The sequence below is a fragment of the Vipera ursinii genome (assembly GCF_947247035.1).
Source record: "Vipera ursinii genome assembly, chromosome: 15".
NCBI classification, from domain to species: domain Eukaryota; kingdom Metazoa; phylum Chordata; class Lepidosauria; order Squamata; family Viperidae; genus Vipera; species Vipera ursinii.
In genome coordinates this window covers 358273-490663 of record NC_139528.1, presented here as the reverse complement: position 1 = coordinate 490663, position 132391 = coordinate 358273, and the positions used below count along the sequence as shown (strand labels likewise).

The window sequence follows — 132391 nt, the reverse complement described above, 5'->3', positions numbered from 1 at the left end:
TGGAGGAGTTCCTGAATTTCTCTGGCTGTCAGAGGAGCCTAACATTTTCCCATCTGACCAGCTTCAACCAAAGAATAACCTGGAAATCCCAGCAAATAAAAACTACATTGGCTGGGCATGATGGGAGCTGAAGTCTCAGGCATTTTTAGGATGCCCGATTGGCAAAGCTGGTGCAGGTTGTAACATCAGAGAGCTACCTAACTCTTAATATATGCACACCTAGGAGGGAGGGAGGGTTAGGGTTGACACCTTCTGTAAAACAAGGAATTTTGATTCAAGGGTCAACTTTGTAATGTGGTCAAAGTTATTTTGGACACCAAGTGGAACTTCCTTAGTTTAATGGAAAAACTTTTTTCGCACAGCTACTGTTGTTTTTGGCTATTTGTGCATTTACCATGGCTGCGCTGCGGGCGAGTCCTTGCACGGATCTCCACAACAGAAGTGAACAAAACAAAAAAAAACAGGAACTCAAAAGTAGCAGAGGTTAAAATAGCTTCAGGCTGGGAGAAAATCCCCCCAACCCTAAAATGGCACTGATAAACAGGAGGATTCTTCCCAGGACTTTAAACATGGGGGGATCTTTGGGGAGAAGGCAACAGTAACAGTGTAAGAAAACTGGAAGGGACCTTGGAGGTCTTCTAGTCCAACCCCCTGCTCAAGAAGGTAATCAAGGTGATGCCACAGAGGAAGCCAGGAAGAAAAGACACTTCCCTCCCCAAAATATGGGGCTGAAAAGAAGAAGGACCTCACCCCCTGCTTTCCACAGATAAACCTTCTGAAGCCAGAAACTTTTAGCTTTTCACCCAGTTCTTCCCTCCAGGACTTCTTAGCACTCTTAAAGCGCTTTAAAGGCGAGAAGAGAGTTGGAGTTCACGTTAGGGCTTTATCCCTCCTACCCCCATTCGGCACAAGCAAATCTTTTCCAGTGAAAGAGAACAGCAAAGCTCTCTTGTCAGAGGCAGTCTACCTGAAAAGGACCATGCAATGCACTTTGACACTCCTGGTTTTTGGAGGGTGGGAGAGGAATAATAAAACCCTTTTGAAGGCTGGAGAAAGGAAGAGAGCCCTCCCCTCCATTAAATCAGCAGGGTTGACATTTTCCAAACTCCCCCACACACACACCTTCTTATCACATTACAGGTCTGAAAAGGAGAGCAACACACACCTTAACACACACACATCGCGGAGAGGGGCCCTCAAGGAGGCAGCCGGGGCTTAGAAGAGGGGGGAGGGAATCCCTGCCTCGTGCTCCCCAGCCCAACAAAAACCCCGAAATTATCTAAGTCCTTCCTCTCACGGGTGGTCCGCGGCCAGACGCCTTCAAAGCCAGGGCGAAAGAATGCCCCATTGATGGTCGTCCAAAGGACGGGCTCCGCGAACCGCCCCCCCCCACCGCCCGAGCCAGAGGGGGGCCTTGCGGAACGTCAGGATGTTTGCCCTACTCCTTCAAGCCCCCCCCCCCGCCCCGCCCCACAAAGGCCACCCTTCTTTTTAGCCCCCGTTTTTTTGCTCCTTCTTGCAAGACCCGACAAGGTCAGGAAGGCAGAGAGGCGCCAGGTGGAAGCCGGGGGGGGGGGGGGGGCTGGCAGGACGAAAGGTTCTCTCTGCGGGCATCAAAATGGTGAGGGGGGGCTTAATATTATTCTGCTCTGAAAAACTTCTGAGATATTTTTAAAAACGCCATCAGGGCAAAGAGGAGAGATCATGAAACTAAGCAGGGCAGAGTCTGGATTACAGCTGCCTGAGGCGCTGCCCCTGAGCATCTACAGAGTGCTTTCCTGTTCCTTCCCTCTCTTTGGGCTGAGGGTAAGGGCGACCGGGGGGGGGGCAGTCTTAAGCGCCTGAAAGGAGCTGGTCAAATCTCGCTCACCTGTTCTTCTAATTCTCTTGCGCTCCGCAGCCTCGTTGCGGGTGGCGACCAGCAGGAGACAGGCTGATCATCCGTCTGGAGAGACAAGGGAAAAGGATTTATAAAGAATTCCAGAAAACTCGGATCCGGCGGGGTTCAGACGACCCGCGTCGGCTCGTCTCTGGGTTTGCCCGCCGCCGGACTGAGCCTGCCGGGGGGCTGTACTCAGCCTCACCCAGCTTGGGAGAAGCTGGGGGGGGGGGCAGCTGAAGAGGCCGGGCGGGGAGGGCAGAAGGGGACACCCGGACCCGAGGCGGGTCTCCCGCGGCGCAGAGAGAGGACCGCGGGCAGCGCAAGGAGACCCCACGGGCACTCCTCGGAGAGCTGCCGCCGGTCGGTTGAGCCGTCCAAAGGCGAAGCGAGCGGCGTACCGAGAGAAGCGGGAGAGGAAGCCCCCTCCCGCGCCCGAGCCCCGTACCTGCCATCTCAGGTGCCCGCAGGGGCGAAAGTCCTTCCCGCCGGAGCCGGACTTCTCCCGGGCTGGGCGCGCTGCTGCGCTTCCCTCCCGACAGCCTCGGCCTGGCTCCCCCCGCCTCCTTTCAGGCCTCTCCACGCTCCCCCCCCGGCTGCTCCTCCTCTGGCTTCCCCTGCCCCGCCCCTCGAAGCGCGGCCCCGCCCATCAGGCGCGGTGGGGGGAGCAGAGCGAGAGGAGGGAGACCCTCCCCCTCCCTCGGCTCCCCCTCCACGTGGATCGGTCTCCCCCCGCGCATTCCCGAGAGGAGCCAAGGGGGGGGCAGGGGGCTGCCTTGCGCGATCCGCACAGTTCTCGGTCGGCTGCGCTCCCCTATCCAGAGCAGGCAAATCGGGAACGGAGCCCCGGCAAGGATCCGACTCTCTTCCCTTTGGGCCCTGGAAAGTAACAACCAGCCATTCCTCCGTCTCCCCCAGGTGGCCTCTGGATCAAGGGGTCCTTGTCCCTGTCCAGAGGGTGGAGCAGCGACTGTCTTAAACCCTCGGCGCCCTGGAGATCTGCGGGCTGCGGTTTCTTCGCTGCTCCCCCCCCTGTTCCCCTCACTGTCCCCAGGAGGAAAAGGGGGCGGGAAAGGACGGGGCTCCCTCATTGGCCAAGGGACCCAGTCTGCAAGGGAAGCCAGGTAGAAGGAGCCCCCCCTTTCAGACTTGGGGATAGGGGTGAGGAAAGTCAGCACTCTGCCTTCTGCAGCATCCTGGAGGGGAGCCCAGCGCTCAGAAGCAGCATTCACGGAGCTCCTGGGAAATTGGGCAACCCCCCCCCCCCCGTTTCAAAATTTCAAATATTCCCAGCCCTGTTTCCCCTCTGAATTGCAGACCCCGAATTGCAGGAGGGCAGCAAAGATCCGACACGTGGACATCTGAAACCGTGTTCAGAGGACATCTGAAACCGTGTTCAGAGGAGGCGATTACCGGAAGGATAAATATTTTAAAGGGACACGGGGGGGGGCAGTGTGAAGGTTCCTCGGTTTTACGCTGGCCATAAAGCCAATCCTTTGCCCCAGCCTCCTTCGCCCAGATTCTGCACCACAATTCCATGTTGCAGGAGCCCAGCTGAGTTCTGGCAACGCAGACCCCTACTTGTGGGCAGGGAGGGAAGAGAGCTGGAAAAGCTTTGGGGTGGCTTGTGACCCACACACGGCCACGTAATTGCAAGCTTAAAAAAACCCCAGAGCCTCAGTGGCCTGTGGGAGAAGTCGGGGCCCAAAGGAACAGGTGGCTGAGAAGGGAGGGGGGCAGGCTGATCAAAACACATCTTCTCTGTTCTGGAAGTTGAATAATGATAATGATAATATTTAGGAATACCTGGGGAACCAATTCAAAAAGACAGAAACACCTGGGTAGGAGCAGAGGCCTCAACAAGAGAGGATGAGGGGACAGACGGCGGCCCATCGCAGCCTCTCATTTCGCCCCAAACTGCGACGTGATCCCTCTGAACTGACCGCACATCCTGACGGTGGGCCCAAGAATCTTGCCAGGTTTTGATCGCCGTTCTAACAGCCTCAAGGCAAAAAGCGGCCTTGTTTTCTCAAAGGACTCGATATAAGCGGAAGGCCGTTTCTGCCAGAAGTCCAACTCGAGATGCTTCGGCCTCCGGCCAGAGTGAGGATGGGGAGGTCATTTGCACCCACCCACAAGTCCTTCCCTCCGGCTTCAAGATCTGGCATGATAAAAGTCCGGCGCTGGCAAAGCCTAGAAAATTCCCTCAGGGATGGTGACTCCGTTTCCTTCTGCTGGGAAGCCAGAAGTGGGCTACGGTGAGGCTCCGGGTGCCAAGAGCATCGGTGGGTGGCATTCGTGCCAAACAAAGGCACCCTTTTATCTGACAGCTGGCCGCCCTCTTTGGCAGCCTGGAGCAGCTTCTGATCCGGTTCTGCCATCTGGGGGAAAGGAAAAGCCCTTTGCACATGCTCTATTCCAGAGTTTGGGACGGCCAGGACCTTGCAAGAGACCGATTGTCCTCCTGCCCTTTGTGGGGGTGCCAGAGACCGATCCACACCCATCGGCCTGCCAAACAGGTGCTTGGCCCCGATCCCTCGCTCTGCCAGCGCAGATGCCCTGGGCTCCATCGGGCTGGCTCCCTGCCGTCTCTTATTTTGAGACCAGACCCAGAGCTGTAAATGTTTTTGCAACGTATTTGAGCTGGTTGCTTAGATGGTTTTATTTTGGTCTGCTTTGTTTCTTGGCTAAAAAACCGGAAAGCCTTTTCTCGTAGAAGGCTCTGTTTTTATTGCCTTTGCTGTGGTGGGTGGTGGGGCATCAGGTGTGGAGGGGGGCGCAGGGTCCCCAGACTCAGGAAGGGAAGGGTCCAGCTTGCAATTTGCTTGCTTGCTGGATTCCTGAACTTGGGTCCCAAAAGATCCCTAATTCAAGCACAGAAAAGAGATCAGATTTCCAGGGGAAAAGTTCAACTCTGTTCTAAAAGTAGGTGTGGATCAAGGGGGGGGGGAGATTCTCCTTGGTTGCAAGAGAGCGGATAACAATCAGTTTTTCACTGGGCTATTTTAGCAGCAAATTCCCCCAGAAACCTCTTTAAACTTTGCATTTCCTGTGCAGCACTTCTAAAGGAACTTGAGGAGAAGAAGATAAACATCAAAGCTGCTTTATCCAGAGAGAAAACCTGGGGGAACTTGGAAGGACAACAAGCAGGAATTGAAAACAGGTTGGGGCCTCTTCTTTGCCTCCCGGCAGTGAGAACAGTCAGAAATCAAACCTGGCCCACTTGGGCCTCGGCCGTTCGGACAACTGGACTTTCCCGCCTGCTGTCAGCACCCTCAGAGGGGCGGCTTGATCCCCACCAGGCCCAGAGCCCAGGATGGGACTCTCAAGATTTCCCAGCCTGCCCGTTCTCAGAACACCAGGAGCTTGAAGCCTGCGTGAAATATTTAAGGCGGCCACAGACATTTTGACGCAGTCCCTGTGGATGCCCACGGAGAATCTTTGCACCGGTGGGCAGGAAGGCTTCCAAAGAAATGGGCAATTCCATTCATTTTTTAGAAGGGCAACCTCAACCCTTTTGTCGAGAGGAAAATGTTCCCTGGGGAATATTTGGACGATCTGCCCTCTAAGCATGCGCAGATTCCTTTTTAGCACCAAGCCAGAGGCCTGTATGGGAAAGTACTGGGCCCTATGAAGTGTAAAAGAAACTCATAATGTCCCCTTGGTCTGCAGTGAATGAGATGCAGCTCCAATCAATTTTTTCTTTCTTTCTCTCGTTTCTTTTCCTCTTTTCCTTGAATTTCTTTGAACTTTTCAGGCCACCCATTCCCTGGCTTCTCTGTTTACTTTCTAGGAAACTGAATTCTTTCAAGACAGCAGTTTATTGAAAACATCCCCTTAAAAAGAAACAAGAATAAAATATATAATTTTCAACATTGCTACACTGTTGGGTTTCCCCCCCCCTAATGACAACAAAACAGTCATTTCCCCCTAATTTTCATTGCTAGGGCAATTATTCTCCAATAAGGAAATTAGGGTGAGATTTTTTTTTAAAAAGAACAAATGCTTTCTAAGAGATTCATTTTAATTTTTCATGGCGGCTAAATCACTTTGGTTAGCAAGTCCAGAAAATAAAACTTAAAAAAAGAAATGAGAAGTGCATTCCTGATATCCAGATGAAATTAAACATCTGTTTTATCCTGCTTCTTTCTGCAGACAGCTAGAGATTTATTAGAATTAATATTTACATTTAGTAGAAATGCAACCTTTGATTTAACAGAGCAACTGTGGGCCTGAGGCTCTGTTATTCCAGAATGTTTGTTAAATTGCAAATTACCTCTTTCTGGCTGGTTTAAATCATGTCAGTTACTGGTTTAGCCTCTTTTTGGTATTTTTATCCTCTCAAATATGCTGGCTGTTAAAAGCAACCTCAGAGAAACAACACAGCCCACAACCTGACCACCAACACAATTAAATCCACAAACGCACCTTCCTCTATGCCCTGCGTCCTTTTGAGCATTCAGCCCTAAACCTTGAGGTCTAGCCTCCTGAACAAAAAGTAAATCAAAATATATCTTAACAGCCAAATAAAACCAGCAGAGTTCCTAGCTTTACAGTTTAGGATTTTATAATTGTATATGGTGTGTTTTATTCTGTAAATGTTTGTGGCTGTAAATATTTCCCGGGCGTATTAATTTAAACACTTTTCTGTTCCTGATCATTTTTCCTTGATGGCCAGCCAAATTCCAGCTGCCAAACAGGCCGTTTTCTCTTTCCTGGGTTTAAACTAAGCCGTTGCTTCTCCAGAACTGGAGCAAATTAGATCAGCCCACGCAGTTAAGTGCTTCTCCAAGTGCCGATGGGGATATAAATGGAATTAAAATAATAATAATTAAAAATAAATAAACTGGCTTGGCCACGCACGGACACTGAGGGTTCCTTGCAGGTCGGAGAAAAAGTCCCAAGGGGCACTCTGAAAGTCACCAACAGCAAGACGCAGAGAGGGAACTTTGCAGGGCCTGTCCCTTTGGCAGCTGGGACTGAGGCGGGGTGGGGAGATTAGCAGCTTGCTTGGGAAAAAGCCCACCCCCCCTCCACCTTTCCATCCATCGTGACCTGGCAGAGACTGTGGTGAGGCCAGCCTAAAATGGAAAAACTTTGACCGAGTGAATGTTGCACATCTGAAGCCAAGCCCAGCAGAGACGCAGTTCCAGACGCTGCTTTGTTAAGGGGGGAGAGGGTGGGGTGGATGGTCCTTGTAAATAAGGAAGGGGGGGGGCTTACTCTCCAAGGAAGGGGAGGGGGAGAAGGCAAAAACAGCTTTGTCTCCTCTTCTGCCATCCTTGGCCACATCGCCGGTGCCCTTGACTGTACCACATGGTCCAGCTAAGGAACAGCTCACAAACAACCCAGAAAAGATTTTTAAAATCCCATTTTAAATCACTGGATGGAAACCACATTCAGTCTGTGGGTTCACACGCACAAGCTTAAAACAACTGTGATCTTCCTAACAGTTTCATCTTAGAATAACATTTCAACTTACAATAAGATGAAAAAGATCCCCTTAAATAAACCAGATTTTCTCACCCACCCGCCCACAATGAACAGGCCTAATTTTCAGTTTCATGCATATCCCCACAGCTTATTTTAAACCAAGGAAGATTTGCCCCCCCTTCAACTGTATTTTTAAAGTCCCTCTTTAGTCCTGTGAAACCCCACCCGCCTCATTTCAAAGCTGTTTCATCTCTTTTATCTACCACCCGAAAATTAAGTTTCCCAGCTAAATCAAAATGACAAATTAAACTCGTCCCTCTCTGTGTCTGCTCAGAAGCCCTTTTTTTAAAAAAAACACCATTGTCAGTTTGCCATCTATCAGAACAAATGGGGTGGGGGTGGGGAATTAATCCTACTATTTTTAACTGCTTGAGTCTGGCTCTAAAATAGCCTATCACAACATCAATTAATCTATTTCATAACGTCTCATCTAGTTACCCAATGCTGCTTGATTTATAATACCGCTAGGAGAAACGCTTAAATCTTCCTGAGATTATGCTTCAAAGGTTATCAATTGCTTGCCAGCAAAATACTTCTGTTCCATAGCCAACGAGTAGCTGTTCCTGGGTAGAGATATTTCTGTGTGAAGTTTCAAAATTTACAGAACTATTTTCTGAAAGCAACTATCGGTTAACACAAGGCTCTCAGAAAGCCTGAACAAGCAGGATCAGAGGATCCAGGATAGGTTTAATTGAAATCAAGCAAGATGACTTGATTTAAGGAAAATTACTGCCTCTGCTGTGATACGAAGAATCAGGGAAAATTTTGCAAGCAGGGGAGGGGGGGGCAGAGACGGTATTTCGTTGTGGCTGCTGCTGCAAACACCCCTGGAGTCTACGGAACAAAAGGAAGATTTTGCTGTCTCTTTTGCCCGCTGTCTAGGAATTATTCCGGCAAAGCCCAGCTCCAAAGGCCTCTAATCCGGACATTAGCTGGCTTTCTGAACAGAAGCAGTTTGCAGCTGGGAGAGCAAAGCACTCTCTATATGGTCAGAAGCATTTTTTTCCATTTTGTGCCTCTATTCAGGTGACAGAAGGTTGGAAAACACACAGAAAACCAAGAACGACACGGGATCGTATATTTTTCTGCCAGTATCTTCAGTCCACACAGAGTTGGCTTAGCCTGCAGATCACTCTGATTTTCCGTGCTTTGGGGCCAGGATATTGTTCCCCCCACACACACACATCCAGGGGTTTAAAGTCCCCCCTTTCAGGGTCTTGAGACCCAACGGGGACCCTCCCTGCCTCCAGCAGTTGATGGCCGATGACCCTCTAGCTCAGGACCCCCAAGGGAGGCGCTGGCCAGCCAGAGCTGCTGGGGGGGGGGGGCTCTCCCAGCCTCCCTCCCAATTCAGAGGATCCTTCCTGGAAAAACACATAAAAATTAGAGCCCCATTTGAGCTGCTTCCAAGCCGCGTCTCCTGGAGAGGGAGGCCAAGCAGCCAAGACCTCAGCCTTTGGACTCCTCACTGAGCACACGTGTTCAAGAGCCAGATTTCATGGGGGGGGGAGTCCCCAAGGGAGGCTGTGCGTGCCCATGTTTGGGGCAATGCCTTCCCAGCACAAATTCAACGGAGGGGACCTCCATTACACTCTCTAGTCTATAGGCAGAAATTTGTAGCGCCCAGAGCCAGGAAGCGTGAAGCCAAAAGACAGTGCCCCCCCACCAAATACTCAACTCCCCCCCACTCCACCTCCAGCCCGCCTCCTTGCCCCAAAGGGAGAAGGATAGGGGGCAGGTGCCAAGTTGACCCCTAACTGGCCACAGACACGGCCAGGAGCCCATGGAGGGAATGCCGGAGAAGACGCTGCTGCTAAATACATTGCGGAGAAGACTGGTGGCTACAAGACACTCAAATCCAGGTAAGAGTGGGGTGGAGCTACTCAAGGGGCACCAGAACAGGTGAAGGAGCCTCCATGGCCCATTTTTGCTCTTCATGGTGGTCAAAGCACCGTGGGGAGAGCAGTCTCACCGAAAAGCATCTTTTTAAAAAATGGGCTCTGTTCAGAATGCTTCCTCTTTCCAGCAAGATCACACACACACACACACACCTCACAAGGGCCCCCCTTTCCCTGGCCCTTGGACCCCAAAGCCCCTTTCCTTGCCCCAGTGAGCCTTGCAGCCAGACCAGCCGAGGGTAGAGGGTTACAAGCCCCCACCCCCCAATTCCGCTGCCTGTTTGGGGCGTTGCCTGCCAAGGCCCAACCGCAGGACTGTTTGCTTTAAGTAGGGGGGCTGCCAGCTTCTCCCCTGCCTGCACCCCTCTCACTGTCCCACCATTCCTGATCCAGACTCCCCTGCCCCGGAGAACAGCAAGCCGAGTGTGAGCTCCGCAGCACTGGATCTTGTGGTATCCTCAAGGGAAGGAGACTTTCCTCTCTTCCTGCTCACAGGAATGCCCTGGAATTCCCCCTCCCCACAAATATGGATTTTGATGCTGCAGAGGGGCTGTCCCCACATGCCATCTGCTCCCTGACCTGTGTCTGGACACCCATCAGCCAAGGATGAGGGGGGCCCCCGGTCTCCCCCTTACCCTATTTCTGATTCTCCTTCTTTGGAGTGATTGGGAACTGAAGGACAGACAAAGTTGTGTTGTTTTTCCAAAAAGTGGTTTATTTATTGAACCCTTTGCCTCTGGCACGGGACCACGTCATCACTTCCTCATAATAGGAGCAAGGCATTTGTTACAAGCAAAGAGTTTAGGACTGATCACCAGGCAGAAATGCAAGACGCCAGCCGGCCACACCACCCGCCTTTGGGGCTGGCAAGGGCCATCTGGGTGACTGCTACGCCCTTCTTCGATTGGGAGACCAGCGGGCACGGTGGGGAGGGGGCTGCAGTTTGGAAGCTCCAATTTTGGGGGCTTCTGTTCCTGTCCCTCTCTTTAAAAAAAAACAAAGCTGCTCCAGTCTGGATCCTAAAGACCCAGTCAATCCCTTTAGATAGAGCAGACAAGCCACGGCTGATCGTTCTGCAGGGATCCACTATGTAGCAGAGAGGTGACCAGGATCTGGAGCAGCCCAGCTGGGAGGCAGCAACGTCCCCCGGGCTGGCTGGCCAAGACAGGGGAGGTCTGTGGGGCACAGGCAGGACCCCCCTTTCTGTCCTCCTAGATTCCTACAAACGCACCAACTGGTCTCCAGCAGCAAAGCCCAAGAAGGGCTGCAGAATTCCCAACCACCCCCCAGGTTTGGCTGGCTGCCACCGGCCTGTGGCTTCTATCAGGAGATAAAGTGCATCGGAGGGAGGGTCCCCAGGGGGCCCCTCTTTGATTATAAAGTCAGTAGAGCGAGAAGGTTTCGGTTCCATTCCAGATTTGGGAAGGGAACCAGCCAGAGGGAAGGAGAGGCAGGGATGGGTGGGGGGGGGGGCTTTGAGCAGGGCAGGATCAGGCCCCAGGAGGGTTCAGGAGGCTGATGGGGGTGGGAAACAGGTCCTCCTCCTGCTGGAGAAGGAGAAGTGAGACGTGGCCCAGGTAGCTGTGGTCGAAGCAGTCCTTGCGGGCAGCCTCCTCCGTCTGGGCGCAGCAATTCTGGGGGTCCTTCCAGGAGCGCCTCTGGGAGCCGCATAAAGCGGTGATGAACTGCGATTTCTGGGGGAGAAGAGAGGCAGGGATTGGGGCTGGGGTCCTTTCACATGCAGTCCTTTGAAAGTGGTTGCTTCGCTTCATCGCCTCTGATCACACTGGAGGGCTCCGGGTCAACCCGCCTGAGGAGAGAAGCCCACCCCTCCCTGAGGAGAGAAGATCTGCCCCCCCCAGATGGGTCACTCACCACTTCTTCGGCACAAAGGGTCCGTTCACTCTCAGCCAGCTTGCAACAGGAGTCCGTGATGTTCTGGACTAAAGCCGGGTTGGCCCTCCTGGAGAGCAACACAAGAAGAGGAATCCCCCACTCAGGGTTTTGGAAAGCAAGGAGGGAAGGGAATCCAGGGGAGGCGGGGGAAGTCTTTAACCCCCCCCCCACACACACACACCCGAATCTCTCAAGTCCCCAATTTTGGGGTATAGGTGCAGTTCATATTGCAGCCACGAGAGGGCGCGGCAAGCCAAGAAATCTGACTTTTTGCATTTAATCCTTTAATTGCTGTCATGAGTAATTTATACAAAGAAGGTCAAACACACTCCATAAATTAGTCTCCTGTTTGAAGGGCTCTTTTGGGGGCTCCTGAAAATCTGCCAGCTGGACAAACTTCTATTTGTATCCTAACCGGTTGGCATAAATGGCACCAGAGCCCAGCACCATTACTCTCCGGGTTGCCTTCCAGATGGCTTGGACTACCACCCCCATCGCTCCCTGCCAGAAGAGTCCAGCCCACCTGGGGAGGAAGAGCTTCAGAGAAGGGCCTCCTCAGCGCTCAGACCCCCAAGGGGGGAGAGAAAACCTCTTCCTGGCTTCCCCAACCCAGTCGGCAAATCTCTTGAACTTGAGGATGTGGGCTGTGGCTACTCACTGCTCGGGCTGGCTGGACGCTTGGCTGCAAATGGAGTCCAGGACGGGGGTGGTGAGGTTAGCCAGGTCCAGCGATGCCCCCTCGCCCTGGTAGGTGGGGAAGGGGGCTTGGCTGGCGAAGCAGGCGAGCTGGGCCTCACGGGCACCCACACGGCAGCAGTGGAATGGGCGTGTCTTGACCGAGAACTCCTGCTTGCAAAACCGGGTCAGGGATTTTTCCCACTGGAGAAACAAGGAAAAGAGATGAGCCGTGAGGGGAGGGGAGAGGAAAATCGCCCTCTCCCCCTGTGCGAAGGACCAGGGAGGATCTGCATTAAAAGGCGGCTTCTGGGAAGGGAAAAACAGGAGTGGGCAACTACGTCTCCCTTATAAACTGTGGACTTCAACTCCCAGAATTCCTGAACCAGCTGGCTCGGGAATTCTGGGAGTTGAAGCCCACCGTTCCAAAGGGAGAAATAGTGGCCCTGGCTAAAAGGTTCCCGGGTGAGACGGCACAGACCAAATCCCAGCCGGTTTCACAGCCCAGGTAAACACTTTGTGGTTTTTTAATTAGACGTCCTCCAGATACAGGTGTGTGTAAACTTGGCACCGCAGACCCAGCCTAGCCGAGTTGCAACACTCAAGCTCACCAACATCTGCAGCGGCCTGCAGTTGTCTCCAGGGTGAGACTTCCGGACCTTCCTCCAAGAGGGGGGAGGGAGCAGGAGGTGTAAATCCAACCGGCCTTTTCTTAAAATTGTTTGGTGGGGAAGCGGTCAGCCTCCTGCATAGCCAGCCACTTTTTTTTAAGGTCAAGAGCCAAGTTCCAGGTGGCTTAACCCCTGGTGAGGAGGATCCAGGAGATGCTGAAGTTGGCCTGGTGGAAAGGACACAAACGCACAAATGCACAGCGGCGCGGAGGGAGACTCACCTCGTTGGAGGCGCAGGAGAGCTTCTGTTCCCGGGCCAGCTGACAGCAGCGGGTGAACTGGACCTCCAGCTGGTTCAGGGCCTCCCCTTGGCGCGAGAGGTGGCTGAAGCTGGTCTGGGGCAGGTTCCAGGGCCCGTAGCTGGGCTTCCTTCGCCCCACGGAGCAGAGGGCCTCCAGGTTGCCGAGGGAGGGGCGGCCCGGCGGGAAGTCTTCCAGCTTGTAGAGGGGGAGCGTACGGGTGCAGCCCACCCGACTGCAGGGGGGTCTCCACCCTCTGGGCTGCAGGGGGATCGATTGGGGCTCCCCGTGGACCAGTATGGGGAGCTCTTCCCCTAAAGGAGGAGGAAGGGGGGAAGTGGTTATAAAGGGGGTGCCCCAAACCCCTTTCTTATTCCCGCCTGACCCGGAGTACAGATCCCGCCATCTAAGCCGGAACCGGCTGAGTTCCGACAACCAACAGAACTCTGAAGAAGCCACTTGCTGGCTGCACCCCAGAAGGCTCCTCCTGGATCGAATTCTCCCTCTTTGCTTTTTCTGCTCTTGTTTCCTTTGCAGGGTGGGGGGATATCGAGGGCCGCCCTTTGCTTTTCCCCACAGGTCTTTCAGCCCCTCCTGGGGGGCACCAAGTTCCCCTCCCCTCCAGAATGAGGGTGCCCGGAGGATGTTGGGCTCAACATGGGTCCCCAAAATGGGTCCGTCTCTGTCCGAGTGCGAGGCGCCTCCCTCTGGGTTTGGGCCCGTCTGTCACCCACCCCCCAAAGCGCCTCCCCCCTTCTCAGCCTCACCATCCTCTCCCAGCTTTTCCTTGATCTTCTGGATCAGGAACTCCCGAGAAATGACATCCGGAATAACATCGTGTTGGGACAACTCAACCGGGAACTGCGCTGGTGGGGGTTGGTCGCTTCCATCGGCTGGGAGAGGAGGAGGAAGAAGAGGAGGTCAGCCATGGATTGGGCCCAGAAACACACCTCGTGATAAGCCATGGTTTGCTTAACTTTGGTTTCCCAGTTAACTCACGACTGGCTGAACAACGTGCTGAACGAGAAGGAGATCAACCACACTGTGGTCCAAGCAAACATATGACCTGCACTAAACCATGGTTTGGTTGTAGCTGATTCCATACACTTTTCAAAGATTTGTGGGCTTTCAGCCTGGACCAACCAAAGCCCCACCCCTCCAAGGAGGACAGAAGCATCCCCCCCAGTGCCGAGTTATGGACGATGGGGCGAGTGGAGAGCAGGTCAGGGAGGCAGGAAAGCATTACAGGCTCCTGGTCCTGACGTGCACCCGCCTGCCGTCTCCCCTCTGTCAATTCAGCCCCCAATTCCCCCCCCCCAATGCAAAGATATTCAGGCGGAAGTAAAGTGGCTCTGCTAGGAAACTTGGTTTGAAGGATTACTCATGAGGAGGTTTCCAAGGAATGACACAGACTCTCAGCCCAAATCCTCACCATCGCAAGAGCTCACCCGCCTCCCAGCCCAGCCTCTTTCTTGGCAGAGCTGGCCCTGTTTTGGGGGGTTGTCCAGCGTTTTCCCGGCTCCCCTTCGCCTGGACTTGCATCTTCCGCTTCCTTTCTCCATCCCGAGCTGGAGGCAATCGGCCCCAGGAGGAAGGGGCCAATGCCCTCATTCCCTCCCTCTGTGGGGTCTCCTCAACTGGCAGGGCTGGCACTGGCTCGCTCTCCTCCATCCTCCCGAGGCTTAGCCCAAGGCCAGACCTCTTTTGAAATGTGCCCCAGCCAGTGAGCCTCCCCCCCACTGCTCCCTCTGGAGGACAGCTGGGCGGCCCTCAGCAACTCGGGGGTCCCTCTGTCCCTTGAGCCCCAGGAGAGCGTCGCTGCAGTTGCCCGCCCCCTTCGGGGCTGGAGAGACAACAAGGGACTCCTAAGCCCTCTTGCCCAACAGTTTGGCTTCCACAACCAGCACAAAAAGGTTTGTCCCTCTCTTTTCGCCTCCGGGCGCCAGGCAAGAGCAAACAAGTGGGGGAGAGGGAGGAGAGAGGGCAGGAGCGGCCCATTTTTCCAAATAAGCAAAGCGCACGGAGGGGGGAGGCTGCGGTTTGGGAGGAATCTCTCCCCCCCCAGGGCAGCAGCAGCAGCGGCCCGAAGGCCCGACAGCCGCCCAGAGCAGCACCAGCTGCTTTCTTTACCCCAAACGGGCCGAGAGAACCGGGGCGGGGAGGCCTTTCGCCCGCACCCTCCTCCGGCGCCCGCAGGCAGAGAGCGGGACGCCCTTCGGTTGGGGGAGAAGGGAGGGCAGGGGAGGGCAGGGGAGGGGGCGGCGTGGCCTGCCCGCCCCAAAGCCCCCCTGCCCAGCCCGCGCAAGGGGAGCTGCGAGGAAGCGCGAGCCGAGGTAAGCCCCGGGGCTCCTCCGGGACCCGACCCCCTCCCGGCCACCCCGCTGGCCGCTCCCCGCAGCGGGACCTACCGGGCGGCGCCGCCTCGCCGGCCGAGCGTCCCCCGGCGGGCCAGGCGGCCAGGCAGCAGAGGCCGAGCCAGAGTCGGGTCATCGTGCGCATCGCTCCGGGCATCCTTGCTGGCTCGGGGCTGAGTCTCTGCCGTCGCCGCGCACTCCGGCCCTTTTGTACCCGGGCCTCGGCGGAGTCACCGCCTCCGCCGAGCGCAGGACCGCCCCGGCAGCCTCCCCGCCTCCCGCCGGACGGGCCGGGTCGGGCCGGAGCAGCGTCGTCGAGGGGCCGCGCCCCTGCTCCTCTCCTGCTGGCACCCCCGGATCCGCTTACAGGGCAGGAGAAGAGAAGGGGCGGCGGCAGAAGACCCCACCCGGCCTGGGTTGCCACATCGCAGCGGGCGATTGCCTAACCCGGGATGGTTCACGAGCAAGGACGGGCTCCAGCTGATGGATCGAGAGCCCCCCGCCCTTTATCTCGCCCCCTTGCTTCGGGGGGAGCTCTTGGGAGCCCCTGGAAGCCCCTTCCCCTCCGTGCCCCCCTCCGCCCCAAGCCCCGTGGCTCCGCTCACGCCGCGCGAGGGCTCTGGAAGTCCATCCTGGCCGTTGGAAAGCGCGATCCCGAGGCAGATTTCCGCGATCCGGCGCCAGGTTGCCAGCCAGAGAAGACGCCGGGCTTCTGGACGAGGTGGCGGGTGGGGAGAGGGTCTTTGGCCGGAAGAGCTGCCCCTGGCCCGGAGCCGGAGGGCGTCGCGTCTCCGGCTGGGGCTCCCTCTAAGGGGCCACCCCGAAATTGTCAGGTGTGGAAGAGATCTGTTTCTCCCTCCCACTGCGGTGGCCTCTCGGGATCTATTAGATTACCAACTGAGGCCTGTTTTCAACCAGATTACCAGTAGCCCACAGTTTGCTGGGCTGCAGATGCCCCTTAAACTCTGGAAATCAGCGGTCACTCTCCCCCCCCCCGCGGGCTAAGGGTGCAGGAAATTGGGTGCAGAATCTAATTTTATTTTTTTATTTTAATCCCATTTATATCCCGCCCTTCTCCGAAGACTCAGGGCGGCTTACAATTTAAGCACAAACCAATGTGCTTAGCAATAGCCTTCATTCTATGTATATGCCTGCTTATTAGGGCTTTCGCCCCCCCCCCCAGCGGCATTATTACAAAGTCAGCTTATTGCCCCCAACAATCTGGGTCCTCAGCCTAATGGGCTGCCTGTTCAGTAGAAATCTCTTACACTGTAGATGCTGAGTGACAAAATTATTCCTTTTGAGTGCCAGCCCCCCAGTCATCATTCTGGGGCTTCAGTCAGTGTTTTACTCCTGGGGATGCCCTGGAACAAACTCTTACTGTTTCCTTGGCAACATTTTTAGAATTGGCGTGCCAGGCTGAAAAATTCTAGGGAAAAAAAGTAGAGTCATGGGCCTCTCCGGATGTTTTAGTTTTGAAATGCTGTCAGCTGAAACCGCAGCCACTTGCTCAACCGGGTGGGTTTCGTCCTCCCCCCAAACCCTGACCCCCACCAACCGGTGATCCTTTGCCGGAGAGCATGTGCGACATGCGTGGGCCACGGGAGACGTGTGACCGCAAAGTCAGAAGGGCCGGACTCAGCAGATCCAAAGCCACCTCTGGGGAAACTGTCCCCCCCAGGGACCCCAAGTGCTGAAGGCTTCTACATCCCCGTTAGAGACAGGGAGGGGCCCTCTGGCCAGCTCAACCAGCCCCCGAAACTTCACAGCCAAAGTGGTTTCAACAGGGATTAGGGTGAAGATTGACAGCCAAACACGGTGACGTATTTTTTGCAACTTGTAGTCACATATTTTTGTGATTAGCTGACGGGGTTAAAAGGAAACAAACATCAACTGTGACTGTGGGAAAGTATCTTGACTTTCTCTCTGAATTTAAGAGGGTGATAATTTGGGAAGGGTTGAAGAAGTACCTGGAAGTCACGGTGAACCACGAGTAAGGAAGCAAAGAGGTTATTCTGCCCATCCACTTCAGTGTGTCCCACCGTATTTAATTAGAGTCTTAAAACCGCGTGGATGAGCATGGATTTCTCACTGGCCACACATATTTGGTTTTATAGAAGATGGAGGCGCAGTTTGAAGGTGAACAGGACCCCTTCTGCTGAAGACCCCAGAGCAGGAGACAGACACCCGTCTCTGCGACCTCCAAAAACTAGTCAAAAGTTGAAAAAAATAACTCTTGGTGGAAAAGTGGCCTGAAGCAATCAGCAGCCCCCTTTTCCTTCTTCTGCTGCTGCTGATTACAAAAGGGAAATTAAAATCAGCATTTCAGGAAAAGAATTGTTCACTTCTTTGTGTTTTGTTTAGCCCCCAGCCAAAGCCACAGCGCATTAGGGAAGCAATCTTTTTGGTAAAGCCTCAGTATCCCTTGCATGTAGGTCAGTGGGGTGGAAAAAGGGATTCTACACATACTAAAGCTTTTAAAGCCTTCCTCCACACAGGCGCAGGAGCCGGACCCTGCAGAATTTGCCATAATCCCTGGGAGGCTGGTGGTTTTCTCTGGCCCAACGGAGCGTTCCTTCGGACTACAACTCCCATCTACCTTTTTTGTGGATCTGGAGCCAGGCTATCTCTGAATTCAGCAGTCAGTGAGTCTCAAGGAAGCACCTCGCAAAAAGACAGACGGAGAGGGGGCCACCCTGGGGGTTTCAGATGCAAATGTGAATCGGAGACCCGTAAAATATTAAAAAGCACTTTTTCTGGCAGGCTTCCTTCTTTGGTAACTTGTTTTTTTCCCCACCCCCCTTTCTTCACTTTACTTTGCTGGTGTTCTGTCACAAATACCTTTTTTTTGGAGGGGGGGAAGCCTTAAGTTAATGCCCCTGTTTTTAAAACAACCTCTCCTGTTTGGTTTCGTTTCATTTCGTTTTCCTGCCTTGTCCACTGAATTCTCACTCTAGCCGTTGTAAGTCAAAATTCGGACCTCTCCAGTCAGGAGCCCCTTGGGAGGTGTGGGGAGGGTCCTGGGCGAGGGAGCTCCGGAGCAAGAAGGGGTGGCCAGGCAGCCTTTCCGGGTGAGCTGAGCTGTGGCTGGAGGGCAGCTTGGGGGGCTGAGCGTTAAACCACACGAGCCACAACCTGCTTTGCACATCACACCCCGCTTTGCTTTGTTTGGTCCAGGGTCACGCCTGAGCTGAAGCCGCAGAGTTGGCTGCCAACATCCCCAGACTGCCTGCTGGCTGCCCCAGCAAAGGCCTCGGCCGGGAGCACCCCGACAACGAAGCCCACTCTCCAAGGGAAGGCCCTCCCCAATTTGCTGTGACACTGAATCTCCTCCCTCCCCCAGGTGGTTTTTTTTTTGCAGGATGCCCTTAAAAAGCAGCGTTTCCAAGGTGTTCCCTCCACCTGAGGTTTCCTCTTTATTCCCAGAGACAGACAATCCACTGGAAGGGCCTCCCCAAAGCCTTGCTTGACACTCTCTGGATTCCTCCACGGAGGAGAGGCAGAGGCCTTCCCTGTTGGCCAACCACAACTCAAGTGGCAACAGCTGTTGAGCGGAGAGGGCAGTTGGGGTCACCTTTTCCCAGCAGACCCGGCTTGGCCCGTTCAAGGCCAGCCCGGAAAGCCAAGAGGTGTCCTAAGTGGCTCAAGAGGGGGGGGGCTGTGTGGGGCCAGGGCCACCTTGATGCCCCCTGCCCGCTGAGACCCCAAACAGGCCTTCCCCTTCTCTGGACCTTCCTGGACCCCAAGGCTGTGGGGCAGAATGGCTGTCCTGGCATCCTTCTGGGTCAAGTGACCTCACCTGACCCTGGGCCGGAGAACAGTCTACCAGGAATGTCCCCAGGCCGCCATACACCTCTACCAGCGCAGATCTCAGCCCTTCGGCTGGCCACCTGCCTCTCATCATCGGTGTCAAGGAATGCGGGGCCCAAAGCAGCCCCACCTCCTGTTCCAAGAAGCGGGTGTTGTAACGGAGCCACAGAGGCTCAAGATAGCTCAGCACCTCCGTGCCAGGATGAGTAACGCAGCAGCAGTGCAGGAACAAAGCCGTCATTGTCCCCCAGTGAGATTGGGACGTGCAGCACAGGCCGGGCCTGACAAGGAAAGGGCCTTGGCCCCCCCAGTCCTTAAAATTGGCCACTTAAAATTCAGTGAAGAAAGCCCCCCCGGGGGGGGGGAAGAAGGGCCAACCTGCTTTGAAAGGGGAGAAAGAGAGAAAGTCGGAAGGAAGGCTTTCTCAGACAAGTGGAATTTTCAAGAGCCTGGTCCTCATTGTTTTTAGAAGGAAGCCACTCGCAGGGGAGCAGGTGAGTGCATGGGTGTCAGGGGCCGCTTGCACAAGGGAGCCCCGCCCAAGGCCCCCCGCCAGTGAGGGGAGGGCCGGGTTGCAACAGAGCTCCCAGTCACTTTTCATTCACGTGAGTTGCCCGTCTCCCTGGAAAACAGCCGGGCGGTGGGGGAAGAAGTTATGAAAGACAAATATTGCGCAGCCACATCAGTTCCTTGAGAAACAAAGGGCCAGTCATGGAAATGCCATCCCCCCACCCTGGGAGGCCCCCTCCCCTCCACCGAGAGAGAGACGGGAAAAGGCGGCACCTCTCTTCCTGCCAAGACCCTGAGGCGGGGAACATGGAACGGAGTCGTGCCGGGCGTCAGCAGGTCCCGCCTCTCCGCTCGGCCGTGGACATTTGGGGCAGCCCCTCTTCCAAGGAGGGGTCACGGGGGGTCTGGCTTCCCCGCACGAGGTCCCCAAGCAGGAACCAACGGCCAGGCGAGCGGCCTCTGCCCGGCTCAGTGGGCGAAGAGCCGGCCGCCTGCACCACGGGCAAGCTGGGGATGGGCAGTCCCACCATCGGCTATTCAGCAGGCAGGGGACCCCAAATTCTGCAGCCACCGAAGCAGCCTCCTGAGCATGGGCAGAGCGCTGGGTTTCAGCACTCCACATCCAAATGACTAACAGCGGGTCCCCCCCCCCCCCCGAAGGAAGAGAATTAAACCGGCAGAGCTTGAAGAGGCTTTATTTCATTCTCCTACATGTGCACGATGCTTTGGCGAGGTTTTCCCGGAGTGCTTTGCCCCACTGAGGGTTAGGGAGCCCTGAGGAGGGGCTGCTACCGCCCCCCCAGCCCCCCCAGCGCAGGGGCTGCCGGTCTCTGCTCAGGCCTGGCGGCTGCTTTGAGCCTCTCAGACGAAGGAAAAGGGCCCCGCCTGGCTTCGAGCGGGACCGGCTCAGCCCTGGCCGACAGAGGCATCTCTGGTGGCCAAACTGTTTTGGGGAGCCTGGAGAAGCCACAGCACCTCCTGTTCCGGAAAGCAGAGCCTTCCCCGCACACGGAGGTACACTGCCTCAGAGCCTGGAGGTTCCGTTTCACACAGGTGTGCCACGCATTTTCCACAAGGAAGTTCAGGTTGCACCACCAGGCCCCTCCCCAGCATTATGGAAGAGTTTCCAGCTCTTAAAGGGGGGGGAGCTTCCGAGTCGGATGGGAGAAGGACACCCCCCCCAGCTTCCCCTGCGTCACTCCTTGGACATCTGGGCCTTAGCCCTTATCAGCAGGTGCATCAAAGCATCCCCAGGAGGGGGGAACTTGGGGGGGGGCTCCAGAGCTAACCTGTAAGTTGACCTTTGCTGGTCAGGAAAGGCCTTTTACCTCTTCCCGCAAGGACACCCACGCATGCCTCTGGGAAAGGGCGTTGAAGCGGGCGGGCAGGTGGGGAGGTGGGCCTTGTGCAGGTGACCCAGCCCAGGAAGGAGGGAGGATTGGTGGTGGGAGATCCTGAGCCCTCGGGCGGCTGCTTCTCAGCCTTGATGCTCCTCGGTGAGGACTAGGCCCTTGAAACACTGCATGGAAGCTTCAGAGGCCCCTCCTGGGCACACCAGCCACGCCGACCCTGCAGGAGAGCCGCCTTTGGCTCAGAAGAGCTCCTCTGCGTTTCTGACCCGCGTCTCCTGGAGCTCCCGCAGCCGGTGCTGCACCTCGTGCAAATCCCTCTCGCCGTGATGGTGGTTGTCCCGGCTGCGGACGTTCACAGTGCGGTGGGTCATCTCCTTCTGGCCGACCACTGAGGGGGGGGGAGGAGCCGTCAGCGCCTGAAGCTGCCTGGCCAGAAGTGCCCAAACAGCATATGAGCCCCCTGCATCATGCGTCACTATGGCACCTGCATGCCTGCTCACAAAATCCCGAGGGCCAGAAACTTGATGAGTCCACGTCTGTATTTTTCTCCGCTAGATCACCCAATCTTTACATCCCCCTGCCCAGCCAAGCCGAAGCAATTTGACCTTCCCCAGGAAGGGGAAATCTTCCTCGCGGAGAGCTCAGGGGAACTTGGGGTCCTCTGGCCCAGCAATATGGGTCACCTGGTCATCTCCAGAGTTCTGCTGGCTCAGCTTCTCCTGGTTCTTTTGAGCTCAGCCAAGTTTCGCCAAGCGCCCCAGTTTAACCATCATCCCTTCTCCCCCTCCCGGAGCAGAGCCCCCCACCCCCGGCGATGCCAACGTACCAAACTGGAAGTTGTACTGCGCCAGTTGGGCTCGCCGGATTTTGCGGTTGAGGGTTGTTGCTGAATCGGCATCCAGGTCTGCCTGGAATCCGACCTGGTGGAAGAGCCGATGGACCTGCCCGAAGGAGAGTCCAGCAAAGCCAGTTCAGACACACACACACACACACACACACACACACACGGGCTGCTGTTGCACCAGGAGTCGGGGGGGGAGGAGGCTATGGTGATGCCAACTCCCCAAACGCGGGCACTTTCTCAGCCCCTGCAGAAGGTTTGCTTGCCTGCCAAACTGGGGCCCCTCGCCTAAGTTAATCCTGAGGTCTGAAGGTCGCCCCAGCCTGGGATTTCTCTCCCACCCCCCAATTCCCTGCCTCCCCTGGCTGAGCCATTGGGGAGGGGGCTCCCCTCTCACCTCGGAAGCATACTCCTCTGCATCTGGGCCCACCGGGATCACCATGATTTGGGAGGGGGACAGCCAGAAGGGCCTGGGGGGGGAAGCAGAACACAATGCTTGGCCCGGACACGCCCTCCAGCCATTCCCACCCCAGCAGCCCCCCAAGCCCACTCCACCTGCTGGGCTCTTCTCCTCCTCCCAACTGGAAGTTTAATTCCTGCCCCCTTGGGGGAGACCCCATTTTGTGGCTCTTCAGAGCACCCCCCCAGCTCAGTGGACGCAGGGAAACGGAGGCAGGAGGGAGAGAGCGGGGGGGGGGGCTGAATCACTCACCACTTGCCCCCGTAGTTCTCGGCTAGGATGGCCAGCATCCTCTCCACGGAGCCCAGCACCGCCCGGTGGATCAGGACCGGCCTCTCGGGGGCCCCACCGTCTCTGCTGCAGGGAAGAGAGAGGGCAGGACTGGGCCTCTCTCGCCCCCCCCCCCCGGATGCCCTTGCCCCCCACTTTTTTGGGGCCCAGCCAGCCCCCCTTCCGCAGCCTGCATAGAGACTAAAAAGGGGGTCCACTGTTCTGCAGCACCTCGTCTGGTTAATCAGAAGGGGGGGCGCCTCTCACCAGGCAGGCTTCAAGGGAATCATGCTCTGAAGCACCCTTTTGCCTTCATAAGGACTAGGAAGTTGGAAGAGCAAAATGCGAAGGCCCTGTTTCTATTCACAAAGAGCAGCAGAAGCCGAGATGGGCATGCAGACCGCTGGCATTGGACCCAGATCTGGCCCTCTCAGCTCGCCCCTCGTGCTGAAAGGACTGGGGGGGGGGGCTGAGACGGAGTTTGGCTCAAAGGTCCGCCCTGCAATTCAGCCCAAATTTGAATGTTTTTAAAATGACCCACTGCAGCCCTTCGGAAGAGCAACTCTGGGCCTTGGGGTGCCGCACTGGGGTGCTCCTGGCTTGCCTGACTGGCGTGGCACAGAGCTCAGCTGGTGCCACCCCTTGGCCTCTGCCTTTCCTTCCCTGGGATTCCCCTCGGCGGTCACGGGCCACGGAGGCCGAGGGAAGGGAAAAGGGGAACTCGGGCCCCGCGGCCCCCCCTGACGGAAGCGCCGGCCTCTCCTGCATCGGCCCCGCAAGCGTCACGCACAGCTCCTGCGGTCACGGCCGGATTGTCTGCTGGAGCAAAGGGCTGAGCTGGCGTTGAGATCATCTTTCTTTCTTTTTTGAAAAAAGGAGAAGCCCCCACCGATTTGACGAAAGAGGACATTTCTTCCGAGCCTGGATGCCCGTCGTGCAATTTGCCCCAAGCCCTGAAGTTTGGAGTCTGCGTAAGTCAATTTTTGTTCTTCGTTTTTGGAGGGGTAGCCAAAAATATGGGAATAAGAAAAAAACTGGATTTGGGGCTGAAGGGAGGGGCTGCTCTGCAGGGAGGGAGCCTCAGCGGCGGGAGGGGTCCCCAAGTTTTCCCAGCCTGGGCCTTGCGAGGGAGGGGCCCTCACCCCTTGAAGGAGAGGTCAAAGCGAAGCGGCATCTGGAAGTCCAGCTGGATGGTGGCACACTGGTGGTATCGCCCCAAAGCGTCCTGGATCTGAATGTCCACCTGCGGAGGCGGAGAGGAAGAGGCACCACTGAGCAACACACGGACTTTACTTTGCTCGCAGGAGCTCCACCGGTTGGACTGTGAGGAGACCGGCAGCTAAGGTGGGGAAAAAAACCAGGGAAAAGTTTGTCCCGCATTCCCCCCCCGAGGATTGGGCCCTCCGACTTTTGAACTTTGCTGCCGCCGCTAAGGCAGATGACACAGGAGGCGGCATCCGGGCATCGGAGGGCAGCCCTGAAAAAGCCTCTTCCCTCACGGCTACTGAAGTAACACAAGCTGAACTGGGTGGAGAATCAGGGCCGACCTTTGCGCATTACCTGGCGCAGGAGGCTCTGGGGCTCCGGAATCCAGGTGTCGAAATCCAGGTGTGCAATTCATGCCTACTTAGGAGGCGCCATTTCTTTTAACTGCTCCGTTCAAAGGTGCCCCCCCCTTTGGCCCCTTGCTGCCCTTCTAGCCGGAAAAGTCACCACTCAGGGATTTACGAGACCGAGATCGCTCAGAGTCACCCCGTAAACCTGGGGGGGAGGGCAGAGCAGGCCGGGGGTTCATGCCCAGAGCATAAACAGTTCGGTGGTGACGGCCTGGCCGGTGATTCATGCCTGAAGCGGCTTTCTCCGAAGCCTGTCCGGGCCTGTCCAAAAGGGGCAGCAGGGCAAAGCAGCGGCGGAAAAGGCGAAGGCGATTTCCCATTCGCAATCCCAAAAGCAGGGGCTGTTTTGGCTGCCTTTCTCCCCCTTCCCACCTTTTTCCTGGGGGGGTGGTGGTGGAGGAGGAGCCCTCGTCTGGGAGTCACCTGTTAAAATATCCCCACCTAGGCAAAATGACCCCTAGGAAGGCCTCCGTCTCCTGATTCTCGCTGGCCCTAAGCCCTTCCGGCCCCGACTGACCTTGGGCCCGTAGAAGGCGCCATCCCCGGGGTTCAGCTCCCACGGCCAGCCAAAGTCCTGGAGGCTCTTTTCCAGCAGCTGGGAGAAAGAGGGAGCCGTTAGGAGCCTCCTCAAGGCAGGCAGGCAGGGAGGCTCTCCTGAACCCGGCCCGGGTGCTGGGTGCCGAGTGCGGGGAGGCACGAAAGGCCCGTCCGTGGCAGCCCAGAAGCTCCCTTGATGAGCCAAAGAACCCACCTTAAAAGGAGACGGACCCGCCTGCAGAGCGGCTGTGCCAGTGTCAGGGAGGGCACCTTCACGGGAAGCGGAGACCGAGGCCCCCCAAGCCCGCCCTCGGCGCACTGGCTCTCTGCCCCGGCAGCTGGGCTGGAGGGAGACCCCTGGGGCCCTCCCCCTCAAAAGGGGGACTCCCTGCTAGGAAGGGAGGGTGACGCTGCGGGCACCAACCTCACCTGCTCGGCTTGGTCCCAGAGGAGGGGGTCCCCGAGAAAGTGCTCAGGGCGGGTGGAGAGGAAGAAGCGGAAGGTGAATCCGAAGACGGAGTAAATGGCCTGCAGGAAATCCAGGCAGCCGCTGATCTCGCCCTCCAGCTGCATTGGGAAGGGGGGGAGGGGACTCTCAAGGGTTTGCCTGGGTAATTCCCTCCCACTTGGGCACCAGGCGTGCCAGCCCCGCATTGCTCGGCAGGCCGGGCTAAAGCTCTCGGTTCAGCCACGCTGGCATCCCCTGGCCAGCCTCCCCACCTGATCCATGGAGCAGAAGATGTGGGCATCGTCCTGCTGGAAGCGCCGGACCCGCGTCAGCCCCGTCAGGGCCCCCGAGGATTCGTTGCGGTGGAGCACCCCGAAGTCAGCCAGCCGCAGGGGCAGCTCCCGCCAGGATCGGGGCCGGTGGCCAAACATGAGGCTGTCAAAAGAGGGACGATCTCAGCCCCCAGAAGGAACCGCCTCATCGGTCCCCGATTCCAGAAGCCGGTGGGATCTCCAGTCCTCCCAGGGGTCTGGATCTTAAACCTCCCCCGCATCCCCCCTCCCCCCGGAAAGAACCTCACCAGTGGCCGGGACAGTTCATGGGCTTGAGGGCAAACATCTGCTCTTCCACGGGGAAGGAGAACATGTTCTCTCCGTAGTGCTCCCAGTGACCAGAGACCTCCCACAGCTTCACGTTGAACATGTTGGGGGTGATCACTTCGGAGTAGCCCCGCTGGCGGTACTCGCTCTGGGAAGAAACGCAGAGCGACAAGAGCCAGATCCCTCTTTAATCCAGCGAGGAAGAGGAGGGGAGGCACCAGCCAAGCCCTCCCCTGCTCCCTCCACCAGGCTGGGCGTCATCTTATTATCCCACCTAGGGCGGTTCTGCTGTATCTTGTCCCATCCCACACAACGCACACCTTGATGAAGTCCATGAGGGTGGTGTAGACGTGGGTCCCTTTGGGGAGGAAGAAGCAGCTCCCAGGACTCAGCGGGTGGAAGAAGAAAAGCTGCTGATCCTGCGCAGAAATCGGAAGGACGAAGCGGCTGACCTGGGGGGCTCCTTGCGGGAGAGTTTAATTTCCAAACTTCACCACTGAGAGAGCCAGATGACACTCCCACCCCCCGCTCAACGTCCACCCTAAATTCAGTCCCACGAGCACCCGGACTGGGGAAAGCCACTTCCTGCAATCAAGGAACGTTACGGAAACTCCCCCTTTTCGCTTGAAGACGCCATCCCAAGTTTCTGGTCCTTATGTGCTAGAAAGCTCAGGAAAGGGGAAGGGCTATTCTTCCAAGATTTCAGCTGCGTGGGAATTGCGATCCTGTGCAAAACCACCCCGGATGGTCCACGAGGCACTGAAGTCTGCAAAGAGGGGCACGGCCAGAGTTTCTCCGTGGCCCAGGGAGTCATTCCCCGTGGAGGCCACCTTGGGCACGGCCAGGGGCTTCGGGGTGAGGGAGCAAGAGGGTGAGGCCTGCGCCACGGGCGCCCACCTTTCCAATGCGCCGGTGGTCCCGCTGGGCAGCCTGTTCCTGGGCGCGCTCCCAGGCGGCCAACTGCTGGGCGCTCGGGAAGGAGATGCCGTAGATGCGCTGCAGGGGCTCTCCGGAGGGCTCTGCTTGCCAGGAGCTGGCGGCCTTCTGCAAAGGAAGACGAGGGCGGGGGGCACCTTTGAGGGGGCTTTGAGGCCGGCCTGCCCTCTTGGCTTCATCAGCTGCGCTGCCAGCCCCAGATTTACCCCCCCAGCACAGTCCCCCAAGTGCATTCTCCGGGAGGATGGGGAAAGGCCCAGTCTCAATTGGAGAGACTACAATTCCCATCGTTCTGCTTCGGCACGGGGAAAGCCACTCGAGACAAGAGGCTACCCAGATTGCAGAGAGCAAGGAGGAAAGTCCTGCCTCTTTACAAGCCCCCAGGAGTTGCTCTTGAGTAAACCGGTCTCAGCGATATTGGAAGGGTTCGTGCCAAGGTCTCAAAATTGGTCACTTTTAAGAATTGTGGACTTCAACTCCCCAACTCCCCCAGCCAGCCATGTAACTGGTTGAGGAATTCTGGGAGTTGAAGTCCACAAGTCTTAAATTAGCCAAGTTTGGAGACTCCTGGACTAGGAAACTAAATGTATTCTTATTTATTAAGCGTTTTAAATGGCCTGACAGCTGAAGCTCTCTGGACTGTTCACAAAACCAGGTGACTTTTTCCTACACTTTTAAACTAAATTCCCTTTCCAACTCGGAAGGGCCTGGAACATTTTACCATCTGCCCGGCACGTGATGGCAAACCACTCAGATACTTTTGTCCCGGAGGGGGTGCAAACCTTGAGGAGTTTCAGGGCTCGGACCTCCCCACTGTGCCGGAGATGGGGCCCCTGGCAGAGGTCGACTAACGTCCCGCACCTAGGCAGAGAAGAGGAAGCAGGATCAGGCCACGCGGAAGGCAGGCCAGCTGAGTTCCTCGACGGTTTGCTGCAATACACACAACAGCTTCTGTTGCAAAATTCACGAGAATAACAGCTGTCATTGAAAAATAAGTCATCCAAGCACTGCTCAGGTTTCTAGCCCTCATGAGCACATGAAGAAACACGCTGATACCCTGGCAGAATTGGCTAAATATACGCCAGGGTGTTTCTAGATATGCAGGGCAGGGTTGCAAGGTGGAGGGAACACCGATGCCCATCAGCCTCTCCAGGGTCCATCCATAATTTTCTGATGATATCCCTAGAAGGGCAAAACTGCAAAGCAACAGGCCTGTCGGGAACCCCAGCAAGCGAGCCGATCCAGAGAGGAAGCCAAACAGAGGCCGAAGAGGGCCAGGGAAACCCTCTGGAGTGGCAGATCTGGGGAGGGGCCACTGGGGAGAAAGCCACACCCTCCCCTCCCCACTGCCACGGCTTCAGGTAGGCCTGGCTCACCTGTACACCGTGGCAGTCGGAGATGTCACCCGCCGGCCGATGATATCCAGTTTGAACCGGTTGTGCTGAAAGGCAGGAAGAGAAGCCGATCCACATCTGGGGGGAACATTTACGACCCCTCCCCATTCGTTCATTTTATAAACAGAAATCCTCTCCCTCAGAGGCGGCAAGGCTGACTCGCCCCCGTTTCCTCCCTTTCTATCCCAGCCCAGGCCTTTTCCTTTCCTTTTTCCCAGCCCCGGGCCCACTCCTCACCAAGATGGGTTAGCGGCCTGAGGCCAAAGTCCAGGGTAAACATGGCTGGGATAAATAGCAAACCCTCCCTAACTTTGAAGAAGGACGACCCCCTTTGGGGCAAACCTGGCTTGTAAATTGTCTAAAAATGATCAGAACAGCCTGAGAAACGCACCGGACCCTGCTGTGTTTTAAGGAAACGACCACTTTGGAAAAACCGAAATAAATCACAGTTAGCAACCTCGCTCCGCTTCAACCTCTTGCCAAAGGTTTTCAGGGGCTTGGGAACTCCCTGCCACTAGAGGTGAGGTCCGATCCTTCTTCATCGCCCTTGTGCGGGAAAGACATTACGATTGACACAAAGGTCTAAAATTAGGCCATTTGGGCTGCAAAAGTAGGTTACAATTAACTGCTGCATTGTTTTTCATTGTGCCTTAATTGCAGGTTTACCTTCGCTCTGTGATAATTCAGCAGCTATTTTTATTACCGCCGGTCATCGTAAGCAGCATTGCGGTTGTGGACGGAGGCACCAGGGATGATTTGTAAAAAAACAAGTAAATAAAACTTGCAAAGCAATTCTGACTCAACCCATGAAAAATGCTGGCTCATCTGCCGACTGTGGGTAAGTCACCCTTGGCAGCAAAGCTGTTTTGGCCGTAAACAATCCTGCTCGTTCAGATTATCGCCCTCTTTCACCCAACTTCCTGTTTCCCCAAACAGCCAGCCAGCCAGCTCTGCAGCAACTGGCACTTGAGGTATACTGCTCTTGATCACGGAGGCTCTACTGAGGACACCGTGACTAAGAACTGCTTGAGGAAGCTGCTCTTCCAGAGCTCAAGCCCTCCTCACATCCTGTAGCGGCCAAGCGGCTTTGTTCCCGTTTCAAAAAATGTGTCAGCCGTGAAAACCTTGAGCAACCAGTTCCTCTCCCTCTACCCAGACGTGTTAATTTACGGGATTAAAATTTGGGCTGGGAAATGCCAGTGGGGAAGCAGCAGCCGTTGGCGGTGGCACCGTCAAAGGCTTTGAAATCCGTCCGTTAAAGCAGAGAAGAGCCTCAATGTGGGAGGGCGGGAATCTCAAATTCTGAAGCCCCCCAACATGGGCAGAATCGCCTCGCCTGGCGGCTGCCCCCACTTTAAGAACCTCCATCTTGGCTCAAAAAAACCCCCACAACAGTGAATGCAAAACGTGACCTCTGCTGATGCCAGCCCAAGCCTGAGGCTGTTTTTCGTTCCCCCACCTCTAGCCTCTGAGGGGGATGGACTACAACTCCCATCAGGAGCCCCAGATTGATGGGACCCTACCTTGAAGAGCTCCAGCAGATCCTCCCGGGAAACCTCCAGCCGCTCAAAAGGCAGCCGGGCCGCGATGGTGGCTTTGCAGAGCCCTTCCAGGGCCGGGAGGTCTTTACTGGACACCTTCCTGGGATGGGAAGATGGGGGGGGGGAATTGAGCCACGAAGGGAAGAGTTTTCTCGACCGCAATATGGAAGCTGTTCCTCCTCCTCTTTGCCAGAGTCTTCGGGTGGCTTCTTGGGGATCTCCCGGTGGTCCCCTATTCAAGTCAGCCAACGCTGCCACCTGCTGGACTCTTCCACCCAATCACCAACCAATCAAGAAGCAGTGAGAAACCACACCCACCTCACAGCACAACCTGTGAGGACACCTAGTGGGCATTAAAGGCACGACAGGCTCCCTCAATGATGCGAATGGCACGAGGGGGGCTGCCCTCCCTCCTGCTGTGGGGCACAGGAGTCAGTTCAGTGGGGGGCACTGACATGGCAGAAAACCCTGGCCCACTTTGTCATGCCAACTTCACCCTGAAGAGAAGGGCAAAGAAAAGGCTGGCAAGATGTGCAAAGGAGTAAGGATTACACAATTTCCATGCCTTTTATTTACAAAATCCTGCAGCCAGGAAGGGCCCCTGAGGCCATCTAGACCAACCCCTGCTCAGTGCAGAACACAGAGCAAAAGCATCTCCTCAAAGGCAGTGAGCAAAGCGACCCCACCTCCTCTCGGCGCCAGTAAAGTCCCGCCAACCGCCCGGGCTCCCACCTACCGTTCCTCATCCAAATACAGGTCATAGAAGAAGCCCTGCTCGGTGCTGGGCCCGTGGCACAGCAGGGCACCATAGAAGTGCTCGGCAGCCTCGCCCAGGAGGTGGGCGCTGGAATGCCAGAACAGCTGGGAAGAAATTCGGGGAGAGAGGGGGAGGGTTGGGGACCTGATCAGAATTGGCCTTCTGAGCTACCCTTTGCCCAGAGAGAACTAGGGAAGGACATGGGGGCAACACTGGGCCACCTCCGTCCACAGAGACATACCGCTTTCTTGGAAGCTCAGCTGGAAAAGGACCCCACTTTCTCCCCCCCCGGGGGGGGGGGAAGAAGCCCTTGGCAGACTGAAGTGCTGCCAGCTGAAGACTGAGCCCGCAACCCCCACCCCCTTTTTCTCTTCCCCAAAGAAATCTGCTCCTCCCTTGCTCCTCACCTCTTGTCCGGCCTTGGAATCAAAACCCACAAATTCCACAGTGGCATCCCCCTCCAGAGGACGATCCAAGTCGTAAAGGCTTCCGTTCACCCGTGCCGTCACCACGGCCTTGGCCAGACTCTGACTGGGGGACAAGGGGGAGTTTAGATTTATTTTGATCAATGAATGATTAAAAAAAAAATTTGCCCAGAATAAATAAATGCCACTCCATGAGGAAATGTATTTGGGGGATCTATTTTTAGGAAACATTTTGCAAAGACCTGCTTCCTTGTTTAAGAGTCACCTGATCTGCAAGGCCAGCTGATAAGGGGTGGTAGTCCACGATTCGCACTCGATGCTCCGGCCGCCTGGCAAGGAAACCAGGATTGGCCGTTTCTCCCGGAGGGTTTGCTCAGCCTGGCGCTCGTCTGCCACAGCTTTCAGCCTCTCGTAAAAGGCCAGGCGCTCTGCCACTTGGGAGGGTGCAGCTGCTGTCTAAGGAGAGAAAGAGAGCGCAGAGGGGCACGCGGTGAGACCCACGATAGGAAGAGGAAGATCAGGCACAAGTTGGCATAAAGAGCGGAACTGCTACATGCCACCACCACCACCACCCGTCTCCCAGAATATGCCTTGTGGGGGAGCCCTGCATCTGCATGCACGCACAGGCTAAAAACGACCCTTAAAAATCCAGACAGCCTACAGGTCCAGCTTTCCCAGTTGAATGCCTGCCTGTCACCTCCTAAAAAAAGCAGGTGGGGGCGGTGGGAGCTCCGCAAACTAAACAGCGAACCGAGACACACTTGAGAATCTAAAGCACAGAAATTGCACGGGGAGCAGCATTGCTCTGCACCCCGAAACAAAGTGATGGATAAAGCGCAACCACCCAGAAAGGCAGCAGACCGTGTATTCCCTGCGGAGGCCGCCACTCCTCGCCCAGATCTTCTCCCAGACGCGAAGGAGCCGCATTTCTCGGGAAACCCGTTTCGAGTCCCGCGTTCCCAAGTGCAAAAAACACAAAAAAGCTGCGGGTCCTTCCCGGGGCGACCAGGACACGCGACAGCAAACCAGGCAGGGAGTGGGCGTGGCCCACCCTGTGCAAAGAGGAAGAGAACGCGGATTGGTCGCGCAGCCGGCCAATAGGACCTCGCGCGCGCCAGCCCCGGAAGGAGGGACGCTCTTGTTTTCTTCCCCTTCCTGCAACAAAAGCCAGAGGAAACAAAAGTTCCGGCTTCATTTGAAGCAATAGCAAAGGCTCGGTCTGGCTGTCGCCTCCCGCCCCCGCCAAAAAAAATATATTTTTAGGCGATTTATGACGCCCTCAACACCGCCCCGAAAGTGCTTTAACTTATTTAGGCTAAAGAGTTTTCCACTGGGAGAAAAGGGATCTTGCCGCAAAAGGCTAAACTGAAGCCTGTGCGCCCTTTAGACTCTTCCCCTTTTGAGGATGGGGGGAGAAAAGTTAAAGTCAAGGCACAACTTCCTTCCCTCTCTTGACCTCCACCAGTTGCAATCATCAGGATTCAGCCCCGACTTCCTATCAGTGCTGGCTTCTTATTGCCCTGCTTTCTCCTTTATTATATTAAAGCCCATGCAAAAAAGAGCTACCCCTTTCAGGCTTGTTCTAAAGATCCCTGACAAGTGACCGTCCCCCCCCCCCCCACGATCCCACGTCTGCCCCGGGACAGATCTCAACTCAACAGGGCCCTCCCTGCAGAATGGGACGTTGGTTGCAATTGCTTTCTTGGGGCCCAGGCCTTGGGTTCTCAAACGCTTTTCTAAATAAACAGATAAACAAGAGGAGAAAACGTAATTGGTGAGGTGAACCAGTCCATCCATTGAGCCACCACTTTACTCCCAGTCTATCACAAAGAAGAGAGCTCCTTCAATGGGCCTTTGGAGACAAGACTCAACTAGAAACCATCACAACAGCATCTTCTTTCCCTTATTCACTGCAAACTGGCAAGGGCAAATGGACAAAGTAATAATCTTAATATGAGGTGGGGAGACCAGTCAATAAACTAGAAAAAAAAAAGGAAAACGCAGAGGTAACTTGCACAATCAGACCCAGGAATGACAGCCTTGATATGAAGCAGAGATCCTGTTGGCATTACAAATCCATTCACACAATCAAAGGAGATAGTGGGAAAAAAGAAAGGCGAGCCAACGTAGATGTGGAGGCTGCTAGATCTTCCTACTCACACATTTGTGCCAGAAATTACACAATTTACACAAAATCAAGCTAATTGCATTGCAGCCCTGGGTGCTGCGTGCACACACCCTGGATTGGCAGCCGCTACAAAACCTCTGCACGCCAAGTCACAGCCAAGCAATTCCCAAAGCGCCCCCATCAAAACACCCAACTCAGCCTCTCAAGGCACTGCCACAAGGCATCACTTCTGTCCCCCCCCTTCCCATCCACCCCCCCTCCCAACATAAAGGAAGCCCCTCAGTTACAATCCTTGCCTTGAATCCCATCTGCAATCCATCTCTAAAAAGGAGCCCTTTGCTTTTTCTCAGCCACAACCCACACACCTGCAGAGGGGAGACAGGTCAGCCCAGGGCTTTGGCATGCATTCACGCCCATCTCTGGTCTACGGGAATGAGGTGCCACGGCCTGCTCCCTCCAAGCAAGCCTAACGTTGCCCTGAGATTTCTCCCAACTTCCTTGGTTCTCCTCCAAGTCCAAGGTTTCCATTTGCACTTTTTGTTACCTTTGCAGATCAGTAGAAAATGCTACCAAATTGTGCTCAAAATTGTAGCTTTCATGGCCTTCAGCAACAATTCCACCCCATCATTTTCTCCTGCACTGCAGGTCCTGGCTTCACACAATAGGCTCCCCCTTCAGTTAATGTGAACACAGGCTGTGTTCCCACAACACATTAAGCCAGGAAAACATCCAGTCCCTTAAAACTAACCCATGTCAGCTAATGGCATCAACTCGCTCACTGGAGCTTTTGCACGTTATAGCAACTTTCTGGAAGTAGCAGAATTATTTTGAGCTCCTCCGGGGAATCTTGTCTTTGGCCAATCAAAATGGAAGCAGCCCCAGCAATAGAGCTGAACATAGCACACACACGGGGAAGTTAAATGTGCTTAGCCAGTTTCCTTTCAAGTCCTAGCCAGCTTTCCAGAGCCTGTCTTCAAGGAAGCCGAGGAACAAGCATTAACAGCCATCATCAGCCTCCTGGCTTTGCCCACTCCGAGGTGGAAAATAAGCGGCCAAGCAACCTCTAAGAGCTAATCCGTGATCCTGTCCCGAAGGTGCTTTTGAAAAGCATCTTCGGGAGAACTGTGACCTGGATGATTGAGAATCACCACAGGCGTCCTGCATCCTGGTTGCAACCTACCCAGATCACCACCCCTGGGCCCTGTTTTCCATTCTTAGTCAATTCCATGCCCGAAATTAAAAGCCTTCAATGGCTTTCACCACTTGGTTCTGCACCGTGGCTGCAGAAAAAGCACCCACTGGATGAAACGCAGTGGAGATTGCGCTGCTTCCTCAGCTGTCCTCAAAGGGTTTGTACTTTTTTGGGCATTTTCCACAAGTAACTTGAGCTACACTTTTGACTACCACAAGGACCTGGAGAATTCTATGGGCGACTTCCATATTCCCAGTACCGTCTCTCTGGCTGTTCGTATTTGAGTGCCTGAAATGGGGGCAGGGGGAGGAGCATGGGAAAGGAATCCAGTTAAGAGGGATTCCTGGGTCCCCCCCAAAGCCATCCAAGGAGGGCAGAAAAGGGTGCAGAGTTACATGTTCGGGTGGAATCTGCAGCCTCAGAGCGTGATCTCGAAAACAGCTCTCAACACAGAAAAGAACTGATGAAAAGGCACAACACACAACTCTCGAGGCATTTTTCAGCCTTGAACTAGAAACATGGGGCTGTTGTGTTGCAAATCCAGATGAGTAAGTGATTCACCTTCCTGCCACAGCCCCAATTATTTTAAATCAAGTGCCTATTTTCCTGTCTGAATTTGAGTTTCCCTTAAAAGGCGGCAGACTCGGCACCAGAACAACCCCTCCATGAAGGCCCAAATATACAAACCATAACAAGCCAATGTTACACACAACTGCAACCCAGCGTACACACCTCCCACGCCCCCAGCTCGTTCCTGGCGCTTGGGAGCAGACGGACGTGGTCACAGCTTGCAACCCACCTATTTCCTCACTCATTATGTGTTATATAACCCTCTTATGCGGGTGGGGGGTTTATTTTGGCTGGGTTTTGCTTTCCTTCCACCCAAGAGCCGAGCATTGGGCCCCTTCTACCCCATCATGTTTTTGTTCTTAAGGATACAGTTTTTAGTAAATAAATTAAAAAGTAATAAATAACAGCAACATAGTTGAAACAGAAAAGGCTAAGGAAGTTAAGAACAAGAGGCAAGCGAGCTGGCCTGCATTTTGGACATAGAATCAGAAGCCTTTGAGGCCGCCCGGCTGGGGGAAAAAAATTCAAGTTATTGCAACATCCAAACACAAAGCACAGCTGCAATTGACCTGCACAGGCAGGATCGGTTCCTGGACAGCCTTAAAACCGACCTCGGGAACCACAGGCAACAGGAAGGCTGCCCCTTAGGCTCTATGAATGGAGGCCACACCAGGTCAAGAACACTTTATTAGTATACAGTACAAAAATAAGGGAAGGCAGAGGCGATCAGGGCTCGCTTCACTCCTAAGCCTCCTTCCAAACTATGGACCAAGTGCAGAAATCAGGAGTCTAAACTTCCTGGGAGACGTATCCGTGGACCTTGTGGCGGTGGACCAACCACGCGTCTTCCTTCCGGGGTGGTGGCTCTCTGCTTTGCCTCACAGCCACTTCGCGCCTCTGCGGGTCTGCTCAGGCCACTCTCCAGCCACGGGGCGGGGGGGGGCGCCTTGCACACCTACTGGAGACCTGCGGGAGGGCTTACTTACAAGAAGAATATCAAAACCTTCAAACTAGTCATTTTATTAAATGTATTCATGTACAATGCAGAGACTGCTGTTTCCCACAAAGCTTCTCAAGTCTCCCTCCCCATTTCTACCCCCCCCACACACAAGAAAACACTGGAAAGTAAGTCAAGCCAACACAATACCCAGCTCTTTAAACAGGCACAAAAAGAAAAAAGCACAGCAATGGCATTTACAGCGTTTTCCAAAGGGCAGCAAAGCCTGGGTTTGCTCATTCTCTGAACTATCGCCCCCCCACCCACCCCCGGTTTGAAGATTGCACTGCAGGCACATTTCTCTGCCCTGCTGATGGTCCAAGCCCGCCCCCCCACCCCCAAATGTGATCTCCATAAAGCCTCCCTTGAAAGCTCGTCTCTGATGGGCTCAAACGCTGCTGCTGGGCCCAACCCCCTGCCCCTCGGCCAGAAGCGCCGGTGGTTCTCTGCCCCTCCAGCTCCCCCCCCCACACACACACACCTTGCCTGGCCACACCTGAAGTGAAATACAAAGGGAACAGCGAAGCAAAGACAAAACAAGCCACACCAGGAAGCGTCCTCCTTCCAAAGAAACTTGGTTTGTCTTGCTGCTCTGCACACGTATGTACATTTGCTTGCTGCCTGTTCGTTAACTGTGGATTATTTAAAGTGGAAGCGCCGAATCAGAGGCCAAAAGAAAGCAACAAAAGGAAAAAAGGAGAAGAAAATACTTTACCAAGTATTTTGTCTTTTTTACCGGCTATCAGCTTTTTCCATTCTACTCCTGCCAATTGCTCAAAAGTTCCGGTATCTTTGGCGGCGATTTTAAGAACCAGGAGCCCTTTGGATCTCCCTGTTGCCCCCACAGCGTCCCGGGACTAACCCAACCCGAGTCACGAGAACCCACCAGGCCCCAAAGATCCACAAAACTGGCAAGAGAAAGAGGGTCCAAAATAAGGGGCACCCCGAGGAGAGCTTTGGCTCACCTGGCACAAGGCCGTTGGCATCCAGAAGCCAAGATGCCAACCGTGAAGAGAGGGGGGCTGTTGGGACCCACAGAGGAAATCCCCTTAGCCTCGATAATGAGTTATATGCAGCGTGACTTTCTCCCCCCCTGCCCACCCCACCCGAAGCCCCCAGAACTAAAGCTGGAGCTTACATGGGGAGGGCAGGAGTCATGCAGTAAAGCAGAGCTACGCAGACCAGCTTTCCAGGAAAGCATCAGGCCCAAACTAGGGGGGAGAAACTAAAGACAGCGGATCAGAGCCTTCCCCCACCACCAGACCCCCCTGTCCTAGGAGGGGGTGGGTACTAAGCAGACAGGTAAAATTAGCTTAGGACTCAAGCTGTTTCCTACATATAAATAACAATCCCTTACTGCCATGGGAAACCAGACTTTCAGCGGGTTCAGTTCTTCCCGATGCTTGGCTTAGCAGAACCAACTGCAAAATACTGGCTACGGGAAGCTGACTTCGTACAAGGAGAAACAAAGAGAAAACTGCTTTTTTTCAAGAAAAAAAAAAGTCAATGTAAGAATTGCTCAGGCTTACAACAGAAAAAAGTGTGTGCCTACATAAATCCAGGAACTCTGAAATCCACTCAGTGTATCAAAATTGTTCATCTTTTTGTAAACACCAGTGCTGAAATACAGGTGCACTGTGGCACAAATGAACTATATTGGGGTTTTTTAAAAAAAATTACCGTTTTCCTGTTGATTTAAAGGGAAAGGGAAAAGTTACAGTGTTAAAGAGAATTCGAGGTTTGTTTGTTTTTTCACAAAGAAAGAAAGAAAATCAAAAGCAGAGGAGAAAAGCTCTTTTAAAACGAAGCGAAGAGCCAAACCAATTTATCTCCCTGCCTTTTGAGGGGAACGGCCGGTGGGTGGAACTTCCACACAAACACACCCGGGTGTGCACACAAACACACCTTCTTTTCAGAGAAGACAAGACTTGCTACCTGCACACAACAGCTTTAGAGGAGATGCTTCTTGGTCCCACGTAAAGAGATTCCTTGGGGATCTGGGCTCATTCCCAATCACCAGCCCCCTCCTAACATTATGAGGGAGCAACAGAGTTCGGGGTTCGCCTCAAAGGACCTTCCCTGCGCTGCCCTCCCCCCCCTTCAGCTCCCACAAGCCCTCTCACCCCAGGAAAAGGCAGAGGAGGGGGGTCTGGCTACCGCCCATCTTCCAGACCGGTCTCCTGTCTCCAGAGCCAGGCAAAAGCAAATGAGTCCATCAGAGAATTCTGGTCCTCAGTGATCAGAGACGTGCGTGAGAACGCTTAAAAACCTAAAAGACTGCAAAAAAAGAAAGATTAGCTGGAGAGACAGACGGGCAGAGCCTCCTGCGATGGCCCCAGCGAAGACGAGGGAGGGGGCCAAAGAAACAGCAGCAGCAGAACCAACAAGAGGGAAACGGAGGCAGGATGAGAAGAGGGGCGAAAGGGGATGGGGGGGCTCCCTTCCTGTGGACTGCTTACTTGAACATTTACAGAGAGGGACCCTTGCTTAAATCCCACTTTCTGTAGGAGCTCCAATTTTAAAAAGAAATCCCATTTTAATTTAATTTATTCACTTTGGAAAGCTTTTATTTTCAACAACCACTTTAACTTTTAAAATTACTTTTGCAGGAATAAAAAACAAAAATGCAAGCTTCCTTCCCCCTCTATGGAGGCCAATCACGGAGGAAAAGAAAGTCAAGAAACGAACAGAACAAAATATATATCTCTCTCTATATATATGTATATCTATATATATATTGCGGCAGAGGACCTCTCTCCAGCCGTGGGGCCCTTTCGGTCTGGGAAGGGGGCCGAAGTGAGAGGGGCCTCCTGCACAGCTCGAGACTCGAGTTCGGACACCCCTTTGCTCAGTACCTGGGAGGGAAGAAGGGGCGTTTGGGGAGGAAGAAGGGGGGGCCCCGGGTGAAGGGGGGCCGGGGCCTTTTCAGGCTGTTAAAGGGGTCTCGGTTTAAGAAGAATTCCCGGGGCCTAAAATCTGGCCGCTGGTTCCTCAGCCCCAGCCCACCTCGGTTTGTGCCGTTCCGCTGAGCGGGCACCGAGGAGCCCACGGAGAGGCCGGAGCCCAGGCCGTCTCGAGCCCGGCCGAGGGGCTGGCCGCTGTGATCGCACTGAGGCTGGGCCCCCGGATCCCGGGGGGCTCCTGGCGGCAGGCTAAAATGCTCCTTCATCGTTCCTTGGTGCAGGGCCCCGTGCTCGGAGGCCATGGGGGGAGCCGGGAAGGGGAGGCCGAGGTCTCCGGGAGGGGGCGGAGGGCTAGAGAACGGAGGGATCCCCCCATGTTCCACTGGGAGAGGAGGGGGCGGCTGGGGGGGGAACGGCACCCCACTCCGTTCGAGAGGCGGGGGCGGAGGCACCCCGTGAGGCAAGGTCAGTGGGGAGGACGCCTCCTTCGAGAAGGGGCCGGCGTGATCCCCCGCTGGCATCCGTGGCGGGGGCACCGAGTGATCCCTCGCGAAGAGGCCGCTGAGCTCCTTGGGTGGAAGCGGATGAGGGCCCGAGGGGGGTGGACCCAGCTGGTCTCTGGGGAAGGAAGCCCCGTGCTCCAGGGAGGGCGGTGGGACGTGGCGGTCAAAGGGGGCGGCGAAGCCCCCGGCTCGGAAGTTGCCGACGCTCTCCTGGAACGAGCTCAGCCGGTCCTTGTACTGGCTCTGGAAACTCGACACGCCCCCAGCGCCCCCACCGGACCCCAGGGGGGCCATCTCCGTCGCGCCCGAGGGGCCGTGGTCGAAGGAGCTGCCTGCACCACTCATCTCGAACCAGCCTGCTCGGGTGGCCTCTCGCCCGTGCCCTCGGCCGCCCTTCCCCAGGACACGGATGGATTCCACCGTCTGGATGGGCTCCCCGGACATCCCCCGGACGGCCGTGTTGTGGTAGCCCAAGGTCTCGATGGGCGCCCCCTTCTCCTCGGTGCTGTCGGGCAGGTCTAAGCAGGAGGAGGAGACCCTGGTCTCGATCCGGAAGTGCTCCTCCGGCGGCTTCTGCGGCTCCCCCCCTCCCGGAGAAAGGCCGGGGAGGTCGCTGGCGCCCCCCTTGGGCCCCTGGCCGAAGTGCTTGCCCTCCTCAGAGGGCTTCCGGGAGGCGTTTTTAAGCATATTCTTGAACTCCATGGTTGAGGTGGCCGAGATGGCCGAGAGGACAGACGTCTCCGCATTCGAGGTCGGCAGCCGGCCGGTGGGGCTCACGAGGGCATTTTGAGGAGAGAAAAGGGACCTCTGGGGAGCCACGTGGGGGGAGTCGGGGTACGGCTTCTGGAGCAGCCCCGAGTGCGGCGGCTGCACAGACTGGGGCAGGCTGCTGTGGTTGGAATCCGGTGGGAAGAAGGCGTCGTTCTTGCTGGGCGTGGGGGAGGCGTCCGAGCCGGAGTCGTTTCCCCGCAGACCGTAGGTGCCGTAGATTCCCGAGGAGGAGAGGGGGTCGCAGCTGTCGCTCTGGTCGTGGAGAGACCGGCCGGGCTGGCCGAAAGGGGCCTTCAGGCCGAACCCCGAGGGCCTCTGCCGGTAGCTCGACATGACCGCTGGGTATTCCGAGGGCTCGGAGAGCTTCCCCGGTTTGAGGATGGACTTGGCCGGCTGCTTCTCCAGGTTCATCAGGGCGGAGGGCGGGGGGCCGGGGTAGTCAAAGTCGCGGTAGTCTTCATCCTCCTGGAAGGAGGTGTCGGGGTAGAACTTCTCCTGGGGGGAGTCCATCAGCGAGGAAGGCAGCTCCATCCCCTCCGGGGCCGGCTTGTACATCCCGCCCGGGGAATCCCGGCTCAGCCCGAAAGGCCGGTAGGCGGAATTGGGCAGCTCCTGCGGGTAGCTGTCGTCCCGGCTCTGGAGGGGCGACCGGGTGCTGCTGGGGGTGGAAGAGCCGGGGCTGATGATCTTCGACAGCAGGGACATAGTGTCCACGTTGCTGGAGGACGGCTTGTCCATCATCTCGTCCTGCGTGGGCGTCCCGCTCCGCTCGTCACGCACCGGAGTGCCGTCTATGCTATCCATGGAAGTGCTGGTGGGCCCTCGGCTGAAATCCGGAGAGGAGGAGGGGTGGCTCTCGGGCGGCAGGCCAGAGGAGCCCAACCCGCTCAGGATGGGGATGTTCAGGTTCAGGCCGCTGAAGCCCGGATTCCCCTTCAGGAAATTATGGATCTTCATCTCCAGACTGGGCGAAGTTGGCTCCAGCTCCACCTTGGTCTCCGAGACCTCCGAAGACTGAGGGGTCGGGGTCTCCGCCGGCCGGAGGGAGGGGCTGGGGGCCTGGGCGCCGGCAAAGCCCAGGGAGTTGATGGGGGGCTTGAAGCTGGACCCGGACAGCCCGGGGCCTTGTCCAGCGGGCATCTTGTGGACCGAGGTGGAAGACACCTCGGCCGAAGAGGAGGAGTTCGGAGAATAGCTGAGGCTGTGCGGCATGAAGGGCTGCGTGGTGGACAACACGATCCTCCCCTTCCCGGAAGCCACCGGGGTGTTTGTGGGGGCCGGGGATGTGCTCTGGGGGGCCGTCTCGCTGGGCTGGCCCGAGTTTCCAGCAACGCTCTGAAGAAACGAGGACAAACCTGACAGAGAAGAGAAGGGCGTTAATCGGATATTTAAAGTAATACAGGCAGTCTTCAATTTACCACAGGGGTAACGGCCTCGGCCCACCACAGCCGTAAAACGATTCAGGATGGGGCAGTTTTGCTGAAAACCAGGACCAAATGCCGTCACGTGACCGGGGGGAAGGGCTGCGATTTGCCTGGTGCGGCCCTTGTTTAATCATGCACAGAGAGACCCACAGAACAGAACGTGGGCTCCCTGGGGGAGGAGCTCGCAGGCCCCCTCTGGAGCCGGCTCTGGCGGGGCGACAGCTTACCTTGCAGGCCCGGGGCGGCCTGGGCCTGGCTCTTGGACAGCGCGGACAGGATGCTCTCCGGGGTGATCTCCACTTTGGAGAGGATGCTGGCCAAGGGGCTGGGCGAGGCCGCCAGAGGTCCCGTGGCCGGAGCCTTCAAGCCGCCCATGAGACTGGTGGGGCTCGTTGGGGTGCTGGGGGAAGGCCTGGAGGCAGGACTGACCCCTGGAGGGAGAGACGTGTGCAGAGGTGAGCCGAAGGCTCCCCGTCCAGTGACAGGCCAGCCCTCAAGGAAGAGCCGGGGGTACAGCTGGCAGGAAGGCAGAGAACCGGACCCCGGAGCAAGCGCTGGGGCTTCGCGGCTCTTCCCTCCCCTGCCAGTCTGCCCTTTCACCTGTTCTCTCCTGGCAGGCTCTTTCTGTCCGAAGCGGTGCCCGTCTCCATCCAGACAACTGCCTGGGGACCCCCAGCCATCCCCCCTCCCGGCTGCTAGCGCTCATTCACCTGTGTTCTTCATGACGGACGTCAGACTGCTGAGGATGGAGCTGATCTTGGCCAGGTCCACGTTGGCTAGGTTTGGCAACGCCAGAGCCGGCGACGGAGGAAGAGGGGCCTGGCTTGCCGGCTTGGGGGCCGGAGGAGTGACAGTGGGGGGCGCCAGCACGGGTGCAGCTGCCGGGGGCGCTCCAGAGGTTGCAGCAGCTGCTGGGGTGGCCGTCGCCAGCGGGGAAGCCCTGGGGACGCTCTCGGCCATCTTGGCAGGGGCCGGAGTTGAAGCCGCTGGTTTCTCTTGCCTCTCTTCCACTAATCCAGAAGACCCCAAAGGCAGTTGTTAAGCCCTGCCTGGCAGCCTGCCAATCAAAACCACCCCCCACCCCACCCCCCGCAGCAGTGGGACCTTGAGCCAGTTAAGAGTGTGGACCTGGAGTGCAGGGTGGGAGAAAGCGGCAACCAGTCTATAAAGCGCTTCCTGGCCAGAGACAATACGCCCCCCCCCACCCGTGTGGCTCTGGGACACAGAAGCAGGCAGATGTTTTGCAGCTGGAAAGACCAAACCCGGGAGAGCCTTCGTTGCCCCCCATTTACATTCGTCTAGCAACCTCCGCCTTGTGCCTTCAGTGGGGGCCCCTCCTGGACCCCTCCCCCCTCAACCGGCCCCATTTCCCACCTGACTCCTCCCACTCCGGGGACCCTACCGATAATTTTGGGGGCCTCGTCTTCCACATCGGAGAGCTCCATGTCCTCCACGTCCCGATTGTCTGTGGCGAGCTCTGGGGAGGGAGACTTCCCCGCCGACGCCCCTGCCGACGCCTTGGGCGAGGGGGTGGCATCTTCTTCCCCCATCCCTGGGAACGGGGACTCGGAGCCCGTGGGGGAGGGGGCGTCCATGCTTGGCGAGGGGACGGGCGACTCCTCGGGGTCAGGCAGGGTGGCCTTAAGCTGGTCCAGTTTCTTCTTGAGGTTGCTGACTCTGTTGGCGAAGGTCTTGTAGGCCTGGCAGAGGGAAGCAGGGGAGAGTCAGCAAGAGACGAGGCCTGGCGAAGAGGGCTGAGAGGGGAACCGGGAGGAGGAGGGCCCACGTCTCTGGTGCCCCTCGAAGGCGGCCCAAAGCAGGCACACAACCACACCAGCTGCACAGGAAGGCCGGCTGTTCGGGTCCGCTTTCATTGCTAGCCTGATGGAAGAGGAGGAACCCTGACGGGCCGGACGTGTGTGTGTGTGTGTGTGTGTGTGTGTGTGTTCCTGTAGACTCACATTGGCCACCACCTTGACCTCCTTGTGGTGTGTGTGTGTGTGTGTTCCTGTAGACTCACATTGGCCACCACCTTGACCTCCTTGTACTGGGCTTCGTAGAAGATGCCCGCGTTCTCCAGCACTTCCGTCAGCGAAGGGCCGTCCTTCACCTGCTTGTCCAGGCTGTTCACGAACTCCTCCAGCTTGGCGCTGGCCTCCTCAAACTCCTTGGAGAACTTCTTCCCTCCGGTTTTGTCTGAAAGGCCGAGAGAAGCGCAACTGGGGCAAAAGCGAAGCCAGAGAACAGGGCAGCGCCTCTGCCACAACGGCTGAGTTAAGCCACAGGGCACAAGGTAGAAACCAGCCCCTCCCCCAAGGCCAGATTCCATCGGAGGGTCTGGCGCGTCGCTCCTTCTTGGCCAACTCACCTTTCAAGCATTTCAGGGTCTCTGTGCTGCAAACGTCCACCCGCATGGTGGACAGCTGCTTCTCCTTCAGCTCGATCTGCTCTTCCGAGTGCTTGTGGGAGAGGAGCTCGTCCACCAGCGACTGCGGCTGCAGGAGGGGAATCGAGAGCCGCTGAGGCTGGGCACCGGGGAGGGAGGCGCCAGGACAGGGCCGGCCCCTCCTGCAAGGGCTGCACCAACCTCCCGCCTTGACTGCCGGCCACAGGGGAGGCGAGGTTTTCCCGGAGAAGGAAGAGGCTCGGCCGGAGCTCCCCTCCTCTGCCCGCCATCCCAGGACCTCCTGCCCTCCGATTCCCAAAGCCAGCTGAGCCAATCGCTTCGTTGCTGGGCTTACCCGAAACTCTGCCACAATCTTGGATTTTAATGCCGCCTTCGGGTTGGTAGAGGCTGGCAAAGAGGAAATAAGAAGCACCTCATTTAGAGAAGGCCCCCCCAAACTGTCCCCAGCACTTCCGCCTCGGCCCACCCCTCTTCTCCATCCCGGGAGGTGACCCCGGCCTCCCCTCGGGGGGGGGGGAGAAGGGGTCGTTCTGCCTGCAGGGCTGAGGCAGGCACCGGGCGGGGGCCCAGCGCTCCTTCCGGGGAGGCGAGTAAAGTGGAGGCCGAGGAGCTTCATCGCTCCTTCGGGGGAACCTGAGCTGCTGACCGGCGCTAAGCAGCTTCCTTGGCAGCCCGTCCTGAGCGCCAGGAACAGAGGCCTTCCCCATCTGCCGCGGGCCTTCCTCTTCTGCTAGCCTGCCGCGGCTGGACAGGGCAGCACGGCTGCCGGGTGAGGGACTTGCAGCCGGCAAAGGCTGATCGGACGAGCTGTTCTCCCGAGGATGATAAACGGGGGTGGGAAGGGGGTGTCCGCCCCCTGGAAGCTTCTAGAGGGGCCATTCTAGGCCCCCCTGCAAGGAGGCCGCTGGCCCCCACATTCAGACACTTTGTATGTGCGATTTCCTTACTTTGAGATTTCTTCCAAGACTTAGTTGGCTGTTTGCTCTGAGTTTCTTTCTGCTGCTTCTGGGATTTGAAAGTGGAACCTGGAAAACATTGTTTTCTCTTCTGTACTCTGGGGCGTCTCACAGGGGAAACTGCCTGGAAGGTTCCAGGGAGGCCTTTCTGCTTTAACTTCACGAGCTGCTCCCCAAATGAACGTAGACAGAGCACAACAGTAAAAAGGGAAGATTCCCAGTGTTTCCCCTCCAAAACACAAATGGAGAAAGGGCTGGGAGGAGAACCGGAATAAACTCGACAGCGAGCTACTCAAGAGGACAAACATTAAGGACAAAGCAGAGTTTCAGCCAACAGTGCAAGAAGACAAGAATTTTGAGCTTTCTCCCTCCTGTTTGCCCTCTTTTGCCTCAATGCCAAGCATCCCTGACTCAGTCCGTCTGGCTTGTGTACGCACGGAGAAAACACACAACAGGCCAAGGGAAAAAGGGAAATGTAGGGGAACTTACTTAAAGCTTCCTTTAGAACGGCAATGGTTTCCTCTGGATACACATTTCTGTCTTCCCATATTTTGAAAATCCTCTCTATAGACTTGGAGACGGAGGGATCTCTACAAGCAAGAGAGAAAAGGCTGGCTGAGTTTGTACGCCTCGCATCCCTTCTGCTTAGGCAGGAACCCAAAGAGTTTTCCCCTAAGAGCGATTCCACCTCCGGACTGGAATCCACTCACCCTCAGATGCTAGCGAGGGTTCAGACTAAAACAGGGGGACCTTTTATCAGTAACGTACAGAAGGAAAAAAAATTCCCAACACAGAGGCTCCGAACTGAGGGCGACTTTCTTAAATCTCAGAGCGAGAAAACAATCAAAAGAGGCTACCAAAACACCACCTTCCTAAAAATATTTGAACTTCACAGTACTGTCCTCTGACTGCGAGGACTCATCTGTGGATGCCTCTGGAGAGCACAGGCAAACTGAGGTGCTCCCAACCAGAGAACTTCGCAACCAAGCACGAACTCTCCCACAGGGGCCCTGCAGACGAATGCGCACAGGGCCCCAGACGAGCGATTCCAGCCGAAGCGTCTTCCTCGGACAGTCACCTCGCCGGCAGTTTCAAACCTCAGTGGATGGTGAGGAGTGGGAGAAAGCTACCTCTTCAAAAATGTCCTCCCCAGAGTGGCCACAGGCTGCCTCGTCTACCTGAAGAGTGGGCGAGGTTGAGAAAGGCTGCTTGAGAGCGTGTTCACCAAGCCAGGCGGCCCCAGACTTTGGTCAGCACAGCTGCCACCCCAAAAGAGGCTTTTGGAGTCAGTAAAAGCATTGTGGGTCAACAAGAGGCAAAGTTACGCCATCAAAGTACAGAAATCTTCCCCGAGAAAAGCCAAATATTGCCCTAGAAGATTTCACACACGTAACTCTCCAAAGAGGCAGAAAGCAGAGGCGGCAGGGCCCAAAGAAAGTCAAGCTTCCAAGGAGCTCTGATTAGACCGGAGATGCCTCCCATCCCTGCAGCCCCACCAAGGGGAAAGCCTCACTGGGAGGAATCGAGGAGGAGAAGACTAGCAAGCTCTTTTCTTGGGAAACTAAGAACTACCCGGCCTTAGCCGGGCAGCGCTTCACAGTCACAGTCGAGGGCCAGGAAGGGCTCAGCAGCAGAGGATCCTCTCCCCCTCCCCCCACCCCAAGGGGACCAGGCCGACCCCTGCCACCTGCAGCTTACTTCCACCTGCCAGGAAGAGGGAATCACCTTTGCGGAGCATCCTCCTCGTATTTCCAAGTCAAGAGACTCTGAGCTGTTTCTGATTCAAGTTTTAAAACTTTCTCTCTCTGACTTAGCTGGAAGGCTCCCAGGCTCCCTCTCTCACCTCACCTCCAGTTAGCATGCGGGTTTGGAGAGGATCACGGGAGGCAGAGTGGGGAGAGAGAGAACTGTAAACCTTGGCAATAAAACACAAAAGAAACAAGTATCTTGCATTGTTGACAAACAAACTTGAGTTAAACCAAAGCTTTGTAGCTTTCTAAGGACAACTAGAGCTTCTTAAGATGCAGGAGTTCTCGTCAAGTCCAAATATGCCTCTCGAGCAACACATCCCTTCCCTTTGGCACCTGGCCAAGCAGCTCTCCTTTCGGCACTTTGCTTTTTCAAGCACATTTGTCAGCAAACCTGCAAAGCAGCCACGGGGATCGGAAGGAGCAGAGAAACGGTTCCAAAAAAGCCTTAACTTACTTCACCAACGCAGCGGCTTCAGGCAGCACTTCGGCAAACGTGTCGCGAAAGACGATGGCGTTTTTTCTTTTGCAGTTCTGTATGACGTCGTTAGCCAAGTAGAAGAGGTTCAGTCGGTGAGCGAAGCCAGCTGGAAGCAGAGGAAAAACAGAGGACGGTCATTGGTGCGTGAAACCCTGGCGGGCTGCCTGCCAAGGATAATTTTTAAAAAAAAACCCTCCTCAACCCTGCCCTTTCCCCCTTTTTATTACTCTTGCAGTTATCCTTCCCTGCTGCAGTTTTTGCAGGTGGATCTAGCTTTAAAATTGCCCCCTATTAAAAACAAATTTCTAGTGCTGCTGTTTCTTCTTCAGAAGACACAGACACCACCACCACCCCCCCCCCGCTGCAGATTCCCAGGGCAGAGGGCGGCTTTACTTGGGATGCTCTGTGGGGCTCAGGTGGCTGTTGGCATCAGGCAATGCCACCCCTGGACATGGAAGCCCTTGCACCCCCAGCCCCTCTGCTTTTCTTGGGAAGGGGGTGGGCTGGCTTCCTCCCACCCCAGGAGTGATGGTGAACCTTTGGATCACCCGTGACCCCAGCCCAACAAGGGGCCCCAGGCACCCCTCTTTCCTTTCCAAACCACCCCAGCCGGACTGGCTGCCATTTGCACTGCGTGACTCCTGAGAAGGGAAGCCCTGAGATTACTTTGCTATTATCTGACAGGTCTTAACACCACAATCCATCCCACATCTATCCTCCACTTAGCAAGAGCATAATTATTGGGACCAATTAAAGACGCCGGCTGGCACACTGCCCCAGGTCTGTAGGGCCAGCCTTTCCTACTGGCCTACATACTAGCTCTCTTCTGGCTGCCGGAGTTGTGGGATAACAACACCCATTGTTCCCAGCCGGCATGAGGAGCGCCCTAGCGAAGCCAGAGACTTTGTGCAGAGGCTGAGCGGGCATGTGCGCCCGAGAGGAGCGTTCCCCTCGGGTCCCGGTGGCCTCATCCAGCACCAGCCATTCAAAGGCAAAGCAAAGGCCGAATTCAGCTTCTCCAAGTTTAGAAAGAAAGAAAAATGGGACAAAAACGTTCTCCCCGCCTGCTTCATCTGCTCCACGGGCAGAGGGGGCCGGTTCGAGTCCCCGGGCTACATCGCATCCTCCTGAGGGACAAAACACGCAAACCTTTGGGGTCTGAGGGTCAGCTGTGAGTGGGGAAGGGTGAAGCTGGTGGATCTTCCTGGTTCAGCTTATTTCACCAAACTATCCCGCCTAATTAAGAGAAACAGCCTCCAAATTTTCCCTTCTCTACTCAAATGTGTGTGTGTGTGTGTGCCCCCCCCCTCTCTCTCACACACAGAGAGAGAGAGAGAGCGCAAATTAAGGGCACTCCCTTTTGCAAAGATGCCAGGCAGGGACAGGGGTCCGGGGACCCAATGCCCAGGCCTAGGAAGGGGCTGAGCCGAGGCTCCTTTTAAAACTGAGGTTGGGTTCCGGTTATATCTAAGACCTCCATAAGCAAGCAGGACCTCTGTGAGGCAGAGGGATGAGGAGAAGAGCCTGGGCCAGCGAGGAAGAATCCCAAGGAAGCTGTCTCTCCTTAGCGCTGAGCCCTGATGCTTCTCACACCAGCGCAGTCACAGTAACCCTCCAGCACACTGAGCACACATTTACTTCTAAGGCACACATTCTCTCTTCCCAAGTTAAGGAATGAGCTGCCTTACTATTTTACACCTGTGGGCAGTGTCCTACTTTCCAGAAATCTGGATTACCAGCTGGGGAGACTCAGATCTGCGGAGTGACCTAGCCAAGCACCACCGTAGGGACGGGGTGCTGAAGATTTGCAAGACTATCGGCTGTCGCCCTGGGCCAGGAAAGGAAAGAGCAAGGGACCCCCCCCCAAAGTTTTCCCTCCCAGAAGCTGACCCTCCGCCGTCAGCCGCCCCTCATCTGGGGCAGGAAAGGCAAATTCTCTCTGCCGGGCTGCAGGGGCCAAAATCCCTGGCAAACCGAGGACAATCCCACCAGCCCTGGCAGACTCTCTGCCCACCTTCCCTTCCTGGATGACCACAGGATGAATTATTTCAACCCCTGCTGGGCTCAAAAGGCAGCTGGACCAGCCATCCTGCTCAGCCGACCGTCTCTTGCCAGAGGCATGAACAAAGAGGGACCCACAGCAAATCCTCTCTGGCTGAGTCCCAAACTGGTGCCCTCCAGGCACAGGGGGACCAATCTCACCCTCAGAGAGGGAGAATGCACCAATCAGCATTAGGCCTGGTCAGCCAGCATTGACAACCAGCTATTCCGCTGGCTGTCAGAATTCCCAACTCTGTGTCCCTGCAACAAATGGAAGTTGTGTATAGACAGGCCAAGGTATGACCAAAAGCCCCAAAGGGAGCTGGTGTCAAACCAACTACTTGTTTTTTAAAAAAACAATAACAAAAAACAGACCGTTTTCTTTGGGTGTTCTGTCTTTGAGGGTAGGAACTATCTAATCACTCTTCTGCAAAGTACTCAAGGATCATTTTATTTGGATGAAGAAAATCTTTAAATAAACAATGACACAATCAACGTATCAACCGGTATACCGGTAGGAGAAACAGCAAATCGCCGATACGCCCTTCAGAGAGATGTTTACAGCCATTCCTTCTCCTGCCATTTCAAAGTGCAGTTTGCACAGATTGTCTTAGGAATTCCTACCATAATCGTGCAAGGACAAATCCGTGCAAAAGGGACCCGGTGAGGCTTTTGGTGAGAGAGCCCTCCTCCCCTAAACATCTCAAGAGGGTTCAAACTGCAGAGACTCCTGTCTGGAGACCCCTTCCTGCCACCCTGGGGCTTCGGCCCTCATTCAACCCAAGGTCAATCTGCTTCTGCTGCAGCAGAGGGCTCCAACCTTGTTCACTCTCTCCAACTTGCAAGGCAGCGTTTCTCAGCCGTGGCAACTTCAAGACATGTGCAGTTCAACTCTCAGAATTCCCCAGCCAGCCAATTTCCCCACCCCACCAATATAAAAAGGTACCACAAAGGGGCGACCACAACGCACAACCACAGCATTTCTGTCCAGTCAAGAGCCAGCAACCGGTGCTGTGTTTCCCACAGGAGCCTAACTCGGCACCGGCTGAAGTGACCAGGGAGAGCTCTGCTTCTAGCCAGCTCTGCTCTCAAGAAGGGAAATTCGTTTCAGGGCCTGGTTTAGGTGGGCCCAAAACTTTGGGACACCCCCAGCCAGTGTAGGGGAAAGATATTCTTCCCCACTGAAATGCCACGGCCGGAACAGCCCCATTCTGCACCCATGGGAAACGAGGCCAGAGGCGGCTTTTGCACCAATCCTGAACTGCCAGACTAGCCATGGTTCCTTTCTTCCACCTTACCAAAAAAACTTCACTCTGTTCTTTTAACTCCATAAAAATTTCTCTCTCTGAGTGTTTAACCCAAGAACTGCCTTAATTTGGAGCATAGCAGATATCTGATTAAAATGTTGAAACAGTAAATTATTTGTTTCTATGGGCAGCCTGTATGCCGCTCCTACCCGTGTTACTCTAGACCACGAATAGGGGTTTTTTTCAACTGCACCACAAAGTTTTCACACCAGCTTTTTTGCCATGTTCTCCTTATGGTGGTCAGTAACATGAGTGGGAAACAGACACCTGTAGCTTGTGGTAATAATTTAACATTTTCAGAAAATGGAGACAGATAATTTTTACAACCTTGATTCTGTGTCTTGGGTGGAAATCCAAGAGAAATTAATGAGATTACTAACTGTGCTGCAGATGGTGATGTTCCCTGAGGGCTGTGGCTGAGACAAACTTTTCATAGCCCTTCAGGATTTTAACCGTTAGGTGATATTTCAAGCAAATATTCACAGATATGAGTTCATGCCAGTCTCCAGATCCCACAAATTCTTAGAAAATCTTAAAAACAAGGCCATTCCCAACATTCAGATATTCAGAGAAAGCATGCATGTGTAAATCCAACCTTTGGATTCACAGCTCAGAAAACAAGAGTAGATAAAGCATCTCTTTTTACTCAGGAAATTTACTATCTTGTGAGAGAAATCAAGTGAATTTGGGAGTGTGGGGAGGGGGAGGAGAGGACGAACAGCCCCTGGGATCAGGCACCCATTCAGAAACTAATCCACGCTACACAAAAAAAGATGCAATGGCCAGGAACCCTTGACACCAACAGTGCTACTCCATTCGCAACCCAGATTTGCATATTTTTAATGCTCCTCCATAAAATGTGTTTTTTGTTCTCTCTCCAAAGACTGAAACACCATGCCGTCCATCTCAATCCGCTTCCCACCTGCCACCCTCCAGATGTGCTTCTGACATCTGGCGAGTCACACCCCCAGCAAGGATTAAAGGGAGCAGGCTGGAACATTAGTCAGGAATACCACTCGACAGACAGACTTTAGACCTTGACCCACCTGCGTGTGTACAGCAATGGTTACAATCTTTACAAAAACACACCAATTTTTCTTAAAAAATAAAAAAATCTCACACGTGCCAAGGGTTTTTGAAAGATGAGGAAAGTCCCCAACGAAGTGGAAATAAGACTCTTAATCAGCCAAACATTTCCTATAACGTTGCAAGTGCCACTTGTCCAGCGACCAGTGAGGGGAAGAGCTCGCCACCAGGAAAATAATCCCCAACCTTTTTAGCAATCTAGCCACGTTTATGGGTTTATTGTGGACCATACTTCCTCCTCAATATTTTGTTTGGAAAAATCAGCCCCGAAGAGAAACAGAGACTGCGCTGCCTGACACATCACAAACGTGGAGCCTTTCCCTTAGCTCCTCTGTGAAACGGGTTGGCACCTGGGCACGATCCCAAGCCAAGCCAAGCCAAGCCAAGGGATAGATGGCCCCTCCATCTGTGCCCAGCCCTGCTTGCACTCCGCGAGCCAGACCCAGAAACGGTTTCAAATGCAAATTATTATTTAGCATATGCTGAGAGCACGACAGAAGTAAACATACGTACACACACACATTACACGTAAGGATCAGTAAGACTTCCACGGGGGTAAGCTGGTCAAGGGAGACTCAATCATCCAGGAGGCCAAGAGTGTCCATCAAACTTTGGTCCAGCGACCAGTGGCCGTCCAGTTCAGCTCTCCGGGCGATGCCCTCCCGCGGACCTTCAGGGCCCCGGAGGGCACCTGGCACCAGCCCACCCCACACCCGCCCCCGGGGGACCCTCGCCCCCTCTCCGCCGATCCAGGCAGGATCCCCCTTGCCAAGCGGAGGCGCCTTTCTCGGTCCCCGGCCGGAGGCCACCCCCCCTCCGCCAGCAGCTCCTGCGCGCCCCCTCCCGCCCCCAGGGGCCAGGGACGGACCGCGGGGAGGACTGCCTGCCCCTGGCCGGGGGGGCGGCGGCGGCGGGGCCCTCCTACCGGGTTCCCGGGCCCATGCTCCCCTCCCGGAGGGAGCCCCCTCCCCCTCCCCCTCCCCCCCGCCCCTCCCGGCCGCCAGCAGGACCGGAGCCGCGAGGGGCGGACCGCGGGGAGGACTGCCCGCCCCCGGCCCCCCCTTCTCTCCCCTCCCCTCCCCTCCCCCCGCCGCCCGGGAGGGTGGCTCACAGCGGCGCATCCAGTGGATCCAGCGGCGGGCGATGGCGGCGTGGTGGCGCTTGTTCTCCAGGCACCAGGAGGAGAGGCCCTGGATGGACTCCATGGTGTTGGTCACCGCCTGCAGCTTCCTGTCCAGCGACGCCTCCAGCCCCGACGAGGCGGGCGGCGACGAGGAGGCCGGCGCCGAGAAGGCCGCCGTGCCGGACGAGGCCGAGGAGGAGGCGGAGGAGGAGGAGGAGGCCTTGCCGCCGGCCGCCATCTTCCCTCCCCTTCGGTCGCACCAGCAACGCCGCTCAGGGCGGGCGCCACTGCGCACGCGCGCGCCCCGCCTCTCGCGCGCCGCGCAGGCGCAGGCGCGGAACCGGTTTTCCCCGCGCGGTGGGGGCGGGGGAGCGAGAGCGGCTGCCGAGCTGGATGGGAGACCACCCGGAAAGCCCCGGGCCGCCCCTACGGGAGCCGCGCTTCAGCAACGGAAGGAAGCGGCGTCCGTAAGGGAACGATCCAGCCGATCAATGAATCGTCAAAGGCGTAATTGCGGAGCGTAAATCCGCGCCTCGGTCCGGAGGGCGCTTGCCGCGCGCGTTTGATTTGGCGGCCTCCCTCCCGGCAGGGCTGCGCTCCGAGGCGTTGCCCCCCCCGTCTCCTCCTCGCTTCTGCTTCTGAAACCGCCGCCAGAGAGCGATGTCCGTCGCCCCTCCACGACGAAGATGCGACTTGGGGGCCTCCCGCGGGTGGCACCGGTCCAGTCGGGAGGAAAAGGAGGAAAGGCGACTTCGGCTCTGACCGGTTTGGTCGGTCCCGAGATCTTTTCCCTTTGGGAAGAAGCCGTGGTGGCCGCGAGTTCCGCAAACCCAGTGCCGGGGTGCGGCGGGCGTCCTCGTGGTCCGCCCAGAAGGGTTGCAGGGTTGGCAAGGGCGGCTCCTCAGCCAATCCCCCCTCCCCTCGAAAAGAAAGCCACACCCGCCTTGGGGTCTAGGACGCCTGAAATAAAATGCAAGCAACGTCTTTGCGTCCGGCTTTTTACTAGCTGTCCCCGAAAGCCAACGCGCGCGAGTGGCTCCACGCTCCCCCTTGCCACGAGTGGGAAGAGAGCCTGGCCCCTCTTCCCAAGTTCCATGGCTGGCTTCAGGCGTGCAATAAGATCCCCGACGGTCCCGCAAAACTCTTTCGCTTTTCTTCTTTTCCGCGAGTCGGGGTTCTTTAACATAAAATAACCCGGATCCTAGTCTGCTGGACAGCTCCTGACTCGCGGGCGCTCTCCTTTCCCCGGGTTTAATTGAATGAGAAATGGCCCTGGGTGCCGCGATCGGTCCCAGAAGCTGTTGCCATCAAAGCAATTAATGCCTTCAAAGTGCTGTTGCTAACTTGATTTTTCTACATCGCGCCCAAATGCAACGGGGGGGGGAGAGAAAGGGGGGGATGTCCTTTAAGTCTGTCAAAATCTGTCAAAACAAATTAGCAGCAGGAGACTCAAGATTTATGGTGACGCCAAAGGCTCAGCCTACCCATGCTTGAATTGCAAAGTCGGAAGAGTCGTCCTCACAACTGGCGATCGCTTTTTTTTCTGCAGCCCCCACCCCCACCCCGGCATCTGGTCCCAATGTTGGGTGAATCCAAGGGGCTGCGTCCCTTATCCTCAGCTCAAAGTATTGAGGGGAGCGGGAGGGGTGTGTCCCTCTTCCCAGAAAAAACTGCATTCTGGTCAGAGAGAAACGAAGTTTCTCCTGCATGCTAAGAAGACTGAGCATTTTGCAGCGTCTTTTGAGTCAGGGGTCCCTCTTTGATCAGCGTTTCTCAACCTTGAGAACTTTAAGATGCGGGGACTGCAACTCCCCGAATTCCATGCTGGCTGGGAAATTCTGGGAGTTTATTTTATTTATTTATTTTTATTTTAATTCCATTTATATCCCGCCCTTCTCCGAAGAGTCAGGGCGGCTTACAAGCTTAGCAGTAGCCTTCATTCTATGTATATGCCTGCTTATTAGGGCTTTCACACACACCCCAGCGGCATTATTACAAAGTCAGCTTATTGCCCCCAACAATGTGTGAAGTCCACACATCTTAAAAGTTGCCAAGGTTGAGAAACGCTACTCTAAAAGATCCTCCAGCCGCGCCTGCCCTTGCCGGCCCCTTCTCAGCGAGGGTCCTGGGCCGAGACGGTCGCGCCGTCTCCGGGCAGTCTCGATGCCGGTCGGAGGCAGAGGCGGCCTCTCCGTCCGCATCCCCGAGACGGCCGCGGGGACGGGGCGGGAGGGGCTGTTTGGGAAGGAGGAGCCTGGAGGCAGCCGCGCCCCTGGAAGGTTGAAAACCCCTCCAGGAATGGAGCAGCTGCCGCGTCCACACGTGCTCCGCAGTCGGGAAGAGGCGCCGGGCAGAGGCAGATGCCCTGAGCGTCCCCCGCGACCCGGGACTCTCCGAGGGAGGCGCCGATGAGAGCGGCTGCTTCTCCGGGTCCGACATGCAGTCCGGGGGGAGAAGCCCGCTCCGCGCCTCGGCCGGGCTGCTGCTGTGCCTGGGCTGGCTGTGCCTGTCGCCCGGCGCCGCCTCGCCCTGCCTGGAGGAGTGCCGCTGCTACCTGAGCGCCCTGCTCTGCCAGGAGCCCCGCGGCATCCGCTCCCTGGCGCAGCTGCGCAGCCTGGAGAACTTCACCGAAATGTGAGTCTCGGGGGGACCCGGCAGGTGGAGCGCAGGGCGGGGAAGGAGGCAGCCTTGCCCCGGTGCGGGAGGCGTCCCTGTCCCCACCTGGCGGGGAGCGAGCGGGAGCGGCGGGTCCCCCCAGAAGAGGAGCGCGGCGGAAGGAAAGTTTGACAGTCGCCGCCGCCTCAGCACCGACTCGGGTCTCGCCCTGGTCCTGCTGCCCTCGCGCTCCTCCAGAAGAGGCGCGGACCCTCCGTCTCCCCCCCCCCCCAGCTTTTCCCCCCGCTTGGTGAGGGTCACTTCAGGGTCGTCGCCCTGAAAACGCCGGCGCGTTCGAGCCCCAAACAAAGGCAGGTGGTTTCCCAAAGGGGGTTTGTTTGCAGGGAAGCCCAATCCGGGGCGCAGGCAGCGGCTTTCCTGAGCGCCGCTTGGTGCCAACGAATAACAGCGCCGAGCAAAGGTTGCAGGAGGCTTTTGTTTTGTCATTAAAACCTGGGCAGGGGGCACAATGAGATGGAGGGAGGGAGGGAGGGAGGGAGGAAGGAAGGGAGGAAAGAAGGAAGGAAGGAAGGAAGGAAGGAAGGAAGGAAGGAAGGAAGGAAGGAAGGAAGGATAGTCTCACTGGGAAGCTCCCCCCCCCCAAAATGAAGGGTTGGGTCCCGCTGATGAGCACCTCCCCTGAGTGAGGGGGGCGCACATAGAGGACACCTGGCAAAAGCCCCACCCCCACTTTCTCAGAGAAGGGTGGGAATAGATCTGACTTGTCCCTTTTTCCCATGGCTTTTGAGAGGTCTTTTGTGCAGCATTGTGTTGCGTCCAGAGGCCCCGATTCACACCCCTGCACCTGCCGTGGGTCGAAACCCACACAATCCTGTGCCCGCAATGCAGCGGAGTTCGTCACTTGGCACGGCTTCACCCCCGGCGTCTTTTCTAGTCCTCCCCCAACACACACACCCTTCGTTCTGCTTTGTGGCATCACCTTTCTCGGATAACCTGGATGTTTATTATTTTATAAGCCTGTCCCTTCTCCTTAGTATCAACTAAAACACTTTTGCTGTTTATAACTTGCAAACTGGAGAGCGTGGGCAATTTTTCTGCTCTTTCACAAATCTTACTTAGCAGCAGGGGCCGTATAAGTTTGTAAGCCGCACAAGCCCAAACATACCTAACGTCATTTTCACGGGCGCTAGGCAAAGTGGTCTGAACTGAAACATTGTAAGGGGAGGAAAATCAATAATTTGAATCCTGGGAACTAAACACATTAGACAGCCGGTAAATATTTCAAAATAGGGCAGTCAGCCGCATTCATTACATTTTTCTGTTAATTTGATTCAAAGAATGAATTAAGGGCAGGGGGAAGCCAAAACCGTCAACACATTAATTGTATTAATTCTTGGGAAATAATGTGTTATTCAGGGTCAATCACCTAAAAAAACCTCTCCAGTTTTGAGGGCTGATTTGTCTGGCCTGAGATTCATTCTCATGGCCCAGTTTGACTTGATTAATTGTAAAATAATCAGGCGTTTCTTCCACTCCAGCTTAACCTTAGTCGCTTTCTAGAGGCTGCTTTTTGTAGGAGTGTGTGTGTGTGTGTGTGTGTGTGTGTGTGTGTGAAGTGTATTTTGGTTTGCTCTGCTGTGGATGAAGGGGCACCATCCTGAAGCTTCAGCGTGCCTACCGGTTCCTGCTAATAGCTCTTCTCTATCTTCTGAACCGCTTAAGTGGCAAGAACTGATGGTCCATTATGCCAAGACTGTTTTTCCCAACATCAGAGGGACCCATCAATTATGCCGGGTGGCAGGAAGCGAGGAGTTCCCGGAAAAGCTGTGGCGAGGTGGGGAGGGAGGTGCCACCCGGTCCTCCCTGGGCTCAGCCAGAGTGAGCCAGCTGACCCTAAGGCTCAGCACAGTCAGCCCCACTGAAGGCCACCGACCCACACGTGGCTCCTGGCCTTCGAACCGTGGTTTGCTTTTTCACTTGGCAATCATAAGAGATGCCTTGTGGGTTCACACCTGGGTCTGAAGTGGGGCAAAACACCACCGCCGATTTGTGACTGTGGGGCCGAAAAATAAAGTATCCAACACGTAGTGACAGGGGGTCAAAACGGAGCCTATAATGGAACTTTTGCTGGTTTCCTGGCTGCAATAAATGAAGTTAAAAAACAACAACAATATTTGCAACTTAGATGTATGTTTTTGTTCTCCCTGTGAAGATTGCAGGTTTTATATTCTGTGTTTTGTATTTTGCCCCGTGTTCCTTTTTATTGAAATAGGATATGAACGGAGCGTACAATATATAAATAAATATGTTACGCCTGAGGGTGAGAGAGGACCGGAGCTGCTGCAGAGCTGAAAGGGGCTCTGCTGTTTCTGAGGCGGCTCTGCTCTTTTTCAGAGTTGTCGAAAACCAGCCTGGGCTGATCAACCTGACAGGGGAAGATCTGAAAAACCCCAGGGAGCTGAAGAATCTGTGAGTTTCGGAGGACAAGGGGGCTTGGCCAGCTCAGGGGGAAAGGGCCGAGGGTGGGCTTGGCACAGGGGCTCTGCCTGGGCACAGAGGGTGGTTCTTCACCCCTTCCTCCCTCCCTCTGGGACTTTATGCCTTTCTTGCAGGACCATCGCGAGGACCCACCTCAGCTTCATTGCTCCAGACGCCTTCAAGGCCAGCCCAAATCTGACCCATGTGTGAGTGTTCTGAATCGGGGCCCTTCTGGCTGGGGGAGGCTGGGGGCTCTCTGCAGAGAGGGTCATTGGGGCAGCTTGGCCTGGGCAAAGGGAGGTTCCCCAGCTGAGGCTCCAAGTCCAGACAGCACTGGCAGAACTTGGACCACCCTCTGAAGCATCTCTCCAAGGTTTCAAGACCTCAGCAAATTGAAGATGGGAGCACTTCGACTCCCAGCGTTGCTGGCTGGGGGTTTCTGGAAGCTGAAGTCCACCCATCTTAAACTTGCTGAGGCTGAGAAAGACGGACTTAAACGATGACCAGCCTTGACCAATCCTCCTCAGGAAGAGGAGCTGATCTCCGCTCCATTCGAGAAGCCCCAGGGGTCCCTCCCGGCTACCCCTCCACGTTGCCCCTCTCCTTTGTTCATTAACAGCTTCCCTGGAACATGATTAATCATTGTTAGGGTTAATGTCCCTCTGCAACGCAGAATGATCGATGGGTCCCTGCTTGGCCCAGGAGAGCCAAGCCAAAGTGACTGGATAGGCTGGCGTTGGACCACCCCCGGGGGCAACGGGCAGCACCAAGGCCAGAGGCAGGCAGATGGGTCAGCTCCAAAGGGCGGAAGCTGCTGCTTCCCTTGGCCCTTGGCCTCCCTCAGACCAGGCCCTGGGTCACCTCCCAGCGAGGGTGGGCGGGATGCTGCTTCCCAAATGAAGAGAAGCCCCCCCCTCCAATGACGAAGCTCAGCTCGGGCACAAGACAGGCTGGGGCTGCCTCCATTTGATGGTAAACTTGGCAATGCAATAAATAGATCTAGAGTGACTGGCTGAGGCTTCTGGCCCAGTCCCAACTGCTGCACCTGTTGAATCCCTGCCTGTAGGGAGAGCAAGCAGCCTGTGTGAAAGGGAGGAGGGACCAGGGGGAGGACTTGGGGGCAAGGAAGTCATTTCCTTCTGTCTCTGTATAGGAATCTGGCCTACAACCAGCTGGAATTCCTTTCCTGGCGAGTCTTCTACCATCTCCGCCTTCAGGAGCTGTGAGTCTCTGCACACACACAAACACACAAACGCAGAGAGAGAAAGAGAGACTGATACCCTTCCAACTCACAAAGTTTGGTCTTGTCCTTGATTTGTGGCAGAGCCCCTTCTCCCCCTCCCCCTGCTATCTTCCAGTCTTCAAATCTTACTGAGCTACAGCTGGACTTTGCTGAACCAAGCAAAAGATTTTAGAGTCCTTTGAATGTCCAAGTTGCTTCGTTTGCTCTGATGGAACCCGATTTATTCCTTGCAATGCCTGTCAAGCCTCTCCTGCAAAATATTCCCACCTTTTTGCTGAGGAAAGGCCTGATCCGGAGGGAGGGGAGGCGACGGTCCCCTTCCTCGCAGTGGTGCTTCTCCCTTGGCCGAGTCCATCTTCTTGGCATCCCTGTGAGGTGCTTCCCTCCTCGGTCTGGATTGATTAACTCAGAATGAAACAGGCCCGGCAGCTTCTGTTCCATAATGCAATTTGGAGAACCACTCCGCTTTAAGCAAGTATTAAAAGATCAGCGTGGATAAATTGGGTTTCTAATCAGGCTTGGCAAACGTCACTCTCCCCCTTTAATGCTATTCTGGAGAGCCGGAGGCATTGACAAAAAAATTAAAAATAAGGGAATGGATGTTCTCTGGAGTCCCTAATCTGGATGGAAGCTGGCGAGGGGGGCTGTTGCAGCTTTATCAGCCTGACTTTGTTTTCTCCCCCCCCTCCACTTTCTCTGGGCAGGATCCTTGTGGGGAACCCCCTCCGGTGTGTTTGTGGACTGCTGTGGCTACAATCCTGGCAGCAGAAGAGGCAGCTTGACTGGGCAGGCAACCAGTCCTTCCAGTGCCTGCAGGAAGACAGGACCCTGGTTCCCGTCTTCAACCTCACCCTCTCTGGCTGTGGTAAGGCAGAGCCCTCTGGGTGGGGGCCCCCCAGCCAAAGTTCACCGGATGTGGGCTGCCTTCCTGCACGGATGCTACTGCAGCCCAGTCCAGAATTTTCCTGGCTCCTTTTGCTGCTGCAAGAGAATCCCTCCCCAGCTAGGGGGGGTGTCTCGTGGGGGCTACCTCAACCCCCCACTCTCCCCCTCCATCCCTCTGCAGATTTCCCCAAGGTCAGGATCCGCTATGATCCCACCCCGATGGCAGAGGGCCAGAGTGTCAACCTGACGTGTCACATCACAGGAGAGCCACAGCCGGTGGCAGACTGGGATGTGCCCCGGGTGGGGGCTGAACGCCCCCTCAGGACCAAGGCAAGTGGTGGGTGGTGCCGGCCTGGGAGCGACCTGGAGAACGCCCCAGTTGGTTGAGAAGTGGGCCCTTAAAGCAGAGAGGCAGTCAATTCGGCCGCCTGGCGTTGCCCTTCCTCTCTGTAATCCTGGCTTGGGGTCCAAAGGCTGGGGCTTTAAAAGGGGGAGGGTGTGCTCGAGACGGCCCAGTGCCCCCCTTCGTGCCAGCCTGAGAAGAAGGGCAGAGGGGCCGGCTGGCCAATGACTCACGTTACTTGCTCTCCCAGAACTCGGAGTCAGAAATTGTGCTGCAGATCAGGAACGTCTCTCCCAGCTTCAACCTGCAAAACATCACCTGCCGAGCAGAGAACGAAGCGGGCATGGGGGAAGCCGTGGCCCGGCTGAACGTGACCTGTAAGGGGAAAGGAGCAGGGGTATCAGAGTGGGGGGGTCCCTTTTGGCTGGCATTCAGCGAAAAGGGCTTGGAAGAAGGTATTAGCTACCTGTGTATGTTTGGCGGGTAGTTTTTCCTTGCAAGAAGTTAGATTTAGGGCCTCTGAGCAAAGAAATAGGGTGGGCTGCCTCCTCCCAAAGTGGTATAGTCCAGCCTTGGCGTGCGTGACTCTACCGCCCAGCGTGTTGCAGGGAGCGTCTGGCCCAAACACGGCGGTCAAGACAAGCAAGAGGAGAATTTGAGAAAGGCAAAGGGCCGGCCAGTTTGGGGTGCCCCCCACACGCCCCCACCTCCGTTTTCCCCCTTTCCGCAGTCCCAGCCGTGATTCGCACGGTGGGCCAGGCAGTCATGTACTACCGCTGGTGCATCCCCTTCTCCGTGGACGGCAACCCCACGCCCAGCATCTGGTGGCAGTTCAACCAGCAGGATCTCCTGGAGACGCAGATCATTTACACCCAGCTCTTCCCGGAGGACGTCCCCACCACGACCACCGTCCACGGCTGCCTGATCCTCGACAAGCCCTCGCACTTCTTCAACGGCAACTACACCCTGCTGGTGGCCAACGCCCTGGGCTCGGCCTCCTGCACCACCTACCAGCACTTCATGGACCTCCCGGACCCGAACTTCCAGGAGGAGGAGCCCTTCCATGGTACCAGGCTCTGCCGCCCGAGGTTGCTCAGGCCGGACTTCTGGGTTGGGCACGGGGTGTGTGTGTCTGCCACCCTGATTCCCCCCCAAGGGCCGAGTAGTGCCAGAGACGGCAGGAATATTGAGAGTGGTGCACAACTTGGGGAGGACCCAGCCCCCTGCCCTGCGGTCTCTGTCTCAAGAGCCCTCCGAAAGTGCCCGTGGAGGCAGGCTTTGCTGCCGGCGTGTGTGCGCGCGTGCGTGTATTTGTGTGCAAGAGATGAGGAGGAGAGAGAGTCCAATTTGGGGGCTGTTCATTTGGGGGGTAGCTGAGCTTTGGAGGTTCGCCAACGTTCCCCTCCTTCTCCTTCTCTTTCCTTGCTGCTAAGGCCCCCTCACGCCCGGCAGTAAGTGTGGCTCTCTTTTGCCCCTGGGGAGGGCGAGGGAGGAGGGCCCCACCCCGTCTGGGATGGAGGAGGGCCATCCAGAAACCGGGTGATTCCCAAGAGATCCTCTCTCTCTAGGGTGAAGGCACCCCACAGGGACCCTGTTTCCCCCCGCCCAGCTCAAGAGGGCAGAGATGGCGGGGAAGCCAGTCTCAGGAGGGCAGCAGGCTGGGTGCCCCAGATGCGGCTGGGGGGGAGGCCAGAAGCTCAGCCGCTGCCAAGGATGGGGGGGGAGAGCGCTTGGCCAGAGATGACCTGGTTCTGCTCTCTCTTTTGTGCCCAGGGACGGAGGGCACGAATGGCACGGAGGGGGGAGCCGTGGAGACCTCGGAGGAGCACCCGGTTGGGGTAAAGGGCCAAGCACGAGCACCTCCTGGGGAGGGAGGGAGGGAGGGGGAGCCTTCTTCTCGGGAGGGGGGCAGCCGAGGGTGCCACTCTCTCTCTCCCCCCCACTCCGCAGATCTTTGTGGCCGTGGTCCTGGCTGTTTGTGCCTGCATCTTCCTGTCCATCATGCTGGTCATCCTGAACAAGTGTGGACAGCATTCCAAATTCAGCCTCAAGCGTAAGTGGGAGGGGAGGGGGCTTCAGCCCCCCTTGCTTTGCACTGAGCCAGGGGTGGACTTCTCCAGGGCTGGATATTTTTTGGGTTAGAGGGGGGGCCTGAGGGCTGGTGAAGGGAAAGTGACAGGGTGAGGAGCAGCTGTCCCCCCCCCCAGGGCCTCCCCCCTTTTCATTAGCCTTCCTCCTCCTCCTCCTCCTCCTCCTCCTCCCCCTTCAGGCAGGCATCAGCTGCTAATTCACTGCTGGAATTGATTCAGGCTGTAAATGGGCTTGATCGGCCTGAATCACCCCCAGGGGGGCTGGAAAGGCTGCAAAAGGCAGTGGGGGGGGGTTGGGGGGAGGGAAGCAGCAGCCACTTGTTGTTGTTGGAGTCATCCAGCCCCCCCTCCCCAAACACACTCACACCCTTGCTACGTGAGTGCTGCTCCTGCTAAGCTGGCAGAGAAGACCAGCCGGCTCTGCTTATGGGGCTGCCAAGCCTCGAATGGGGGGGGGGGCTCTTAGGCATGCCAGTTGCCAGTTGCCTCCTTGCTCCGCCCTCCCCATTGCCAGGTAGACTTCCGCCACTTTTGGCTCCTCTTGCAAACACTTTGCAGGATTGGGTGGAGGGGAGACCACGGGGACCCCCTGCCCAGGTCAGCCTGAGCCCCTTCTGCTCCTGCCTGGAGAAATGTGAGACCGCCCTCGGAAGCCCACCACCCCCTCCTTCCACAGAGCGGCTCTGGAGCCGTTATCTCCCCCTCACACCAGTCTCCAGCAGCCATGCCTGACGTTGATGAAGATGCATGGGGAAGGGCTGGGGAGGGGGGCTCGGACCCTCTCACGGTAATTACTGGAGGCTTAAATGCTCTGCTGACGGCTCCCCTGGGACGGCCTCCCTTTCAGGAGGGGGGCTCCAGATTGCCGCGGCAAACACGCCCCTCCTCGCCCTCTACAGGCCGCTCAGATAACAGACGCGCTCCAGCAGGCACTGGTGGCTGCGATGGGCACGGGGTCCTCTCGTCTGCCGGGTCTGGGGGCTCCCTTGGAGGACCCTCTGGAGGAGGGAGTCTCGACAGCTGAACAGCCTGGCCTGGGCCTGAAGCTGGCCAGGGAGGGCCTGCTCGGGCGGGAGACCACTAGGAAATCCAAAACTGGAAAGTCTAAGAACGTCCCGGGACAAGGCTGGGCGAACCACCTCAGGAACACGTGCATGGATGCTCGTCCAGAGTTTGCAAAAAAAAATGCAGCTTGGTCTCTCCTCCTCGTCCTCCTCCTCCTGCTGGTTGCAAAGGCTGTTTCTAGACACTCTCCTGGGATCGCACTTCCCAGAGGCAATTTAAACCCTTCCCAGGTGGGCTGGACTCGCACCGCAGGTAGCCCACCAGTGCTGGCCACACCAAACCCTTCCTTGCCTGACCTGGCCGGGCTCTTTGGCAGCAAGGCCGCCCTCCCATCGGTGAGCCTCCCTCTCTCTGTGGCCGTCTGACTCCTGACCAGCTGAGCAGCGGGCCTGGCCCCCAGCCGCTGGGCAGTTTTGGCAATCCCCTGGCCTTCCCCACAGGGTCCGGGGTGTTGGCTCAAGAGGATGACCTGGCCATGTCGCTGCAGTTCATGGACGTGAGCAGCAGCCCCCGCTCCTCCCTGGAGAGCAAGCTGGAGGGGCTCAAGAGCAGCTTCGTGGAGAACCCCCAGTACTTCTGCAACACCCGTAGGTGCTCGGGGCTGGGGGGGGACCCATGCTCCACTGCTGGGGGGGCAGAGGAGCCCCAATTCTCTGGCCCCTCCTGGTCCCCAGCTGGGCTCTCTCGCCTGCTGCTCTCGCCCAGGAGAGACCCTCCCCTGCTGACACCCCCCCCGATGCTTGGCTTCCCCCCAGCCGTCCGGCACATCAAGCGCACAGACCTCCTGCTGAAGTGGGAGCTGGGCGAGGGGGCCTTCGGGAAGGTCTTCCTGGCCGAGTGCCACAACCTCAGCCCCAGCCAGGAGAAGATGCTGGTGGCCGTCAAGGTGAGGAGCCCCCCGCCCCATCTCTCTCATCTGGGAAGGGGCTGCCTGGAAGGACCCCAGGTGGCCCTGCTCCTCACTGAGCAGCCCCCTCCCTCTCTCCGGAGACCCTGAAAGAAGCCACGGAGAGCGCCCGGCTGGACTTCCAGCGGGAGGCGGAGCTGCTGACCGTCCTGCAGCACCAGCACATCGTCACATTCTACGGGGTCTGCACCGATGGGGAGCCCCTCACCATGCTCTTCGAGTACATGAAGCACGGGGACCTCAACCGCTTCCTCCGGTGAGGGACTGGGATGCTCAGAGCTTCTCTCTCTCTCTCTGCCTCTCTCTGCCTCTCTCTCCTCTTTCCTTGTCCAGTGGTTGGTTGGATCCCTGTGGCCCACAACTGTCCCACCTCGTTCCTCCCTCCTCACAGCTCCCCCCTCCCCGGCCTGTGCCTCCCCCCCCTTTCTCCATTACTGGAGCAGCTTCCCCAGCCCTGCTCTCCCTCCCTGGCTAATGCAATCTTCCCTTTGCAATATTGATTAGATTAGTTGTCTGAAAGGCTCAAATTGAAGGGGATTGCCATCAGCTGGAATAATCGGAGGCTCTTTCGATCGGCCCCCAGGTATTGCCCGTAGGCGAGAGCTGCCAGCCTCCCTCGGACGGGCTGGCAGAAGCGCAGCTCGGAGGGTTACGGTGATAAGACTTGGCATTAATGGAGGGTGGCTGCCAGGGCCTCGACCGGCTCTGCCAGCCGGGCTTTGGCTGGGGGAAGAAAGTGGAGAACTGCTTTGGGAAATGGCCCCGGACTCGCCCAGCTGGGGGGAGGGGCTATCCTGCAGGCCCTGGGCCAGAGCCCGAGGACCCCCAGCGGTCTTCTGGTGCAGCAGATGGGAAGTGCTCCTCGGCTGGGCTTCCTCCCTCCCTGGCCCGTTGTGATGAGATCTGAAATAGTTTGGGGCTTCTCTCCGGCTGTGTGACTGACCCTCACTTGTGGGCAGATGGGGGAAGAAATCTCTTAATCACCTCAGCTGCAGTCCTGCCATCCCCACATCCTTCCCGAGGTTCTCAGATTTCAGGTATAAGTTTGCAAAAAGAGAAGAGGACCGCCTCGTGGCTGGCACAAAATCCAAGGAAAGAGCAATTTGAGCGCTCCAGGATCAAAGCAGAGGAGGGTCTCAACCCCCTCCCCTCCTGCCTTGCAGGTCACACGGGCCTGATGCCAAGATGCTGGACAATGGGAACGGCCAGTCCTTTGGCCAGCTGACCCTGAGCGAAATGCTGCAGATCGCCACGCAGATCGCCTCTGGCATGGTCTATCTGGCCTCCCAGCACTTCGTCCACCGGGACCTGGCCACCCGCAACTGCCTGGTGGGGCACGGCCTGGTGGTGAAAATTGGGGACTTTGGCATGTCGCGAGACATTTACAGCACCGACTACTATCGGGTAAGGACGGGGGTGACTGCAGCCTTCCGGGGAGTTTGGGACCACCCCCCTCTGATTATCCCTGACCTTGGCCGGACTCCCTGTGGCCAATTTGGAGTCTACTGTCCCGCTCGGATGCCCCTCTCTCCTGGCTGGCACTGGTGCTCCTGGTTACCCATTACGTGGGAAACTCTCCCCCTGGCTTCTCGGGGGCTTCCTCCTCTGAGCCTCCCCCCCATAGGGATCCTCGCCAACAACGCCAACGCCTCGGTGCTCAGGAGCATTCTGGGCTTCTCCGCTTTTCCCAGTGACCCTACCAGACTGATGGTCAAGCAGCGGCTTCCAGCTCCCCTTCTGCCTCCCAGACAGGGGGCACCTGGCCGGGCCTGTCCTCCCTCCCTCCCTCTCTTTTTCCCTTTTAGATTCTCCCCCAGCCTCTATTCATATTTAATGGGGCCTGGGGTGGAAAAACCTATAAGCACTTAGCCAGTGGAAAGACGGGGAGGGGCAGAGCACTGCTATTTAATGGTTAATTAAAAGGGGGGAGACGGCACGGAGCAAGAAAGCAGATGGAAGCTGGGAAAGTCTGCGGGGAAAGAGACAGGAAGGTTCCCGTGGAGGAGGAGGAGGAGGAGGAGGAGGATCTTGGTTAAGTCCACTTACTGGAGTGGAAGGGAGGCCATCTTGGGCAGAGGTCATGCCCGTCCCCAAGGCTGCCAGGCCCCCCAAATACTGAGGGTGCTAAGCGCCCCTCCTGACTGGCGTCTCTTTGGTGCCCTCTTCCTGTGCCCTCCATTCTGCCTGGCAAGGAACAGGCCCAGCTCTAACCCCTGCCCTGGCACATGTGGCATCTTGCTGCAACTCCCCTGGGCTCTGAGCACGCGGACCCTCTTGCTTGGGCCCCCCACCCGCTCACCCCGTGCCTTCCCCTCTGCAGGTGGGGGGCCGCACCATGCTCCCCATCCGCTGGATGCCTCCGGAGAGCATCCTCTACCGCAAGTTCACCACCGAGAGTGACATCTGGAGCTTTGGGGTGGTCCTGTGGGAGATCTTCACCTACGGCAAGCAGCCCTGGTACCAGCTCTCCAACGCAGAGGTAGTGGGGGGGGGCTGCCGGTGCCAGATGATGGGAGGGAGGGGCACGCTGGGCCTCACTCCCATCGCCTCTGAGCAGCTTTGCACAGACAACCGCCTTGGGGTTGGCAGCGGTGAAGGAGCCTGTCCAGACCGCAGCCCACGGCCAGCTTTTGGAGAGGGCGACACCCCAGGAGTGAAAGGGCAGGGCTGGGTGAGCAAACAGGGTAGGGGTCGTCTCCCTTCCCCAGGTTAGCCAACCCGACTTTCCTGCACAGACGGCCACTTTTAGCTGGTGCCTTTTGTTTCCCGGGATGAGAACCCACCCAGAAGTGGAAACATGGGCGGCTTCTAGGCGATGCTCTTGCTGTGAGAACCGAGCGGGTGGTGCTGGCCCTGTGGGGCTTTCTGGGTAGCCCGCCAGCCAGCCAGCCAGGCTTGTCCCTCTCACGCTTTGCAGGCCATTGAGTGCATCACCCAGGGCCGGTTGCTGGAGAGGCCTCGGACCTGCCCCTCGGAGGTCTACGACATCATGCAGAGCTGCTGGCAGAGGGAGCCCCAGCAACGGCAGAGCATCAGACACATCCACAGCTGCTTGCAGACCCTGGTCAAGGCCCCTCCGGTGTACCTGGCTATTCTCAGCTAAGGGCGAGGGGAGAGGGGGCAGTTGCCCCAGCTTCTTCATCCATCCAACCAACCAACCATCCATCCATCCATCCATCCAACCAAGCAACCAACCAAGAAACTCAACCCGTGCAAGATCTGTTTCCTGAACTGCCTGCCAGGGAAAATGAGGGTTCCCTCCCGGAAATGCAAAGCGGTTTCTTGCCCTGCTGTGGGCATTTCCCCACCTTGTGTAAATAAGGGCTTGTTTAGGGGAAGAGACCCTGACCCGCTGGTGAAGCCCAGCCCTGCAGATCTCAATTCACCAGAGCTGTTCCTCTTTGGTCCTGGGCAGCTGCCAGGAGGCCAGGCCAGGCGGGAGAGCCACTCGGCCTCCTCCGGGGTGACGTAAGCCTGTTTTTCCATGGCTGCTCAGAAGGCGATCTAAGCGACTCTCTCCAGACGCCTCTTGTGGGAGGCAGACCAAGGTGGTGTCAGGCTGGGCACGAGGAGGAGGGAGAAACAGTGCTGCTTACACTTTCTTATTTAGGGTCCTAAGCTGTAGGTCTTTATCCTAATAAATAACTTTTCCTGGCAGTGGAGGGGGCCTGTGGTCTGGAGGATTCAGACAAACCCTCGTGCAAAAAGCAACCTGAGTTTTAGAATGGGCTGGCAAAGCGCGACAGACATCCAGGTCAATTAAGACCCGCAGAAGCCCCTGTCGTCTCCCGTGAGGCGTGGTCTAAACTGAAGCTGTGCTTTTCCTGATTTGAATATTGCCTCCAAAATAACCTCAGGGGGGGCTAAAGCCACAATTAGTGGCAGATTACTGGGTGAGGGGCCCTCCTGCCTAGGCCGGAGCCTTACAGCCACCCCTGCCCTGCTTTGTGGCTGTGCGGCTTTTCTCACTTCATTGTGAAGCTTTTCTCACTTTCTCAAACAACAAGATTGATGGTGTTTGGATACAGCTCAGAGCAAACGCTCTTCAGAAAAGTGTCTTTCGATAAATTAGTGTGCAGGACAATCAGTCACTTCCTCAAACCGCCCCCCCCCAAAAAAAACACGGGCCCTTCTGTGTGCCCAGTTCTCAAGGGGAGCTGGTGATGAAACACAATTTTCAAGGCAGAAGGGATTAAGGAATGACATTTAATTGGATTAGGGACCCCTGATAGAGGGATTAGCTCTGCTGGAGGGGTTCCTCCAGCCTTATCCGCCTGACCCCCCCACCCCTATTTCTAAGCACTTAATATACCGGTATTGGCAGACCGGGCAGACCCTCCACCTGTCTTCGCAACGAGGGACCACCAGGGCTACCTCAAGGAGGTTTGGGGGTCACGTCACACCCAGGCTGAGCTCTCGGTGTTAGATGCCTGTGTGAATGTGCTGGAAAGAATCTGGGTTGAATGCTGAAATAAAATCTGTCGATTCACTGACATTTTTGGAGCAAGATGTGTCTGCCTTTTTCCCCCGTTCAGACACCCCTGTGAAAGCCTGGGGAGGGAACCCCCCCAAACCCTCATCTGCCCTGGTTTGTGGAATGCAGGTGGGCCCTCCTTTGCTAGCCCCAAACTTGGGGGCCCCAGACAAAGCCAGGCCCTTTGGGCATGGAAACCTTTTTTCCCCTTCCAAATGGAATGCACAAATTCTGCTCGTGTCTATAACAATAGAATTACGGAGACACAGAAGCCTTTGAACCCTCTGCTCAGTGCAAGACCCCCAATTAGGGGACCCCAGAAAGATCCTGGCCTCCAGGATTGTACTCCCTCTCCAACTGCTTTGACTTTTAAGATGTCCTTCCTAATATTCTGTTATCCGAATCTTCCTGTAACCAAAATCTATTTTTCCATTTCTGGAATGAGAGGCCAGACCTGGAGGCTCTTTCTGAGTGATCTCTTCCAGGGATCTGTCTGGTCTCAAGGCAGGAGGGATCCAGTTCATCTTCGCTTCTTTCTCTGATTATTCATCCCAGCCCCCCCCCAAAAGTGGCTTTCCTTGGAGTCTGCCAGGTCACCTCAAAGGACAAGGGTCTCCTCCTCTTCCGCAGCTCTCCCCTTGCCTCCCCACCCCTTAGCAACCCCACCCCCGTGCAAAGATGCTGAGGGCAGCGCCTGGTCCTCCTGCCCACCAAGTCTGGGTAGATTCTTCAGATTCAGCTGCTGGCCATGTCTCTGCCTTTCTCAGCTGATTGGGGGCGACAGGAAGAGTGATTGCTCCCCCCCCCAAACAAAATGCACACCTTCATCTAATCAAAGGCCTTATTGAATCCTCGGTAATCACATCTGTGGGGTAATGGGGGCTGCGACTCATCCCAGCTGGGCTCAGCGCGGTCTGGATGGGGCTCTAATGGGGCAGAATTGATTTCATCGGAGTGATGTACAGGGCGCTTTGCTTGTCGCCAAAGGCGAGACGGGGGTGGTGGTGCCAGCAGACCTTCCGTCCCACTCAGGGGCAGAACGGGGACCCACTGCAGGAGGGGTGCCCAAAACCTGGACCCACAAGGAGATTCCTGCCAACCCCAAGGGGAACCTCCACAGCATGGCAAGCAGCTGCTCCCTCAGATTGTGGAAGTGATTCTTGACATCCTTGGGCCAAACTTGGCAAGCTGGCAATTGGCATCCAGGACAGAAGCGGGGTGTTTGGGGGCCACAAAGGCTCTAGGACTATTGTTGCTCAGTTGTGGGTCAGAAAGGAGCAAGGATCACCGGCCCCTGGCATTTCAGGAGACCAGCTGCACCTTGGTGGCCCCGTAACCAGCTGTGGGCGTTTCCCCAAAGCCCCCCGAAAGTGGGTACCAGCAGGGCCTCTGGCTAAGCTCCAGATGAGCCCCAGGGCTTCTCTCTGTCCGTCTCTGCTCTTCTCTCTGCCCAGGCAGATGCGGGTGAAACTCGATTCAGCCCCTGGGAAGGTTCTCCGCCGTCACTGCCCTGGCAGCCACGCCAGCCGGCATGGATCTTCCTCCCCTCCTTCGCCATCCCTGGGCTGGGGGTGGAAAGACCCCATGGAGAGGAGCAGGGATGGCGTTGCATTTCAGAGTGCATCTCCTGGCTGAGTTCGTGGTATTGATAAATGACACCGGGGACTTGAGGGAAGAGAAGGGGAGAGGGAGGGAGGGGAAATTAAAGAGGGGGCTTCCCTTGGGCCCTGATATGGAGGGGGGCAGGAGGGGTTGGAGGGGCTTCAGGAAAGAAAGAAGGGGCATCCTTGTTAGATGTTTTGAGACCATCTCACAATCCTTGCCAGTCTTGATGCCCTCATTTTGCTCTGGGTAACCAGGAAACAGGGTGAGTTGGGGAGAAACAGCTTTCCTTGGCCAAAGGAAATGGGGAGGATGCCTTGCAGGGATAGAGAGTCATTGCAGAGACAGCCAGATCCCACTAAGATATGCCAGGGGGGGGGGCTTGGAAGTGCCTTCAGCAGAAGAGAGCTGGGGGTGCAGCAGGCCCTTTGGGGAGGCTCTCTGCCCCACTTCCCAGCCCTCCACTGTCCCCACCTCATGCACTAGCAGCACCAGAAGAGCAGCCAGCAGAGGAGAAAAAGAGGTTGCCACAGGTAACAGCTGTCAGGTAATCTCACCTGCAGGAGTGGCCTCTGGGCATTCTGCAGGCAGAACTGCAAGGGGGTCCTGCCCCCCCTTTCTGCCCCTGGGGGCTGATTCTCCACTTCCTTAATGTTCCCCCCCATCACTAAGGACCTTAGAAGGAAAGTCTTCTTTGCTGGGGGGGGGCAGGAAGCGCTGGGGAGGGGTGAGGAAGCCTCAGAGGTGTGGAGCAGCTGGCTGAGCTCCCAAAATGCTCCCGGGGGCGTGATGGCCCTCTGATGGCCTTCTTCCTCTTCTCCCTCCGCCGCCATGAAAGGTGCAGAAGCCCATCCATCAAGCCCCCTCCCCTTCTGCCAGGCTAATTGTAACTAATGGCCGCCTTGCAGAGAGGCAGCACCGCTGGAATGTGGGAATCGTTACCAGCCACGGAGTTCTTGGGCTGAGGGGGGAAGCGGTTAGGAAGGGGGGGCTGACATCTGTCCTCAGCCACTGGGGAAGCAGGAGAGCGGCTGGAGTGGCTGGTCTGGGAGCTGAAGGTCCAGGGGGAAGAAGACCCTCTGATGGCCGTGAGGGGGACATGGGCCCACTAGAGTTTGGGGACGTAGGTAAGACCCCCCCAGAATGATCCTGGCAAGCTAAGAAGGAACTGGGCCCTGGAGACGGAGAGAGAGGTGTTGCGGGCATCCCCTCCAGGGTTCAGCCCAGCGGGCACCAGAGGTGGGCATGGCCTGGGTGGCAGTGCTGCCCTCTAGTGGAGGCTGAGACAACTGGTGGAGATGCTCCCTGAGCTGGCTGGTTTCCTTGCAGACGTTTCATTACCCAACCTAGGTAACATCATCAGGGCTAGCAAGGAGTGCTGTTTGCTTTCAAACTAGCACTGATGGTATTACCTAGTCGGGAAATGAAACATCTACAAGGAAACCACCAAGCTCAGAGAGCACCAAGGACCCCTCATTTCACACCCAAGCTACAAATATTCTCCTTTGTTAGTACAACTGTTCCTGAAGCCTCGCCACCTCTCCATTACCCCCTCCACCAATCCCGGGCCCTCCCTTCACAGCCACAGCCTCCCAGAGACCACCACTCCTCTCGGGGACCCACGGAGAGGGGAGTATTGGGGACATGTTTACCGAAGGGGGCTTGGCTGGCTGGGACATTGAGGACACTGTTGGGAGCTGTTCCAGGTGCTGAGCTCTAGCAGTCCTTAAAGGGCACCCCGGATTGTGTATAGCTTTCCTTTGGCAGGCTGCAGGAAAAGCCCCTCCCCGAATTGCTGGGTCAAACATTTAACTCCATGGATCAAGGCAGTATTGTTGGGTCAGTTTCTGCCCAGTCCTACCTTTGGGACTGGATGGGCGTCCCTGACGTCCACCAGCGTCTCTAGCGTCCATGCCTAGCTCTGCAGGATGGGGGAGGGGTGCTGTACACACACACACACACCCGAGTTCCCTGGGCCACCCCAGATCTTGCCGATCTTGCCCTCCGACTGCTGGGCAGAGATGGGTGGGAATCTCCTCTTTCAGACAAACTTCCCAGGACATAGTTTGCATGTTCGAAGCGATTGGCTTTCTTGCCAAAAAAAATTACTTTTTTTGTTGTTGTTGCTGTTTCTCTCCATTCAACTTCCTCGTCAAAGCTTCCTGAAGGCGCCAGATGAACCCGGCCCCTTCCTGCCTCCGTGTCCCCCCCTCCTCTCCCATCGCATGTTCACACTTCTCTTGCGATCGGCCACCCGACTCAGCCTGGGAAGATCCTGAAGGAGGGAGGCAGACCCCGAAGGGCCAGAATGTCCCTCTCGGCCATCCTCCCCGGCTGGGACCAGTTCTGGCCACTTGCTGGACAGGAGGGGCTCCTGGCTGAGGAGCCGTGAGAACGAGCAGCCCACCGCCGGCACCCCCAGAGTCCCTTGGTGGACCCACACCAGAAGCTCACGGAGGTAAGAATTGCGGGGCGGACATGGAGACCCTAATGCTCGGCTTGCAAGGATGCCCAGGCACAGAGCTCAGCTGCCAATCAGAGCTGAGCTTGGAAGGGGGCCTCTGGCCGGACTGCTCTTGCTTTGGCCAACCCCAGGAGACTGTCCTCCCCAAGGCAGACAGAGCTGGAGCTGCTGGCATGTGAGGTAACGTCCTTTTTCTCCTGGGATATTATTCCTTTCCCCAAAGACGCCGCCACCCTTTCGGTCAGGGTGTGGCCTGCCCGAAGTGTCCCTTGGACCCCTGCCCACTTGGGGTCTCCTCGAGAAGAGGAGTCTGCCAAAGAGCTGCTTGTCTGAAGCCAGAGTGGATGACAATGTTGTACGTGTGAAAGGGTCTCCTTGTGTGGTAAGGGAGGGACAGAGAGGCTGACAAGGGAGCTGATGGGAGCTTCAAGAATGCGCTGGGACCTCTGGGTCTGGCCCCCCCCGGAATCCTCTAAGACTTTGCCTTCTGCCCCCAGTCCTAGCAAATAGCTTCAGTCCCCAAATGCGCTGGGTGGGGTCGAGGAAGTCCTGGGTTCAATTCCCTCCAGCGTCCATTACTCATCCATTGCAAATGCATCTGTTTCCTAGATGAAGCTTCACATTTGTGGCGAAGGCTTAGTTTGACGCGCCACCTAAAAAAGCCCGGCGGTGTCACCAGAGACGGTTATCTCTGGGCAGCAGGACTCTTGGGAAACCACAGGCCCTGACTCGCCAGTGGGAAAGCCCTGCCGAGGCCTCCGGGGATCAAACAGAAATCAGCCTCAGAGGGACCTGTTCTCCCTGTGGATCACTTTGGGGTGGGCGGGGGGCTGCAAAGAGCAGGAGGGAAGGAGGGGGGTTGTTTGGGGTTATTTTGGCCGAGAAGGTAAGGAGAGTCAAACTGGGTTGGGAGTTCTTGGTTAGGCTGGGAAGTAGCAAAATTATCCGACTGAAAGAGGGTTCCAGGAAAAAGGTCTGCCTCTCTTCTCAGTCTGGGTTGGGCCTCCTCCCCCACCCCCCACTGCAAGCATGCTGTGGGCAGCGGAGCCCAGAGTGACCCCCGAAGAGCCAGGTCCAGCGTGCCTTTCAAGCCTCGCCCGGCCACCTTTGGCTGACGTCCCTCCTTGCTCCTTTCTGATAAACAGGAAGCAGGACGGGGGGGGGGGGGCGATGAGGCTTCGGGGGTGTAAACAGGAGCTTCCTATCTGTGGGGCAGGAAAGAGGGGAACCTGGTACGGACAAACAAGGGGGCATCTGCTCACCTCTCCTGCCTTCAGAACGGGGGCCGGCACCGCTATGGCGTTTGGGGAGAAGGGGCAATTTTTGAATTGGTGGCACAGCTGTTCTTTTGGGAATGGGGACTCATCTGGTGACCCTCTGGGGTGCCCGTGCCAGGCTGTGCACTGAGGCACCCCAGATGTCACGCCCGCCACGCCTGCCCTGCGTGTGCTTGGCAAACACCCTTTTCCTGCCAATTTCTTGCCTGTTTCCTCTCCTGCTGTGGCTGGACGCAGCGTTTTCCTGTGATGAAGTCATGGGGACAGGCCCAGGCCGCGAGGCAGCTGCAGAGGGGACCAGGAGCCCTGGGGCTTCAAAACGTCTCCCTCCGAAGCCTCGGGAAACGCCGTCCTACATGCTCTTCTCTGGGTCTTGAACCCAGGACCAGAGTGCCCTCTTCTGAGGGGCGGAGAAGACCCCCGCCTGCCTCCTTTTGGCAAACAACTCCCAGGTGACCAAATCCCGTCTCTGCCAGGGCTGAATTTGCAAAGGCTGCCGGGTGGCCACCCTTCCCCTGGCACGCCATGGCATTCCTGCTCTTTGTGGGTCCATTTGTGTCTTGAGACTCTGGAGAGATCAGGGATTGCAAGCGCCCCCCCGGGACAAACAGCCCCCACCCATGAGGAGACAGGGAGGAGGGGAGCCCAGACTGGACCTTGCAGCCCCCAAGACACCCCCTCCTCTTCCTGCAATCAAGTCCGTTCTGGCTTCCCCGCTTCCCACGCAGGGATGCTCTGGGCTGCAGCTTTAATTCAAACCAGCTTTGCTCCTGCCTCTCCCCCACCCCCGCAGCCCCCCACCGGCCGTGCAGGAGCTCAGCACAGGCCTGGCAGCCAAGCTTCTCAGCTGTGGGTTGATGCTCTCCGTCCTGTGCATCCTTCTCTCCCCTTCTCTCTCTCTCTCTTTTGAAACCCCAGCCTTTAACGTTCAGCCCACCCAGCTCTTCCTTGCTTGAAGAAAGTGAAACTGGGGGGGGGCACATGCCGCATTTCTGTAGTTTCTCCTGCCTGCAGAAATGGTGATAAAGAGCAGTGGTGAGAGCAGAAGGCGCTCTGGGACATTTGCACGAACCTCTGTGCAAAGAAGCTTCCTATATTCAGCCTGTTGCAGCCTTTACTTTCCTCGGCAGACTGTTTTTCAGCCTCCTACTCTACCCTGCAGCCCAAAGATCACCTGGTGGTCCCCCATCCGGTGCAAGCCACGTCCCCCAGCCAGCACCACCCAGGGGCTGCCTCCTTCTTGAGGTGAGGCGGGTTGCCTGTCCTCCTTTCTGCCTGCCCCACACATGGAGGGGCTTGCCAAGGAGAGATCGGCTCCATTTCCCACACTCTCCATCTGCAGAGCATCAGGGACGCTTCCTGCTTGCAGCCAGGCAGAGCAGCAGAGCGTGTGTGCGCTTCATTGAGTTGCATTGGAGGAGGGCGGCCTTTGGGGCTGAGGCCATCCGGATGAGCCCCATCCAGGCAGAGCATCTGTAGTGGGGGACCGGCAGGGCGGCAAAGGGAGCCACAGCTGTTTGGAGGTGAGGCTGCTCCTGGCAACGTGGGAGAGGGCGAGCTGTGGGCCTTTGCCGAGCTCTGTGTAGCCCCAGCTGTGAAAGGGACACCCTTGCTAGAAGAAATAGAACTGGATTCCTTCCTGGGGGAAAGTCCTCAGATGGGCTGGATCCGGGGAGAGGGCAGCCCCAAACTGCCTTTTGAGAAGGGCCCTCCAGTCTAGTCCCGCTTGCCAAGACATGCGTGGGCTGCATGCATGGCCCCCACAGGCTCCCCAAGACTCGGAGAAGCCTCCGAACAGCCCCGCCTGTCTTCGGTTTCTATCCAAGCAGCCCACCCCTCCCCAGGGACTCTTGTTTGCAGCTTGGCCAGGAATGGGGGGAGAGGCTTCTCCTTCGCCTCCTCTTCATGTTCCTGGAGACACGGGTGGTCTCTGGACTGGACGTGCAGGAAGGCCAAGCAAACTAGCCCTCCTTGGCAGAGGAGGAGCCTTGCTGGGCTCGGGTGGTGCTCTCCACGGATGGCGGGATTTGACTTTTGCTGGGCTTCCTGTGCCAGGGTATCCCTCAACCGTCGCCTCTAGTTCTGCCCTGTGTCCGGCTGCATTTTGGTGAAACCTCCCAGCTCATGGGCAGGGATGCGTCTCCAGACATTTGGGTGCAAATATTGGGAGGGATGCAGAAGAGGGAGGGCCAGGCTCTCCCCTCCCCAACCCATGTTTTTGCCCTCCTTTCGGGGCTCCTGGGAGACCCAGCCCAGGGCAGGAGGAGGGACCTGGGAACAGCCAGGAAGGGGTTGCCAAACTTTGCTGCCTCAGCAAAGGGGAGGAAGAGAATTGGACCAAGTGGATGGATGCTGCTCTGCTCTGTTGCCAGAGGGGGGGGGGGGGGATGGAGGGGGGAGCACGTCCAGAGAGTGGAGGAGGCTTAACTCTTTCACTGCCAGCAGTGGGAACCAATGCTTGGTAACAGGAGCTTGTCTGGCGCCATTCAAGTCAGCAGAGTTTTCTTATGTGGAAAAGTGCCGGCTGCCTCCAGCCGTGAGAAACTGCCCGGGGTCAGCGGTCAGGCCTGGGCTTAGGAAAACGATTCCAGAGTTGCAAAAACTTTGTGGCAGATTAAATCTGTGAAAGGAGGGGGCCTTCAAACTTAAAATCACAGTGGCTGCCTTCCAGAGCCACGATGGTCTTCCAGCTTTTGTTTCAAACTGAAACCTTCTCCGTATCTCTGAACTGGGACCTTGGAAATGAAGGAACAGGGGGGGGGGGAAGAAGGAAAATCTGATTTTGTATTGACACTGCCTGCCACACTTCAGGTCTTCCGCTTCAGCATCTCCAGTCCTTCAGAGAACCACATCCCCGTCCTTCTCTGCTCATCCGTGCTTGTTGGATAGCTCTGTTCCAACATCCAAACTCCTTGGAGACGGCCTGTCCTGTTCCATGGGGAGGGAGTGCCAAGGACAAGACCGTTTGGGGTCCTCATGTTTGTCCAGCCTGGGTCCTAGAAAGCCCCTGCTCTGTGAGGCTCCCTGTTTTCCCACAGGCGTTCCTGTGCTTGTGGACATCACGCTGGAAAGATGCCAAAGGGACGACATCTTCACTTCAATCACTTCAAAGCTCTTTGCGGTCACCATAAACCCCTTTTTGTTCCCACCTCTCAGGATGATAGCTTACCGTTACTCCCTGCTGGTGCTGTGGCTGCAGGTGGATCGGGCCCTGTTGCTCAGCTCCAATGACCCCAATGTCTGCAGCTACTGGGAAAGGTGAGACGCCCTTGGAATGCAAAGAGGGGGGGTGTGACTCAGTGTACCCCCTCCCCCATTTTTTAGGAAGAGGCCATTCCCCCCAACAGAAAAATTTGGGGGGGAAAGAGCTCCTTTCCCCATTTCTCCCCTCATCGGACGTCAGCCCCCAGCGTTTGAGTGGTGGGTGAGCGTCCAAGGTGCTGCTGTTCCCCCCAGTTTCACCACCGTCTCCAAGGAGTCCTTCGTGCAGCCCTTTGTCCAGGAGTCCAAGGAGCCCTGCAAGAGCCCGGCGTGGCTGCGGGTGAAGACCTGCCCTCCATACAGGTGAGCAGGACCTCTCCCACCCGAATGCTTTCCCCCCCCCCCGGCAGGGCTGGAGCCCTTGGCTGGGCTGTGGCGCAGAACCCCCATCTCTCCCGGTGCCCAGCAGCCTTTTCTCTCGGCGCTTTCAGAGTCCTGTACAAGACGGCCTACCGGCAAGGCGTCAAAGTAGACTACCGAAGACGCCATCAGTGCTGCGAGGGCTTCTATGAGAGCAACAACATCTGTGTCCGTAAGCCCTTCTGACCCGCCCCCCGGCGATTCCCCTCTGTGGAGCCCCTGCAGGAGGGAAGACAGTCTGCACACAAAGCCTCAGGAGGCAGAGCAGGGCCAGGCCTGGAAAAGGATGGGATGGGAGACCACCAGGAGACCCCAGGGCCAGAAAGTAGACTGGGAAATATCAAAAGATCCGGGAAGCCGTCAACAGCAAGTTGTTTCTGCATTTCTGTTGAGCCAACGGCCTGAATTTCTTGTCCCTGGCGTTGAGCTCAGGAGGGGTGTGAGCCTTTAATTCTTTGCTTAGCCCCTGCGGACCTGGGGGAAGCAGTTCTGCAGGTCCTCACACGGTCGGGCAGGGACTGGCCGGTGATGCTCTTTCTCCCCTCTCGGCTGCAGCTCGGTGTGCCCAGGAGTGCGTGCACGGACGGTGTGTGGCTCCAGACCAGTGCCAGTGTGAGCAAGGCTGGAGGGGCGCAGACTGCTCCAGTGGTGAGTCACCCCCTTGAGCCAGTCCAGAGCTCAAAAAGAAGGACCTGGGGGCATGGGTGGGGTCCACAAAGAGCATCAGGAATTAGAGCAGCCTTTGGGCAGATAGAGGCCAGGCCTCCCCCTTGTCTAGACCTGCTCGTTCAGGGCACTTGACTGACATAGACTTTGGGCAAGGGGATCCAGAGCCGCCCGCCCTTCTCAAGAGGGCAGCCAATGATCCTAGACGCAGGTTGGATCAAGGCCCCAGGAGACCTGGAGGAGTGCACGGCCTCTCTTTCTGCTTCCAGAATGCAGCGAGCGATCCTGGGGGCCCAACTGCCAAAGCCTCTGCACGTGCTCGAACGGAGGCAGCTGTGACCCCCTGACTGGGGCCTGTGCTTGTCCCCCTGGCTACCGTGGGCAGGAGTGCCAAGAGCCCTGTGCCACAGGGACTTATGGCCAAGGATGCCAGCTGGACTGCCATTGCCAGAATGGAGCGGGCTGCAGCCACGTGACCGGCGCCTGTCTCTGCTCTCCCGGCTATGCAGGGCCACAGTGAGTGTCGGGGCAGAAATGTTGGGCTGGGGCATTCTGGGAAGGCAGCACCAGAGACATGGGGGCATCAGAGCAACATCACTGCTGAGTTTTTCAGCACCAGAAATTGCAGGAGATCGACTAAATGGAATCACTTAACTTAGGTTGGACTAGAGGGTGTAATGTACTTCAGGGATCCCCTCTAGACAAACTTAAGTTTTGCACCAGCTGGGGGGGTGTAAAACCTTTGGGGAGGTCTAGAAGAGGCTGCTCTGATTGTCCATAATGGACAGCACAGTAGGCTTGGACACAGAATAGGTCTCCGAGAGGCTCATTTCCTCCCAAAGTGGGTCACAAGTTCCTTGATACCAATGGTGGCCTTGAGTCCGTCCTCTAGATGCCCCTCCCTTCCCTCTCTCTTCCAGCTGCGAGACCCCCTGCTCCAACGGCACCCATGGGTTCCAGTGTCCAGCCTACTGCCCCTGCCAGAACGGGGGCGTCTGCCATCCCCCCTTCTCCGGCAAATGTGCCTGCCCCCCTGGATGGACGGTAGGTGGTTGGGTGGGCAGGGACAGGGAGGTGGACCCCCAGCCTCTAACCTCTGAACCAGAAGCCTTCTCCAACCCCTTGCAGTGGGGCTGGAAAAAACCCAATTCTTTGGGGTCAATTCTACCTTCTTATTTATGGGAACAGAGGCACGGAATGGAGGAAAGGCTGTTTGACAACACAGTTGGATGTGACAAAATCTCCCTGCCATTTGGACACACATTGTTGGTTGAATCTCCCTCCAGGCAGTTTCTGACCTCTTTCCTCCCACAGGGTGACATCTGCTCCACCCGATGCCCCATTGGGCGCTTTGGCTCCAGCTGCCAGGAAGAATGCCGGTGCCACAACGGAGGCCAGTGCGATCCTGATTCGGGCCAGTGCCGTTGTGCCCCGGGCTACCTGGGAGAGGAGTGAGTATCCCCTCTGCAGATGTGGGGGTCTTCACGAAGACCCTCATGATGGTCTTTGCAGGCCACCAGCCAGCTGAGGATGGCAGGTGTCATTTCTGATTCTCTGGAATGAAGTGACCCGGTTCCATTTTGGTTAAAACCCCTTCTCAGGTCCTGCATCTGGGCCTTGGATCCAGACAAACTGGAATAGGTTCAAAGAAGGTCCACGAAGAGCATCAGAAAGTAGAAACTAAGATACAGGAGGACACGAGACATTTCACACTGAGAACAGAGCAAAGAAAATGTTCTTCTAAAAGCAAAATGCAGGACACACAATTTCAGTACAAAAAAGTCACATTCAGCCGAAATTTCCTAACAATAGCAGCAGCTTGAGAAAGAAACTGTTTTCCACAGAGGTGAAGGACCCCTGTTACGCATCTGTTTTGGAGATCAACTGTGCGGCCTGCAGGGATCCCCCAAGGGGAGGATTCTCCTCCCACCAAACTGACCTCCTGTCTTTAGCTGCACCGGCCACCTGAGGTCTGGCACGATCCCCGTGGCCACCCGCGGCAGTTTTGGCCCAGCTACAGTTGTCATTGACTGGGCTCTCTTCCCCGGGGGTGTCTGCCAAGGCCAGTCGCCCCGTCTCAGCTAAAAGTAGCAACAGCCCTTTGTAAACCCGGTCAACATTCATGGAGGAAGCCCATTGCCAATTAGGTTGACTGCGGTTAGCGGACAAGTCCGTGTTTCCCCCTAAACTGCAAGAGGAAGGAAACGCTGCTGCTGCAGCCCAGGAATTGCAAACAATGGGGAAGACGCTTCTGGGGAAGATGGAGGCAGCCACTTCTCCAAGTCCGAGAATGTTGTGGAAGAGCTGGCGGGGAAGAGCACTTTCGGCTCTCGTAAAGGTTGTGCAATGCTGTTGGCAGTCAGACCAGGCCAAGCCCATCCTGGAGAGAATTCCCTGCAGATCTCTGCTGGAATGTAGTCTGGAGTCGCAGGAGGGAGGGGCTGCTTCCCAAAGGGCACAGAGAGGGCAGAGCCTGGAATCTCTGGTAGGCAGGAAGAGGTCGAAGGTGGGGCCTCTCTAGGATTCATGGAGTATCTCTATAGCTAAGCGGAGAGTTACTTTAGTCTGGCAAAATTCCGTCTGTAAGTGAACAGCTATAAAGAGTACTCAGAAGGGATCCCGTGTGTCATTCTTGGTTCCTTGGGCTTGGCATGATCAGGGTCAAGAGGATCCCTCTTGCAGTGGTGGTGGTGGGCCTGTGACAGACGTTCCTCACCCCCCCCACCACGGTTTTATGGGTTGTGTTGACTTTGGTGAGTCCATTTTCTAAGCCAGCGGTTGACCAACTGGAAGATGCACCTGTTTTCCATTCTTCATCCTCCTGCTCCTTCCCTCCCCAAGATGCCGCGAAAAGTGTCCCATCGGCAAATACGGACAGGACTGCCACGAGACCTGTGACTGCACCAACGGGGGCCACTGCTTTCACATCAGCGGGGGCTGCTTGTGCGAAGCCGGATTCTATGGCAGTCGCTGTGAGGAGCGCAAATGTCTTCCTGGGCTGTACGGCCTCAGTTGTCAGCTTCCTTGTCTCTGCGATCCTCAGCACACACAGAGGTCAGTCTGGAGGTGCCCTTGTTTCCTTGAGGCACTGACCCTGCCCGCCTTCCCCACACCTGGTGGGCAGGATAGATTGGAGTGGTCCCAGTAGGGAAATCAGTTCCTTAGGATAAGCCCACTGGAGGGGCATCACTTCTCTGTTTATCCTCACAGCTGCCACCCCATCTCTGGGGAATGCTCCTGCAAGGCAGGATGGGCCGGCCTCTACTGCAACGAGACGTGTCCTCGTGGATCCCACGGCCTCAGGTGCCAGGATCCCTGCATGTGCCTGAACGGGGGCACTTGTGACGGAGAGACGGGGCACTGCAGCTGCCCACCTGGCTATACAGTGAGTACCTCTTGGAGACTGGAGGGGGGCGTTTTCTGGGGCTCAGCTGGACCCCCTGACTGCTTTTACCTTGGGCAGGACAAGCACTGCTCCAGCCCCTGCCCGGATGACACTTTTGGGGTGAACTGCTCTCAGGAGTGCAACTGCCAAAATGCCTTGGGCTGTTCTCCAGTGGATGGGACCTGTTTCTGCAAGGAAGGTAGGACATCGCTGGGATGGTGCGTGGGTGAGACTTTGGGAGGCAGGCGAAGAGATGCTGCTTGGGGAACAGTCAGATGAAAGATGGCTGAGCCCCAGTTGCACGATGGCTAAAGAGGCTCACAAGTTCCTAGGGAGAGTTGCACTTTCAGACTTGCAAAATGCAGACTGTTACTGGAGCGTTACAATCAGGTAGAATTGGATCGCCTGGTTGTGTCTACCCAAGAAGGTGGACCATCGTTCTGGGGAAGAACAAAATGGGAAGGTCTTCTGTGAATCTCCCCCTCCCCTCTGTTTCTCCTCCTCCTTCCAGGCTGGCAGGGAGCAGACTGTTCTGCCCCCTGCTCTGCAGGCACCTGGGGTGCCAGTTGCAACCAAACCTGCCTCTGTGGCAACGGAGCGACCTGTGATCCCATCAACGGAGGATGCACCTGCACGGCTGGGTGGCAAGGCAGCCGCTGCAGGCAGCCGTGCCCGGTGAGAGGAAAAAGAGCTCGGACGGCAGCCCGTCTGGCTCTTGGGCTGACTCTCCCCGAAGGATCTGCCTCTGGGCGGCCCCCCAGGGCAGCCTTCCTGGAGAAGAAGTCCTTGGTGGTGGCTGTGACCAGGTCTTGAGTGGCGAAGTCAGAGTTGGAAGGGACTCCGGAGGCCTTCTAGCCCAACCCCCTCCTCAGCAGGAGACCCTATCAGTCCACTGGCTGCCGGCCAACCGCTGCTCTTCCTTCTCTCCCCCTCCTTCTTGCTCAGGATTGGTTCTTCGGCCTGGGCTGCACTCGGAGGTGTTTCTGTGAAAATGCTGCTGGCTGCGACCCCGTCTCCGGACGATGCCGCTGCCGGCCTGGATGGACAGGTCAGGAGGAGGCTGGGTGGGTTGGGGCAGACCTTGGGGGCTTCAGTCCCACTTGCTGACGGATGGTCAGTTCAGATTCTTCTGAACTGGACCCCAGCAGCCTCTGCAGCCCCATTGATGTGGGGCATGCACTGACCTGGGACCGTCTCCTTCTCCCCAGGACCTCGTTGTAGCCAGCCCTGTGCAGAGGGCCTGTGGGGGGAGCAGTGCCGCCAGCTGTGCTCCTGCAAGAATGGGGCCAGCTGTTCCCCCAAGGATGGCATCTGCGAATGCACCCCAGGCTTCCGGGGGCCCAACTGCCAGCGGTGTAAGTGAACCGGTCTTCCCTGGGGCAGCAGAATCCCCCTCCCGCTCTGGAGACCCCGGGCCTCTGCTGGGGAGGGGACAGGGAGGGAGAGAAAAAACAGCCCACTTGCCAACTGCAGTACCCACCTCTCTGCCAACAAGCCTCTAAAGTGCCAGTCTACTGCTGAGGGCAACAGGTGAATTCCGGCTGGTCCTTCCTCAGAGCTGCGCCATCCCTGCCCTCAGACTGACCTACCTCCCCTTCCCACCAACCTCTGCCCCAAATGCAGCCTGCCAACCGGGCCGTTACGGCAAGAAGTGCTCTGTGCCCTGCAAGTGTGCAAATCACTCCATCTGCCACCCTGTGGACGGCTCTTGTGACTGCCCGCCTGGCTGGATGGGCAGCGATTGCGCAAGACGTGAGTCAGACAGGCGCAAAGCCAAGCTCAAGAAATCCCACGATGCCCCTCTTCCAGCATGGGGGGAGGGAGCCCAGGAATGGGGCTGACTCCCGCTGGACCCCCTGGCTGGGATTGTGCCATTTGAGTCTCCTCTGAGGGGGTCCCCACCTCACCCCCTGAATGCCATCTTCTGGATTGGTACGATCCACAAATACCAACCATCCGATCTCTTTGAAGGGTGCACTTCCGGCTTCTTCGGCAACAACTGCACCTCCCGGTGCCAATGCCAGCACGGGGCCTTCTGTGACCCGGGCACAGGGTCCTGCTCATGCCCCTCGGGATACACCGGGGCCCACTGTGAGACCAGTAAGTGCGACATCCTGCACCCGCCAGGCTCCTCTTCGAGGCCCTGGGCGCCAAGGCCCAGGAATGAACAAAGTGAAAATAACCAAGAATTGGGGTGCCCATTTTTCTTCCTTTCCTTTCCTTTCCTTTCCTTTCCTTTCCTTTCCTTCTCTCTCTCTCTCTCTCTCTTTCTTTCTTTCTTTCTTTCTTTCTTTCTTTCTTTCTTTCTTTCTTTCTTTCTTTCTTTCTTTCTTTCTTTCTTTCTTTCTCTCCCGTCTCCATCCTCAAAGAGAAGGAGAGGCTGTGCCAGGGGATGTGCCAGAGGCCCCTCTGCTGCGGAAATTTAATTCTGGGAGCTTTGACCATCCAGAGCAGGTGTCTCCAAACTTGGCAAGTTTGAGACATGGCTGCCTTCAACTCCCAGAATTCCTGGATCCGGGAGTTAAAGTCCACAAGTCTTAAAGTTGCCAAGTTTGGAGACACCTGATCCAGAGGGCAAGGTGTGGCAGGAGGGTCCCTGGACAGGCGGGGCTGACCTCAGCTCCTAAGGAACGCTGCGTCTGAATGTTCTGTTCCTCAATGAAACGATTCACAGGCCACCCCGATCACCCCCTCACCACGGTTCCCGCCTCGCCAGCCATTGACCGCTCCTTGGGGGCCACGATTGGCATTATCATCCTGGCCGCTTTGCTGGCGGCGGTTCTGGTGTTTTTCTTCTGCTACCGGCGGTGTCAGAAGGAGAAGGAGAAGCGGCACGTCTCCGTGGCCTACACTACAGGGACCGGCAGTTCGGAATACGTCGTCCCTGGTGAGCTGGGGCTGGAGGATGTTTGGGAGCAAGTTAAAAGAGGAGGGGGCCACACCCCTTAGAGGGGCGGCCAGGGAGTGCCAAGCTTTGTGCCCGGGTTGCCTGCACTCTTCTGACACAAATGCAAACCACAGGGAGTTTCCAAGCAGGCTAGCTTGAACGAATGGCTCTTCTTTCCAGACGTGTCGCCCAATTACACCCATTATTATTCGAACCCCAGCTACCACACCCTCTCGCCCTGCTCCCCCGGCTTCGCCATCCCAAGCAGCTCTGATTTGCCTGGCAAGGTGAGGATCTCGTTCCCCCCCCCCAGGACCCTTTTCTCCCCTTCAGAAAACACCCCACCCTGGTCGATAACGGGGTCTCTCCATAGGTACAAAGAGGCAGGTCTGGATGGGCAGGGGTTGGCACCCAGGGCACCCGTGCCAGAGCTGCTCCTTTCCTGTCCTGCCATCCGCACCACCTCCCTAAGTATTCAAAACTTCCAAGCGTTAAAGTTTTTTTTCCCCTTCCGTTGACATTCCTCAGTTTATAACCGGATATCCTGATTTTCCTGGAATTAGTTGCCCCCTTTCCCCTTGCAATGGGGCTGCCCTGTCTGATTCAGAGGCTTTGCCTGCTCCCCTCCCTCCCCCAACGTTTACGACCAGCAACCCAGAGCCGTCTTTTCTCCAACCTGCAGAATCTGGAGCGGGACTGGCCGGGGGCCGACTGCAACGCCACCCTGCCCAGCGCCTGGAGGCACCGCCGGGGCAGTCCGGCCCACGGTGAGCACCTGCAGGTGGTCCTCTGAAGGGGGGCAGGTTTGAGCAGGGAGAGGAAAGCGCCACACTGGGTTGCCCCCTTAAGCATCCCACCCCCTCCCCCTTTTGCACATCACCCCCCACCTCAAATCCCACTTAATTGGACAACTGCCTCTTCTGCAGGGGGAGGCTACTTAGACCGCAGCTGCAGCTACACGGACGGCCTGGGGAAATATCGCTGCCAAGGTAACGGGTCAAGAAGACGGACTTCCCAGGACTTCTCAGAGACCCTTGGCAGAGGAGAGCTGCTAGGTGGTCGAATATGGCAGCTGGTTGCGTGCCTTGGCCCTGGAGAATGTGAGGTTGCTTGGGGACCTCGTTGGTCCACCAAAACAGCCCAGGATGGTTCTCCAGCGTCGTCCCCGTTTCCCAACCCGAGAGGTTGGGCTGAGCCATCAGGACACCTGGCTGTGCTTGCAGGACACAGCAAATGCCGTGGCCCACCTCTGCCCTCTTTCCTTCCTAGTGCACGCTAAGGAGGTGCCCTGGGGCCGCAGCGACAGCTCCCTCAGCAGCGAGAACCCCTATGCCACCATCAAGGACTGCCCCGGCCCTGCTGGGAAGGCGCCCGAGGGCAGCTACATGGAGATGAAGTCCCCCCCCTCCTCCAAGCGGGAGAAATCCTACGCGGAGATCAGCCTCTTCGAGGACCCCTCCTGCAGCTCTGAGACCAAGGAAGAGGAAGCTACGGGTGAGGATGAAGGCTGGGCGCCCCCCACTCCGAGAGTGGCGGTCACGCCTAGAAGCAAAAGCCTTCCGTTCCAGGGTGGGGTTCCATTTATTGCCCTTCTGGTCCTCCTGTCTTTCCAAAACACAAACCCCCTCAGCCCCCCAACACCCCGAGGTTACAGTACAAGAAGATACGCTAACAATGATCGGCTTAAAATAACAACAATCATAAAAATAAACCTGCCTGCGTTTGGGGACAACCCCTCCATTTTCAAAGAAGTCTTGCTGGATGAGAGGGAAGGTGAAGTCTGCCAGGGACGGGCGGTTTTGGGGGGGATCTTTCCCAGGGGTTACAGACGTGAGGAGGAGGCCTTTGATGGGTGCCAATGAGACAAAGCAGGAGGCCCCACTTTTTATGGCAACTCCTCAGCCCTAAGAACCAAATTCGCTAATATAAAAAGGTGTCCATTTGCCAACAGGATTCCTTTCTCCCACCCCCCCAAAAAAAGGGAGAGGGGGAGGACGTGGCAGCCTTGCAGAAGTGCAGAGCTCCTTCCCTGCCTACCTGCTCCCTGCAGGGGTCGTCAGGACAAAGGGAAGCTCTCCGGGGCCAGACATCCCCTGAACTGTGCCACGTCTGCCTCGGTCTCTTCACCCAAGACGAGCCGCCCTGAGTCACAAAGGGATTCGGGGGGGGGGGCTTAACCTGCTGTGTGAACCCTGTTCCTGAGGGTGAGGGGGGGCTTGGGAAACTTTGTATTATGGGTTGGTGCGAATTATGGGCTCCAGGTGTTGAGTCCGGAAGTGTCTGACGTGGAAGGAGGGCGGGTTTGCAGCTCCGTCTTTCCTTTGCCCCCCTCATCCTTTTTTCCTCTCCTCTCCCCCTTTTAGCCGCAGCAGAAGGCGTCCCGCAGGCGACTGCAGCCGTGCCCCCCAACCACTACGATTCTCCCAAAAATAGCCACATCCCCAGCCACTATGATGTGCCCCCCGTCCGGCACTACCCGCCATCCCCTCCACTCCGAAGACAAGCCCGGTGAGGCTTCTGCCTGCTGGTGGCTGCCTCTCCCAGACGCTTCTCAAGGGAAGGACCGGGAGCCAGGATGACCGGCGCATTGGGGGCTCCCAGCCGTTTGGGGCAAGATGAACAACGGAATGGGGGGGAGGACAGCGGATGAGACCTGAGGCAGATATCAGGTGTTGGGGGGCTTCAAAGAGGGGGGTGAGCAAGCCCTTGGCCTGGGCTCTGGGCCTCTGTCCTCCCCCCCTCCACTTGTCGCCCAGAGGAAGCATTTGTCCCTCCAGGAAGACCTGCAAGCGGCAGAATGGGGAATGGGGAGGGGTATTGCAGGAAGACCTCCCCCCTCCCAGTGAGAGACCTGCGGCTTCCTTCAGGAAAAGGAGAAGGGCTGGATCTGGGACTGGTGTGGGAACTTTCCTCCAAGATCCCCTGGCCTCTTCCAACCATTTGCATTCAGTAAAGGGGACCCAGAGATGTGACTGGGCTGCCCCCCAGCACCCCTCAGCCTCAGGAGGGGTCCCTGCCACGGGGCTGGGCACAGAGGCTCCTGCTGTTTGGGGTCCCTTGAACAGCTGAATAAAAACTTTGGGGTGTTGGTATCCTGCTTTGCTTCTGAAAACAGCCCCCCCAACCTGGCAACCTGGTGAGTGAAGTAGAGACAGTCCGGCTGGCTGCTGCTCCTGAGATACCGTTGCCCACATCCAGGCCAATGATTTCACGCCCAGTTGCCAATCAGCCCACCCAGAAAGGCGTCCCGGCGTCTGTCTTTCAAAGAAAGAGTGACAGAGCAGTTCCTCTTAAAAGTCTGCCCCTGGCGTTTGTGGGGTCCTTCGCCACTGGGCCAGCCACCTAGGACACGGCCCCCTCCTGAAAGGAAGGGCATCCCACCCTCCTCGCTGCCAGGCTGGCCCAGCCTCAGAGGCCTGGCTTCATCCTGCTGGGAGGGCAACAGTCCTTGGGCTGGCCAGGGCCGAAGAGGGGCTGGGGGCTGCTGCCACGGGGGACCAGGGCTGGGGCCGCTGGCTTGGGCTCCTCCTCCTCCTCCTCCTCTTCCTCCTCCTCCTCCTCCTCCAGCAGCTTGTCTGTCTCCAGGTCCAGAGCCCCCCCAGAGCTGCTGCGCTTGTTCTCCAGGCTGTGGTAGAAGGCGTGAGCACGGAAGCCGGCGCTCATGTCCTCCTGAATGCTCTGCAGGATCTGGACAAAAGACGGGCGCAGACGCGGGTTCTGCTGCCAGCACCAGGTCATCAGGCTGTGTCTGCGAGGGGAGAAGAAGAAGTCTGGGAGTAGGCAGCAAGGGGGAGGGCAGCCCCGTCACTAAGCCGGGCAGCCGGAGAGGTTCGCTCCGTTAGGAAGCAGCTACCCGCTGGCCAGGTAAAGCAAGGCAGATTTGGGGCCAGGTGGGATTGAGAGGGGAGGCCCCCGGGCTTCCTGAAAGGCAAGGAAACCATGTGCTTAAGACGTTGGTGGGCTTCACTCAGGGAGGCCACCAAAAGCCCCCCACTGTCGCTCAAAAAGAGTTAAGGGGCAGAGAGGGTGGGGAAAGGTTGCCCACAGGCCCACCCACAACCACACTTCTGGGAGTCACTCACAGCTTGTCGGGACAGTTCTCGGGCCTCTCCAGGACCCCGTTGTCCATCACAAAATGGAGCACCTGCTCATTGGACATGCCCTGGTAGGGCTGCTCTGCCAGGGTGGCGATCTCCCACAGCACCACGCCGAAGGACCTGGAACGGAGAGGGCTGAGAAGGGGCACCCCAGCCCAGCCCTTGCCAGCTGGCTTCCCTTCTCTGGCTGCAGGGACTTTGCATTGCCAGCCCTGCCCAGGGACTCAGTCAAGGGTGCCATCTGCCATTTGGGCTACAAAATGCCCTGGGACCACTTATCATTCTCCCTGTGAGGTGATCTCACGATGGATCGTTAAAGGTGCTTCCAAGTGAAGGCATCACGCAGAGATGCAATCATATTAGCTTTATTCAATGATAGATCAAAGAGAAAGAAATACTTGGCATGAAAGCATTCATGCCTGCATGTGAGAGAGAAACAAAATAAAAGAAAGCAAGCTAGCATTACATAGCTAAAACAGAAGAAGAACTAGAAGCTAGGAGTAGAATCTTAAGAGGCTAGAACTAGAAGTAGAACGAAGAGCAGCCCCTCGTGCAGAGGTATTTATGGGGGGTCTTGGTCCCTCCCTGACCATAAAACTCTCTCGCCAATGGGGCTGTCGGGTCTGAGACCCTTGGCTCATCAGTGGAAGCAAAGAAGCCTCTTTGCTCCCATCTGATGACCTTTTTGGGGAACTGCCATGGCTGGCACAAAACATCTAACACTCCCCCCCCCCGGGGTAAAGGGGTGCTGTGTTTAAGCTGCCACCTCCCGCCTCTCCTGCTGCCCTGGGCTCACCAGACGTCCGACTGCGTGTTGAAGATCCCATCCTTCAGGGCTTGGGGGGACATCCAGCGGACCGGCAGCAGGCCTTTTCCACCCTTGCGGTAATAGTCTGTCTCGTAGATGTCCCTGGTCATCCCAAAATCTTTGCAAGAAAGAAAGGCCTCATGGGGGGAGAAGGAGGAGCAAGCTCCAGCCAGGCTTGAGGAGCAGAGGCGGAGAGAGGCAAGGACCGGAGCTTCTCCCAGCCATGTCCAAGCCACCCCCGGCTGCCCTAGGGAGCCCCTCTCCCTGACCCCCTCAGCCCCACCTCCGATCTTCACAGTGAAGTCCTCAGACACCATGCAGTTGCGGGCCGCAAGGTCTCGGTGGACAAATTTCTTGGCATTGAGGTAGGCCATGCCATCGGCAATCTCTCCGGCCATCTGGATCGTGTCCTTCAGGGACGGGGGAGGCAAACCCGGGTTGTTCTAGAAGAAGACGTACCAAGGTGGTCAGAACAGGGAAGCAAAATGAGGCCTTGGGGAGTGTCCAGAGCATAACAAATTCTGATTTTTTGTTGTGGGAAAGTCACCGCTGATGGAAGCCAGACTCGGAAAGGAAGTGTGGCAACGAAGATCAAGTTTCCAGCCCTCCCCACCGCTTGGAAGTCCTTTGAAGTCACTGCCAACATTCGGGAGCTTTTCGCTTTGCTCCAGAGAGTGTCCCCTGGGAGTCAGCCAAGGCCGCGTTGCCTGCAATCTGAGCCTGAAAAGGTGGGGGGCAAACCCACCTCGGCCTCCGGGCGGAGGGAGCGCAGGTAGCTTTTCAAGTCTCCCCTCGTCATCAGCTCCATGATGACCACAGCCGGCTGGCCTTGGGACACCACCCCGAGGAGGCGAACCTGGAGGCCCCAAAGGAGAGCAGGCTGCAGACCCGGGATCTGGACAGCAGGTCGAGAGCCCCACCAAGCTCAGCCCTCGCTGGTCCCACGCCAAACCAATCTCTGGGTCACGGAAACGCTGTTGGGCTTGGACCGGTTGAGGCCGGGATAGGGGAGTCACCAGAAAATCTCTGGTCTGGGAAACTAAATCCGCTCCCTGGAAAAGGCAACCGTGTCCCTTTCCATAAAGTTCCGGAGATCAAGTCCAGAGCCAAGCCTGCGTTGGAGGCGTCTTCATCTTCCTAGGAATGATTTTGCCCCACGTGCTGGCATGCAGAGCAAGTGGGCAGGGCAGCGAGAGCTCAGTTGGGTCTCTTTCACCCACACAGACCTCACCAAGACTTTTGGGGTGCCTCCTCCCTTTTCTTTCTGGCAGGAAAGAAGCGCCCCGGCCTCGTTCTGGGCCTTTGCCCCTTACCACGTGGTGGCAGCGAAAGGCTTTCATGACGGAGGCCTCGTTCAGGAACTCAATGCGCTCCCGCGTGGAGGCCAGCTCGTTGACTGTCTTCAGCGCCACACGGGTCTCCTCGCCCGCCTGCTCCAGGTCCTTGGCGATCCCCTCGTAGACCATCCCGAAGGATCCCTGGCCCAGCTCTCGCAGGATGGTGATCCGTTCCCGGGGTACCTCCCACTCGTCAGGGACGTACACTGAGAAAGGGGGAAAGGCCGGTGCGCTTGTGCTGCAGGCCCCAAACTCTCCTGCTAGTTGGACCTCCCTCCTCCCCTCCCTGCCTCTTCCCGGCTGGCCTGGAGGCGGCCTGGGCACTCACTGTTGGAGGCGCTGAAGTATTCAGGGTTGACCGAGGCATACAGCGTGCCACTGGGGTACCCTTCGGTCCTCCTGCAAGGCGAGGATCAGGTAGAAGAGATCAGGGAGGGGGGACCCCTTGCTTTCTTTCAGGGGACAACCCCAAACCGCAGGCTTTCCAGGGCCAGCCCTGCTTTTGCGCTCAGCTCTTAGACCGCCCGGCCCCCCCCGGAAAGCGACGGGCCTCTTGGACTCAGCAGCAACGGAAGCAGCCCCTGATTTTAACCCAGCCCGACCGTTTGAACGTGGCCCCCCTCAGCTCAGGCACCCTGCTCCCCAAAGCGAGCAGAGGCTACCTTTTCTTGTTGTATAAGAAAACGAAGACGGCCAGGCAGGCGATGCCGAGCATCAGAACCACTGGGGTGAGCGTCAGGAACACGTAGAAACTTCCAGATTCCTCTTCCTCTGCTTAGAAACGGGGTTTGTGGGGGTTGTCAGGGGAGAGAAATGCAATTATTGCAACCCCAACCGACCAAAGCGAAGCACAAAGGAACATACAAAAAGAGAACATTTGGTTTTCTGCTGAAGGAGCCTCTGCTGAGACAAGATTGCTGGTGATTTTCTCCTCCCCACCCCCCCCCATCTAATCACCTGTTTAGGACATATTTTCTTCCATTCCCTTAAACATAAACATTTTGCACGGTTGTTACTTTTCCTTCTGTTTGACAACATACTTCCAGCTCTTTCTCAGAGAAGTTTCAAGGAAGAGATAATAAACTCTTTGGCCAGTTCTTGGTCTCTTCCAAAAGTCAGGGAGATAAACTTAAGGGGAAGACTTTCCATCCTTCCCTGGGGGTCTTTTGAGGGGATACTTAAAAGCTGTGGAACAATTATTTGAGCTTAAACCTTTTTTACATTTATACATGACTCACATTTATTTTCTAAAGTAAATGTACTACAGAATTTAATCCTAAGCTTTATCTTTTCCTTATTCCTCTCTCCCCCCACCCCTATCTATCCATCCATCCATCCATCCATCCATCCATCCATCCATCCATCCATCCATCTATGTTTTCCAAGTGTGGTTAATTTCATCATTGAGGGAAGCTACAGAACCAGGCTACGTTTTGCATCGTCTGTCTCCTTCTTAACTGCTCCCATTTGCTGGTGCTCCAGGATCCTGTTCTGGCCAATTTCCAGATGTCTGGATTTCTATTCCCTGCAATCTCAGCAACGGTCAGTCTGGCCAGAGAAGCCCACCAGGCAGGCTGCTCTCATGAGCGGAGAGGCAGATTGAAGCAAATGCAAGAAGGAACAAATATCCCAGCATCTTTTCACTTTGACCCTGCAGATGTGGCTAAAAATAAGACCCTGCGACCCTCCTCGGCTGCTTGGTTTGCAAGACTTGGGGCACGAGTGATCCCCTGCCTCTTTACCAGCACCGCATCTTCCAGGAAGAACTTAAGAGGTGGCTCTGACACCCACCTCCCCCGAGGATGTAGAAGGTCATCAAGCCGGTCCAGGAGCCGTTCCCTGCGAGGGAGGTGGCCCGGACCCTCGCAGAGTAATTTCCAGGCTGGAGGAGGGCGAGGTGGTAGCCCCCGTAGCGGGCATAGCGATGGCGGGAGACGCAGACCACCGAGATGACTTTCTGCAAGGAAGCAGAGCCGCTTCGTAGCTGGTCAGAGTTGCCCAGGGCGGCATCTGCCAGCTGCCGCTCTCAGTGCCCAGCGTCCTGGCCAGGGTTAAGCCTTCAGAGGTGGGAGCCACCCGGCTGAGGGATGGCCAGAAGAGCCGCTGGGGGAAGCGATGCCAAGAAGCCGCCTGGACCTCGCCCTGGCCCTGAGACCCCGTCCTCACCTCGCTCTCCCGGCTGTACTTGACCTCGTACTTGAGAATGAGGCCGTTGGGGTTCTCCGGCTCCCGCCAGCGGAGAAGGACGCTGTTCTTGCTGGCCGGCTCCCAGGTCAGGTTCCCGGGGATGTTGTCGGCCTGAGCTGGCCAGGAGAAGGGCAAAGGGGGTTGGGACAAGGAGGAAATGGAGAGTCTTCCCAGGGAAAGGGAGAGAGCAACTGGGAGAGCTTGAATTTGAACTGCTCAGAGGTGGATTACACCAGGACAACCGGGCAGCTCCTGTTCAGTAATTGGCAGCTTTTGACAAGGAAAGGGTAAGGCCATTTTGTCTCACCTTCGGGCATCGTCCGAGCAAAGACGAAGGTCGCGGCACTGCACCCCACGGTCTGGGCTGCGTGGTTGCAGGCGTGAATATCGATCCGGTACTCGGTAAAATGGCGAAGGTTGGAGATCACCGTCCGCTCCCGAACGACTTTATCCTCAAAGAGGCGGAAGTCCTTCTCCGCACTAGGGTCTGGCTCAACCCGGTGGGCTGTGGCTGCATGGCTGGGGGTCCCCGGGGCAGGCCAGGAGGTGTTGGGGTAGGCCTGGCTCTCCACAGTCACGGCAAAGGTGTCTCTGCGCTTTTTGGGGGTCCTGTTGCAGCCAGGAAAGAAGGGTGAGGGGGCAGCCCTGCAGTTTCACCCCAAAAATAACCTCAAGGAGCATTTCAATAGGGACCCCCTTCACGTGAGGACAAACACGGACACCGTCCATCAGAAGCTCACCGGTAAGAAGAAATCTTGTCGATGGAGGTGACTTTCCAAGGGGGTCTGGAGAAAGAGGGAGACAGAGTGGGCCAGACAGTTCCCAGTCCCTCCTCTTAGCCCCCCAACAGGACCTCAGCCATCCAATTTAGCCCACCTGGGCAGGATGATGGAATTGTGGAGGAAGTTTTCAAACTTCTTCTGGAAAGACACCGTTTCCACTCTGGACTGGGTCTGCCCAACGGGGCTGTGGCAGGGGCAGCACTGCTCATCCGCGTCCTCGTGCTCCTCGCCGTCACTGGTGTCGAAGCGGGTGTCTGCACTGCTGGTGGGCAGGCGGAGACCTGGGGAGCCGGGCAGAGACCAGGCAGGCCGTCAGCTGAAGGCCGGAGGGGCCCCCGGGGGCAGGAGTGGCAGTGGTCCTCACCTTTGTGGCAATAGTCATTGCCGAAGAGCTCGGAGTCCTCCGCCAGTTGCTGCCACAGCACAAGGTAGTAGCTGAGGTTGCCGTTGGGCTGGGAGGGCGGCTTCCAGCGGACGATCAGGTGCGAGGAAGAGTTGGACATGGAAATGACGTCCCTGGGCACTGTGGGCACTGCAGTTCGGAGAGAGGCAGATGATGGGAAGGGGAGTCTTGGCTCTTCACCCTCCTGTTTGCACCGATTGCCATCGGCTTTTACAAAAACGCGCTCGTCTTTACAGCTGCCAGAGAAGGCAGGCTGCTCACCGGGGGAAGAATGAATGGGGAGGACTCTCCTGCCCATCATTCAGGCCCTGCCCCTCCCCTGGTGCTTCCCAGTTCCTCACCGGCAGGCAGGGTGCGGATGTAGACCACCTGGCTCTGGGCCCCGAAGTTGCGCCTCTCCTCGGCGGTGGTGAGGGTGATGGCCCTCACAAAGATGGCGTACTGCGTCCACGGCTTCAGGTTCTGCAGAGTCACGCCTGGCTCCTGGTCATGGCTCAGGGGAAGCTCCACATCCAGCACGTTCCAGCTGTTGGCCCCACAGGTGTCCTGCCCGACGTACTCGGTCACGTCCTGGACGGGGCTGGGGGAGGACGCCAGGCTCAGGGGCGGCCAGGGAGCCCTGCCCCGCCGGGGCCCCTCACGCCAGGCCAGGTAGAGGCAACTTAACTGGGGTGGGGGTTGCAAGAGCCCAGAGCTCACCCCCCTCCCACGGGGAGGATTCCTTGGGGGAAGCCCTCCCCAGCACCTACGACTCCTTGTAGTAGACGATGAAGCTGAGGAGGTCCGGGGACTCCGGGGACTGGTACCGTTCCCACTTGAGGACGAGGCGGTCCGACTCGCTGGCGTTGGACACAAAGCGGAGAGTTTGGGTCTTGCCTGAGGGGGGGGGGAAGAACAGGCTTGATTTAAGGATGGGGCTGTTAAATATAAGTTCGGGGGAGCACCCCCCTTCCTTCTCTCCTCCCCACCAACTCACAAGAGGCTTGGTCCCCGTTCGTCCGGGGATTGATCTCCGCCTTGTTCTGCCGGCCCTTGGTCCCCGTGACCTCCTCCGTCCGGAAGATCTCCGAGAGGCACAGCTTGGGGTTGAAGGCAAAATACATCTTCCCCACCGGGATGGACAGGCGGTGCTGGCTCCAGTCCCACAGCTGCTGCAGGTTCTGGTTGTCCAGCACGTACAGGGTGTAGTTCCTGAGGGCAGGGGCGAGGGTGGAGGTGGGCTCAGGCCCTCAGACCAGCCTCTGCTGGCCCCTCCCCAGCCAAGCCTGGCCCTCCACGCAGCCCGGAGGGCGCCCGGCCAGTGGCTGTTCCCACTGCGGGCGAGACCCAGGCAGCAAAGGCTGTTCAGGAGGAGCCTCCCCTCCCTCCGTCCAGCTCCTTTGGCCACCGCTCACCCGTCCACCATGGAGTCCCCCCGGATCAGTTTGAGGTTCCTGAAGAAGCTCAGGGAGATGAGAGCGAAGGAGTGCCGGATCTTCAGGAACCCCGTGATGGTCTCAATCAGGCCAAGGCTGCTTTGCAGGGTGGAGGCCAGGTTTTCTGCCCAGGAGGAAGAGGAGGAGAAAGGCAGCCGTGAGCCGGGATGGGCTGCGCCACTGAGCAGGACGCAGCCACACGTGGGGGCTGAAGGGATCCTGGTGGGAATTGAGGCCTCCCCCCTGGGGTGCAGAAGGGGAAGGGGAGCCACTCACCGCCCCGACGGATGTTCACAATCAGGTTCCCCTCGATGAGGGTGCAGCCGGCCAAGTCCCGGGCTGCCCGGGCGGAGTCAATGGTTTTGGTGCCCACTTTACACTCCTTGGGGCACAGCCCTTGGCACTCATGGCAGATGAGGCTGGAACAGGGAGGGAAGGGAAGGAAGAGGGGCTGAGGACCACCCACCATTATTCCACACACAAAATTGGCCCTCTTGTCAGGGAAAAAGGGGCACGTCTTCCTTCCAGGCACACAAACAACCCATCAACCAGAATAGAGTTGGATGGGACCTCGGAGGTCTTCTAGTCCAACCCCTGCTCACGCAGGAGACCCTATACTATTTCAGACAAAGGGTTGTCTAGTCTCTTCTCAAAAGCCTCCAGTGTTGGAGCATCCACAACTTCTGGTGGCAATCTGTTCCCCTGGTTAATTGTCCTCACCGTTAGGAAGTTTCTCCTTAATTCCAGGTCGCTTCTCACCTTGATTAGTTTCCACCCGTTGCTTCTTCTCCTGCCTTCGGGTGCTGTTTTGCGGCAGCCCCTCAAATACTGGAATACTGCTATCGGGTCACCCCTAGTCCACTCCAACCCTAACTAGCGCCCCCAAAATGGTAGCCAGAGTGGGTGGGCTCTTATATCTGAGGCATCACAGGGCTTGAAAACTTTCCGGGTCCCAAACAGCCAATATCCCCTCATCCATCGCTTCAACTGAGAACTTCTGAGATTTGAGGAGGGCTCTTAAAGTGGAGGTGGCCAGACCCGCTGCCTGCGGAAGTCAAGCCACTTTAAAGATGACGGTGACGAGGGAGAAATTAGCTTAATGGGTTTTTAAGCGTGGCAGCCACTCTGCCAGCAGTTAAGTGCTTACACTTGCGCTAATGAAGGAAGAGACTTCCCGCTTCAGACCTCAGATTCTGCCTCTGCAAACATGAAGTGAGCCGCTGCTGGCAGAACAGCCAAGCCACGGGGGGGGGGACCGGCACCAGGAGGGGGGGCATTCCTCACCTGCTCTCGTTCTTCCGGTAGCCCGGTGGACACTCGGCCAGGCACTGCCGCCGGTGGATGACAAACCTGGAGGAGTCCCGTAGGTTTTCGGAGATCTTGCGCAGGCTGCCGCAGTGCTCCGCCGTCACGCAGCGCCACTGCTCGTACTCGTAGGTGAGGTCCGGACAGGAGCTCAAGCAGCGCCCGTTGAAGTAGAAGTGGCGGCAGGCCACGCAGGCCTGGGGGTCCCCGGGACGGCTGCAGCCCCCCAGACATTCGGGGTGGCAGCATTCGTCCTTGCTTGTGCAGGCGGCACCTCCAACTTTGCAGGGACACACTGAAGGGAGGGAGAGAGGGGAGGGAGGGGCTTTGGCAAGGATTTGGAGAGGACACTTGTTCCCCCTCCCCCCCCCAAAAAAACTGGCTACTGTTGCGGCTCTGCTGGTTTCCAGTTGCCTCTGAAAGATTCCCCACAAAAATCTCCAGAGAGAAAAAAACTTTGGACCGCCCCGCCCCCCCAAAATTGAAACTCTAAACTCCCTCCCAGCCCAAATCCACAATCACAGCAGATTTACCCCCCACTTTGTGTGGGGGGGTGTTATGCATGAACTGGGTCTCTGCCTCGCTAGCAGTTTCAGCTCCGACCGAAACTTGTAATCGGCTTCTGTTGTTGGTCTCTTGCCTAGCCTGGCCTAGCAAAGATTTGTGTCAAAATGTATACCCTTTTCTGTTTACAAAACAGCGTTTTTTTATTTGGTGTAACCGAGCTCTGCGCTTTCCAGCCCGTCTGCCTCATTGATTCGGTAATTTTCAGGTTTTAAGACTGGCTGTTTAGGCAACAAGAAAGCAGCCCGTGTTCCCTGGTTGCCAAACAACTCAGCTTATTGCTACCTTGCTCAGAATCAGGAGACTCATTGGCAAATCTGGAGGGGAGGGATCGGGGCCTTGAGGAGTGGCCCCCTCTTTTGTGGCCCCCTCAGCCTGGAACTCTGGGCAGAAGGAAGCAGCCATAATCACACTGACCGACGTGTGACACTGACCGGCTGAACCCCAAACCAGAAAAGAGGAGAGGGGAAAAGCCCAGGGCTGCTGGTGGCTCTGGAGTGGGACCTCCCTGTTGCTTTTCAAACATCAGATTTTTAAGTCCAGAGCAAAACATTTCAGCAGCAAAGAAACCTCCGAAGCATCTTCAACCCAGAACTGACCGCTGTAAAACGGCTCCTTTGGCCTTGGAGAGGGCCTGTCCCTCTCCTTTTACGGGGCTGCTTTTCTGCTCCTTCTGGGGTCTCTTCTGGGCTCCCGGGTCTGTCCCCCCCCTCAGCGACCAGAGCTCAGCCCTGGCTGGCTGGGCCAAGGGGTACACCTGCATTTTGGCTGGTTCCTTGGGGGGGGCTGGCAATTCTGCCCCCGCAGCCGCGCGGAAGAGGCCAGGCTTCTGCAGACAAACTGCGGCCTACCCCCGCCCCACAGACGCGCCCAGGCAGGCAAGCGGCCATCTCGTCCCCCTGCAGGAGACGCGGCCATCTGTTTGCATTAGCAGCGAGGCTGTTTACAGCAAACGGGCTCCGGGGAGCCACGCAGCCCTTTCGCAACAGAGAGAGACCCAGATGGAAAGGTGGGGGCGGGGGGGACGCACCTAGCGGGTGGAGGTGAAGCCAAAAGGCGCAGCCGCTTTCAACGAACAGGATCGGACTGCGCACTTCGCCCTTCACTTTTGCGTGGCGGGTTAGAAATGGAAGCAACTCAGAGGAGCGAGGGAACCGACGCCAGCCCACTGCACACGTGTATAAGCGCTTGGCGCTTTCTCATGACCTGTAGCTGCCCTTGTCCTTCCACCCAGCAGCCCGCAGGCCTCTCACACACACACCCCTGGTGGGACGCACCTTTCTGGCAGTTGCTGGAGGTCCAGCAGCGGTACTCCAAGGGTCCGGCCAGGCCAGCGGGGGTCTGCACGCAGGGCTCCTCCCCGCCCAGGATGCCCGGGCAGACGTCGGCGCACTCCTCGGCCGGCTTGTTGTGCAGGATGATGTTGTGCTCCAGTGCGGGCAGCGGCTGCAGCAGCGCCCAGTCAATGGTGGAGATGTGGCAGAGCTCCTGGTTGCGTTCGATCCTCACCGAGCCGTTGAGCACATTGGTCAGGCTGCGCAGGCCAATGTCGCGGAGGTGCGGCATCTCAAAGATGACCAGGGCGTAGCTGAAGAAGAGGCTGGCCCCGCGGATGACGGCCAGGCGGGGGAAGAGGTCGCGCAGGCTCTCCAGTCCGTAGACACGGAACAGCAGCAGGTACTCCGTGATGAGCACCAGGCGCGGGAAGGCCAGCGTGCGGAAGTCCTCACTGCTAGCCGTGAACATCAGCAGGATCTGCAGGCTGCCCTCGATTACTGAGCAGTTCTCCAGGCGGCGCAGCTGCGCGGGATCCACGCGGATGTCCATGCTCTCGCAGACTGCGGGGCCAAGCAGAGAGTCAGGGACCGGCCCTCCAGGAGCTGTCCAGCCGCCCTTTCCTATCCTCCCCTCCCAGGCAAAAATGCAGGCCAGAGACTGGGTCGCGGATGACCCTGCGTGGCTTAGGATGAGGCGCATTGAAATGGGAGCAGTGCTAGAGGGGCATAGTGTGTCCCTGCAGGTGCTTCCTTGCAGCCAAGGTGTGTGTGTGTGTGGGGGGGTCTTGCCCACCTTGGTCTGTGCCAACTGCCTCACTGCAAGGGGCCTCTTTGTCCTTGGCCTCTCCCCAAGCCTGGAAGCAGAGCACCTGGTCAGCATGGCTGCTGCCTGGCCCCTGACTTGGAGTTGATGCCCCCCACCCAATCTAGTCTTTGCACAGGAGCCCCAGGCCCCCCTGTCTCCGTGCCTGCTGCCGCAATGCCCACATTAGCATCTTCCCAGCCTGGCACCACCTGGAGCCACGGCTGGCTGTGGCAGCTCCTTTCTGGCAGCTGGATCCGGGCAAGGGGGGGAGGGGGCTTTAGACAGCTTCAGCTCTGGAAGAGCAACTTGGAGGGCCCACTGTATTAACAGCCCCTGCCTCCAGGCCCCTCCCTCTTCTCTTTCATCCACTGACCCTCCCAAGGGCTGGCCAAGTCCAGGCCAAGGGTCTCGGGCGCAGCTCAAGCGGAAAGGAGCTGGTGCCCAAGCAACCCCCCCACCCCCCTTCTGCCTGAGGGCTCCCTGCCCCCTCCTCCCTGGGAAGCAGCTTCTGCAGAGAGAGAGAAGGGCTGGGTTCGGCTCCTGTTTAAACAGGTGCTGCGCTCGCTCTCTCCGTGGCGGCTTTGTGTTTGCTGAGGCTCTGAAGAGGGAGAAGAGGAGGGGAGGACCCCACAGAGGGTACCCATGCACCTCTCCCTCCTTCTTGAAAAGAAAACCAATGGCCGCTAGGAAGGCACGGCCAGAATGGGTGGCGTTGCCCTCAAACCTTCCTCCGTGGCTCCCAGAGAGGAAGGCCATGCTCCGCATGGGGACCAACCACCGAAGGAGGCTGAGCCAAGCCTGGATCCTCACAGCCTACAAGAAACCCTCCCCAACTGACGCCGCAGCTGCCAAGCTCAGCATGTCGTGCAGATGCCGCCACGAAGCCTGGACGGGCTGGGCCGATCTTGACCCAGAGGGCAGCTCTCTTCTGGGCCTGATGTGGAAAAACCCGGGGGGGGGGATTGACAGCTTCGCTTCCTTGCTGGAAAATATCCAGAAGAATCGATAAATATCTAACAGCCATAGGGTGGAATCCGAGATGTGGAGGGAAAGCGTCTCAGTTTGGACCAATCTTCCCCTGGTCTGGGGGAGGGGGGCCCCCCTCTTTCTTTCTGGAAAGATGCTTTGCTTTTTTAAAAAGAAAAAAAAACCTGCAGAACTTGGCAGGAAGTCTCCGAATTAGCAGATGCTGCTAATTAATGGCTTGTTAATGGATGAAATGCCTAGTTAGGTGCCCATCGGCTTTGCTGAAAGGCACCCCTGCCAGTTTCAGGACCCAGGCGCCCCTCCCCCCTCCCTGCCATCCTGAGTCCAGCTAGCAGCTTCAATACACTTTAATGGGCGCTCCTGCTTTCTCTCCTACGGGGGGGGGGGGACGGGAAGCGGGGGAGGACCTTCCCTTCCCCCCAGTCAGACTGGCTAAAGTGGCTTCCTGACGGCTGCTGTGTGTGCGTTCTGCTTGTTTGACAACACCCGAAAGTGTCTTTTGTGCCTATAAATCCCGCAAGAGGACAGAAAACAGAAAACAGAAAGGGGGTGTGTGTCCAGGATGGACTTGGGACCCTCGCGGGTGGGATGGGTCTCCAGCCCTGTCAGCACCTGGGAATTTCTCTCCTGCATCTCCAGAGGAGGCACTAAGGGGTGAGAGGGCACCCCGTTTCCTCTCCCTGCCCCCCCATTCCAGAGCTGCAGCAGAGACCAGCGTTGCTCAGCTGTATCTTCCCCCACCCACATCACTCTGCAGAGGGAGGAGGGGGTCTGTGTTGGGGGTCTGCCTTCTTTCACCCTGCAGACCACCGTAGCAGAAATGAGATTTCTGGCTCCTGCCCAAACCCCCACCCCATTCGAAGAAGAGTCCCACCCACCCCGGGACAAATTTCCCCCTTGCTGGATTTTTCCCTGCAGGAGTAACCTTCAACCGCTACCTCTGAGCAGGAACCCCTTGGCTGGAGGGGCTGCACCTACGAGTGGAAAGCACAATTGGCAGAGTTACACACACACACACACACACACACACACACACACACACACACTTCAGATGCCAACTGCAGGCAATGGGCTAATCCAGTTTCTCTTCTGACCCTCAGCCATCTCAGGTGAATAATTTTCTAGAAAGGGCTACTTTAAACCTAGATTCGCAAGGTGGGTTCCCCCCCCCCAACTTGAGAGCAGAGCTAAACGGAGGGAGCACGGCTGCCTCCTCTCCCCCTGTGCTGGGTCTCTCTCACCCAGACAAACAACAAGCACATTTAAGGGCTTCCCTCTGACTGGAGCCTCTAGCCAGGCTCACACAAGACACTAAACACCAAATGCCAGTTACTAAATCACCACGGCTAGTTTTGCCTGAGATGCCATCTCCAACGCCAGCATCCAGTGGATGGAGCCACCTGTAGGGTGCCTGAGGCGATCCGGCCCGGATCCATTTCGCTTGCCTCCCACCCAGCCACCCTGCCCTGGGCCAAGGCGTCTGCCCTGGGCACCACAGATTGGGAGGGGGGGGTCTTCCTGGACTCCAGGCAGCCGAGCCCCATGCCTGTGTGCCCGGCTGACCTGACTCGACTTACTTTCGGGAGAGGCTGGTGCCGGGCCAAGCCACAGCAGGCAGAGGAAGAGCAGGGGCCCCCAGGTGGGCCAGAGGGGGGCGCCAGGGACTCCCCTTGTCCCCTTCTTCTCCATGGTCCATAAACGGCCGGGCGTTGGCGGGAAAGCGAGTCTCAAGCGACAGGGCAGCCCCCTGGCTTCTCAGCTGGCAGCAGCCCTGCTGCCAGGGGGGCACGGGGAGGAGCACCCTGCTGTCTGTGGGACCACCGGTCTGAAGCAGGGAGGCAGGAGGTCCTCGTCCCTGACCACAACCATCCTCCGGCACGTTCACACCACGGCAAAAGGGCTGGGAAAATGGAGGCATGGCCAGTCCAGAGCCCCAGGTGTGGCAGGCGGCTGGGTGGGGCCGGGCGTCTTTCCTCCCTCGTGCACAAACACCCCCCCCCAACCCTGCTGGCCTTCTGCTGGGGCTGGATGCGTTCCAAGGGCTGTTTTCACGAGCTACCTTCAAAATATTTAGCCTGACAACTCCAGCGAGATGGGCTCAGACCCACAACCGGCTGCCCTTCGTGTTTGGTCAATAAGGAGGGGGCAGCCATAGGTGCAGACGCTTCCCCCAACCCGTTCAAGGGAGGGATTTGGGGGGAGCCCTGAGAAAGGGAGCAGGAAGCTGGAGGTCCGCTCACTTCCTCAAGGTGCCCCCAGCCTCTTCACATGGCCACTCCAAGGTGAGCCCCCCCCCATCATCAGAGAAGCAAAGCACCAAAGGCCTTTCAGCTCGCAGGAGCAGCTCTGGGGTGAACAGAGGCGGGGGGGGGCTCGGGACAGAGGCAAGGAGAGGGCTGGGAGGGGGTCAGATTGTGGAGTCTTGCTTCCTGTCTGCTCAGGAGCAAGAGGGGATTTAAGGAACTCCTGGCCTTTGACCTTGACCCTTCAGGAGGCAGGGAAGGAAATTCCTCAAGGCAAACCCCGAACTGCAGGAAAGTCCTCCCCGTCCCGGACCTGTGTCGAAAGTCACCAGCCTGGACATTATTCCTGCCATCAAGGTGGGGCTGACTTTGAGCTGCCTAAAGGGAGACACCCCCACCCCCCCTCTGGATTCTGGGCCCCAACCTTGCAGGACTCGCCAGAGTTGCAGAGCAAGGGGGAGGCTCCCTTTGCCCCCCCTTTCGATGACGCCTCGTTTGCTACTTGCAGCCTCCCCCAAAGTCTGGAGCCAGAGCTGGGGCGCTTTTGGGGCCGCTACGCTTCTCCCCTCCCTGCAGGTGCTTTTCCACTGGATGTGGGACGCCTGATGACCCACAGGAAGCTAGATGGCTATTGCGCAAGGGTGCTCTTGCCCTTTAATTTGGGGGATTTCCTCTCCCCCTCCCGCAGGCCAAGTGTCCCGATCCTGTCCTTGGGTCAGCTGTGCAAGGAAAGTGGCATCTGCACAAGAGCTCTCAGCACTGGGAGTGGGGTGCCCCCTGGTGGCCAGACCTGGCCCCTGCAGCCAGCTGGAATGGAGGAGGAGGAGGAGGAGGAGGAGGAGGAGGAGGAGGAGGAGGAGGAGGAGGAGGAGGAGGAGGAGGAGGAGGAGGAGGAGGAGGAGGAGGAGGAGAACTGCCTTTGGGGTGACTTCTTGGGTCCAGGCCTGGCTCTCCCTGCATCAGTCACACTCAACCACCTCATTGCTGTGGCTGCTTTGCAATTTGAATTCGAACCAGTGAAACACAAAACCACAAAATGCAACATGCAACACCTTCAAATGGTGTTTTTTTCCCTTTTGGCAATATGTATTTAAAAAAAATATTACAACAGCCAGGCACTTGCCCAAGGCTGTTTTTGCTCAGATGCTTGAGGACTGTTCTCCAAACGAAGCAGGGGGAACACGGCGGGGACGAGTGGGTGGAACAGCGAGGGGCCCTCCCCATTGCATTAAAAGGGTCTCTCCCCACAGCCATGCAACCACCAGTCAAGGAGAGCAGAGACCCATTGGATGCCCCATCAGGGACTCTTCAAACTCCCCCCTCCCAAAAGGGAGACTCCGTTCCTCTCGAGGACCCCAGCGAGGCTGCCCCCCCCCGTCCATGGCAGCCTTGCTGGGGCGTGGGGGGGGGTCAGCACACAACAGCCTCTTCCTGGCAGGTCAAGAAGGCAAAATGTTGAACAGGAGGAGAAGGAGCTCAGGTGATCCCCGGGGGGGGATGGACAGGGAGGGACCCTCCTTCCACTGTGTCTAGCAGCTGAAGCCCCCCGTTTTCCATTGTGGCCATTCAGAAGAGCCAAGCGCTGCCTCCTCCCTCCCGTGACCGGAGAGGACGCTGCCATCCTGGCCTCTGAGCATGGGCAAAGGACGGAGGGCAGGTGGACGGGAGCCGATGCTGAACTCAGGAGCAGATGCTGCGACGCCTGCGGAGCAAGACCACGGGGGTGCTGGGCTGGTCTTCCTGGTCACTCTCGCAGTCCCGCTGTAAGGAGCAAGGAAGGCGAGAAGGTCAGGGGGGGAGGCAGCCCCCCCCACTCCTCCACACCCCTCCCAGGCAGTGAAGGGGCTTCTTTGCACCCACCAGAGCTGCCGCCTCCTTCTCCAGCTTCTGCTGCTGGCACAGGAGCCCCAGTCGGCAGAGACGGTTGCAGGCCGAGACCATGTGGTAGGACAGCTGCGGAGGGAGGAGAGAGGGTGAGGCTCGGACTACGTGGCCCATGAGGCAGGTCTGGGGTGCCAATTGGGCTCCTCTGCTGCTGAGCCTGGGGCGGAATGGGGTGCAGCCTTCACCTTCCACTTCCGGCGAGCGTTGAATTTGCGGAAGTTTTTCATGTTGATGGAGGAACGGCTCCGGTGAGCGGCTTGCTTCCGGGTGAGCGGCTGGAGGGGCAGCAGGAGAAAAATCAGAAGGAAGGGAGGAAGGAAGAAAGGGAGGGAGGGAGGAAGGGAGGGAGGGAGGGAGGGAGGGAGGGAGGCTTACCTTGATCCAGGGATGGAGGAGAGATTCAGCTGCCGTCATTCGGTCCCTAAAACACAGACCAAAATCCGTTTTCCTCTTTGTGGGCAGAAGGGAGGCAGGAGAGGAGGAGAGACCCCTCAGTATCTGCTGCCCCCCACTTTTAGTTTTGTGGTCCTTATTTTCTGCTCAAGGAAGGACATTGCCCACCATCGGGGTGCTCTTCCCCCTCTCTTTTCCGGAGAGGGCAGGAGGGCTTCCCCCCATTTCAGTCACCTGGGCGCCTTCAGCAGCAGCTTCTGGATGAAGTCCTTGGCCATCTCCGAGGTTTGGCTGAAACACTTGGCCTCGAACTCGTAATTCCCGGAGACCACGTTGGAGAGGGTCTCCTCATCCGTCTCCCCCTGGAATGGGGACATGCCGCTCAACCTGGGGGGGAGGAGGGTTTGGGGGCACATCAGAGCCCACCACACTGGACCAGAGATCCACCCTCAGCCTGGCTCCAGACAGAAGGAGCCCCACAGGTAGGAATCCAGAGATTGCTCCAAAAGGAAGGCAGGGAAGGGGATCGTTTGGGGGGATCCAATCCCCAACTTTAGACTTACCCACTTGCTTCCATTTCCTTTTTAAAAAGCTGGGCAAATTCCAGCAAAGTTTCCTTCGCCGGCCCCTCGGAGGCTGTGGCTGTCTTTGCTGCCCCCAGAGCCAACTCCATCCCCCTGGGAGTCTTCTGAGAGCCCCCCCCCACCAGGAAAAACAACTGCAGGTACTTACAAGATGTAGGTAATCACCCCGATGCTCCTAGGAGTAAGAAAAGGGAGAGCTGAAGGCAGATCAGGGGATCTCCTTGGCCAGAGGTCATTTCTGCCCCCAGTGACCTTGGCGACCTTGTCAATGTCCACACAGGGAGGGGTGGAACAAAGACTCCCGTCTCCCCCTCCTTTACAGGAAAGGGCCCACAGGCTTTCCTCTCTGCAGCTGCAGCTGAGCAGCCTCAGAGGGAGAAACCGCCTGCAACCACTTCCTGACTTTCCTCTCCCCACTCTGCTTATCCACGGCCTGCAGGATGCCACTAAGAGGGCCCCCCCGGCCTCCCCCCCTTGGCTACCTCTTACCACATATCTGTGGCTGTGCTCAGGGCCTCGTAGTTGATCACTTCAGGAGCTGGGGAGAAAGAAATTGAGCAGAGGAAGTAGGAGGCCCAACCTGGCACCTCAAGAACTCTACTGGGGCTCCCCCCCCCGCTGCCAACATCCTGATTCCTTCATGGCAGGAGAAGGTTCTCAGGCATATAAGGTGGCCCCTGCTTCCCCCAGAGACAGGGGTTCCCTGCCAAAGTGGAGGTCCCCTTCTCCACGCAAGGGCTTGGCTGCTACGCAAGTAGGGCTTCGGAACTGCCCAGGCAGCCGTTCCTGAGCCCCCCTATTCCATGGGCCAAAAGCCGTACCGATATACTGGGGGGTCCCACAGAGACTTTTGTAGGCCACCCCCTCCTCCAGCTTCTGCGCCAGCCCAAAGTCGATGATCTTGATCTTGGGGTGGGGGGCCTCCTTCTCAAGCAGCATGATGTTCTCTGGCTGTGGGAGAGACGGGAGAGCGGTGGGCTGGGCCTGCAGCCTCTGTCCAACCAGGCACCAGCATGGGGCACCCCAGAAGCCCCCCGGCAGTACCTTGAGGTCAAAGTGAGCAATACGGCGGGCATGCATGTAGGCCAAGCCCAGCAGGATCTGCTGCAGGAACTCAATGGCTTCGTCCTCGGAGACCAGCTCCTTCTCCGCAATGAAGTCGAAGAGCTCACCGCCCTGGATGCTGTGGGGAGGCCGGGAGGTGGGGATGAGGGGCTTCTCAAGCACCCTACGGCCCCCCGGGAAGGGCCCTCCTCCCGGGCACTCACAACTCCAGGATCAGCACCATCTCGGCCTGGTTGGCAAAGACATCATAGAGGCGCATAATGTTGGGGTGCTGAAGCTGCTGCAGGATGCAGACCTCGCGCTCCACCTGCTCACGGTCCATGCCCAGCCGGCTGCCTTTGCGCTTGCGCACCTTGATGGATTTGGCCGCGTAGAAAATGCCGGTGCTCCGTTCCTGGCAACGCCGGACCACCCCAAAGTGCCCGCTGCAAGGGGGAGAGGGCAGAAAGGACGTAGGGCGGGGGATGAGAAACCAGACGCTCCACGGAGGAGCCTCTGCTGTTCTGGCAGCAGTTGAGCCATCGGCAGGTGCAGCCAAGGTGGGTGATGAGGCCCGGGAGATGCCCAACAGCCTTGGGGGGGGTCAAAGCCCCCCCCTTCACCTGCTTGCCTTCCTCCTGGTAGTGCAGGGGAGGAGGAGGAGGCAGAGCTGGCCTCTCCAGTCTCCACACCCTGCAGGCCTCACCTGCCCAGCGTCTCCAGCAGCTCATAAAGCTCCTCCACACTGCAGTGGCGGAAGGGATCCGCTTGGGTGGCGCTGGGCCTGGCCTCGGTGCCCACGAAAACCTCGTCGTCTTCCAGGCTGCACGGGGGGCCCTGAAGCAGCAGCAAATGGGGTGCTGAGTGGCAAAGAGGCCCCCTTGAAGCGTCTGAGGCTGGCACCTGAGCTGCAAGAGGGGAAGGGCTGGGGTGCCAGGGTGGGCCCATGTGGACAGAGGGTTCCCAGGAAGAGACAAGGGGGGGCAGCTGAGCCCTGGGCGGGGGGGGGGTCTGTGGAAGGGGACTTGTGAGCAGTTTCCCACCCTCCAATTTCAGTCCCTCCAGCCATTCTACGCAGCTGCAGTTCACAAAATCTGCTTTTGAATCCAATCCATTTCTGTATTGGGAAAGGGGGTCCCAGCCCCTTTCTGATGGGGGGTCCTATTTCTTCCACCCTGTCCCAGACACCTTGGGCAATCTGCAGGCGGGAGGGAGGGGAGGCCTGGGCCTGGTTCCCCCTCACCTGGATCCCTGCAGCCACCGGGTTGCCAGGGCGCACTTGGGTCCCATCCCTCGCCATCAGCTGCTGGGGAAGCAAGGAAGAGGCTGGCTCTCTGCAAGCCACAGGCCGGCTCTTCTGCCTCGCGCCCCCCTCCGCCCCATCCGAGCGGGAGGGGGGCTTTTCGCATCCCGCGTCACGTCAGGCTGCCTGCCGGACGGATCCAGCAACCGGAGAAAGGCATTTCCGCCCTGCGCTCAGGACATCTTAAGGGAGGAGTGAAGCAAAGGGGGTTCTTCCGCACCCCGCATCCCGGGCCCGCCCTGCTGGACGCCAGCCCCGGGGAGGAGGAGGATTCCCTCCTGTGGTTCGGGCGGCGGATCGTCCATGCCAGGCAGACGCCTGCCCGGTTCTTGGGGCAAAGCCCCCCCTCCCCGAACCCCTTACCCCACGCGGGAGGCTCCTCCCCCTCCTCTCTCGGCCCCTCGGAGAGGGACCCTCCGGCCGGCGGCTGCAAGGCTCCCCCTCCCGCCGGGGGCGGGCAATCGGCCGCCTCTGCTTCCTGGTGTGTGGAGCCTCGCCGCCCCGCGGGAGGGCGACGGAGCTGCGCAGCGCACCTGCACAAACGGCAGAGTCGGGATTTTGGCTGGAGGTTCCCGGAGCCCCGAAGGGAACCCACCACATGCCCGTCGGCGGTAGGGTCGATCCAGCAGGCGCCTTCAGATGCTCCGAAGGAGCGGGGGACCCCACTTACCAGGGACCTTAATTCCCCGTCGCCGCGGCCACGGGCTCCCTTGCACCGATCCAGCTCTCCGCTCGCAGAATCGCTCAGCCAGCCCCGGACATGCGGAAGCGGCGGCCCCCGAATGTTCCAGGAAAGGCAGCTGGCAGGACCGGCTGGCCGCGCCCTGCCCCGAAGGCAGCCTCCGGCGTGCCTGAGCGCTCCGCAGCCTCTTTTCCCCTCTCTTCTCAGCAGCCGCTTCCCCTCCTCGCTCGTCTCCGGGGCTGCAATCAGCAAAGCTTTGCTGGAGGGGGGGAGGCGGAGGGGGGGCGCAGATCGCTCAAGAAACGCAAAGCCAGCCAGGCCGGGAAGGCAGGTGCCTGGAGGCCGCGGGGATCCACAACAGGGTCTCCCTTCCCGAGGCCCCGATTCCCCCCTTCCCATTGGCCGAGGCTCACCCCAAACACCTTTGGGCCAGGCGAGGAGGGCGCCCCGGCCGCTCCCCTCCCGCCCGTCAGGCCTGCCCCGCTTGGCAGAGGCAGGGCGGCGGGCGAGGGGCTGCCGCGTCTCGGGAGGCTGACGGAGTGTGGGAACAGCCCGGCAGAAGGAACTGGAAGTCCCACCCTCCGGTCTCAGAAAGAGCGAGGCGGCCGGAGGAGCCTCTTGGGCCAGCCGATAAGAGGCGCCTGGTGATGCCTCTTGAGCCAAGGAGGGTCTCAAGGGGACGTCGCAGCGGGACCGGGGGCGGGGCGCGGAGAGAGCGGTCCCCAAAGACAGGCGCCCTCCAGGCCGCATTCCTTTCCCGGCGGGACGCGGGCTGCCTTGTCCCCTGGAATCTGGCGCTTTATTCCTCCCGAGGTCGACTTCCAGGCTCCAGCCCAGAGAACAAACGCCTCATTTAAGGCGAGGGAAGAGCCGGGGCTTAAATGGACAAATGTGTTGCAATTCCCGGATTCTTGACCCTCTTCCAATCTTTTCACGCAGGCCAGGAATTTCGTAAATACGGGGGATTTTGGCTGGCGGGCAAGGCAGGCGCGGCCGAGGCCTGGCTCCGCGGTCAAGCTTGGGGAAGGGGCGCTCAGCAACCACCTCCAGGACGAATCGCAGCCCGCCCCCTCTCCTGTCCTCCGTCCCCGCAAACAAGCATATTGTGTTTTTGTGGTGCGATCTTTTCCCAGCACAGCCCACCCTCTCAGGGTACAAGGCTCCGTCGGCGGGGAAACGAAAACAAATCTGCCAGCATTTTTGGCAACTTGAGTCAGACCGGATGAGGCGGCTGCTGCTGCTTCTGCCCGAGGGAAACGCAGAAACCCTCCGGTCTCGCCCGGTCCAAAGAGGGGGAATTCCCACGTCCAAGGCAGGGAGCCCTGAGCGCGACCTGGCCGCTACAGGGAGACCTTGCACTCTCTCCCCCGTGTCGGGGCCCGATCTCTGGGAAGCGCTAACTTCCAGGTAACTCCGGTTCCTCCTTTGGCTCGGCCCGGCTCTTCCCCCTCCACCGCCCCGAGAATCAGACCCCGCACCAGGATATCCAGCAAGCCTGAACGCGTCCGCCCCTTCAGCACCAACCCCACCCCCCCGGGGTACCTACGATTCGGGCACCGGAGGGAGCGCGACCGGAGCGCCCGCCGCCGCTTCCTCGCCGAAGTGCGCTGGAAGCCGCCCCCGCGCCGGGACAGCGGCCGTTCCCCCCCCCCCCCGCAGGCCGGCTCAGCCCCTTTGCGCTGCGTGCCAGACCCTCCTGGAGGAGGAGCGCCCCGGGGGCTTCGGGAACCGAGCTCTCCGCAGGGTGACAGCCAGCAGCGCTGCGGGGGTGGGGGGGGACAAGAAAGGCCCCTTTTCTCCGCTGGGCTCGACTGCTCGAGCCCGGGAGGGGGGCCCTCGAGTCCGAGACCCTCCCAGGGGGACGCTGATGCCACACCCGCAGCTCAGTGAGCATCTTCCCGCTGGCCGGGGATCTGGAGAGCTGGAAGGCCAGCCGAAGAGGAGCAGAGGTGGGCCACCGATGGGGTTAAAGCCCTTTTGTCTTCCACTGACAGATCCACTAGGCAGGATGAGACCTGTGCCCCCGAGAGCCAAGTCCCGGGGGCACGTGCAGCCCGTGGGGGGGGGGAGGCTCATCAGGGGTGAACTCTGGGCTCTGGACTCCCACCAAAGAGGGGAAAGCATCCCGATGGGGAGCTGGAGCCTTTTCCTAACAGGAATACCCCCCCCCTGCTTAAGGAGGTCCTGCTTTGCAGAAATGGGGAGGGGGCGCTCCAGCACAATTGCAAAGACAAGAGCCACCCTCCCCACAACAGCCCCCTCCCTCCTTTCTTAAAAAGTCTCCTTGGACTGCAGCCCTGGGCTTCCCTTGCCATCTCACCCTCATTCCCCACTCTCAATTTAATTTTTATTCCCCTGTAACCTTTTTCCACAGACAAATTCAAAAAGGAAAAAAGAAAATCAATTACTGAATGAGTTTTATTTTCAAATATTCAAAATAGGGACAGGGTGCCTTCCTAAGTACTAAAGTGTCCAGGGAAATAAACCGAGATCTTTTAAGAACCCCCCCCCCAAATACAGATACTCTGCAGCAAAGATGGACGTCTGTCCGCTGAATGGGAAACGGCTACAATCTGAACAGGAGGTCAGCAAAGACAGACCGCCAAAAGCAAGGCCAAAGAGGGAGGGGGAGGGAGGGTGTAATAGAGTCGGCTTGGGACTTCAGGAGCAACTGTGAGGGGCAAGGCTCACTGAGAGAGGGAGGGGGGCACATAAGACACCATTGTCCTGGCCCCTCCAACCCCCCCCCTTTGCTCTGTCTGCATCTGAGAAGGTCCATTATGTGAAAACTGCTCCCCTTTTAAGGACTGGTCTAAGAACACCAAACTCAGCAAGCTATGAAAAAAATCTGAAAAGGTGGGTCTTCTGGACAGTCACAGACCTGGCAAGAAGGCTCACCTCTGGGGGGGAGGGGGGGAGGAGAAACAGAGCAGACAGAAACCTCCAGTCTCTGGTATGCTCCAGGTAGCAGGGAGGCTCTGAGGACAATTAGCCAATGGGGCATTGCCAATTCATGAAAACAAGACCTTGCCTTGGCCAGGACCAAGAGGCTGCGGTCAGGAAGGGGAGGAGGAAGGAAGCAGCCCCATAGCCAAGCAAGACAGCCCCCTGCCCTCCAGGTAGGATGTTCTCAGGGCTGGGGTGGGGTGGGGTGGGCAGCCATCCCCAGTCCAGACAGGGCTCCCCCCTGCCTTGGTGGCTATGTGAAAGAAAAGCAGCTAGAGGGAAATCAAGAAGTCTCGTGAATCAAGGGGGTGAGAGCCCCCAACTCAAGCAGACACGGACCCTCTGCCCTCCGGGGCCCCATGTTGCCACATGCCTGGCTGCAGGGCCTCCAGCGGCTGGCAGGGCAGTCCACCCGGCAGTCCACCCGGCAGGCGCTGCTGCCTTTCAGAACAGGGTCCCGGGCTGGCCGTCCTGCTCGGAATCCAGCACGGCTCTCCCGGGCTGGGAAGGGGCTAAAATCCGTACTTGGCCTGGGTCTGGCGCCTGCTGAGTTTGTTCTCTGCCCAGCTGTTCTTCAGCTCCAGCTCCCGCTCTTTCGCCTGGGGGCAGGGAGGTAGCGGGGGGGGGTCAGCGAAAATGCCCACGGTGGAGGCAGCGAGCCAGGCACAGGGGAGGGGGCACTGCTGAACAAACAAAGGCCTCACCTGGTGGATCAGGTAGGTGATCTGGTGCTTCCTTCGCTGCTGCCCTGTGGGCTGCTCCCCCTTTTTCTGAAGGGAAATGGGAAACTCAGGGCCCTTGGCCCAAGAAGCCCCCCACCCCCTCCTGCTTCTCAGGGCCCCCACCCGGGAGGGAGGGGGCGGCCCGGCAGACCTTGCTGAAGGACTTCATGCTCTGCTCCTCGGTCAGGGACTTGGTGAGCCACTGCTGGACTCCGCTCAGCTGGTCGTCGCCCTTGATCTCCACGAAGTTGATCTCTTCTCGCCCGCGGTTGCGCTTACCTTGCAGACGCTTGAACTGCGCGAGGGGGGCGGGAAAGGGACACGGGGGTCGGACCAGGCTCTCCGATGCGGGGCGCGGAAGGCCCCGCGGCCCCCTCCCCCAGCAAAAGGGCCAGCGAGGCTCTGGGCATCCAGAGTGGGGAAGCACCCACAAGGGGCTCCGCGGGACGGGGGGGGGCGAGGCTCACCGCTTCGTCGTCCATGAAGGAAGAGGGGGCCGCGTCCGTGCTGCCCTCCGGGGGCGGCCCCAAGCCTGCGTCGCTCTCCGGGTAGTAGCCCCCGCCGTAGTAGCCCTGCGGGGAGAAGCCGGTCAGAGCGGCGCCCGGGCCCTCCCGCGATACGCCCCCCCCCGAGCCCCGCGAGCCCCTCACCGCGTAGGGCGCGCCGTAGCCCGGGCCGGGCGCGGGGGGCCAGCCGGGCGGGGCGGGGCGGGCGCCGGGCGGCGTCTTGAACTCCAGCGGGGCGTCGGCGCCGTCCTGGCCGTCGGGCTCGGTGCCGGGCGGGAGGTCGTCGGGGAAGGCGGCGGGGGGCAGGACGGCGGCGGCGGGCGGGGCGGGGGGCGGCGGGGCGGGCGGCAGCGGGAAGAAGGGCTGCGGGGCCTCCGCCTCGCCCTCCTGGGCCACCTGCCGGGCCACCTGCCGCGCCGCGCTCTTGGCCGCCGCCTTGATGGCCGACGGGGAGGGCGGCGCGGCGGGGTCCGTCCTGCGGGGCGGCGGGGCGCGGCGGGGCTCCGGGAGCAGCGCGGACAGACCCCCGGGCCCCGCGGGCCTCTTGGCCGCCGGAGGCTCGCCCGGCTCCCGCTCCGGCTCCTCCTCCGAGTCGGACTGCGAGAGAGAGAGGGAGAGAGAGAGGCGGTCAGGCGGGCGAGCGGGCAGGCGGGCGGCTCCGGCCCCGGCCCCCGCTCACCTCCTCGGGCAGTCGCGGCGCCGCGATCCGCACCGGCTGCCGCTTCTGGGCCGGGCCGGGCCGGGGCGGCGGCAGGGCGGAGAGGAGCCCCCCCGGGCCGGCGGAGGCCCCGTCGCTCTCCTCCTCCTCCTCCTCCCGCTCCTCCTCGCTGCTGGCGTAGGCCACTAAGGACATGGCGGCGGCGGCGGCGGCGGCTACGCGAGTCCCAGGCTTCCCGCGGGGCGCTAGGCCGCGGCTCCCCCCATGGCAACGGCGCCCGCCGGAAGACGACCGAGCGCCCCTGCCGCCCCCCCGCGATCGGCCCCGGGCGGCGAAGAAGCCCTGGAAGCAGAAAGGGGCCCCGCGCCCGCCGACCGCCTTCCTCCGCGCTCCAGCGGGGAAGTGGACTACCGCTCCCAGAAGGCCCCGCGCCGGAAGCCGCGATCGGTCGTCGGCGCTCTGGCCGCGCGGGGCCCGCCGGGAAACCCAGGACGGGCGGGAGATTCCCTCGCCTCCCTCCAGAGGGCGCCTCTGCTCCCGAAATCCCCCGCGCGGCTGGAGGGGCTTTTGCCAGGGGGGGGTCTGCCAGCAGAGCGCCCCGGCCCGCATCGCCCCCGCCCCCTTGCCAGCCCCTCCCCGGCCCCTCCCCGCAGGCGCCCCGCCCGACCCCCCGCGACCCCCAGGCCGCTTTCTGCCGGGGGGGCGGCGAGGGCGGGGCCAAAGTAGCCGCTCGGGGGTCCCGCCGCCCCCCGCAGGAGGGCGCCCCCCCCCCCGCGCCCTCCCCCGCGGGCCCGCCCCTCGCCGCTCCCCCGCCGCGCCCCCCGCGCCTCCCGGCCTCCCTCGCCAGGCGCCTCCGCCCGCGGCAGCCAGGCGTGGGGAGAGCCCGGCTCGGAGCCCGCGCAGCGCCCGTCGCTCGGGGGGCGCCATGTCCCGCCCCGGCCGCCCGCGCGACTTCCAGTGCGGCGACCTGGTCTTCGCCAAGATGAAGGGCTACCCGCACTGGCCCGCCCGGGTAAGCGCCGCCGGCCTCCGCGCGCGGGCAGGGAGGGAGGGAGGGAGAAGCGCTGCCCGGGCCTGGCCTGTCCGGCGCGGAGGGGGATCTCCCGGCCTGGCTGGCTCCGGGCGCCGCGCTGGAAAAACCCGGGCCGAGTGGCCGGAGCGCAGTCCGCCGTCGGCCGGGCCGATCTGCCAGGAGAGGCGGCGGGTGTCCCGCTGGGAGCCGCGTGGGCTGCTTCGGCCCTCGGCCGCCCTGGAGGGGGCTGGGGCGGGCGGACCCCGGCGGGAAGCGGCCTTTTCTTCGGATCGCGCTGCCGGGGAGGGGTCCCCCTCTGCGGAAACGGGGCGCGCGCTGGGTAGGCAGGATCGGCGGCGGGGATGCGCGGCCCTGCGCGACGGAGAGCGGGGTACGGGAAGGGCCAAAGGTTCGCTTGGGCAGCAAAGTGCTAGTGGCCGAAGAGGGGTCTGGCAGAAAAGGGGCAGGCTTCGTAGCAGCTTTTCCGGGGGGGGGGGACGACTGGCCTCCCCTTATCTTGCACCCCAGCACGTTTTTAATAAGGCCCTTCCCTCCTAGCGATGTTGCAGTTGAGACTAATTAGGACCCCAAATGTGGCCATTTCTTGTGAAACAGGCTGCCTCTGTGGTTTTCGGTTTGGACTTGCAGCGTGTTTTGTAACCCTGAGGACTAGAAACGAGGCTGTTTTCCGACCTTTTTTTTATAAAACAGTGGATTGTGTTGTTGATCAAGTCAAAACAACAGCCGGGGCTCTTATGCAAATACAGCTGAGATCGGTTTGATATAAAGTCATCCTAAGTTCAGTTATTCAAGGACACCCCCAGCCGTGCCAACGCTGGGCCGGGCCTGCTGACCTGGGGGTAAGCGCCGTGCCAGGACTGGCAGGTTTCCTTTTGAGTAAGGGAGTGCTAAGGTGCGCACGCTGCACGCCCACCTAAGGAAGGTGAACAACTGGGGGAGTTTTCCTAATGTGTCCCGCCTGCCTTTGCCCTGGAAGTTGCACAGGGGAATTCTGGGAGTTGAAGTCCCAGCTGCCAGGGTTGGGAAATGCTGGTTAAACAGTCTAGTGACCACAGCGATGAATCACCGGCAGCTTTTCTTCCTGAATCAGAGCCCAACTGACACCTGCGTTGATCAGGCCAGCGAAGTGGAGGGAGGGGGTTTTTAGGGACCGTCGGAGGCTGAGTTGGCCCCTGGGTGCTGAGGGTGACAGAGAAGCGGAAGAGGGGGCGGCTCCCTCGGGGAAAGAGCCTAAAGTCCCGCTGGGCTTCCTTCCTAACCGCTGGAGGGGAGGGGAGGGGGCCTCCAAAGAGGGGCCTGGCCTTTCCCCAGAGCACAAAGGAGCCATCAGGGGTTTTAATCCAGAGGGGCCCTGCTGGAATCCTGCTCTGCAGCTCCTGTGCGGCTTGGAGGGGCTCTTCCTCCCAGCCACCTGGGGGCCTGGGGGGGGGGGGTAATGAGTGCGGCTGTTGCCCTGAACACCCACAGCCTTTGTACAGAAAGAGCCAGGAACCTCTCTCTGCCCCTGCCAGCGGGAAAGCCACCGTATCTTGGGTAACCATGAATGAAAGTTCTACCGCTTTCAGAGAGGCTGGAAGTGATCGTGATTGGTTAGAAACTCAGACAGGGGAGCAGCAGTCCTCGGAGGATCCCAAGATGCCCAAATGGTTGGGGGGGGTGTCTCCTTCCCACCCTCCGGGCTTCCTGATTGCGGTAGGCAGTGCCCCCAATTCTCCCAGAGATACTGCGATGCCCTCCAAGGTTTAGCCTGGGCTGTGTCTCCATCTTGCTGAATCTCCCCTCCTCCCTGCCTTGGCCCCTCCCCATTGGAAAGGGTTGCCCCCCCTTTGCAGAGGGGCAGCCCCCTTCCTGGCCCCTGCTTTTGCTGCTGGAGGGGGCCTTTCTGGGAGACCTGGGCATGGCCTGACTGGCTGGTCAAGGAAACCCAAGCCCCGGAGGGGGAGGGGCTGGCCTGGCGACTAAGCAGAAGCCACCAAGCCCTGGGCCAGGAGCAACCAGGATTGGCAGCCGGGCCTTCTTGGAGGAAGAGCCGGTGGACGGATCACCTGACCCATTTTGCCTGTTCACAGGGCTGGGCCAGGTAGTCGCTTGGGCAAAGTCTGGCTGACTTCCGGAGAAGCCTGCTTGGGTTGGGCACGTGCTGGGGCTGGCGGGCATCCAGCGTGCAAAGGTAGACTGCCTTTGTCCCTGGGCGCTCTGCCTTACTCTCCAACTTCCTTCTTTCCCTGAAGAGGCAGCTTGATGGTGGCTTCCAGGACCAGGAGGGAGATGGCCCAAGACGCCCCTTTGGGGGTGGAGCCTCGTGTCCCCTTCCCCCCACACACACAGCATCTCCTGACCTGGGGGGTGAGAGAACACAAATTTGGCTTCTCGAGGTTCAAGTTTTCTCGATTGTCATATTCTGGGTGTGCGTTCTCTGGAAAGTCAGAAGTTGTGTGAATCGAGCTGGGCTTTGTGGAAGAGTTTGCAGGGAACAGAGGGGTGCACTGAAGTCTTCACCCACAAATGCGGAAGTGAGGAGAATGCCCGGGGCTGAACTGCCCCCCCCCCACCGTTCCTGCAAAGTCCCCAGAGCAGGTGCTTTCAGGCGGGGAGGGGCCTCAGACCCACTGCTCCTTCCATCCTCTCTCTTGCTGCCCAGGGGCTGTGGAGAAGGGCGAGCGAAGGGCCTTGCAGAAGGGGGGGTCCTTCCCCTCTGCTGCTCCTCCCCACGGCCCTTCCGCCCCCCCCCCAGCTGCTGCAAAACCAGCTGAGTTTGCTCTGCCTGGTTGGGGTGTCTAGACAGGAGCTTAGGGAGGGCCGGGAGGTGCCAGGCCCAGCCAAGAGGGCATCCGACACCCCCCCCTTTCTCTCCCCCCACAGATTGATGAGATGCCGGAATCCGCTGTGAAATCAGCCTCCAACAAATACCAGGTCTTTTTCTTTGGGACTCATGAGACGTGAGTAATGCGAGGAGCCGTGCTGGATCAGGGCCTTCCTGCTCCCAGGAGGCGCCCACGGAAACAACCCCCCCCTCATCCAATGATGGGGGGAGGGGCATCATCCCTTCCTTAGCCCTAGAAGGTGCTGGAGGGGCATCTCTACTCACTTTCTCTTCCAACGGCTAGGAAATGTGCCCTCCCCGCTTTTCCAGTGCCCTTTTAATGCCAGCTGAGTCTGACAATCTCTCCCCCCCCCCCCGCAGGGCCTTCCTGGGCGCCAAGGACCTCTTTCCCTACGAAGAGTGCAAGGCGAAGTTTGGCAAAGCCAGCAAGCGGAAAGGCTTCAGCGAAGGCCTGTGGGAGATCGAAAACGACCCCACCATCAAGGCCTCGGGATACCAGGTGGGTGGAACAGGGCCAGACGGGGGCTTCTGCTCTGCTGGGGGCCCCGGGCTGCCTTGGCCGAGCCCTCCCCCCGTTGCTCTGAGACCTTTATAGCTACGAAGCGTCTGGGGGGGGCAAGGCCCCTTCGGCATTAACTAGGCTGATAAAGAGGGAAGCCAGGGCTGAGTTCGCTTCCCCTGGGGAAACCGAGGCAGCCTTGGCCCTGCGGCCCGCTGCCTCCCTTCTCCCCCGGGGCCCTTCCCTGGTGGTTCCTGCTGATGGCAGCTTGCTTTGGCAGCCGGCTCAGAAGAAGCGCCCCCTGGAGGAGGGGAAGGCCAAGGAGGAGCCCGAGGCTGCCAGGAAGGGCAACCGGGAAGGCAGCAGCCCCGAGGAGGAGGAGGAGGAGGAGGAGGAGGAGGAGGGGGAGCTGGTGATCGATGAGCAGGTCATGGAGAAGAACCAGAAGGCTGCCCACAAGAGGCGGGCCCGAGAGGCCCCGGAGGTAGGGGGCCTGCTGGCCTTGGCGGGAGGGTGGCCCCGGGACCTGCCCTCTCTGCCCCCCCTTCGCTGAGAGCCGCTGGCCCCCTTGCAGGACCCCTCCCCCAAGCGCGTGAAAGACGGGGCGGAGCAGGCGGAGGCGGCTGGGGAGAAGCGGAGCCGTGAGGACGAGGCGGCCCAGGGAGCCGGGAATCAGAAGCTGGCTCTGCTGGAGGCAGGGGGCGAGGGGAAGAACGGTGGGGGTGGCAGCCCCCCTGTCGACCTGCCCGGAGGAGAAGAGAAGAAGGAAAAGGCTGCCCAAGAGGACGACGAGGAAGAAGGAGAGCAGGAAAGCAGCGATCATGAGAAGAGGTAGTCAGGCACGGTGGAAAAGGGGGAGCTGGGTGGAACCTCCACGGACCAGCAGAGTCTATCTTGAGTATCACCTTGCTGGGGGAGGTGGCAAGTCGCAGATTGCCTACGCAGAACTCAGTTTCCGTCCTCTTCTTCTTCCCCTCCTGCAGCCCGTAGCCGGCCCTCTGCTCTCCGGCCCTCTCCGGCCTCCGGGTTTCCCTGGTGCTACCAACCAGATTGCAACATCCTCTCCTTTCCGTGTCCGGTGCTGGGCGAGAAGGGAGCGCGATCCGACCTTTCCACCCCAGGAACAGGAAACGGTCTCTGCCCAGCCCGCCTGCATCTCTCCTGGCCGGCCGTTTCGCCGGTCCTACGCTTTGAGTTAGTCCTAGTTTCTAGAGGGAATCTACTGATGGGTCACTTTGGAATAAACGCAGCTGGATGCCTTTTTAAAAAAAAAAACAGCCGTGCACTGTCGTTCCCTCTTTGGACAACAGGGGCCGCCACGGCTGCCTCCTCCACCGAAAAGGGGGTAAGGGGCTCCTGTGAAAGGTGTGTGTGGGGGGGGGGTTTCTTTTGCAAAGGTGCTGAAACCTGCTGCCTTTTGCACAGGGTTAGGGTATCTTTAGGAGTCCCCTGGGGAGGGGGTGCCGCACGGCCACTGCAGCTGGTTGGTGGAGGACTCCCAAAACAGGAGGAGGGAGGGGGAAATGCAGCCTGCCCCCCCGCTTGCCTTGCTCCCAGGGCCTGCACAAAGTTGACCCCCGGGAGGGGTTCAGGTGCTCCGCAGTCGCCTTGCACAATTTAGCGAGGGGCTGCTGCAAAGTCTTGGGGGCAGGAGGCCCATCCACAGACGGCCTGGAGAGGCCAAGGGACCCTCAAGCCCTTGTTCAAGGACAACATTTAAAATTAAAAATCTCCATGATCGAACAGCTCTTTGGCATTGACTTGGATGGAACCAGCGGAAAGACACACTCACCGCCTGCCTAAGAACTGGGTCCCTGGCTGTATTTGAATTGAATTGGGGGGGGGGGCGTTGGTCCTCCCCCAAACCCACTGCTACCCAGCAGAAAGAAGACTGCCTGAGATTTTGGAAGGGTTTGAAATGGGGGTCCATCGAGCTCTTCCGTGCCTGCCTCTCCCACCAGCAGAGTTCTTGGAGGGGGCCCTGAGGGTGGGGGGCTGGGAGGTGGCAGTTCTGACCTCACAAAGCCTTGGAATCCGGGGCCCCGGAGAGGGCAGGAATCTGCAGCAGCAGCAGCAACTCAGCGGCCCGTGGGATGGGAAGCTGGCTGTCCTGTTTAGGGGGCAGGTACTGATGGGACAGGAAGCCCCCCCCCCCGGTACAGAGGCAGCCCCTTGGCTGGAGGGGTGCTGGGTTTGGGGAAAGGCACTGGGTGGGCCCCCCTCCCTTAGCCTCTTCCCAAGCACCTCTCAACAGGAGGGGCCGGCCTCTCCTCCTGGTCCCAGAGCTGCCTTCCAGCCAGAGGGAGACCCCGATGCACTTGGGCCTCCCCCTCACCCCCCTCCTTTCCCACAGGCCCAGCCGTGACAGCAACCGCGAGTGAGTGGCCCCTGGGAGCCCGAACGTCCCTCCAAACGGATCAGGCTAAGGATTTGCCTCTTCCTCTCCTTGGCACTGGTTGGGCTGGGGGATCAGAGCCCAGACGTGCCCTGCGTGGGCAGGGTCTCTGGGGAAGGGGTGGGTGGGCTGGGAATCCAGGGGCTTCTACGAAGGATGCCCCCCACCTTGGCTGGAACCATCACGGAAGCCTCGGGTGGCTTTTGTGCTCCTGCCACTCGCAGGCTTTGCCGTGGCCTCCTCTGAGCAGCACCGGGGGTCTCCCGGCCCCCTCAAGGTGGGCCGAGGGCCAGTCAGAGGATGCCGGAGGAGGGGGGTTGGCCCTGGCGACCCTCGGCTGCTCCTGATGACCCTTCTTGGTCCTCTCAGCAGCCTCCCCAGGAAGAGAGAAGAGGCAGAAGATGGTGAGTGCTGGGCCCGTTTCTGCCACCTTCCCCCTCCCTCCCCTGGGCGAGGGCAAGCCCGGGATGGGCCGGGCAGCAGCGCTCCCGCGCGACGCGCCCACCCTCCTGCTGACCCGCTTCTCCTGCCCCTCGCAGCCAGGCCGCCGTCCCCTCCGCCTCCGCCCGCCTCCGGCTCGGGCTCCCTCGACTTCGCAGCCCCGCCGCCTTCGGCCGGCCAGCCCCGGGAGCGGGCGCCGTGCCCCGCGCTCAGCCTGGAGGCGCTGCAAGAGCGGCTGGAGGCGCTGAAGGCGCTGCAGGGCCAGTATCTCCGGGGGCGTAAGTATCCGGGCTCCTGGGGCCACTGACCCCTCCGGCCCCCGCCGCCGCCGCCGAATCCTGCCCTTCGCTCTCCCTCCGCTGCAGAGTTGAGGATCCGACGCAGCTGCCGGGACTTCCCGCGCGCCCTGCGCGCCCTCAGCCTGCAGATCTGCCGCAGCCGCCGAAGACTCATCCGCGCCGAGGTCCGCCTGCAGCGCCGGGAAACAGAAGGTGCGCGCGGCCACCGACCGCCCCTGGCCCGCCCCCCTCCCCGCGCCTTCCCCGGTGCTTCGGCCGACGCTGCTCTCTGCTCCGGCAGGCGCTTTCCCGAGGCGGCCCTCGCCGCCTCCGTCCGAGCTGCTGGCCCTGGCCTCCTGGCGCCAGGGGCTCTCCGCCGCCGCCCCCCTCTCCGGCTGCTCCCTGCTGCTGCTCCCCGAGCCCCCGCCGCCGCCCGCCCCGCCGCCGCCGCTGCCGCCGCACCTGCCCGACCTGCACGAGGCGCTGGAGACCTTCCTGGAGCGCCAGGAGCGTCATCTCCACGACCGTGAGTCCGCCGGTTGGGGCGCCTTCTGCGGGCAGGTCTCGGGGTCCGGCTCGAAGGGCTCCGTCCTGCTCCGCGGCCGAGGAAGCGCAGCGGGTCCGGGCCTCTGCTTTGCGCCCGGGGAAAGCGGGGGAGGTGTGGGGGGGCGCTGCGGGAAGGAGGGGGCTGGCTGGCGGAGCCCCGAGGCTGGTCTTCTGCTTCCCAGGGCAGAGAGACTACCGGAGCTGCCAGGAGTGCGTCCGCTCCATCAAGGCGCTGCGCGGCCAACTGCGCCGGGTGCGGAGCCGGCTGTGGCGGGTGGAAGCGGAGCTGGGCATCCAGGTGCCCCCGAGCGAGCTCTCCGTGGACGACCAAGAGGAGGAGGAGGAGGAGGAAGAGGAGGAGGACGGCCCTCCCTGGTTGCCCCCCGCGCTGCCTGCTGCCAGGGGGGAAGAGGCGAGGGGCCCGACCGCCCAGCCCGCGGCCGCCCAGAACGCGCCCCCGTTGGATCCACCGAGCTCCGGCCGGCTGCTGGAGGCAAAGGTCCCCGCCTGCCCTCAATAAAGCTTTTGGAAAGTCTTCTGCTTTCGAGGTCACAGCGCAGGGTGGGGTGGGGGGCTGTTCTTTTAAACGCACCCCAAAAGAAGAGGGAGGGACTTTGGCTTGGTGTCCCCTGAAGAGCTTCCTGCGAGTAATGGCAACCTTAGTGGCTGCTCGGGAGCCTCTAGTCACCCTGAGACATTGCCAGTTCCTGAAGGCCAAAATTGCCTTCAGTACCACTGCTTGTGTACTAATTAAAATCTTTATAGCCTCCCTTGCAACACACACACACAGAAACACACATACACACAAGTAAAAAAATCATTCTGAGGGAAGGCACGGGATTAACCCAAAGGTGCTTTTTCAAGAGGCCACTGGACTTTCTTGTTTTTCTTTGAAGACGTTTCGCTTCTCCTCCCAGAAGCCTCTTCAGCTCTGACTGAATGGCAGGGAATGAAAGGCTCCATGGGACCATCACCTTCATCACCGTGTCCATCAAGCCTTCTTCATTTGCAAAGGGGGAGTGTTTCTGCTCTCCGGCCCCATAGCTAGAAACATCTTGGATGCTGGATTTGCATAGAACTCGGGCAGATCCTGAGCAACAGGGGAGATTCTGGAGCGGCAGGTGCCCCCAAGAGCCCGGAGCGAACCACCTGACCGCCACCCTTGGCCCTTCTGTCCACCAGATGGCGCCCTTGCACTCTTTGGAGAGGCTGCGTTTCCTTCCAAGGGCGCTAGGTGTCTCTTCTATGGGATCCCAGACAGCCTGGTCCCCCTTTGAAACCCACCCTGCTTCCCCCAACTCCTCATCCACTCCCCCCCCCCGCAAACACCCCTTTGGCCTCTCTCTAAAAAGTTGCCTTTCTGACCAGAAGCAATAATGTGGGGCACACAGAACAGAGACCCCTCCCCCCAAAAAAGATGCCATCTATGCATTTGGCAAGAAAGGAAAAGAGCCCCCCCCCAAAGCCTGCCTGGAACCAATTTCAGTACAGCTGTCTGGGGGCTCTGAAATGCCACTCGGAGCCTTGCTCTCTCTTGCCCTTTTGGCATTTTCTGCCCCACGTATTTTAGAGTCCCTCCATCCTGTGGGCATTGTTTGCTCCCGATTCAGAGAGAAATTGGGGTGTGGCGGGGGGGTGAGAGGGAGAAGGCGAGGCATTCTACAAAGCTCTGGAGGCAACTTGGAGCCCTCCTACCAGGGAGATGCTGAGGAGCCTCCTGATTTCTTGGGGGGGGCACCCCTGCTAGAGGGGAACAGCTGCTGAGGAGGCATCTCCAAGACTTCTTTCTTCCCACCCAGCTTCTCGAGGAATGCCGCTCTTCTCTGGCGATGCAGCGAGGGGGGGGAGGGAAGGGGGGAGGTGTTAAGCCCAGCCTCCTTGGCCAGGGGCCTCCCCTCCCTATGAATAGTGGTGCGGAGCTGCCCAGCCCTCCTTCAGCAGCGGCAGCAGCAGCAGCCGGGCCACTCCACCGGCCTCGCTCTCTCTCTCGGCTGGACTCTGCCACTGAAAAGCGCCTGGAAGATGGAGAGCTTCCTCGGCTCCTCCTCGCGGCCCTTGGGAGAGGACTCCCTCCAGATGTGGGACCTCAACAAGCGTCTGGAGGCCTACCTGGCCAGGGTGAAGTTCCTGGAAGAGGAGAACGAGCTGCTGAAAGCCGAGATCGAAGGCCTGAAGGGGGGCTTGGTGGAGACCCCCTGGAGGGCCAAGTACGAAGCGGAGGTGGCCGCGCTCCGGGCCACCCTGGACCGAGCCTGTCAGGAGAAGTGCGTGGCGGAGCTGGCCAGGGACTCTCTCCACGAGGAGGCCCAGCGAGTGAGGAGCCGCTGCCAGAGGGAGAGGGCAGCCCAGGAGGAGGCCAAGATGCTTCTGTCCCTGGGCAAGAGGGAGATGGAGGAGGAGAAGCGGGCCCACATCTGGCTGAGGGAGAAGGCCACCCAGCTGGAGAAAGAGATGGAAGGCCTGGTGGAGGCCCACCAAGAGGAACTGCTGAGGCTGGACCAGGAGATGGCCACCTTCTCTCAGAGCCTGGATGGCTTCCGAGTGGTGCCCGTCTGCTTCCAGCCAGTGGAAGTGGAAGACTACGCCAAGAGGCTCTCCAACATCTGGAAAGGAGCGGTGGAGACCTACAAGATGGAGGTCTCACAGATGGAGGCCTCCCTCTGCGAAGCCAAGGAGAGCCTCTGGAAGGCCACCGAACGCAACCGGCAGAACCAGCTGCAGCTGCAACAGCTGGAGAAGGAGCTGGCCAGCCTGAAAGGCCGGAAAAAGGCTTTGGAAGAGAGCCTCTCCCAGCAGTGGGCTCAGCAGCAGGGCGACGCTGAGAAGCTGCAGGTGGGTGTGGGGTGGCTGGCACGGAGCCCCCCTCTGAGTCCAGCCAGGCTCGGGGATGCCTGCCCGCCTGCCCGCCTTAGAAGCTTAGGAAAGTGGCTGGCAAAAGGGCAGGACTGCCCCCCTTGGATAAATGCAAATCAAGCAGCCCTTGATTGGGGGGGGGGTTGTGGGGAGCTGCAAAGGGGCACTTCTAAAAAGTCAGAGATGTTTTCAAGGAAAAAAAAATTGTGTTCATCTTTTCTTATCCTTCCAACAGTGAAGGTGAGGCTGATACACCCTTCTGGGGATGTGGGGAAGTCAGTGCCCCCTCCACACACACCCTCCACAGGCCTCGCCTCCAGAGCTCAGCGGGAGGGTCCACGCCCTGCCCCACTCATTCGCAGCATTTCTTTTCTGAGCAGAGGAATGTGTGTGGGGGGGAATGCATGCATCTAGGAATGGGGAGGAGGGGGTGCAAGGCGAAAGGGAACTGCCTGGCCAGCGCACTCGAATCTTTTTGCTGGACCAGATCTGAAGGAAACGGGCCGAGTAACGAAGGCTGATCTTAGGAAGGGGCGTTGCGGGCCGGGGCGAGATTCGAGGTGGGAGTATATTACAGCAGAACAAAAGATGACTTTGAAAACTGTGTGCTGGGCTGCCACACCCACTCGCATGGCAGACGCGCGGGATTTACCTGCAGTTGCCAGTGGGGCGGGGGGGGGGTCCTGCCCCAGAGCCCCGCTGGACCATCCTCAGGGCCTCCTGCAGCATGCCCCCCCTTGCCCCCGCCCTCGGTGGCTGACCCTGCTGGGCTCTCCTCTGCCCACAGATGGCCATGGAGGCGCTGGAGGAGGAGAAGCAGTCGCTGCGCGGCCAGATCGCCCAGGTGCTGGAGGACCGGCAGCAGCTCATGCACCTGAAAATGTCGCTCAGCCTCGAAGTGGCCACCTACAGGTGAGGGTCGCCCCCCTCGCGCCGCCCCCGAGTCTCCCCGCCGCACCTCGCCCGGCCACCGAGAGGGCTGGACGGGGCGGGCTCTGAAACAAGGCCAGGGGGCAGCCGCTGCCTTTACGCACAGCAACCGCTGCGCCCCCCATGCGCCATTCAGGGGCCTCGGAGCCCCCCGACCCGCTTCTTTCTCCTGCGCGTCTCTGCCTCGGCAAACCTGCCTCCTTCCTCGCAGACGGCCTCGCTTCCTTCCCCCCCCCCCCGCCAGAAGCAGAATCTCATGGGAACCTCCCTTCTGCCCCCTTCCCTTCTCCTCCCCCAGACGGTTCCCACATAAAAGGAGGGGGGGTGTTCCTGTTTCATTTGCATGAGAATGGCCCCGCGGCCTTTAAGGGGGGGGAGGCAAACAGACTCGCATGATGTCACCGCCAGCCTGCTCCTGCCAGCCCCCGCCCCTCCCGATTCGCGGGGGGGGGGGAGGGGCGAGCCTCCCAAGGCTGGGAAGGTGGAGGAGGCCTGACTGAGGAGGCAGCTGCAGGAGGCCAGGAATAACCACCAGGAAAGACCCCCAAGCGCTTCCCCCCTCCCCTTCCTCTCAAGAGTCCCTCTCTCTCTTGCAGGACCCTCTTGGAAGCGGAGAGCGCCAGGCTGCAGCTGCCAGCCACTGACCTACAGCTGGCCAGGGGGCTGAGAGGTAGGGATGAGTGGGGGGCTTGGGGGGAGGCCTAAAGAGTGATAAACATCTGGGCCCACTTCTCCCAGCACAGAGCTGCCTTTAAGCAAAGCAAGTATGAGCTTTCCTGACTTTTCTCAAGGGGGGGCAGATCCGCTTGGCTGGATCAGTCTCAGCAGAGGATCACCTGGTTCCAGGTGAGTCCAGCAGCCTTTTCTCATGCTCCCCATTTCTCTTGCTTGCAGAGGCGACCGTAATCGAATCAACCCACGGCCGGCTGCCAGGGCCGTCAATGGATCGGGGCCGCTCGGGGAACTGGGATGTCCGCCCCAGCCCCGTTGCCTTCCCAAAGCGTGGGGGATTCCAGAGCAAACTGGAGCTGCCCTCCTGGGGGACCAAGAGCCCGAGCTCCGCGGCCAGGGAGTTCCAAAAGGCCAACGCCTCCCTCCGGCAATCTCAGGCCACCCGAACTGCCGATGGGCTGCTGCTGCCGCCAAAGGAGGCCTCTGCTTTCCGACTGGACCCCTTCCAGCACGGCCAGAGGGTGACGGTCACCCACCTGGAGAGCCTGGCCCAGTCCATCTTCTGCACGCAGCCCCCGCTGGCTGTCAACTCCGTGGAGCTGGGAGAGGCTTCGGGAAGCTCCCCTGGCAGCCTGGACCCAGGAGAGGAGAGCGAAGCGGGAGCGAAGAGGGAGGCCGAAGGTAGAGGAGGGGAGGAAGGAGCAGCCCCTGGAGAAAAGGAGCAGCAGGAGGAAGAGGAGGAGACACAGCTCTGCCAGGAGCCACCGGCAACGAGAGAAGTCCTGAACGGGCCTTTTCTGAGCCAGATGGTTACTGAAGCCGTAGAAACCGCGATCCAGGAAGTGAACCCCAAAGAAACCCAGCTTGCATCCAGCTTGCTCAAGGCGGTCGAAAGCCAGGCAGATGTTTCTTCCGGCAGCGCTTCATCCCTGGAAGAGGAGAAGGAGGACACCCTTGCCCCGAGTCGCACCGAGGGGCTGGAGGAGGCCCAGGAAGCTCACACAGGGCAGAGCCAGCCCAGCGATCCCCTGGAGGGCCTCCAGGTCTGTGAAGACTTTGCAGAGGTCGATGGTGGCCAGGAAGCCTGGGCTGAGCTGCAAGGGCCGGAAGAGGCTTGGCAGGCCCTGGAGGCAGAGCCGCCGAGGGTAGAAAGGATGGAAGGAGGCGGGGCAGTTTTGGTCCCTGGAGAAGAGGAGAGGGATGGAGAAAGGGGGTCTCCAGAGGCGGAGGAGGAGCTGCCCGCCTTGCTGGGGAACCCGTTGGGAGAAGCACCCAGGAATTCAGAATTTGCCACAGAGGCCCTTACAAAGGGGAGCGGCAACCAGGAAGGCTGGGAGCTTGGCAGCCCCCCCTCTGGTGTCCTCGAGGGAGCCCCAGAAGTGAAGCCAGAGGGGGGGTGTGGAGGGACGGAAGAGGTGGAGATGGTCAGCCCCGAAGATCTTCTCTCTGAGCACAGGGAAGAGCCCCAGAGCCCCCCCAGGGAAGGTGAACCGTGCGATCGGCAGGCCGGGCTGTTCGAGAGGGGACACTTGGGGGTGGAAGGCAGCCCAGCCCAGGAGGACCCGTCACCCGCCACGCTTGCGGCATTGTCTGCAGGTGAACACCAGGCAGCGCCCTTCCTGGAGGGGGAGCAGGAGAACGTGGAGAGCCACGAAGAGCTTCTCCACGCGGAGGCCGATTCTGCTCCGCCAGAGGAAGAGAACGAGCCGAAGGGCCTGGACTCCGAGCTCTTCTGCACGGAAGGTGCCCGGCCCAGAAGCTCAAGTTCTGCCCCAGAGGAAGATGGCATCTTGGCAGATGAGCCAAAGGGGATCGAGAGCAGGGAAGCCGCAGAAGAGGAGGAGGAGGAGGAGGAGGGAGGAGATGTGGTCAGATCTCTTCCCACAGAAGACACGGGAGATGAAGGAACAATGGAGACAGAAGGGCACCTGGATGGGGAGGCACCCCAAAGTACCTGGGAACTGGGGGTGCCCTCGCCAGGGGAGGACGTGACAAGCCCCCAGGGGCAGGAGACGCTGCAAGAGGAGCAGAGAACAAAGGTGCCTGAAGAGCAGCCCCCGGAGGAAGGAGGAGGAGGAGGAGGAGGAGGAGGGTTCTCAGGGACCCCATCGCAAGCTGAAGGGAGCAGCTTGGAGGAAAGAGGCTCAGTGTCAGAAACAGAAGACAACATGGATGCCCTGGAGATGGAAGACGTCCGTGGGGCTGTTGTGGCAGGAAACCTGCAGCAGGAGAAGGAAGATGCCCCCGAGGGCTCTGAAGACAGAGAACTGGGGCTGGACCCTCCCCAGGCAGAAGGCCCCTCCAGGGAAGAGAACACCTGCCCAGAAGAAGTCCAAGAAGGGGGCTCCCCCCCGGAGGCCGAGATGCCTGCAGAGGACTCTGTTTCCTGGGGGGAGGGCTCAGGGTCCGAGGAGACCCTCGTCCCAGATTCCCAGAGGGAGAGAGGTGGGGCTGGAGAGAACATCCTGCTAGGGGAGACGTTGCCAGCCCCCCCAGCTTTGGACAGTGGGCTGACCGCGCCCGAGACTCCACCCCCTCCTCCCTTGGAGAGGGAAGAGATGCCTCCTTTGGCCCCAGGGTCTGAAGCCCCCATTTCAGAAGAAGAGGCCGCAAGCCGCCTGCTGGCCAAGGAAGACGGAGTGGAGGAAGGCACTCCAGCGGGAGAAAGCGGCCGCAGTCCACAGGCTCTCCCTGAGGAAGTCGACCACTGCTCAGAAGAGCTGCTGGCCGCAGAGGGTCCGGCAGAAGCCGGGATCCAAAGATCACCGCTTGTGGGAGAGGGTGAGGATCAGGGTCCCGCGGGGGCTGGGGCCCCCCGAGAGGATGAGCAGGAAGAACTGGAGCCCGAGGAAGACCCCTGGCAGGAGAGGGTGGGGGCCACAGGGCCAGCGGTCCCCAGGGAAGAGGTGGACGCAGAGCTTGCTTTGGGGCCAGAAGAGCCCAGCGGGTTCCCAGCAGATGGGTTTGGCGCCCGCTGTAGCCAGCACGAGGAAGAGGAGGAGGAGGAAGATCGGGGGCCGTTGGAATCTAGCGACCAAGAGGCTGCAGTTGTGGCCCCTGCCAAGGTTTCACCCCTGACCAGCGTGACTCATTTGGGAGAAATAGTGCTGGAAGGCGACCGCATTCTGCCTGGCCCAAGTGGGGCTGTGGAGTCTGAGCTGCTGGAGTCCGGTGAGGACGAAGGTTCCCCTGTCTTGGACCCAGAAGATCTGATCCAGCAGAAAATTGTGACCGTGGAAGATCCCCCAGGAAGCGGCTTCCCTGAGACATTCCCAGAGGACGTGGTGGGCCCCAATATCCTGGAGATTGTGGAACAAGCCCTGGAGTTTAACCAAGAGTTGATGAAGGCAGCCGAGGAGGAGCTGGGGGGCCAGGGGGCCCAACGCTTCCCAGAAGAAAGGTCCCCCTATGCCCCCCCTGTAGGTTGGGACCAGGGGCCACCCCGGATTCCCCCAGAGGCTCCGGAAGGCTCATCTCCCTTCCCGAGGGAAGCCCACCCGTTGCTGGAAAGCCAGGCCAATGGGCTTCAGGAGGAAGCAAGCGTGGAAGACTTGCCAAGCGAACTTCTCAACGGCCTCGGGCAGGAGGAGACGGACCCTCCTGGAGACGATGGTTTCATCAAGGGGGTGACTGTCACCCCACAGTTCTGCACGGAGGGCCACTTCCCCAGGGCAGAGACCCTAAGCCAGAGTCCCCCCCCAATCCCAGGCGATGAGGAAGGGCTTGGAAGCGGAGACATCAGCCCTGAAGGTCTTGAAAAGGTCTGCCTGGATCTGGAAGGCCGGGAGGCCCTAGAGGAGAACATCCCGGGTGACCCACAGCAGAAGAAGAAAGGAGGCAAGGAAAGCAAGGGGGAGCCCAGGCCCTTCCTGTTCGGGGACGGGATTCGGCACCAACCCTTAGAATTCCGGCCGGAAGGGGGCCTGGACCTCCAGCCCTCGGAAGACCACTGAAGGGCCCCCTTTCGGCCACTTATCCCAGCCAGTGACAACCAGTGTGATTCCTGCTCAAGGCACCCCCTCCGTTTCAGCTCCACAAACTTTCCTCTTTCTTTCAGCGGCCCTCCCTCCCTCCCTCCCTCCCTCCCTTCCTTCCTTCCTTCCTTCCTTCCTTCCTTCCTTCCTTCCTTCCTTCCCTCCCTCCCTCCCTCCAAAGTCAGAGAGCCCCACTGACAATCAAAAGCTTGATTAGGCAACCTTTGCAGCCTTTTAACATTTTCCAGATAGGCTTTTTAAAAAAAAACACAACAAAACAAAAAAACCTCTTTTTTAAAAGAAAGGCACTCAAGTTGAGTGTCCGATAGCCTTTGTGTTTGCCTTAACTGTAACCAGCAATTTGGCAAAATTGTTTTTTTTAAAGAAAATGTTATGTTTCATCTGCCTCTAGTTGTGCCCAGCAGGAAAATTAAGTTGTTTAGTAAGATCCAGTCTCACACCCTGTTTTTCTAAGTTGTCCAGGCAAACTTACAACATCCCCTCCTCCCCGCCACTCTCTGGATCAAGAGGGCTTCACCTAGTGCAGAGTTTCCCGGCCTCTGCATGTGTTAGTCTCCACTCCCAGAATTCCCCAGCATGCTGGCTGCAGAATTCCCAGAATTCTCCAGTGGAGTATGCTGGCTGGCGAGTTCTGGGAGTCTTGGAGTCCGCCCATCTTATGGCTGCCGAGGCTGAGAGACACTGATCTAGAGGGAGGGTTTTTTCAAATAGTGACTCCTGTAACTTACTAGTGTGCCTTATTTGAGGAGTACGTGGAACAAACTCTGGATTTTCAGTATAAATGTGATTTGATGCTGCTCCCCCCTCGTCCCCTTCTTCTCTCCTTGGTTCCCCAGGAATCAGTTCTTCTCTTATCCACTCTCATTTATCTGTGTGCGTGTGCGGGGTGTGTGTGTGTGCCAGGATACCCATGTTGGCAAAGGGGCCTCTGCTTTTGAATGGGACCGATCTAACAACCCTTTGCTTTTAAGAGGAGAGGAAAAGCCGCAACTCTTGAAGGCCCCTGGCAACCTGTTGCTGAGCATTTGGCCAGCCTGGGTTGGGTACGCCAGGGCCAGGCTCTCAGTTAGCATCTGATATTTCCGCTCTTACTTCCCCAGCATCCTCCTGGGAAGAAGATAATTAAGAGATCAGTCCTCCAGTCCTATAGCTGGCCCAGGCAGCGTTTTGGTCCCCTGGAATAAACTCGAAATCAGCCTCATTTTATCTGCCCAGCCCACAGAAGCTAGCCAAGTGGGAGCAGACGTTTTCCCAGGCATGGCTTGATTTCCCCTCCTCTCTTTTTAACAACGAGGATTCGAGCACCGATCCAAGCCCAGCCTCAGAACATGGGCAGAGTTCTCCAGAGGGGAGCTGAGGATGGGGACCGAGAGGGGATGTTCCAGAAACAGGCTCCAGTGCCCATTTTTTTCTGCACTTCAGTGCCTTCTACTATAAAGCTAGGATGATAAAACTCCGGAGCTCCTTTGGGCGCCTCCGAGACACTAATAAAGCAATTGGTTTCTTACCCTGCACAAATTCTCTGTGTTTTGCTTCACCTCTTAAAGCGTCACCCTTGGGGGTGCTGGTTCTTGGGGGAGGGATCGGCCAAGCTGAAAAAAAGCCGATCTATCAAGATGAAATAATTCTTTAATGCCGCATGCAGGAAGAGGAGATGTTTGTGTTAAAAAAAACCTCCACTCCATTAGTTCTGCTTTGTTCGAGTGCAGGTTGAATCCCGGACATTTAGCAGCCAGTTTTTAGCCAAGGAAGGGGGGCAACTGAGAAGAAATGGGGGCCCCTCTCCCTTCGCCAGTCGATGTACCGAATTCTTGCAAACTCTCCAGGGCTGCGCAAAACAGGTGCTCGAAGAAACTGTGGGCAGGGCAGGGCATCGGTCGTGCCCTCTCTGCCCTCTGCTCCGTGGGGACCGAGCAGAGAAAGGGGCGCTTTTTATAGCCAAGGCCAGATGGGGAAGTGATGGAAGACCTTAAAATATGCATGGGACTACTGATGCAGCTGAATCACCAGCTCCCTGCAGAGCAGAAATATTTGGAGAAGTTGGGAGAAAGTTAAATGTGGCTACCTCTCTCCCATTCTGGGGGTGGGGGGAATGGACAGCCCCTCCCTTCAGCCCACCACCTGTTTCTGCATCCCTCACTTGTGGCTGTTTTTAACACTGAAGCAGACCCGGGCAGGCTTCCTTCCCATCTGGTCCAGCGTGGCAAACAATTTGGATTCAAAATGTTCAAAAACACAACTTTAACAGAAACAAGCTGTGGAAACGATAACAATATTCTTGAAAATAGAAAGTATACAGCATATGCCTCCCTTTGAAACCTTTGACTGCAAGCTGCAGCAGAGAAGCTGCAGTTGCAAAGCCCGGCGGGCTGGTTTTCCAGGGGCAAAACGGCCACCAGCATCGCCCTCTGGGGCAAACCGAGGCAACGCTGGCAATTCCTCCCAGGGTTCCTTGGAGGGGGAAAACGGCAGAGCTGGCAGGCCTCAGCCAAGCAGGCTCGTGGGAGGCACAAGTGTTGGAGGCCGATAAGAGGATGCCAGGGCGAAGCAGCCGGCGGCCAAGGGCTTTGGCAGCTCTTGGGTGGCAGAGGGACAGGGCGGGCAGGGCTTTCTGCTTTCTCAAGGCCAGGAGAGGAACCTGAGCAAGGCTTTGCATTTCCTGCTTGGCGAGGAAGGGGAGGAGGGGCCCAGACCTCTTCCCGAGAGATCCCAGGTCCTTTCAAAGGCTTGGAAGGGTGAGCTGGCTTGGCCCT

The 132391-nt window shown here is 58.3% G+C and overlaps 12 protein-coding genes and 1 long non-coding RNA gene across 28 annotated transcripts in view; 7 read left to right on the top strand and 6 right to left on the bottom strand.

Moving 5' to 3' along the window:
• Window positions 1-2439, bottom strand: part of ADAMTSL4 (ADAMTS like 4) — a 22091-nt gene extending 19652 nt beyond the window's left edge. For both annotated transcript variants that reach the window (XM_083374139.1, XM_083374140.1), the window contains exons 1-2: window positions 2328-2439; window positions 1871-1945 (exon numbers count right to left, since the gene is read on the bottom strand). The gene's annotated coding sequence lies outside the window, so the exon portion shown is untranslated. The remainder of the gene's footprint in view (window positions 1-1870; window positions 1946-2327) is intronic.
• Window positions 1-60098, top strand: part of ZNF687 (zinc finger protein 687) — a 129890-nt gene extending 69792 nt beyond the window's left edge. Inside the window, exon 10 of the transcript XR_014493871.1 lies at window positions 60080-60098. The gene's annotated coding sequence lies outside the window, so the exon portion shown is untranslated. The remainder of the gene's footprint in view (window positions 1-60079) is intronic.
• Window positions 9960-15522, bottom strand: ECM1 (extracellular matrix protein 1). The gene is made up of 6 exons (XM_083374684.1): window positions 15160-15522; window positions 13519-13644; window positions 12734-13065; window positions 11825-12045; window positions 11146-11233; window positions 9960-10964 (listed from the first exon to the last, which is right to left on the bottom strand). Exons 1-6 carry the CDS (start codon window positions 15260-15262, stop codon window positions 10761-10763), a joined length of 1074 nt encoding a protein of 357 aa, XP_083230810.1. The 5' UTR covers window positions 15263-15522; the 3' UTR covers window positions 9960-10760.
• Window positions 19233-29572, top strand: LOC310647392. Its single transcript, XR_014493880.1, has 4 exons — window positions 19233-19409; window positions 23225-23319; window positions 28539-28716; window positions 29344-29572. It is a non-coding gene; the product is annotated as an uncharacterized lncRNA (long non-coding RNA).
• On the bottom strand, window positions 19699-52499 carry RPRD2 (regulation of nuclear pre-mRNA domain containing 2). 7 transcript variants are annotated; one of them, XM_083374618.1, is made up of 24 exons: window positions 52226-52499; window positions 46658-46787; window positions 44942-45042; window positions 44444-44521; window positions 43831-43883; window positions 43458-43584; window positions 43110-43285; window positions 30867-31057; window positions 30584-30707; window positions 30156-30280; window positions 29402-29519; window positions 27861-27925; window positions 27267-27345; window positions 26446-26592; window positions 25869-25967; window positions 25530-25696; window positions 25222-25384; window positions 24931-25068; window positions 24482-24559; window positions 23491-23591; window positions 22331-22435; window positions 22016-22088; window positions 21604-21718; window positions 19699-21165 (listed from the first exon to the last, which is right to left on the bottom strand). In XM_083374618.1, exons 1-24 carry the CDS (start codon window positions 52473-52475, stop codon window positions 21017-21019), a joined length of 2952 nt encoding a protein of 983 aa, XP_083230744.1. In that variant the 5' UTR covers window positions 52476-52499; the 3' UTR covers window positions 19699-21016. The 7 variants fall into 7 exon arrangements, 3 of the variants coding, with proteins under 3 accessions (XP_083230744.1, XP_083230745.1, XP_083230743.1); XM_083374619.1 differs by lacking the exon at window positions 25869-25967 and having other exon boundaries at window positions 19700-21165; XR_014493877.1 differs by lacking the exons at window positions 19699-21165; window positions 21604-21718; window positions 22016-22088; ... (11 more) ...; window positions 30156-30280; window positions 30584-30707 and adding exons at window positions 37612-37765; window positions 38495-41020; window positions 41317-41520; window positions 41800-42099; window positions 42492-42789 and having other exon boundaries at window positions 30943-31057.
• On the top strand, window positions 54675-66967 carry NTRK1 (neurotrophic receptor tyrosine kinase 1; the record flags this gene model as incomplete). Its single annotated transcript, XM_083374586.1, has 16 exons — window positions 54675-54871; window positions 57248-57322; window positions 57466-57537; window positions 58485-58553; window positions 59279-59439; window positions 59641-59789; window positions 60053-60179; window positions 60533-60868; window positions 61576-61640; window positions 61753-61855; window positions 63398-63544; window positions 63713-63843; window positions 63948-64120; window positions 65028-65268; window positions 66185-66343; window positions 66782-66967. The coding sequence occupies 16 exons, from the start codon at window positions 54675-54677 to the stop codon at window positions 66965-66967; spliced, it is 2391 nt and encodes a 796-aa protein (XP_083230712.1).
• Window positions 66968-72188: 5221 nt separating this feature from the next.
• Window positions 72189-86755, top strand: PEAR1 (platelet endothelial aggregation receptor 1). Its single transcript, XM_083374103.1, has 22 exons — window positions 72189-72398; window positions 76838-76939; window positions 77138-77245; window positions 77374-77474; window positions 77858-77950; window positions 78238-78484; window positions 78889-79012; window positions 79283-79419; window positions 80810-81022; window positions 81179-81353; window positions 81432-81552; window positions 81865-82028; window positions 82299-82401; window positions 82562-82708; window positions 82977-83105; window positions 83325-83453; window positions 84028-84240; window positions 84421-84527; window positions 84923-85007; window positions 85167-85229; window positions 85510-85734; window positions 86604-86755. The coding sequence occupies exons 2-22, from the start codon at window positions 76839-76841 to the stop codon at window positions 86750-86752; spliced, it is 2934 nt and encodes a 977-aa protein (XP_083230229.1). The 5' UTR covers window positions 72189-72398; window position 76838; the 3' UTR covers window positions 86753-86755.
• An 886-nt stretch (window positions 86756-87641) lies between these two features.
• INSRR (insulin receptor related receptor) lies at window positions 87642-101896 on the bottom strand (the record flags this gene model as incomplete). Its single annotated transcript, XM_083374102.1, has 22 exons — window positions 87642-87988; window positions 88323-88457; window positions 89134-89263; window positions 89429-89588; window positions 89891-90001; window positions 90459-90688; window positions 90811-90881; window positions 91145-91253; window positions 92274-92439; window positions 92649-92785; window positions 92977-93278; window positions 93410-93454; window positions 93546-93732; window positions 93816-93983; window positions 94196-94434; window positions 94604-94730; window positions 94831-95045; window positions 95249-95393; window positions 95546-95688; window positions 96554-96869; window positions 98416-98976; window positions 101785-101896. 22 exons carry the CDS (start codon window positions 101894-101896, stop codon window positions 87649-87651), a joined length of 4149 nt encoding a protein of 1382 aa, XP_083230228.1. The 3' UTR covers window positions 87642-87648.
• A 1591-nt stretch (window positions 101897-103487) lies between these two features.
• Window positions 103488-109921, bottom strand: LOC310647468 (death-associated protein kinase 2-like). Of its 6 annotated transcripts, none has more exons than XM_083374777.1 (15): window positions 109887-109921; window positions 108329-108579; window positions 108022-108191; window positions 107599-107661; window positions 107062-107192; window positions 106580-106801; window positions 106356-106494; window positions 106133-106262; window positions 105801-105849; window positions 105460-105486; window positions 104962-105114; window positions 104710-104755; window positions 104520-104609; window positions 104311-104403; window positions 103488-104211 (listed from the first exon to the last, which is right to left on the bottom strand). In XM_083374777.1, the coding sequence occupies exons 4-15, from the start codon at window positions 107653-107655 to the stop codon at window positions 104131-104133; spliced, it is 1218 nt and encodes a 405-aa protein (XP_083230903.1). In that variant the 5' UTR covers window positions 107656-107661; window positions 108022-108191; window positions 108329-108579; window positions 109887-109921; the 3' UTR covers window positions 103488-104130. The 6 variants fall into 6 exon arrangements, 5 of the variants coding, with proteins under 5 accessions (XP_083230903.1, XP_083230904.1, XP_083230900.1 ...); XM_083374778.1 differs by having other exon boundaries at window positions 107599-107658; XM_083374774.1 differs by lacking the exons at window positions 108022-108191; window positions 109887-109921 and having other exon boundaries at window positions 108254-109838.
• Window positions 109922-110740: 819 nt separating this feature from the next.
• Window positions 110741-113760, bottom strand: PRCC (proline rich mitotic checkpoint control factor). Its single transcript, XM_083374349.1, has 6 exons — window positions 113194-113760; window positions 112659-113111; window positions 112476-112580; window positions 112160-112303; window positions 111991-112056; window positions 110741-111885 (listed from the first exon to the last, which is right to left on the bottom strand). The coding sequence occupies exons 1-6, from the start codon at window positions 113365-113367 to the stop codon at window positions 111799-111801; spliced, it is 1029 nt and encodes a 342-aa protein (XP_083230475.1). The 5' UTR covers window positions 113368-113760; the 3' UTR covers window positions 110741-111798.
• A 228-nt stretch (window positions 113761-113988) lies between these two features.
• HDGF (heparin binding growth factor) lies at window positions 113989-118809 on the top strand. Of its 4 annotated transcripts, none has more exons than XM_083374676.1 (7): window positions 115780-116551; window positions 117068-117144; window positions 117390-117528; window positions 117809-117862; window positions 117908-118012; window positions 118103-118359; window positions 118512-118809. In XM_083374676.1, the coding sequence occupies exons 1-7, from the start codon at window positions 116447-116449 to the stop codon at window positions 118516-118518; spliced, it is 744 nt and encodes a 247-aa protein (XP_083230802.1). In that variant the 5' UTR covers window positions 115780-116446; the 3' UTR covers window positions 118519-118809. The 4 variants fall into 4 exon arrangements, with proteins under 4 accessions (XP_083230800.1, XP_083230799.1, XP_083230802.1 ...); XM_083374675.1 differs by having other exon boundaries at window positions 117905-118012; XM_083374674.1 differs by lacking the exon at window positions 115780-116551 and adding an exon at window positions 113989-114184 and having other exon boundaries at window positions 117809-118012.
• A 637-nt stretch (window positions 118810-119446) lies between these two features.
• On the top strand, window positions 119447-121708 carry LOC310647513 (uncharacterized protein; the record flags this gene model as incomplete). Its single annotated transcript, XM_083374830.1, has 7 exons — window positions 119447-119684; window positions 119882-119905; window positions 120148-120327; window positions 120463-120642; window positions 120730-120855; window positions 120944-121168; window positions 121371-121708. 7 exons carry the CDS (start codon window positions 119447-119449, stop codon window positions 121706-121708), a joined length of 1311 nt encoding a protein of 436 aa, XP_083230956.1.
• Window positions 121709-123210: 1502 nt separating this feature from the next.
• NES (nestin) lies at window positions 123211-129673 on the top strand (the record flags this gene model as incomplete). Its single annotated transcript, XM_083374300.1, has 4 exons — window positions 123211-124020; window positions 124829-124953; window positions 125568-125641; window positions 125866-129673. The coding sequence occupies 4 exons, from the start codon at window positions 123211-123213 to the stop codon at window positions 129594-129596; spliced, it is 4740 nt and encodes a 1579-aa protein (XP_083230426.1). The 3' UTR covers window positions 129597-129673.
• Between the last annotated feature and the right edge of the window lie 2718 nt (window positions 129674-132391).

Coding starts and splice junctions, on each gene's coding strand:
- ECM1 (XM_083374684.1), bottom strand. CDS start 15,262: ATGCCCGGAGCGATGCGCACGATGACCCGACTCTGGCTCGGCCTCTGC. Junction 13,645..15,159: donor CGGCGAGGCGGCGCCGCCCG/GTAGGTCCCGCT, acceptor CTCCTCTCCCAG/CCGATGGAAGCGACCAACCC. Junction 11,234..11,824: donor GCGTCCAGCCAGCCCGAGCA/GTGAGTAGCCAC, acceptor GTTGCTCTCCAG/GAGGGCCAACCCGGCTTTAG.
- RPRD2 (XM_083374617.1), bottom strand. CDS start 52,475: ATGGCGGCCGGCGGCAAGGCCTCCTCCTCCTCCTCCGCCTCCTCCTCG. Junction 41,521..41,799: donor GTCCGTCATGAAGAACACAG/GTGAATGAGCGC, acceptor CTCTCCCTCCAG/GGGTCAGTCCTGCCTCCAGG. Junction 41,021..41,316: donor GGCCGCCCCGGGCCTGCAAG/GTAAGCTGTCGC, acceptor CTTCTCTGTCAG/GTTTGTCCTCGTTTCTTCAG.
- PEAR1 (XM_083374103.1), top strand. CDS start 76,839: ATGATAGCTTACCGTTACTCCCTGCTGGTGCTGTGGCTGCAGGTGGAT. Junction 77,246..77,373: donor AAGACCTGCCCTCCATACAG/GTGAGCAGGACC, acceptor CGGCGCTTTCAG/AGTCCTGTACAAGACGGCCT. Junction 82,029..82,298: donor GCTGCAGGCAGCCGTGCCCG/GTGAGAGGAAAA, acceptor CTTCTTGCTCAG/GATTGGTTCTTCGGCCTGGG.
- LOC310647468 (XM_083374774.1), bottom strand. CDS start 109,090: ATGCGGCCTGGAGGGCGCCTGTCTTTGGGGACCGCTCTCTCCGCGCCC. Junction 105,850..106,132: donor TGGGACCCCCCAGTATATCG/GTACGGCTTTTG, acceptor CTTTCTCCCCAG/CTCCTGAAGTGATCAACTAC. Junction 105,487..105,800: donor AGCACAGCCACAGATATGTG/GTAAGAGGTAGC, acceptor TCTTACTCCTAG/GAGCATCGGGGTGATTACCT.
- PRCC (XM_083374349.1), bottom strand. CDS start 113,367: ATGTCCTTAGTGGCCTACGCCAGCAGCGAGGAGGAGCGGGAGGAGGAG. Junction 112,581..112,658: donor GCTACGGCGCGCCCTACGCG/GTGAGGGGCTCG, acceptor TTCTCCCCGCAG/GGCTACTACGGCGGGGGCTA. Junction 111,886..111,990: donor TCACCTACCTGATCCACCAG/GTGAGGCCTTTG, acceptor CCCTGCCCCCAG/GCGAAAGAGCGGGAGCTGGA.
- HDGF (XM_083374673.1), top strand. CDS start 116,447: ATGGTGGCTTCCAGGACCAGGAGGGAGATGGCCCAAGACGCCCCTTTG. Junction 117,529..117,808: donor TCAAGGCCTCGGGATACCAG/GTGGGTGGAACA, acceptor TTGCTTTGGCAG/CCGGCTCAGAAGAAGCGCCC. Junction 118,013..118,102: donor GGGCCCGAGAGGCCCCGGAG/GTAGGGGGCCTG, acceptor GCCCCCTTGCAG/GACCCCTCCCCCAAGCGCGT.